The sequence below is a fragment of the Pseudochaenichthys georgianus genome, chromosome 7 (assembly GCF_902827115.2).
Source record: "Pseudochaenichthys georgianus chromosome 7, fPseGeo1.2, whole genome shotgun sequence".
NCBI classification, from domain to species: Eukaryota; Metazoa; Chordata; class Actinopteri; order Perciformes; family Channichthyidae; genus Pseudochaenichthys; species Pseudochaenichthys georgianus.
In genome coordinates, this window is record NC_047509.1 from 22,009,746 (window position 1) to 22,131,853 (window position 122,108).

The window sequence follows — 122,108 nt, forward strand, 5'->3', positions numbered from 1 at the left end:
TGTTTCATTTTCATTCGGGTTCTTTGTTATTAAGTCAAATATGCATTATAAACACACAATGCAGTACATGTATTACATTTTTATTTCAAATAACTTGAACGATTGACACGTTGAGTGGATTAGCTCATTAGAAGCAGTGCTGCAGTGTGGCTAAGGGGGTGTGGCTCAGGCTAAAATTATGTTTTAAGTTAATTAATTCAGGGAAAAACAATGTTGCCCAAATAATATTACAATATACAAAGATCAGTTAAAAGGAACAGAAGCAGGACAGCTTTCGGACTAACAGAGTAGAGATCCTGATTGGTTGCTATGGTTTGAGGTGTACGCTGAATCCATCTGTTGACGTTGCCTCGCAGACGCTTCTGCTCACACCAGGCAGGTTGGTGTGAACGAGACATGGGAAATCACCAGCAATGAATAAATTAAGCAGATGGTGATGACTGATGTACAGACATGATGTTTAAAGTGAACTTGCATGTCTAGTCTTAAGACTTTTTTGGTTTTAAGGCAAAATTAGCAGCAATGCATAGAGAAGTGTTATCTGTTTTGATGAGTTGTTTTTACAGAGTTTATAATTATGCTGTGCTTTCATGCTGTGTCTTGTATGCAAGGCCGGCCTATTTTTCGTAATCGGTCATTTTGCAAGGTTGAATATTGCTCTTTTGTAAAACATTTAAGTATCTTTCCAGGGGACTTGTTTGTTGTGGCCTGCTTGTGGTCTCAATGCATTAGCTCTTAGTCAGGCTTGCTTTTGATGGGGTCTTTAAAGCAGGTCTTGGAAATGAAGGAAGGTTCAAAGTGCAGTGGTTACTGTTCGACTATACCTTTATGTTTCCCAAACGATGTACCGTAATGATTTTTTTAAACTACTTTACTTTTGATATAGCACCACTGTGTGGTTGACATTTGTGGCTTTGATTAAAATGTGACATCAAACAAGAGGCAAGGGAAGTGAAGAAAACTGAAGTACCTTAACTGGCCTGGAAACAAAAGGAAGTCAATCTCCATAGAGCCCCATGCCCAAGGTTACAAAAGAATCAAAAATGTTTACAGTCAGGTACAAAAAACGGTTTGGTATACTATTTATATTTTACTTAATTTTTACGAGTATACCTGATTTGGATTCGGATTCAACAGCTCCACCAATGCTTTTCCTCCCATTATATATTAGCCCACAGTTAAGCGATGTCAATACTGCCGAGATGGTGAAGTCACGTAGACTACATTTATATGTTATGCAGTCTATGGTCAACAGCAAATGAATGGATTGGCATAACATTTGGAAATTGTAAAATGTTTCTGAGCCTCCGACTTTTAATCAAGACCCATTACAAGGTGAAGTTTTTGATTTGTCGTTTATTTTGGCTTGTGACCAAACTGCTTGAAAATGAATGTTGTTGTGATATGCCTCAGTGGTGCTTTGCGTTAATATCAGTCACAAATTGGCAAATCTTAGCATTCTAACACGCTAAACTATGTTGAAGTTGAACCAAGTAAACATTAGACCTTGAACTCACCAGCATGTTAGCATTGTCCTTAGGTGAGTTATTGCAACCCAGTCTCACGGCATTTCGTGTTCACCAACACGATTTTTAATCTATTGATTCGTGTTCACCATCACGATTTGCCCCTTTTTTTTTCGTGTTGCACAGCACGATTTTAAAAGCAATGTATTTCTACTGGTAATGTGTTTCGTGCCTGCAGGCTGCAGCACGTCTTTTTCTCCGGTCGGGTCGTGGAAGACCGGAAGCTGTGTGGTTCATAAAAACATGTTCTTACTCAATATCAAGCCACAATTATTGCTTTTATTTTAAATCGTATAATTTCGGACTTTTGTTGCCGTCTGTGAGGAAAATAAATGGGGCTCAGAGCCTCAGGATACTGAAATCTGTATTTTTAAATATTTTTTTCCTTCTAATTTGTTATTCTTTTCAAAATAACACACTGTTATTTACTCACCTTTACACACAATTATCCTTGCTTTTATTTATTGGTTTAATTCCATAATCTCGGGCTTTTTTGGCGTCCGTCAGGAACTGAATTTCAAAAATAAATATAACCGGAAACAGACGTAGGCATTTCGAGCGATTACCCAAGATCCTCAGCTATGGATGTGTTACCCGCAATGCATGCTGGGATTTGGTGTTTATATTATATGAAATCCGGAAAACATTTTAAAAGTATAAAATAATACTTAATTCCGAGTGCTCTTGCTTTTCTCTTTGAAAGTCATCACATAACGGCATTGTAATACACGGTTCGGCTGCATTACATATTACAGATCTGCCGTAGTTCTTTATTTAGAGAGCCCTGATGAGAAGACCTTTGGAAAAACTGGAAGAAATGGCGCCAAAACTGAATACTTGACGTGGATCATAAATATATCAACAATTAAACAACATCTTCAATTTCTCTTCACACAATACGTCTCCTTGCAGTATCAACACTAATTCGGCTGACTTTTACATTTGATCTAATTCATAGATAGGTTATATTTACACTATAACGGTGCACAGCTGATAGAAAAGGACTGTAGTTTTTAAAGATATTACTGATTTTCTTTGAATGTAAGAATGTAAATACTGAGTCTGAAATAGTATAGCAATATGCTGTAAAATGATGTGAAAGCATGCATAAAACTATACATCTTCAGATGTTGTACATACACACTAATAATACAGTTATTATGGCTGTGTGCACCTTGTGTGCACCTCCTAGTGGTTAAAGCACGAGCAAGAGTACATACTGTCATAGGGGGAAAGTATAAATATAGAAATATAGAATATAAAAAATCAAGAAGATACTATAAGTGATCTCTACAATAAAACAGTTTAGTGCAGGATGTACACAGATATTAATAGGAGGAGGTGCAAAACAGAAAAACGGATTAACCTTTATTTAAACATTAAATATTAAATATTAAGCCTGACAAAGTAATTAACGTCTAATATATTGCTTTCCTGCAATGTTAACTATGTTGAAGCACTTATTTTAACTGATATTATACACATTAATTATACTCTTATGTATGTAGATAGAATAAGAAATGTGCAGAATATGACAGTTTAATGGTGGAGGTACACACATATTGATAGATGTCTTGTAATGCACTGTTGAGGAACCTGTGACCCAAGTTTTTCATTCATTGCATAACTACACCGTAGTTGTGTATGATATGTCAATAAATCTTTGAAAATCTTGAAAGGGATGTGCAAAATAGCCATAATATACAGTCTTTAATTAACTATTAGTAGAGAATAACGAGTAATGAATATACTTTATTACTTGTTTCCATTCATGTCAATTGCAGATACATGTTTAGTCTTCTCAAGCACCAACTATCAAATATCTCTCCTGATTGTTGGCACTTGACAATCACCTTACCTGCATTTTACTCAGGTGTAACTAAAGTCTGATTTAAGGGTTGTTTATATTTCACATAATTAATCAGAATCTACAAAGTAACTCAAATAAATGCAGTGGAGTAAAACTACCAGGTTAACCTCTGAATTGTAGTGGAGTAGAATTACAAAGCAATGAGCTGTCATGTGGGTATACGGCATTAATATAATGCTGCGCCTTATGGACACAAGTGATTTTCACCCATTTATTAATTATATGTTTTACATTTGATAACACCAATGTGTTTAATAATGGCAACTTCTAATTGTGGGAAAAACGAAAACGTTCAGTAGAGACGTCCCATAGAACATTTTGCGAAACACAATAGCCAGCATGTGTAGTTCTGGAGGGGTGTTCGATTCCAGTTTTGGATAGTCTGGCGTGGTTTCGTTCCATTTCACACAGCTGTTTGCCGCTCTGCGTAACCTTACGGGAACTGTAGTCCTAAACGATAGCTGGGGATTATGGGTAGTGTAGTGTCTTCGGCCATCCTAAACTCAGAAATGTTGACAATCGCAATGATGCTCGAAATGTGCCTTATAGGCCTACGTCTGTTTCCGGTTATTTTTATTTTGAAATTCAGTTCCTGACGGACGCCAAAAAAGCCTGAGATTATGGAATTAAACCAATAAATAAAAGCAAGGATAATTGTGTGTTATTGGTGAGTAAATAACAGTGTGTTATTTTGAAAAGAATAACAAATTAGAAGGAAAAAAATATTTAAAAATACAGATTTCAGTATCCCGAGGCTCTGACTGAGCCCCATTTATTTTCCTCACAGACGGCAACAAAAGTCCGTCATTATACGATATAAAATAAAAGCAATAATTGTGGCTTGATATTGAGTAAGAACATGTTTTTATGAACCACACAGCTTCCGGTCTTCCACGACCCGACCGGAGAAAAAGACGTGCTGCAGCCTGCAGGCACGAAACACGTTACCAGTAGAAATACATTGCTTTTAAAATCGTGCTGTGCAACACGAAAAAAAGGGGCAAATCGTGATGGTGAACACGAATCAATAGATTAAAAATCGTGTTGGTGAACACGAAATGCCTTGAGACTGGGTTGGTTATTGTGATCAGGTTAGCATACTGATGTTAGCATTTAGCTGAAACCATAACTTAATTTATGAGGCAGTATACCTCTAGTGAGCAGCCCGGCCCTTCCTCTGTTTTTCTGTATGTGGACACCCCTGCTGTAGACCTTTAAGTAATTAGCAAGAGCAAACCTTTTAAGTAAGTGCCACTGAAGTCAGTCTCAACTCAACTCAATATCAAATATTGAACGTCACGTTTTGTACTAAGGAGTTGGAGGAAGCAGAATAATAATTCCTTGATGAACAGTCGCACCTTAATGATTCCCTACCTGAGGGAGGCTTCATCACTAATGCATTAGGCATTTAGTGTGTGCTGGGCCAGTTAGAAGGGATAATTGCATCCAATCATCCATTGTGTTGGAGTGCAGCTCTGAAATGACAGCTGAAGAGCAGTGAGCTCTGATTAGGCCGCTGCTGAGAAAGAACGCATGTTCCTATTTTCTAACTCCTCATTGATTTCTGTATAATGTAAAGTCTCCATTGTGCATAAGTCATGACGTCCTGTTCGGTAAATCATTTGCAATATAGTGTTATTGTAAGGAGAAAAGTATTTTATGTTTTAACCGAGGCCTTTACAGCATAGAACAAAAAGGGAGTGATACATATTCATCACCTAAACTTTTCACTTCCTTTAACTTCTTTATAATTACTCAAGTAATAAAGTGACAGGAAGTGACTGCATGTTATCTAAATGGACACATTATTTCAGAGATTTCAGCAAGCATAGTGGAAATGCACATACTAATGGCTATGTTGTTTCCCGCATGTCCTGAGACATAATGGCCAAGCTCTTTCACAAGACATCCCTCCCATCTGAAAGGATTCTCATCCCCCAGTAACATTAATTTACTAAATGGTAGTAAAGAGCTTTAAAAGAGGCCATCCAGAAAACACTTAAAGTTCCCTAAACGTTCCTGCTGTTTAGCTGACTACAGATTCAAAACAAAGATAAGCAGCCACAGTTGAGAAAGTTGCCCAAACATTATCATCAGTTAGTTACCCCTCAATCTAATGGATGATATTATTTGTACGTTTGTTCAGGATACATAAATGTTTCTTGGAAAATGATGGTCGAGCTGCTTACATTCACAATCCACCTGGCAGAGATCTGGGTATAAGGGGCCGGCTTCTCAGAACAAGCAGCAGGTTTTTCTTTTTTTCACCAGCTGGAACAAATCCAATCAGCCCGGTCACTTGGTGAAGGTTGATTGTTGAGACTTCCAGAGCAGGAACACGACCCAAACGTTCGACAATCAGGAAACTTGAGAGGTGAAAGCAGACCCGGCGCCTGAACAAATCTACAGGGAGGGCATATGATTTTCATGGGAGGGCACACACAACCGCCATGTGTCACGGCCAGTATCGGCGCCAGAGATTTTCTTTTGGGGGTGCTGTGGGGTAGCCTGACGTTTCATAGAGGCTGCTCAAACATGCAGGGTTTCCCATTAATGTACCGGGCGCTAAAGTGGAATTTCGCAAGCGTCAACGGGGGGGGGGGTGCTAGTGGAGCCTCGCAGCGGCGAAAGGTGAGGCCCCACGCAGTCTGCATGATCAGCCTGTAGGGAGGGACGGCCCTGGGTGTAAGCAGGGGTAAAGTGCTATTTTTTACCTAAGGGGTAAAGTGCTATTTTGGACCTAACCTCCTCTAGGGGGGTCCGGGGGCATGCTCCCGATTTGTTTTTTTATATTGAAGTTAAAAGCATCAATCTGGTGCACTTTGAGAGCAAAATGAAGAGATATATGGACACATCTCTCAACACCCATATGAAACAGAACTGTAAACAGATGTACTTTTTCTTTATGGATATTTTACAAATCACTTAAACTGTATTCTTGTTTTACTGTCATAGTATTTCATACCTGTTTTTCATTTATTACTCATATATATATATATATGACATCACATACATCGTAGCCTTAAAGTTCACAGTTTTTTTTTTTTTTTAATTGTTAGAAATAAAATAAGACGTGTTTATTGGGGGAGGAATGTCAAATGGGAGGGCCTGGCCAAGTGGAGACAAGTACAAGGGAACATAAACAGCCAAAATAACTTAAACAAAGCAAGACAAGGACAAATGACAAAAACAAAGATTCAACTCAATAAAAACTGAGAATTAAAACATTGGTTCAAACTTACATATCATCCCCATAAATGATTTTTAGAATAGCATATTTTTGATGGAACGGGTTTCGGTCAAGTGACGCATCATTGCATTTAAAAATGGATGTTAATTTTTTCTCTAATTTCTGTATGATGAATAAGAAGCCAGAAAGCTGCTAACTTAGCGAAGCGCAAAGACTGCTATCCAGGTTTAGTACAAATATTACACAATCCCCCTACCAGTACCACTAATTCCCACGTTGTAGATGGTTTATTTAACATTCAAAATAATAAAAAATAACTACTTTAGAGTTATCTACAGAACTAGTTTTTGAGAGTGTAATCAATCTTCTCAGCTTTCCTGGCCAAAAATGTCAACTATCAAAGATTCTTAATTATTAATTTGTATTATATTTACTTTTGCATGATGAGCAGTTGAAAGTGCAAAAACTGCAAAACTGTACAAACAACATTTCTCAGCACAACTCCAGACACCATTTGTTTTATATTTCCTCCCTCAATCAGTGCCATATTTGCTTAATGAAGTAACTATGCTGCCTGGCCTTATGGTCTTATGGTCAGCTGATGGAAACGGGAAATAGCTAGGCATCTTTAAGTCTAAAAAAAACCCACAAAACTATTTACTGGGCTACATTTATGCGTTTTGTTGTTTGAAGTATCTTCAGCAGTGAAAACATTTCACCGATTAAACATTTCTTGTAATATTTAAGTCACAAGCTGTTTGTGACTGAACTGTTTCCGATATGTCCTGACTCTGGGCGCTGCATTGCATCAGTACTTTTTACAGTCAGCCAGTCATCACACATTACATTCAGCTTCTGCGAAAGAGAAATTGACCCTTAGCTAGACTAGGAAATGTAGCAGCCAGGATTACAGATTGTTCCTGTGTGAGGTTTGTGCTGTGGTCGTTATGAGAAGGAGGTTGAGGAAGAGAGCGGTGACGTTGGCAGGAACTGGTGCACACACGCGCAGCACACGCGCACGCACGCGCACGCACACGCACACACACACACACACACACACACACACACACACACACAGTAGGGCAAAGAGCAGGGAGTGTTGTCCATTAGTGACCCACAGGAGACTGCCCTTGTGCTGAACACATAATGCTTCTGCGGTGAGGGAAAACTCCCTTTAGGATAGTTGACTGAAAAATAATTCTCCTGCTCTTCAGATCATTACCTCTCCATCCACGCTCACAGGGTTGCTTTCACTTATTATTTGGGGTTTTGTTGTTATGGTCAGTGGGCTTTTCCCTTTAGGACAGTCATCATCAAGAAGCACTCTCTGGCAGAACACAGTTTTGGAAAATGTTGATATTTGAAGCCCAGGGATGGTTATTGTTGCAAAACATTTGATGCCAGATTAAAGAATAATTCTGGTTAATTGCAGCTTGATTCACGTTTTCATAAACTTTATATAATTTGAAACTTTTCATCAAATCCAAATATACTGCACTTGACACACACAGGGCACACCTGTTTTTAAATAGGATCTTAGTGTTTTATATGAATACTGAAAACAGTCGTTGCTTTTAAAAAACATTTTTTATTGGACTTCAGTAAATACTCAAAATGGATTTTAAGTCAATTGGTCACATGACATGGAAGCTATTGACAAATAAAAACAAAATTATTTATTCAAATTAAAATATTTGAAAATAAGTAATCGAAAAGTTGTGCCATTTAAAGGTGGGGTAGGTAAGTTTGAGAAACCGGCTCGAGATCGCTAGAATTTGAAAATACACAACCGGAGAAAATCTGCCACTTCTTTATAGAGCCCCTCCTCCAACACACACGAACGCGCACATGACCAATGAGGGCACGAGATAAGTTTGTGCCCCGATGGAAGGCTGACAGGCAGGTAGGCCATCCAATCCGTTTAGCCGGCCCGGCTAAACGGATTGGATGTACTTTTTACAGTATTACGGCTTCTACAGATGACATTTTTTTATGGATTTTTTGTCAAAGCACTTAAGATATTCATTGCTATCGGGATGTTAAGAGCATTCCATGGAATATAACAAAAAGTGTATCTCGAGCCGGTTTCTGAAACTTACCCACCCCACCTTTAATACACATTAATACAAAAAAAATGTAAGCTGCAATTTTCACTAACATGGGCCAGTCAAGCACGGAGGTATTGAAAATAACATAATTCGGCACATATGCATGTGTCTAGGATTTGCAGTCTAATAATAACAAATTATTATTTAACAAAAGCCCCTTATATTTATGTATTGTGGATACTCCATCGCCTGCTATGGGCCCGCGCTCTAGATGACATTGTCATAAAGCCATACATTATTCAGAGTTTGTTGATCCACCAGACAAGATAATGTGCCAAGATGGACCCTTTCCACATGTGAATGAAATGGTGAAAGGGCTCGGGCTCAGCCTTTCTCCATGGAAACGGTGTTCAATATTGTCATGACAACCCTCAACAGAGGAGGAAAAAAATAAAACAAGGATTGAGGGGAAACAATGAAAGGGAGTGATCTCTGTCTGTCTGTCTGTCTGTCTGTCTGTCTGTCTCTCTCTCTCTCATCTCTTTTCATGAGTGACATCCTCACAAATCTGTCAATCATCTTTCCATCAAGCCCCCTGAGCACGAGATGCTGCTTCACTAATGTAGTTGTTCAGGTGTGGAAAACTATCAGTTAGGAGCATGATGGCTGCTTTGTGTTGATAGAGTCATCAACATATAGCATTCAACCAAATCAAAGGATCCAGATGGGCAATTATCACCTCTGAGCGGAGAAATGTGCACAAGTTTAAGAAGAGGATTGTTCAGGTGGTATTTCCCTCTGGAGATCACCTGTGTTGTATGATATCTTCAGTGTTGCTGTTGGTGAGGTGGCCTCAGTTAAAACCGGTTCAAACCAGGGGATTGTGATTGTGATGTCTGAGCAGGGAATTCAAATAGCAATACAACAGAAATGACTTGCATTAGAAAGCAGTTGTTTCTACTGGGTTGTAAATCATTTTACCCTACTTCCACAAGATGGAAATTCAAACAGCAGTAAATATGCCAGTGTTAGTCAGCTGCATAATTAAAAACAGCAGTTTGGCAATTAGTTCTAACACCAATGAAGCGACAGGTAAAAATAGAAAAATAGTAAGACAATTTCAAAATGAGAGCAAAAGCAAAACACAGATGCAACAATTCAATCAGAACATCCACTGTTCAGTATGTAGCCAAAACATAAATATCAAAACTGAGAACTGTTTTCCTGCTTCTACCTTAGCAATCACATCTGCTCCGTCAACATTCAGCTTTGGTAAAATACTGGCTCTGCATTTGTTTTTTTTAAACACATGGCGTCTGCTTTATTACCATTTACATCTTGCCCCCTCACCCTGCAACGCCACAGTGCCCTGCACAACACATCCCTGAACATCAAAACATACCCCATGAGCAACAACAGTAATGATGATCATGTTGAGCTGAGAGTGTGTGTGTGTGTGTGTGTGTGTGTGTGTGTGTGTGTGTGTGTGTGTTTTTTTTTCTTTGCCTGTGAAAGAAAGGGGGAGGGGAGATGGAGGCAGCAGAGCAGTAATTAGTGTTGCCTGTCATCCCAATCTCCATGGTGATGTGTTCTGTATGCCATCTACACCTTCGGTACATGGAGGCACAGGAGAACAGGAGGCATGGCGGTGGGTGTTTCTCAATGTCGAGGACGCTTGCATGGTAGCACATGTCTTCCAAGTCACTTGCTTCAGAAGCGAGGCAAGATATCCTTCCTAGCCTCGGAAAACGAAGAATTGCAGAACAGGCTAACAGGTGTGCGTCATATGCGAGGCCCCGCTTTAAATGGAGCGTGATTTCCGCCAAAAATGTGGAAATTGGTTCATGCGCAAAGCATTGTGGGGATTTTAAGACCGCAGAGTCTACACATGTGCAGCCTCGACATTTCCCGCAACGAAGTACACCGGCCTCGGTAGAATTCCAAGCATCCTGGACATTGGAACAGTCCTTCGGCGGGACTCGATGACGTAGCATCCTTGAAAAAGTGGCTCTGGAGCAGCTTTCCTCGACATTGAGAAACACCCATGACTGCTGTTCCAGCACTTTGAGCAAGCACAAGATCAACCACCAGACACTTGTCACTTCTATAAATAGCCGTACAGCAGCAGCAGCAGCAGCAGCAGAGGAGGCACTAACTGCAACTAAAAGAGAAAAAAAATAAGATGCCATAACGCAAGATGTGATACAATTTAAAATCTAATTTAAGAATAGACAAGAATTTATCCTCAACACTAGAAGGGGGAAAATACTTTATTTCTATTTCTGCATAGAAACATGCCTATGATACAACATCACGCGCGCACACACATAACATTGGACAGGTGGACTGGGTTAAAATCAATCACAATCATCTATACAATCCATGTGAAATATTAAACTGATGTGCTTCTCCATAACATTCGAATATATACAATAGGCAAATGAGGCTGAAAACATGAATTATGAAAATAAACATATTTTATTATTGTTTAACAGATATTTAACGGTGCAAAATCAAGTCAGAGGAGAAAATCATGCAAAATGCACTGTTGTACGTCTTTTATACATGAATATGTGTCCCCAGTGTGTAAGGGAACTCACCAAGTGTCAGAAAACACAACCCTCTCTCGTTTCCTCCATACCCAAATCTCTAAAAACAGGGCTGCAACGGAGCTGATTATTATTTGAATTTTTCTGATGTCAGAAAACGGGTGCTCTGCCTATATGGGCAACTCTCCACCTATCAGGGGAATGAGAGACCACTCGAAAGCGCTGGAGACGCTGTAGTACATATGCCAGGCCTGTAAGTGGCGCTGTAGTCTGCCACAAAAACAGAATCAGCCCCTGCAAAAACAGGGCTGGAAAAGAGCAGATAGAGCGAAATGAGGCATGGCTAAAATGCATGATCTGTTTTAGGGCTGTGCAATTAATCGTATTTTAATCGCGATTACGATTATGGTTTGCGACGATTATGAAAACAGCATAATTGACAAAATACGATTATTTTGCTGGGTGCGCTTTCGCCCCTCCCTAAAAGCCCACTCGGCCACGTGGGAGTGACATGTGTTGTGAGTGTTCAGCGCGAGCGAAGATGTCAGAACAAGAGCAGAAACTCGTTAAAAAGAAGGGTAAAACTATTTCCACTAAGTACTTTGCCATTACATTTCACATGACTAAAGATATGTGCCCAGTTAGCACTGTTAGCAAAACCAGGGCTTTAAGCAACTTGTCAACACGTTGGACAAGCGTTACGCGATGCCGTCTCGGTATTGTTTCAGCAGGTCTGCGCTGCCTGCACTATATGACAAATGCCGTGGGGAAGTTGAGAGAGATGTGGCTTCAGCTGACTACTTTGCGACCACAACGGACCTATGGTCTAGCCCTGGGGTGCCCAACCAGTCGATCGCGAGATGTGTCTAAAAATAGAACAACAATAGTCTGTTTTATCGTTAATGTCCTGTAACATAATCTTCCTGTGCCAGAATAATGCACTTGAACGCATCAAAGCTTTGTGATTGGCCGGCGTCACCCCATGTGTCGGGGCGTGGCTGAGGGTCTTCAGTACAGGTGGCTTGTCACCTGCCTGCGCTCATCTCTGAAACCAGACCATGTAAACAGGCTGGTGTTTCTCGCAAAAAATCTTTAAGAGATTACATGAGCAGCCCTACCAGCATTTGCCATGGTGGCCTAAACATTTTTATTTGGCTATATGTTAAGGAGTTGTCAGTAGGTTGTGACAGTGCACTGCAACATATTTGATTTAATTTATTTTGGTCTAATTTATTTGTATTTATCATATTAATAATATATGTTTAGTAAGGTTTTGGAAGTGCGCTCCAACATATTTGTTGATCTTGTTTATTGGTAAAATATTATTTGTTTTAAAGTTCAATAAATGGTCAATGAATAATCGTCAAAATAATCGTGATATCAATTATTGACCCAAATAATCGTGATTATGATTTTTGCCATAATCGCACAGCCCTAATCTGTTTGGTATTTTGAAAAAAAAACTTCACAGACATGTTTTATAGGTATGGCCCTACAATATATGTTTCAAATATAGCATGATAGGTCCACTTTAAATAAATTATCCAGAATGTGCTACATACTGTACGTACAACTGTACTTTTACATGATTACCAACCTCTGGGTCAGCGTTTAAACGGAGTCTAGTGAAGATGAAAATACTTTCCCTTTGTTTGTTAAACATAAGGCCACTATGGTAGACCATAAGGAATATAAGTCACAAGTCAAATAAAGCTCACTCCTTCTCTCTGTGGAAACATGTAACAGACTCCACGGATCAGACAGACAGAAGTGTTAAGAACAACTCTAATCACATTACTGCACACATTGAAGCTCTATTACTCAACATGAGGCACAGGTGGAACTGATGGCATTGCACTGTATGTACTTTGTGATGATGGTACAAAAGATTCTACATGTAATCTAATAGAGTCTACATTTGGTCCTGACTCAACCAGCCCTGATGGATCTATTGTATGCAGCTAATGTGATTTTCAGACAATACTGCTCCATTGATTTTGTTTTCTTTTGTTGAACTCTTTTATTGTACAAGGATTTAGAAACAATGTGTTGCCTGAGCATCATTCATACCATGCTGTGTCTCGACAAAATATCTGAATGTTGTCCCTGTGGTCAGTGTTAAAAAGCAGTGGCACGACAGAAGGCAGAGACCGGATGATCGACAAAGAAATCTGGGTCCATTTTCTAATCCCAGTTCACAGTAACAGTTTTGCTATACAAACCCATATTCACAAGTGTTTGGGTGTTCTTACCATAGACTGTGTATATATATATATATATATATATATATATATATAGGGTTCTTACTGGACAGTTAACAACTTTGATGGATTAAAGGCATTAATCCCAATGACAAAGTTAATTTTATTTAGTTCTAAAAAAACTGACTGTACATATTACTTCAAGCAACCGCTTAGCAACATCTCTGTAGCAAAAATGTTGCCATATGGTTAAAACAGACTTTCTTCAGATTTAAACCCATGAAAGTCTTTCTCTGTAATATTACATATTTAAGTATCTTACTTATTAAGTAGCTGTCAATGTTGACCAATAACTATAATAATTACGACCCAAAACCTCAGCAGATCTGCTTCATCAAGACCCTGTGGTTTGATTTGACCATGTTGGATGACAATGCCCAAACTACCCAGTAACTAGCATTAGACTCAAATGCTCAATCCTGATTAGTTAATGGACATACATGACATCACACTATCCAACTGAGCCCCTCCCACTTCAGTCTATGTAAGAAAAGCGCAAAGAAATAAACACAGAAATCGGTGATATGAAATAACCAAAATGTTCGAACGATGGCAGTAAATTGTGTGTTCATGTAGGACCATGTCTGTCATAACAAAAAGATAATTGAGAAAAAGATATGGCTGTGTTCAGAATCATCGTTTTACTTTTAGTATGTACTGCAGCTGCCCATACAAATGACCTACAGTTGCATGTAGTTTGCATACAATTGGGACACAGTACTTCATATCATTGCACCTTGAACTTCGACCCTTTTGCTCGTATGCAGTATCCTCTGTGTAAAGGATTGTGGGTAAGGATAGCCAGAAAAGTATGCTGGCTTGCATACATCAAAATGTGATGAGTATTATATCCATGTATTTTTGGCATAATACATCTGACATACCATATATTGGTACATACAAAATATGTTTTCCTGGCATACTTAATAGTATAGTTGTATAGGTATTTGTCTTCAGGTCCTTTAAGACATGTTCACTAAATGATTGGCATGTTAAAGGTAGTCTGTTTTTATAGAATAGTTTACAATGGGAGGTCATGCGACACATGCAAAATGCTTTGAGACATGTTAATGAGTGTATGAGTGTAATATGGTAAATATGCTACACAACTGATTTTCTACCACAGGATTTAGGATTTATGACGCAGCAAAAATCGTAGAAATCCTGTTTTGAATCTAAATCCACCAGTTTTTTCATGCACTCTACGTACTCTACGTACTCTACGCACTCAGTCGGACGCACTCTACGTCCGACTCTACGTCCGACTACGCATGTAGTCAGACGAGAGTTCCTGCTCTTTCTCCTTTTCGTAGTCAATCAGCATCAGGTCAGCGTTGTGACCTCCGGCTGAGCGTAGTTTCCTGTGGCAGCGAGGAGGTCTTTACAGCTCTCTGTAAGGAAACAAAGGACAGAAAACAATCAAACAGTCATTTATGAGCATGAAAGACCTAGAAAGTGTTTCCTAGGAATTGTATTTAAACATCACCGCTATATAGAAGCTGTTCAAGCTGAACTCGTCTCTATAAACTAATCAATATTCTTATTATTATTTTATTATATAAAAATCCTACTAATTTAATTGTTTAATCTATAAAATGTCATACAATGAAAGTTTCTTTAACATTAGAATTAGGGCTGTCAAGTTAACGCGTTAATAACGCGTTAACGCAAAAAAAATTAACGCCACTAATTATTTTAACGCGATTAACGCATGTGTATTTTTTTCCCTCGGCCGCCCCGTAGTTTCAGAGCGCATCGAGTTTAAAATACCATCTACAAGCTGATGCTGCTGACAGCCCCGCTCCTGCCGCCCGCTTGTGGCAGACCACACTTCCACGCTCACCGGCAGGCACCGACTGGCCATCGGGAGGACCGGGAGGGTGTGTGTACGTGTGGCCCGAGCGAGCGAGAGAGAGACCTTACGTGCATTACCGTACCGCAGTGTGAACGCGGCTATTGTTGTTGTTAGCATCTGGTGCTAGCTAGCTGCGCTAACGGATATACAGTAAGGAGCTGTTTAAATGAAAACAGAGGAGTGCTCTATCCACACAACTGCGCCGAGCACTTGACTTTATGCAGGAAGCCAGACAGCGGGACATTGTACGAGAAGTCAGCACACTCATGATTGCAGCGTCCAGGCAGCTCCCGTTCTCACACACACACACACACACACACACACACACACACACACACACACACACACACACACACACACACACACACACACACACACACACACACACACACACACACACACACACACACACACACACACACACACACACACACACACACACACACACCACACACACACACACACACACACACACACACACACACACACACACACACACACACACACACATTGTATGAGAGAGGTTCCAGGTTGAATTGAGGCGAATATTTGTAATGTTCAGAGGTTGTTGTGTTTAATATTCATGAGAATATTTGTCATTGTTCAAATGATAATAAACATTAGCATAAAGCATATGTGTCCACTCATATGTTGATAAGAGTATTACAAACTTGAAAAATATTCCTCTAAGGTACATTTAGAACAGATACAAAATGTGCGATTAATTTGCGATTAATCGCGATTAACTATGGACAATCATGCGATTAATCGCGATTAAATATTTTAATCGACTGACAGCCCTAATTAGAATACAATTTACATTAATATAATCTTCTCAATTTAAGAAGCAGGAGCCTGCGAATTATCTTTATTTTCTGATAAATGATGTAATAATTGTTCTTTGTAATTTTCCATTTAAAGTATCCTATTATACTATTTTTAGGCATATATTATAGGTCTCAGATATATACAAATATATAGAAAACCTGTCTATGAATAGTTTCAACAGATCACCCATTCTAGCCATGCCTCATACCCATGGGCGCGGGAAGGGGGGTGCTGAGGGCGCTGCAGCACCCCCTAGCGGCAGGCAGGGGGTGCGGAGCTCCCCTGTCTGAATTATTATTTGACGGTTATTGCTGCTCCCGCTGTGCATAATCTGTGTAATATGTAGCCAATAAATTCCACATTGTTGGTAAAATAATATTTTGGCCTGCCCCGAATGTTTTTTTTGTAGCCCCGGACAATTCTACCTCAATAATATAATACATTAACCGTGCTTTACGTGAACCTCATCATGATACTCGAGAGGACGGCAGGACTGTAATTTCCCATGTTCAGTGAATGCAACAGAGGCATGACCCCAGACCAATCAGAGAGTTGCATAGAAATAAAAGTGTGCTTGTGTCATTCAAACTCGGCTCTGTGTGTGTGTGTGTGTGTGTGTGTGTGTGTGTGTGTGTGTGTGTGTGTGTGTGTGTGTGTGTGTGTGTGTGTGTGTGTGTGTGTGTGTGTGTGTGTGTGTGTGTGTCTGTGTGTGTGTGTGTGTGTGTGTGTGTGTGTGTGTGTGTGTGTGTGTGTGTGTGTGTGGAAATAGCGTATTTAGTGTGTGTGAGAGAGGGAGAGAGAGAGCGGGACCGGTGCCAACAGTAGGGACCGTGTTGTTAGCATCTGGTTAGCTAGCTGCACTAACGGACATACTGTTGTTGGTTCCACAACAAGCTGGAGGAGAGCTCTCCTCTCAGACTGAGAGGCTCAGGTGAGCTAAAGGACTCTCTGAGTGTTTAGATAGTTAACTTTAGTCTAAGTTATCTTAGTGGGTCTCAAACGGTTTGGTCACAAATTATTCAAAAGATTATTTCCGCGGCACTTCTTCATATGATCATTATAGTTATAAAAAAAATAAGAGAATAAAGGAAAAACAGTTATGAAATACTATATGGCAGTAAAACAAGAATACAGTTTGAAAGGGGAGTGATTTGTAAAATATCCATAAAGAAAAAGAACATCTGCTTACAGTTGTGTTTCATCTGGGTGATGAGAGATGTATCCATAGATCTCTTAATGTTGCTCTCAAAGTGCACCAGATTGATGCTTTTAACTTCAATATTTAAAAAAAATCTTCCCGGACCCCCCTAGAGGAGGTGAGGTCCGCTCCCCACTCGTAAAAAATAGCACTTTACCCCTGCCTATATGCCGTGAGCTGATTATCGAGCCTTCATTGTAACAGTCGCGGGTGTACTGTGTGTTTGCGTGTGGGGAGTGCTTTTGTGCGTGCTCTATAGTGCCCGTAATAGTGCCCGTAATAGTGTTCACTGGAGTCCAGCACCTCAGCACCCCCACTCAAAATACCTTCCCACGCCGCTGCTCATACCCCTCTATTTCAGCCTTGTTAGAGAAGTGTTGGTTCTGGGTCAGTAGCGTTTAAAAAAAAAAAAAAAAAACGTATCCAGGAGAATTCTACCGGCAGATACTCAGCTAAATGCTGCTGTGATTAAACACCATATTATGTTCCACATCCAGGATTATTTCTATCAGACGTTTCTGATAGGGCCGTTGGCGTAAAGCCTGCCCACATTTAAGATATTACGTCATATCGGCAGCAAATCTGGATCAGCTCTGTTGTACCCCCGTTTTTTTTAGATTTGGGTACGGAGGAAAAGAGAGAGGGTTTTATTTCTTGACACTGTGTGTATTTTGCATGATAGGGGACCTTTAAGGAGCAATTCATAAATTGACTTCTATTTTACTTCGACAGAGAGATCCTACAGATCTGAAAGTCAGAGGACAGCAGGATGCTTTTGCTATGAACACCCATGTTGTTAATGGAAACCCATTAGTAGCAATCATCCAGACGAGTCACCTGGGAATATGAAGCCTCCTCCGAGCTAACTAGCCTTTTTTCTGGTTGTCAGCATTTCTGCCTGCCGCTTCCTCTTAGCAGCACACAACAGTTTGCCTCACCATTATGCTCTCATCAGGACAAGAGCTGGCGGTTGTCACATCTGAGGCAATGGGCTTTCCACGAGGACAGCGTTTTCATGTATAAATTGTGACGGCGAGTGTTAACACTGTCTGTGATTCCTTGTGACAGTCATAATCACTTCAAACCCACCAGCATTTTGTTCCCACTGCAGGGCGGGCGACCATTTCCTTTCACTGATAATCATCTTAGCATCTTCAGACCTGCTGCATCCATCTGTCCTTCTCTCTGCTTCCTGCCAAACTGTTCTGGTGAAATATGATCCATACCTTATATCCTGTAACCCTGAAATTAACCCTACACCGTCCTCTATGGGTATGGCTTCATAGAGCAGTGCCACTAAGTCATATCTCTACCCTGTGAGCAGCTCAAAATGGCAGCAATCACATGTTGCATGTTGTCAAGAAAATATGAGTTCTTGATTTTGAATCACAACTCAGCCACAGCCATTTCCCACACTGATAGCAAACAATGAAAGACCACTTGAGACATTTTTCCAGGTAATTTCGACTAAAATGTGTTGTGAATGTGTAATTTTGCCCTGTTATACAATGGGATATCATTATCCACATCCTCACCAGACACAGGGCTCGGGATTGAATTACCCCCTCCCTCGCTCTCTCAAAGATTCGTTTTGAGCTGTTCTGGCTTTGCTCTGCCTCCCATTGCTTTTGTCTCTGCCATCAGAAAAAACGTCACTTGGCAATTGCATGAGCTGACCAGATAATTTAGCGTATTATTAGAGGAGTCAGCGTGAAAGGAGACTGGTGATGATTTCTTCGTGTTTTTGTTTTTCCCACTGTGACTGTGATGCTGTCAATTCTACATTGACGTATTATTTCCTACCTTGAGCATAACAGGTCCACAAATACCCCTTCTCGTGTATCTGAAAGATATAACTGATTTTTCTTTATATGCTACAACATGACAACATGCTATTAACCGACACCAATCTACAACACTCAATCCATTCAGGGATTCACAAGGCTTTCAACAAACACATTTAAATATAATTTTCTTGTAATGGGCTGTCAAAAAAAGTGGGGGGAGTATATAGTCTCATAGGAGCCAAGCTACAGAGAGTGCCCCCCATTTATGTGTTTTTTTAGCCTCGACAGTGATGCACTAATGAGCTTTGGTAGAAAAATGCATCCCGGTAAAGTGCAGTTTTGCAGGAAAACACCTTTAGTGTCGTTGGGCTGTTTGCAGATGAGTCAGGATGTTGACCGGGTGGGATGTGAGCTCAGGATGTCATGAATGAATCCACGACTGCCAAATATAGACTCTTTTCCCGAGGGGCTTTTAGGTACTTAGGGAATCTCAGATGTGTGATCCAGCAGCCATTCAAGCAGAGAGCGATGGCAGGCTGACAGCGGATATCAATAAAGAGACCTACAAATGGGCTTCTTTGTACCCATGCTACCAGTTTCACACAACTTATCAATAGTCAAATACAGAATATTGGTGTTGAAGGTCAGAAATCTATAAATAATCCCATAGACATAGCATCACAAATACCTACAGTTGAACCTGAGTATAGATAGACCCACAATTGGGTTAGAAAACACTGCCATTTTTGCAATTTCTTGTTTGTACAAATTGAACAAACAATATATAACAGAAGTTGTAAATCTATACAGATTTTTTTTTTTACCCTCAGACAAACCAGGCTAGCTGTTTCTTCCTGCTTCAAGTCCTGAGCAATCAGAGATGGGAGTGGTATCAATCTATCATCTCACTAGTACCCAAAACGTTAAAAGTGCCTTAGTACATGTTTTCCCAGAGTGTAGTGGAGTTAAACCAGTGCTCAGATCAGATATGTGCTGTCACTTACCAGTATGGGCGTTGGAGTCACCAGCGGTCAGGAGGAAGCAGGTGGCCTCCTTTTTAGTCTTGTCTCGCCCTCTGGAGCACCGCAGGGTCCACTTTTCATTGGGGGACAGCGGCTGGGTCAGGCTGCAGCCTTCCTCCTCTGAAAGGGCCACATTTGCATCCCCGTTCTGCTTGGAGTCTGACAGGAGGACAAAAACACATAGTGATGTAAATGCCAAAGCTTTTACTGAGCGCCCGAGTGCCCACACAAAGGCAGAGGTTTGTGGCATAAAATCTGTGTTTTCTGTGATGAAATTCAATTGTCTGAGATTTTGTAAGGAGTATTTTGATCATGGTGTGTTAACTGTCTATGTGACAAATCATGGTTCCGCTGTCAGTCTTAAAAGCATTTGGAAAAATAAGAATACATAGTCTAATTATGTTACTGTATAACTCACATATTTATAATTGATTATACAAACAGGAAGACAAAAATAATAATTTGAAATCAAAATCCTGATAAATTCAATAAATAACAACATTATTTTAAAAAGGTCACTTCAATTAAATTACAAAGAAATAATGTTCTTACTTTCCTCTCATGATATCTAGCCATGCAGCCATTTGTTTTATTTGCCATTAAAATGTCTGCCAAAGAACAACTAAGGTGAATGCTATAGTGTTTGTGCTGCTAACACTGAAATATAAATTTTAAATAATAGTTCAAACATTTATTTCCAGCAAGAATGTTCCCTTTATAATATGAAATAAAAATATTTATAGTGAAAGAGCCTCCAATGACGGCTGTCTAAGTAACCAAACACTGTTTCTATAAGAAGACATTACTGTTTACATTTAAAAAAGGTACATGTAAGCACCACACATTTCTCTAATTAAATCCTGAGCAAATAAAAACAGAACTCTCTGCTTGTCCAGATACCACAGAGGGAAATCGAGAGCATGTTCGTGTAATTTGGGTGAACTGACCCTTTAATATTGTGTGCTGACCTGAGCGGTTCCTGCTGACGTTCTCTTCGGCGGCCAGCGGACACGTGTCGCTCTGAGTGCTGTCTCTGTGTGAGTTTGTTTCCGACTTCACAAACGAGGCAGAGTCAGTCGGAGCGTCTGGGTTCGGGTTGTGCTTCTTCTTCTTTTTCGGCAGTTTCTGTTTGGCCATAGCCAGCGAGTAGTACATCCCAAAGTTATTGACGATGACGGGCACCGGCATGGCGATGGTCAGGACCCCTGCGAGCGCACACAGAGCCCCCACCATCATGCCCAGCCAGGTCTGTGGGTACATGTCTCCGTAGCCCAGCGTTGTCATGGTGACCACCGCCCACCAGAAGCTGATGGGGATGTTCTTGAAGTGTGTGTGGTTGGAACCCGTGGGGTCGTCAGGCTGGGCCCCGATGCGCTCAGCGTAGTATATCATGGTGGCGAAGATAAGTACACCGAGTGCCAAGAAGATGATGAGAAGCAGGAACTCGTTGACGCTGGCTCTCAGTGTATGGCCCAGCACTCGCAGGCCCACAAAGTGCCGCGTCAGCTTGAAGATACGGAGGATCCGAACAAAGCGCACCACTCGGAGGAAGCCCAGCACGTCATTGGCAGCTTTGGAGGACAGACCCTTCAGGCCCATCTCCAGGTAGAATGGCAGAATGGCCACAAAGTCAATGATGTTGAGTGTGTTCTTGATGAAGACCATCTTGTTTGGGCAGCAGACGACGCGCACCAGGAATTCAAAAGTGAACCAGACCACACAGATGCCCTCCACCACAGTGAGGATGGGCTTGGTCACCATCTCCGGCCTCTCCTCTTTCCGTGTGACGTTTCCCACGACAATCTGCACCGTCCGGTTCTGCAGCTCGTTGAAGGCTTCATGGGTCTCCAGGCAGAAGGTGGTGATGGACACCAGGATGAAAAATAGAGAGGCAAACGCCACTCCCTAGACAGGACAGATAAAACACTTAGTTTAAGGTAACCTATTGTGAAAAATGCACTTTCTGATGTCTTTCATACATAAATATGTGTCCCCGGTGTGTAAGGAGACTCACAAAGTGTCCGAAAATACAACCCTCTCTCTTTTCTCCTTACCCACATCTCTTAAAACGGGGGTACAACGGAGCTGATCCAGATTTGCTGCGGTCATGACGACATTAGTCAAATGTGGGCTGGCTTTACGCCCACGGCCCTATCAGAAACAATGTGCGACTTGTTTTGGAAGTAATATCGTCTGTGTTTACATTAGCAAGCATCGTTAACACGCAGAGCTAATGCTGTACTGGAGAGAGTATAAAAAAAAAGGTACTCACCTTGTGGTAAACCCGCGAGAGAAAAAGCATTTGAGCTCCATACTGTTTTAAAAATAATCCTCGTGGTTTGGAACATAATATTGCGTTTAATCACAGCAGCATTCAGCTGAGAATCTGGGTAGAAACCTCTCTTCACAGAGGAGAGCTTATGCCTGCTCCAAAGGGGCGTGGCCAGCAGCAGCTCGGCAACATTTAAAGCTACAGACCCAGAATCAGCACTTTAATAACAGGGCTGAAATAGAGGGGTACGTATGAGGCATTTTGGTATTTTGAGAAAAACATATATATATATATATATATATATATCTGAGACCTATAATATATTCCTACAAATAGTATAATAGGAGACATTTAAAAATATCTTATGCCTTCCGAACTTGTACTATACTTGTACTATTTTTTAAATCATATTGTGCAAAGGTTTCTATTAAAACTTAAAACCTGAATGGTTTGCTCTCCAAGAAAACTATAGACACCTGAAAAAAAATCTGTTTTCCAGAACCACTGGCACTGAGCCTCATCCTCACACCTTCAAGGAAATAATTCAGTGCTGTGATTGTCCACTGCCTCTTGAGTTTAATATTACTGAGTGAATATTATAATAACCTTTTTTTTTTTTTTTAAAGACTTGGGAGCCAGGACAATGTCATTTGAGAAAACAAACCAATTCCAAAACCAATTACTCCCATGAACACAGAGCCTGAATCCTGCAGAAAGAAGACGTGATTTCATTAACATGGCGCCCTGTGCAAGACTCGGACAGCAGGGGGTGCTCACAAGGAGCCAACACTTAATAACTACCAACCATAGGGCTGCTGTGTGAGATTTCACATACATGAGTCTCAGGGTTCAATTTTGTTCTGAAAAGGAGTTTTTGTGTTTCGATTCACAAGTGTAGGAGAGGGAAGTGGAGAGAGGAGCAGAGCCCGCTGACACAGAACAGCGAGCGATAACAAAAGAGATAAAAGACAACGAACTGAGTCATGAGAGACTTCCTGTCACATTCAGTCATGCTGTTGAGTTTATCAGCCATGTTTTGGTGAAACAATGCACTCATTGATGCCTCTGATCCAAATGCAATATCATTTCAATCTAGAGCTGCAGCTACTAGTCGACCAATTGATGAGTTAATACAGAAAAATAAATCGCCACTATTTTGATAATAAATTGATTGTTAATGTTATTTTTCAAGCGGAAAAGGCAGAAAATGTTGTTTTCAGTCAATCAAATATAAAGATTTAAATGTTCCCTTTTTAAATTATATTACACTGAATGTATTTGGGTTTTTGGACTGACATTAAAGTATTTTCATATTGTTTCTACCTACCGTAAAGAGTTATTTAAAAACATCACCTTGGACAAAATGCAGTTCTTAATTTTATGACATTTTAAAGACCAAATGAATAATCAATTAATCAAAAAAAATAAGCAGCAGTTTCTTTGATAATGAAAAAATGTACAGCCCTAAATAAAATAAATAATCTCTCTAAAAATCTAAATACAATGACGGCTGAGTCAAACCACTTAAAAAACCAATGGGAGGTACATTGAACAATGCAACACGCATGGCTTCCACCTGATCCAGCACAATTGCCATGCCTGTCTGTCTTTGTGTTAACATTGTGTGCTTACTCATACCCGATCTGTCTTCATTGTTTACTAAAGCCTGGACAAATTGCAAAGCCTCTCAAACCTTTCTCCAATCTTTCAGCTGGATAAATATGTACCTGTGCCATGCATGCACTCAGCTATTTTCCACCTCCGGGGCCTCTCAAATATCAACCGGCTTTATAACGTTTGGTTCTTTGATTAGAATAAAATAAATAAACCATGTGATGTTTGACACTAATCCGCTGCGAAACAAATTAAATAAAGTTTTGGTAGACAAACCTTCATCAGGCTATTTTGGAATTAATCAAATGTAATGTGAGGAAGGTCTTTGTACTGAAGCATTGTTATTGAATATCTCTTACTGGAAGTGATGAGGATAGTGTGCGGGAGACTTTAGTGCTGTATTGTCAACCTATTCTCCTATGCACCTGTTGATCTACAGGTGTGCATACGTTCTGCTCTTTACTATGGACAAACAAAATAACTAGGATCAGGCGAGGTTATGGGGTTTAGAGAGTTGGGAGAATAGCAGCTAATTTTCAAAACAGCAATACTGCACACATGTAAATATATACGATAATTAATATCTCTGTTGTGCACCCAGATAATGTGCAGGTTATTTACCATGACAACCTTCCTCCGCTTTGTCCCTGCAGAGCTCTGAGGACCTCGCAGCTCTGTTCCTCCAAGAAGATGAGGGCTGAGCCGAAGGACAAGAGGGAAGACGGGGAAGACGGTGAAGCCTCGACTCTGCCCCAGGAGGAGATCAGAGTCACGTGTCCCTGAACATCACCAAGGACAGCTGAGTCTCAGGGAACATCACAACAAGCCAACCAGTAAAGAGAAACTACCAGAAACAGCAGCACAGAGCTGACTTAGTCATACATACAGTATACTGCCGCAGCTGAAGACAAAGATTGAAAAAAGTAAATGAATGTCACTAAACTTCAATATCAGTATACAAAAATGTTTTTTTATTTTTTATATTTAATCTGCTATGCAGTCACTTTAGCTGTCAGATAAATGAGATGGGATCAAATAAAAAATGAAAGTTACATTTTCCCTTTCTTTTGTGTTGTTGTAGTGTAGTCGTCTAAAAGTAGTATATAAGTAAAGTGACTGAAAATTGTACATGAGATATACTTGGTTAGCAATGCTCAGTTGTCTACATTTTTGAAATAATAATGATCAAATCTTGTTGAAGCTTTACATCTACTGATGTCTTACTTGCTTTCATCTGAAAATGTGTTTTCAGTAACACTGGATGTTTACTAGCCTTTATTCAATGAAAATGAATCAAGTACTAATTTACATTCACAGTGTCTCCAACACACACTGATTCAAAATCTGTTTTCATTGTGTCCTTTCATCCATGATTTCCCATTGAAAAGCTGTCCAGACAAAAGAGCCAGATATAAAGTCAACACCAGATAATTAAGGTGGGCTTCACTAAACGAGAGGGATCAGCCTCTGTTGAAACATCTCAGCAGGACCATTTCCAAAGTCAATTAATAAAAACATTGCCCCAGCTTTTCATCAATCCACTCTGGTCTCCACTGCCTCACAGTGGGTTCTTCACTTGTTGCACAATAGACCTGGATAATGAATAGGAACCCAGTGTCAACAATGGTAGACAAAGTGTTGATGAACTGGTCGGACATGTATTGATTGTAAATCTTATGAAAATAAGGAATTGGACAGATCTGATCCAACAGTGCAAATAACTATTTTTGGCCAGAACAGAAGGCTTGTTCTTCCCATTTAACAAAAAATAGCTGTCAGTCATTTTGACAGATTAATTGTCTTTTGATCTGCAATCATTGTCCCTGACACACGGAGCGGTGCAAGCGGCTACTTTTTTTTACCTGACGATCAAATGGACAGACGGATAAGAGACTAGCCAGTGACGGGGGACATTTATATTATGCTTTATCCATCTTTTAATCAAAGTTACAGGCAGTCTTGTGGCCATTCAGGCATGACAGGACGAGTGTCGATTTAAGAACTGACGTTAAGATAAGATAGGACGTTTAGGAATGCTTTAAGACTGATAGTATCTTTGAAACTTAGGTCAAGATAGTTCAAGCAGATACGATATTTGTAATGTCACTTTCCCACCTGCGAACACAGCTGATTGTGTTTATTGAAATGCATAACTGTAGTTTCAGTTCAGCAAAAGCCTAAAAAAATGTGTCCATTGTGTCAATTTTGTCCGGCTGTTTTATCATCGATCATATTTCTGTTACAGTCTAAAAGATATATTTGTACACTATGAAATTCTTCTGGCTTAAAAAACAAAGCACACAAGGGACTCCTTCAGTAAGACAACAAACCAGCAGCCACCAAAATAGAAAGGGTGAGTCCTGCTGTTGTTCAGATGCTTGTGATGAGCCCAACGGGCCGTGACAGTGTTCAGTTTATTAAAAGGCCAACGGTTTACCCCAGAAGTAAACAGAGCTGGTATCTGCGGCCAGGGGCAGCTCCGCAGGGAAGGTGCCGGAGGTCTAGGCACACTACGACAATTTTCTCTGCTCATAAAAGGCTCAACAAAAAGGTCTTGCAATAACACATCACAGCTTGACCTCAGACCTGCGTATCTGTCAGTGGCTGCACTGCCACTTCTCTTCTTCCAAGTATTTAGTCTTGTTGTAGTAGTAGTGTTTGTCTGTGGCTATTCTAGTTATTTGCATGTGTCCGTGTATACAAGTTGATTTCAATGAATCTTGCAGCATTTAAATGTGTCTGTACTCTGTAATGTTTAGGGTCTGACACAAAGGGATACCACAACATTATGTTTACAGCTCAATGGTGGAGACTTTAAACACAGTGTTGGACTGGTTGCCATACTGTTTCTGTTCCACCACAGTGGTTTCCATGTTAGGGTGCTGAGCCTCCTGATGTTATGATCAATGTTCACACAAAGCTTTCTTTTTTTATTCATTTCCTGGGAATGTAAATACAGCCTCTGCAATCTTCCCGAGGGGTTAAAGTGTATACAAGCACTACGTGTGTATGACATTACTTCCTACATCTAACCTCGGTTTGCAGTACATTTCAATTGCACTCCAAGGGATCAATTAAGTCATTTGGAGAGGTTGCTTTGTATGTGCTTTAGAGGTAAATGGACTTCACGATGAGTGTTTATATTTTATTCTACTCAACTACATTTTCATGGAATATATTTACACTCCTTTAATAGCTTCAGCTCTTACTTGCCTGAAGATCAGACTGAATGGCCATTAGTCTTCTTCACTGGTTAATTCCTTTGAAATGCTTTTTTTAGTTTAGTAAGATTTACAATTCTTGACTTGTGGACATGATATTTTGTAAAACAACACAGTTTGGTTTAAATTAAGTACGTTTGTTACGTTATTTTCAATACTGATGTAGTTTAAAGTTGACATTAATTTGGGTTTCACATGTGCCACAAACACCATCGATCCACGCCATATTCCCAATCTTTGCTTAGGAAGCAAATTGTGATACTTAAAAAAAGTTATCCAGAAGACTTGAAGTTTCCCTCAAAGGTAATAGACAATACCTTTGAATGTTTGGGAATGTAATTGTCGAGACACCAGGCTGAAAACGGAATGATATTTATGGATGATAGCACAGTTGATTTTAAAGTCTCTGAGCACTAAACCTACAGTATCGTAAGAGTCTAAGGATAATGCCAAACACTGCCTGTGCCAAAAAGACATCAACTCAAGGTCATCAGGTGTCAGCTTGCAGACTGAGACTAGGTTCCCCCAAGGAGACAGCCGCAAGGTCCCAGCTGGGAGACTCAGATCAGTAAGGAGTGAGGCAGGTGGAGGGGCAGGCGGAGCGTCAGTGTGCAGCAGCTGGGGAGTGCCATCACAGCCAACACCTCCAGCTGTTCAGCATCACGTTCTGTTACTAACACTGACACATAGGAGCCACAACAACGAGGCTACTGAGCAGTCAGCAGCTGCACAGCCAATAAGAGCAGCAACTCTGATGATTTCTTAGAATTCATGTCACACTGATCCATCACCCGAGGACGGAGGAGAATTAATGTCCACCACTCAGTCTGGCAGGGAAGCCCCTGGGGATCTGCAATATACCGTTATTGACCAAATTCAAAAAATAATTTTCTCCCTTTCCCAATGCCACAGTATGCACAATAAAGAAAGCTATTTCTAATTCTCTATTTATTGCGATCATATTGAAACATGCTTATTTTGTATTGAACCAGAAGGGTATGATCTAAACTGCAATACAAAACAAGACAAGGTTTTGGCGGTAGGGCACATTTCTATGTTGACTTCCTCTTATTGAAGGGCTTTGAAGTCATTTTCCACTTTAACCAGCCTCGACCACCGATCAATGAACTGCAGCAAGGACATACACAAAATAAACAACAGAAATCAGTGGAGAGGACCCTAACACAGAGCAGAACACCTCTACAATGAGGAAGAGGATAAAGACAGGGGGAAACGAACACCAATAGGTACAATAAAGTAGATGATGAAATTCCTTCAGATCAGGAAGGGCACTGCTACTGTACATCACCGGGGGTTTACCAGACACATGGCAGGGGGTTTAGGCCTAAAAGACCAATGACCAGGATTCGGTGGATGTGGAAGATCAGGCCTTCAACGTCCAATGCCAGGGTCCATTTATGATTAGAGACAGGGGTGCAATACTGTACTTAAAATTAAATAGGGAAAAGAGACTTTATGTATCCAGAGCTGAAGCATTCTTCCTTTAAAAAGACCACTATGTATAATAGCTGTGAGGGAGTTGCTGAGTCAAAATAAAGGTGCATGGTGGGGTCAGACTTTTGATATTTTAAGAAGCAAAATGATTCAAAACAGCCACGTTCAGTACAAGTCTCAAGTAAAGGCTGGATGTTTAAACCAGATCTCAGCATGCAGGAAAATAACAATTAACCATTCAGTATTGATCATAAATCAAAGCGGTTCAAATCTATCCTGCCTGTATACATACTGACTAGGGCTGTGCAATTTAATCGATCTTGCGATATATATCGATATTTAATTTTCCGAGAAAGTATCGATATTTCAGCCGCGGGTATCGATACATTAAGTCTGATAACTGTGTTCGTTATACTCGCGTCCAGGAGAGAAGCTTTAAAAAGGAGACTAAGTGAGTCTCTGAGAATGTTCAAATGTATACTTTAATTAATAAAAAGCGCGGTAATGTTACAAGCAGAAGATGGTTCAGTCAGAAAAACAGCTGTGTTCTGGCTCTCGTGAGCGAAGGGAAGAGAGCGAGCTCCACCTTTCCAGCTGTTAAATATCCTCTGCTGAATCCTCCCTGTTGGCGCTGCTGGGGATCGGCCCTCCACGTCTCCAATGTTCGTTGTTGCGCATTACAGAGGATTCAGACATTGCACATTAAATATATAACTAAACACGCCTTTTCTCCTCCTTATCTCTTTCATGACTTTTCATTTAATACATTTTAAACGCTGTAATCAATACTCCAAAAATACCTCACGGCTGGTTTCATTTCCGGTAGTTCCGAATGTTGTGTCATGCTACCCACGTCTGTAAACAAACGTATTCAAATAAACTGTAACTTCATTTAATATTCAGCAATAATAATATCTCGACGTCTATAGTTGTAGTGTTGAAATCAGTAGGTTTCGGTGTGCAACACTCCGTGTCATATCGCTACTAAATTCACCTCTATAGGAAATTGTATATTAGCCACATGCTAAATGCTAACCGGAGATGAAGGATTTTCAGAATAAAAGCTCAACAACTGGTTGTGCACAACAACTTCTGGTTTTTCAGTATAAAACAGCATTTAAACTGACGGTATGTTTATGGTACTTTATGCCATCAAAACATTGATTTTAATTTCTAACAAGTCCCATTCAAATCCCCCGTGTTCCGCCACCTGCTGCACCTTTTAATTCTCCATTGTCCATTGTGATACTGCACTTTACAGCTAGAGTTTGCACTGTTTCAATAAATGAAACTAATTTTCTCACCACATCTTTTGATTAATTTTGTCCAGTATTTGCAAGCTGGAGACTCTCTGTCAGAGCCATATATTGTATAATGGATGCTTTCAGTTTTCAGTTGAATTAATTCAATCCAAGTCAATGGAACACTCACAAGATGTCACCAAAATCCCACTGTCCGTTTAAAATCTTTCAGAAAATGATATAAGTGTATCGATTTATATCGAATCGTATCGAATCGTATCGTTGGCTGAATATCGTGATATATATCGTATCGTTGGCTGAATATCGTGTATCGTATCGTATCGTGAGATTAGTGTATCGCCACAGCCCTAATACTGACTGTATTAACATGTAAATACACTTTCTACAATCGTGCTGGGTTTTAAAGCTGGAGTCTGCTGTGTCAACCTTCTTCACTGATTAATAATATGTCATGTGTACTGTATATATGATGAATGTACAACATCAAATTAGTTAGTAAAGGGATAATTCACTTAGAAATCACATTGTATCACAGCAACACATGAACCAATCTATTTTCAGCAAACGGCTTAGAACAAAGCAGAATAAACAAGCAGCACCGTAATCACACAGGATTACTGAGAATTCAGAGTTATAAGAGTCTCATTACGAGGCTGCGCTGCTTTGATGTGTGGAAAATCAAATCCACTGCTCCACTCACAAAGAGCAGAGAAAAGGTGTCAGCGCTGTGAGAGCCGGGCCCAGAGGTTCTGCTCATAACACTTCTTTATTATTTATCAACTAGGTGTCACTCCGAGGCAAAATGTGACGCGTGACGTTTAATATTCAGCAATCAACATCTAATAATTAAATACATATGAATGTCTTTGAACATCTCTAATTTGAAAACAAGGTGACTTTATCTAATGTGGTAAATAAATCTGTATGTAAATGCCAATCCACAATAAATGTGCAAAATCTGAACCAATTTAAAGAAAATGTGTGTTTTATATTGCCAAATAGATTTGGTATTTGTGTGTAGACTCGAGATAACGTGCATCAAACCTCAACAACCCCACATCAATTAATCCCTTGGTCTCACAACAAAGACAAATTGATTTTCTTTTCTACATTGCTATTTTCTGTGGGAAAAGCACTTTTAATTGCTCACCGCTGATAACAAGTTGTAGCCCATTATCACAGCGGTGATAAATTACAGGCAGGAGCGCCGTGGAATTAATGAAATATTGCATGAGGAAAGATTGAACCAAGTTATCTGGTCTAAGCTCAATGTTACTGTCAAGTCTAATTGTTTCATGTAACTAAACTGAGACTACAAAGAGACTAGTACATCATAGTCTTTTAAACTGAAATAGACTGTTTATTAGTAAAAAAACAATAATATCCTCTTTATTGCAATGGCTCTGTGCTTTGAGTGTTCATATCTACATTTGCTGAACAATGAAAAAAATGGTATACCGTTTAATTTATTCTGAACCCCCCCCTTTGTCTATTTAGGTTTTTGTGCTACTTTATGCTTCTTCCAATTTCAGTTAAGGTTACTTTCACGTTTTTATCTAATAAAAGGAAAGCAATTAACAAAAGTACAATATAAAAAAACTCTGCCCTGATGATGGTGCTACATGAAAAACAAAGAAAAGTTATTAATTCCTATCTGGCAATTTGTATTCATCACATATTTAATCCAAAACCACAACAGTTCACTTCATGGTGGTGCTAGAGAAAAGGTAGAGGACCCAATGAACTGTTGTTCGCTTAGCATGGACAACGACTACATCTCATACATTGTGTATCTGTTGTGTGGTAAACACTTTCAAATTAGGCTAAGAGTCAGGCATTGTGTTATTAAAAATGCAATATGCTGTAAAGAGCCATTAGAGTAGTACCTTCTGTATTAGCAGTTGTGCATTTAGAAACTCTCTTATCCATGATTTGTGAGTGGTGCCATCATCAGTATAGAGGCTTCATGTGCCGACTTCAAACAGCTACACCTCCAGTCTTGGTTGATAGTGAGGAGGATGTGGCTTTAAATGATGAACTGATTAACTTCCCTCCGGCTTTCAAGAATCACATTACCTGAGACGAGTACGGAGGCTCTGTGAAACAAAAAGGCCATAAAGGTAACGGGAGTCTCTCGAAAAGCACTCGGCATCCTCTCAGAATGCACAGAGCAAACATATGTACATGAATGGGCTGGAGAGGAAATGGACAAAGAACATTATGACCGGGTCAATATGTGTATGCGTTCTTACTACATACTTCCAGATTCACTATATGAATATATTATATATATACTATATCTATATGCCACGTAGAACTTCACAAATCCTTATTGATTCATTTGCAAATATTGGGTGGTGGGAGACGTGATGAACTGGCAGGCAGAGCATCTTCAGATGGCAGCTGTGACTCAGAGATGTCAGCTGTTCCACAGTGACAGTCTGCAAATGCCACCTGGATGAGAAGCTAAAATAAACACTATTTGAATTGTGATTGGCATGCAATAAGAAGACTACACTTCCGCTGCGGGAGTCTCTGAATAGACCATTCAAACTCCAAAAGTAGGCAAACAGAAATGACAGTGAGAATCAGCCTTTCTCTGTCGACTCTGGAATAAATGTATTTTTATTTTTCTGACCAGTGAAAGCTCCTGGCTCTTTGCCTTGAAAGCTTCTGCTATGGTGACACTCGATACTTTGCTATTACGTTGACTTTATTAGGCACTCAGCTGCTTTTGTTGCTCAGCCATTAGGCATAGGGTTCTTTCTGACGCTTACAAATGGATTATTTCCATTGAGGAACAAATGAGAGCAAAATTATTTTAATTGGAAAGATTGCAAACATAAATGCATCTTTTGCATCATGATAAAATCAGAAATATTTAAATGTATTTTAAGGGAAGTGAATATTAAAATCATAAATACATCAAACACTTAAGACATGATTTTGAATAATGTATTATTCACTAAACACAAGCCACTTAAAACAGGGCAGTATGTCTCTCTCAACATGGTAGATTAAGTTTCTGAATGGTGGGATCCATTTAACTTTGCCTGTAAACTTAGTCGGACATCATCTTCTGTTTAATATACAGCATGATTTATTGCAGATGGATGTACACAACAGTGGCCTTTCAAACACTCGTGTTTTGAGGACCTCTGAGTGCAAACCTTGAATGAGATGTGTGGGAACACTTCAGTCCTGCAGCACTTTTGTCATGAAACAGCATTTTTATCTTTTTGTAGCATTTTGGTACAATTTCACATCATACATTTAGTGAGAAATGAAAAACTGCTGCTCACATGACTGAAATAAACATCTACAGAGCTGGTGATGCATTCTAAGAAAAATATTGACTTCAACTGGGAGCTGAATAAATACACTACAATTGTTAAAGCTTGCAAAAAAACAAAGGTGCGGAGTAACAGTTGATTAGCATTATTAGCACAAAGTAACTCTAGATTAACATTAATGTTCTTTTTGGGGTCTTTGAGAACTAAGGCCCCTCAAAAAACATATTGAATATTGATTCATCAGCCAGATATGTTGTGATTTGTTTCAAATGATCTTGTTCACTAACATATTGTTGTGCCCTTAACATGTTTCATAAAGGTGTCCAAAGAAACATGGTAAAATCTATTGCATTTTCATATGCTCTTTTTCTGTGAATGGTGTTTACAGTTCTTTTTAACACAGCATTCCTCCTCCCAAACCCTTGTCGTATATTTATTTGGATTTCTGTTGGTTTTTTGGGTTCTCTTATAAGGAATCCTAGTAATAGTTGCCCCAAGCATTAGAGAATACATGGGATACACAAATGTAAATGTCTGTCAGAACAGTTTTTGCCAAGACTAGAAAACAATATATATTTTAATATAATAAATGTTTAATTACGCACTCATTTTACTCCATATACAGCAGTGGGTTCTTTGGAAGCACAATGACAAAGTAAAACCAAAAATGTAAATCACTGGAGATATGTGATTGTTTAATATCTCATTCCAAAATTGCAACTATTAATAAGCTGTTTAACCAGTCTCCGCTATTCTGGGAAGGATTTCCCTAATATGTTTGCAACTGGTGTGCAGATCCACACAATAAGAGCATTACTTAGGCCTTAATTGGCCTGGCTCAAAGTCTGCTCCAGGTCACCACTAATGTGTGGGAAGAGGTTAAGATCAGGGCTCTCTGCACTCCTAAACCGGGGAAACGTTTTCTGATGGACCTGGCTATTACCTAAAGTACCATTGTTGTACCTTGTCAGAACCAAAAGAACACAACCCTATGTGGAGAGGGGTCACCACATACTTTTTGCCATTTATATTGAGGATTTAATATTTGCAAGTCTTTATAGGATGTTCAGATGAGCCCTGGTTGATGCATGGGTGAGTTTATAACTGTTCTTGGAAATAGGTGAAATAGACATAAAAATATCAACTGTGACCAGGAAGCAGACCTGTACTTTGCATTTTCCATACAAATAACCACATTAAGGCCCAACTAAACCTCACCAGACTAGGCTGTCATTTCTACACTTGCCTGAACATGTTGCGATGTTAAGTGGGTAGACTTTAAAACTTAACAACGGTAACATTTTAGTCCACATAAAGCGTAACCAGTATACAATGGCAGACTGCTGCTAGTATTTTATGTTTAAATTGTTTTATCATGTCCTGTGTTGATTGTATAAGGACTCAGTAAGCTTGTTTGATATTAAGTAAATCATAGAAATGAAGTTATTTAAATGAAATGGAGCTGCTGACCTTTAACACAACAGGCTAGAAGTTTAACAACAACATGTAGAGCAATCTTACTCTGCAAGGATCAAAAACTGCACGAGACAAATGTTTACAAAACGCAGATATATGTCTCATACAGCAAACATAACTCATGTGCCCATTTAGCGCACTAAGGAGAAAACTCACCCTGGCTGCTTTGGAGGAGTACGGGTCGTCAAACAGGGCCCAGACCTTAGGCTGCCAAATTTCGCAGCAGCTCCTCGACCTGTCCGGACAGTCCTCGATGCCGAACCGTCTCGGCATGTCTCTGTCGTCGTCGGTGTCCGGGTCGGGGGGTTCAAACGTCTCCAAGGCTTCCTCCGCGTCCCGGTGTTGCCGGTAAGTCATCCAGCAGCACGGCTCCACGTCGGTCTCGTCAATCCCCCAAAACGCCAGCTCCTCCTCGAAGAGTGGCCCGCACACGTCGGCCGGGCAGTGTAGCTTGCCGGTCCGGTAGTAGTTGAGCACATAGGCGAAGATACCCGGATGTCTGTCGAAGAAGAGCTCGGCGCTCGGGGTCGCAGCTTCCGAGTCAGAGCTGACCTGTGGGTCCGGGTCCGCCAGCCAGGCCAGGCGGGTCCCCGGCAGGGTCCTTAGGGTGCTTTTGTACGTTTCATGTCGAGTGCCACCCACGTTGATGGTAATTTTTTCCGAGTCTTCCCCTCTGAACATCTCCTCCTTCAGACATGTTTTAGACGGAGGTTTGTTGCCTGCCTTGCGCCCCCGGTAAGACGAAACACACACCGAGCTTATCATTTAGAAGCAAGGACCTTCTGGCCTACCTTACAAGATGTTGTCCAATCCGACAAAAATTAAATAAATATTGCCAAAAGAGCCCTCATTTCAGACCCCAGTCCTGATACTGACCTGTGCGTGTCATTTATGCAAAGAAACAACTGTCTGATGGAGACAGCGCAAACATGAGACGCTCAATAAAAACCACCTGTTACAAAACTCCGCCTGGTGTTGGAACAAAACGCAGGTGTTTTTAAATGTTGTTTGTCGAACAGGTTGCACAATGTTACTTACATGAATGCTTCAAGGTGTTGTACTTACGATTTCCCGCTCATTTTGCAAAAATAAATGTCAAATTACGCACAGCAGGCTTCGTGCCTCTGAAGTAATGTGTCACTCCTCGCCTCCTTTTAGAAATGTTATCCAAATTCTGCAACGCCAAAATGAACAACTATTCCTGATAACTTTTCTCTTCTCCAGAAAAAAATGAGCAAGCTTTCCAAACGACCATTTATTCACTCGAGTTGAGCTATTCCTCCAGTTCTTCCTGTTCAGTTCGCATGCCAGATGTGCTGTTGTTTTCCAGCTGGGGATCTGTTGCTTTCTTCACAAGTAGCCTGTCTTGCCTTAGTGACACAGCCCCGGATGGATGGTGCGTTCAACAACAGCCTCGACAGTTTAACTCTTTGGATGCTGGCGGAGGCTGGCGCACTGAACCACTCCCTCCAATCTCTGTGTGTGTGTGTGTGTGTGTGTGTGTGTGTGTGTGTGTGTGTGTGTGTGTGTGTGTGTGTGTGTGTGTGTGTGTGTGTGTGTGTGTGTGTGTGCGTGCGTGCGTGCGTGCGTGCGTGTGTGTGTGTCAACCTTCAATTTACTTTAGTTGTAGATTGTAATATTGAATAATGTGATTCAAACATTTTAGTAGCAGATAATGATGTTCCTTCAATTTCATTAGTAGCCAAAAATGATGATTATTGTCGTTATTAGTATTATTTGTATCATTATTAGTATTTCTTATTAGTGCTATTATTATTATTACTATTATTATTTGTATTATTATTATTATTATTATTATTATTGAGCAACAAAGTGTGATCCAACAATGTGATCTCAGAGAAGTCATGATGTTGCTGAAACAAACTAAGACTGACACCTAGTGGATCGTTCAGTGAACAACATGATCAGTGAGCCGGTTGAATGAACCTTTCAGAAATACAGAAAAGTGTTCAGTTGATTTACTAATTATGTAACCACAAAGCAACATCTGAAAAGTGTAGGTGAAAGTACTGCATTCAGCATTGTACTTAAAGGGGACCTATTATGCAAAATCCACGTTGTCATGTCTTTTATACATAAACATGTGTCCTCTCTGTGTAAAGACATTCTGAAAATTTCAGGAAAAAAGATTCACTTTCTTTTTGTCCTGATCCATTTATATAAAAACCTATCTGAAAATGAGTTGATTAGATGTTGGCCACTTTATGATATCTTAACGATTTTTTGGCTTGTGTAACCAACCAAGGTAACACGCCTACCTTATCACCTGAATCTCCTCCAAGAGCATTGTGTTCTTTTTAACCAAATATCTCGCAGAGGGTCGTGGGGAGTGGCTCCTTATTTTTCATCTAAAGTAACAGACAGAGAATGAGCACTTTTGAAACAAGGCTGAAACAGAGGGGTTTATGGGATGCTACAATGCATGATCTGTTTGGTGTTTCAAGCCAAACACTTCAGAGACATGTTTTGTATATATCTGAGACCTATAATATATTGATGAAAAGGAGTATAGGAGACCTTTAAGGGGCTCTGATTTTACACAACAAAATCATACAATTCTGTTTACAGGTGTGGGAAATAGTGTATTAGGCCTACTGGCTATTTGTTTGAAAAGTAAGCCTCTCGAGGTTTCAGAAGTTCTGCGTTAAGTCTAAAGTATGGTAACGTGTTGGGATAGACCATGTCGGACACCGTAATCTTCTCTGGTCCCCTCCCCAATCTGATCAATGATGACATGTATAGCCGCATGTCATCATTTCAGCGCTGGTTGTCTTGGTGGTGCCCAGCAAACAATGTGGGCTTCGTAAATAATTGGACAGCCTTCTGGGGAAAACCTGGTCTGATTAAGAGAGACGGCATTCATCCTACTTTGGAAGGTGCAGATCTCATTTCGACAAACATTTCAGGGCTTTGTGGACTTAATCCATGACAAACTGGAGTTGAGACCAGGAGGCGGAGTCACAGTCTTACACGCTTCTCTGCGCTCTCTCCTAGGCAGTCATCCATAGGAATCCCGAACCCAATAAAATACCCAATATTAGCGGTGTGTGTGTCTGCCCAAGGACAATTTAAGGTAAAACCTAATAGAGGTGTCATACATAATAACCTAATAAAAGTAAATGTAACAACTACTACAGTGCAACAAAACAGGAAGATTAAATGTGGTCTCTTAAACATAAGATCTCTAGCATCTAAAGCAATATTGGTAAATGATTTAATATCAGATTATAATATTGATATATGCTGTCTCACTGAAACTTGGTTGAGACATGAAGAATATGTCAGCATAAATGAGGCCACTCCACCCAGCCATATCAACACTCATATTGCTCGAGGCACGGGCCGAGGAGGTGGAGTTGCAGCAATCTTTGACTCAAGTTTACTTATCAATACTAAACCAAAATTAAATTATACCTCCTTTGAAAGACCTGGAAAACTTTGCAGCCAATCTTATTTGTTACAGTGTATCGTGCACCAGGTCCTTATTCAGAATTCTTATCAGAATTCTCTGAGTTTTTATCAACTTTAGTTCTTAAAACAGACAAAGTAATTATCGTAGGTGACTTTAATATTCATGTTGACGATGATAAAAATAGCCTTACTGTTGCATTTAACTCTATATTAGATTCTGTTGGTTTCTGTCAGAGTGTAAATAAACCAACCCACTGCTATAATCACACTCTCGACCTTGTTCTGACTTATGGTATTGAAATTGAGCAACTATTAGTCGAACCGCATAATCCTGCTTTATCCGACCATTTCTTAGTAACTTTTGAAGTACTATTACGAGACTACAAAGCATTAATCAAAAGCTCTTGCAGCAGAAACCTATCTGTTAGTGCTATAGCCACATTTAAGGAAGAGATTCCACCAATACTTAACTCGATAGCATGTCTGCATGTAGGGGAGGAAACTTATACAAAATGTACACCACCCCAAATTGATCATGTTGTTGATAGTGCTATAGATGCGCTGCGAATAAAATTAGACTCTGTTGCTCCTTTGAAAAAGAAGAAAATAAAACAACATAGATTAGCTCCATCATGGCATAATGCCGAAACCCGCAAAATAAAGCAAAAGTCTAGACAACTTGAAAGGATATGGCGTTCCACTAAACTTGAAGAATCTCGTTTAATTTGGCATATTACTCTCAATGAATATAAGAAAGCACTGCGTAAAGCGAGAGCAGCCTACTACTCTTCATTAATAGATGAGAATAAGAATAATGCAAGATTTCTTTTCAGCACTGTAGCCAGGCTGACAGAGAGCCACAGCTCGATTGAGCCTTCTATTCCCATAGCACTCAGTAGTAATGATTTTATGTGCTTTTTTAACGATAAAATTGTTACTCTTAGAAACAAAATTAATGACCTCTTGCCTTTGACCAGTATAGTGTTATCAACAGCTCCCGGAAACGTAAGTTCTAATATTACACTAGATAGTAAACTAGAATGCTTTTCAGCCATAAACCTTGAACAATTACATTCAATGATTCTCTCTTCTAAACCATCAACGTGCATGTTATACCCAATTCCAACTAAGCTGTTGAAGGAAGTTTTTCCATTAATTAGCACTTCTTTATTAAATATTATGAATATGTCTTTATTATCAGGCTATGTTCCACAATCATTCAAAGTAGCAGTGATAAAACCGCTTCTTAAAAAGCACAACCTCGATCCAGAGGTTTTAGCCAACTATAGACCTATTTCTAATCTTCCGTTCCTCTCAAAAATTCTTGAGAAAGCGGTCGCAAAACAGTTGTGTGATTACTTAAAAAACAATGATTTATTTGAACATTTTCAGTCTGGCTTTAGAACACATCATAGCACAGAGACAGCTCTGGTTAAAGTCACAAATGACATTCTAATAGCCTCAGACAAGGGACTTGTCTCTATTCTTGTTTTCCTCGATCTCAGTGCTGCATTTGATACTATCGACCATGATATCCTATTGCAAAGACTAGAGCACTTAGTTGGCATACAGGGAACTGCTTTAGGCTGGTTTAGGTCCTATCTATCTGAACGCTCTCAGTTTGTACGTGTTAACGATGAATCCTCCACGCAAACCAAAGTTAGCCATGGAGTGCCACAGGGCTCAGTGCTCGGACCTATTTTGTTCACATTATATATGCTTCCGTTAGGCAATATTATAAGGAATCATTCTGTAAACTTTCATTGTTATGCGGATGATACTCAACTATATTTATCAATCAAGCCTGATGAAATTAATCATCTAAATAAAATTCAAGACTGCCTTAAGGACTTAAAAACTTGGATGACCTTAAACTTTTTGATGTTAAACACGACCAAAACTGAAGTTATTGTACTTGGCCCGAAGAATCTACGAAACAAATTATCTAGAGATATACTAACTATGGATGGCATTAATTTGGCCTCCAGTGAGACTATAAGGAATCTTGGTGTTATATTTGATCAGGATTTATCCTTTAACGCCCACATAAAATCAATTTCAAGGACCGCCTACTTCCATCTGCGTAACATTGCAAAAATCAGGCATATCTTGCCTCAAAACGATGCAGAGAAACTAGTCCATGCATTTGTTACTTCTAGGCTGGATTATTGTAACTCTTTATTATCAGGGAGTACCAATAAGTCATGTGACACAGGAAGTATTTAAGTACATTTACTTAAGTACTGTACTTAAGTACAGTTCTCATCTCTGTTCACCTGGCTGTTCACTATATAAAAAAACTAACGCAGTAATGGAGTAACGCACCATGTAGTAACGGTAACTGAGTTACTGAATTTAAAAAGTAATGCGTTAGAGTACTAGTTACTGCCAAAAATAACGGCGTTACAGTAACGCGTTACTTTGTAACGCGTTAGTCCCAACACTGCTCATATATCCCTCAATAGAGTGCCACAGTGACGCATCCTAAAACCCAGAAGTTAGCATTTTACCCATGAGAGACTGCGGCCGTTTCTCAATCGCAAGTAAAACTGCTGCAGAGCAACTATTTCAAGTACTCATCGAGTAGCGCCGTAGGACTGTTTAAATGCATGTTAAATGCCCAGCATTCTGTGCCACTCTATGACGTAGTATACTTGAAATAGTTGCTCTGCAGCATGTGTACTCGCGATTGAGAAACGGTCAGTATATATAAATGGACGTAGGGTCTGTGACGTCACCCATAGGATTCTGCAGAGTTGCTGAGAAGCCCTTAGAAGGCGGAGTCGGCCACTAACGGCTCGACAGTGACGTCAGAGTCTAACTCCCGCCTGCTCCAGCCTGATCCAAATAAGGGCAAAGAGGCGGAGCCGAGGCGGGACCTCCTGCTGAAGCACAAGGCGGGGCTCCAAGCTCCCGATCTAGCTGAAGCTACCAAGCTAGGCTAACATGCTCACATACGATACGATATACGATACGATATTACTTTATTTGTCAGATCAAGTCTGAAATTTGACTTGCGTCACAGCAGCTCCATGTCCAACATCAACAGACAAGTATCCAGACACAATACATGAAACACAAACAACAAACATTTAACATAACAGCACAATCACTGAGAGAAAACATGCTCAAAGAGCCTTCGGCCCGTCCACACAGCGGCGTGCGTTGAAGCTTCCAACGCTTCTGCCCATTCACTTTGAATTGGGTGATGTCACTTTTAGCCGAACTGCATTTTGGGAAGCGACGTGGAGCGTTGCTGGCGTTGCTGGCGTTGCTGGTGTTGCTGGCTTCAAAAGTTGAGCAATGTTCAACTTTTGGCGCCTCGGCAGAAGCGTCAGCCAATGAAATCCCGTTTATGCAAATCTGCCAGTACAAACGCTAGCCAGTCAAACTGCGTGTATGCTGGGAGAGACTACGCAGGTGATTTCCTCATATTCCAAAAAATGGAGGGAAAATTCATTATAGCGGTAGTGAATCACCGGTGCTGTATGATCAGTCTCTGTTCATCTACCGGGATACAAACCGGAGGAGTGAGGCATGGAGGCAGGTGGCAGAGACAGTGGGTGAAACTGAGGTTACCTACTGTAACCCCAGTTTCTATGAGTAAATGGCACAGCCCTTTAAGGCTATCGCTATTGGGTAATCCCCCTGCACCCCCGCGCAGCACTGAAACACTTGTAGTCCACGCCCACCCGCAAGGTGGGCCCCACCCTCGGGCTTCCTTCCGGTATAAATAGGAAGGAGGCCCAACAATCTGCTCCCATACAACATAACTTTTATTCAGCTATTTGTAGAGCCAGTGGGGCCCAGCACTTAGAGGGCTGCGCCATTACTCATAGAAGCTGGGGTTACAGTAGGTAACCTCAATTCTATTTCGTATATGGCTTCGCTATCGGGTTAAGGGCGAAGCATGATGTAGTCTGCGCCCCAATGGGTCTGCCCGGCACTAGAAGCACAGATACACCTGCTCAATAACTCCCCCTGCCTGTTGTGCCATGCGTAATGGCGCATCACCGTCCCTGGAACATAGCAAAACATGCCTATCTTCCCTGACGGGGTGAAGGCTGGGAACAATACATATCAGCCGGCAGCCGCTGTGAGAAAGTAGAGACGAAGGTCCCACCTTGCCCAGCGATAATAGAGGGGGAACAGCAGCTCTCTGCGTGTCAGACAGGTAGGAGAGCGCCCAGCTGGATCCCTGACGTCACTCACTCTGACCAGGCACTCCGTACCAAGTGTGTCAGAGGAAAAAGGAACATCCCTCCTATAAGAGGGGAAAGGGCCACTATCCGCGTGCCGAGAGGCAGGAGAGAGGCGCACAGCTGGATCCCTGACGTCACTCACTCCGACAGGACACCCAGTACAGGGTGTGTCAGAGAGGAATGGGAGACATCCCTCAAATAAAAATGAATAAATGAACAGGGGGAAGACCAAGATGCAGCAGTGCAAATATCTCCCACTGACATTCCTCCGTGCAAAGCCGTGGAGGAGGAAATTCCTCTGGTGGAGTGCGCATTGATGTTCTCCGGGGGCTCCACCCCAGAGGAGACATATGCCTGTGACCAACCCAAGCAAATGCTACCCCGACGTAATGATTTATTTTGTAATAGTCACACTCGATGACGCCGATTTTCTTGTTGCCCCAGCTGGTCGACACCTCTTTTAGCAGAAACAAAGGCTACATTAATGTATTACATCGATGTTAATCCGTGTGTGTGAATGTGGAATTAACGGACGTGACGTTGTGCGATTGAGTTGCCAGGCAACAGCTTCGGTTCATGTTAATTTATAATAATAATAATAATAATAATAAAATAAGACAATTCAATAACGTGCTTTAACCACCAGGTGTCCCTTTCTATCAGCTGTGCACTGTTATGGTGTAAATACAGCCTATCTACCAATTGGATCAAATATAAAAGTCAGCCGAATTAGTGTTGATACTGCAAGGAGACGTATTGTGTGAAAAGAAATGTAAGATGTTGTTTAATTGCTTATATATTTATGATCCACGTCACATCTTTAGTTTTGGCTGCAGTTCTCCTGTTTGTCCAGAAGTCTTCTCATCAGGGCTCTATAAATAGAGAACTACGGCAGATATGTAATACTTAATGCAGCCGAACCGTGTATTACAATGCCGTTATGTGATGACTTTCAAAGAGAAAAGCAAGCACACTCGGAATAAAGTATTATTGTATTTTTAAAAAACGTTTTCAGATTTCACATCACATAAACCAAATCCCAGCATGCATTGCGGATAACCATCCAATCATCGAGCTGAGGATCTTGCCTAGGTCTGTTTCCGGTTTCGTTTATCACCGATGTATTTTGTTATACACACACATTCCTTCACATTTATATTTTAATTTGCATTAAAGTATTTTGTGAGGCCTTCTAACATGTTTTTAAATATAACTACGGTTGTAGTTGAATAGTTTGTAAATTAACATGAACCGAAGCTGTTGCTTGGCACATCTACACGCACGGATTAACATCGATTTAATACATTAATGTAGCCTTTGTTTCTGCTAAAATAGGTGTCGACCAGCTGGGGCAACAAGAAAATCGGCGTAATCGAGTGTGGCTATTAAAAAATAAATCATTACGTCGGGGTAGCATTTGCTTGGTATTTCCGGTTATTTCTCCACTGGTTAACATGGGTTAATACCGTGTAGCTGTCACGTTTGAAGGGACGAAATCGTGACATCTTCACTTCTCCCAGCATGGTAAATCGTCACATGTTCACGTCTTGCCGTGATACCGGGTTGCCTGTGACACAGCCTCACACAGCCAGTGTGACGAGCGCTCTCTATAGTGCACAAACAGGTGCTGAGAACGGCGCCAGGCCGCCGTGCGCGCCACATAGCAAGACAGCGCGCACAGGACAGAGGAGATGAGACGTGGCTTCTTCCTCCGACCTGTAAGGAGGGGGGAATAAGCCAGCCAGGGTGATCACTCTTGACCTAAAAGAGTTGTGATGACCTTAGGCATGAAGCCGAGTTAGGGCGTAAAACAGCTGAACTGCCATCTCCTTGGATCCGGAGACCTGACGGAGCCACAGAGAGAGCAGACAAATCACTCACCCTTCTCGCTGCTGTTAGAGCCAAAAGTAATACTACTTTGGCTGATAACAGTTTAAGGGGAACCTGATCAGGTTCAAATGGGGCTTTGCTTTAGTGTGCGTAACACCAAAGCCAAATCCCACTGAGGCGCCGGTGTGCGTGACACAGGTCTGAGTCTCCATACTCCTCGCATAAAACGGCTGCTGCGTTCTGCGAGCCCCTCTGTTAATTTCGCCGGGAATATACATTGCTCTGATGGAGAGCAACGTGTGTGCGCACCCAGAACAGCAGCCGCCTGGCTGCGTTCAGAAGCTGCACAGATCGTACTCCTCCCTGACGATTGAGGTAGGCTGCTTCCATAGCCGTGGCCTGTTGTCTGTGCAAATCTCCCCCGTTCTTTTCCGAGATTTAGAAAAATAGCGGGAGTAAAAACCGCGCAAGAGTAAATTAATGGCTTATTCACTTTATTTCAGTTAAAGTATTTTACTTTAATTTAAGGGTTTTTGTTTGGCAGCCGCTGCTGCCAGTACTTTGACCCTTTTTTTTTACAGTATGCTGTCCACACGAAGCGTTATAACGGTGCTCGTGGATTTATTATGACCGTGTGTAGGAGGCATATCTGGGACAGAGGAATCCTGCGAGCTCTGCAGTTTATAAACCAATATGTTAAAAACAGCAGGCTTCTGCAGCGAATGAACCACCTCTGGAGTGTCCCCCTGTTGGAAGAGAGAGACCCGGAGATCATCACGTGACCAGCTGACGCCAACGCCGAGCAGCTGCGTCACGGAGAGGGCTGTGTGGGTTGTGACATGCCGGAGGAGAGCTGTCAGTTCCTCCACTCTCTGCCGCGAGAGCCGCGCTCTGCTGGCTGAGTTTAATTCCACTCCCACATAAACGTTTGTCTGAGAGGGTAGAAGACAGTTCTTCTTCCAATTTATTATGAAACCCAGGCTTTGACAGATGCGATACGAGATGTACCGTCTGTAAAGCGACTTCCTCCCTGGAGCGAGCCAGAAAATAGCAGGTCGTCCAGAGGAAAACACACTCTCATCCCTCCTCTGTGTAGTGGCTCCAGCCTTCTCTACACAAAAATGTGAGGAGCCAGGAAATATCCGAACGGCAGACGATTGTCTGGTCTGATATTCCCTGAAATGAGAAAACGCAGGAATTTCCTGTGTTTTGGGATGATGGGTACGTGCAGGGCCGTATAATAGAAGAGTTACGACATCTCCGTTCACTCCAATGGACCACTTTTTTACAGCAATGGCGGATCGTGGAGCCTCTCAATCGTTCCCCGGAAGTTAGCAATAGAGTCTGGCTGCAGACCGCAGCAAGGAGGTGGATCGTATAGGGGCGGATCGTATAGGGGCGGATCCAGGGGCGGACTGGGGGGAAAAAGTGGCCCGGGGATTAATTGACAGACAGGAATGTACAGATGTGACTTGCCACGAATCTATTGCTTCTGCCTGGCTCCAACAATTGGCGAATCCTGCTTCAGACTGAGGTTAGGACCGCCCACCTCATTAGCATACGGACACATAAATACATAAATAAATAAATGTATGTCGAGTAAATGTAGAAATAAATGAAAGATATATAATAACTTGTCTTCTGTTTTATTTTCGACTTTTATTTATTTATACATTGGTGTATTTATTTCCATATTTATTTATTTATTTATTCTTTTATTTATTTATTTGTGTATTAATTTCAACATTTATTTATTTCAGTATTTATTTCGTCATTTATTTATTCCTATATTTATTTATTCCTGTATTTATTTATTTATTTACGTATTTATTTATTTATTCCTGTATTTCTTCATACATTTATTTACACATTTATTTATTTATACTTAAGTCATGTTCCGTCCTCCATAGTTTCACAAGTGTATGTGAACGGTATTTCTGAATAATGAGGGGCCGTATTACTGAATACGTATAATACGTACATAATAAAGCTTTTATGTGCACAGCTCCACTTGCTTGGAACAATCTTCAGCAAGAATTGAAACTGAGCAATCTCATTCCTCTGCATGTTTTTAAAGATAGGCTAAATGAAATGCTTGCTGATACAATGGGCACTTGTAAATGTCTATAACTATGTATCCTGTAAATATAATGTATAATGTCTAAATATAATATATAATGTATAATGTATAATGTATACATTTTATTTATTTTTATTGCTTTTTTATTAATTCTACCGTGTTGTGTAATGTTTATTTATACTGTTCATGCTCACTACTTGTAGCACTTCGGGATTTGAATTCAAATATGAAGTGCTTTATAAATGGAACCCATTATTATTATTATGTCCTTTATTGTTTTATGTTTCATGTGGAACCTATATGCTGCAGGTCTCCCTTGAAAAAGAGATCTATGATCTCAATGGGACCAATCTGGTTAAATAAAGGTTTGAAATGAAATGAAATGAGTACAGGAAGTGACGATTCTGACGCGTTTTTCTCCCGCCCACCGAAAGACTCCTTTGACTGAAGTTTTCAAATCACAATGGAGACTCATCACGGAGGTGATGAGTCCGACCACCGTGCACTTTGGGTCGGCCTTGGTCAAGCCCTTTTGACCCCCCCAGCCTGGTTCTCGTAAAAGTTTTTCGCTCAAATGACACCATGGAGTAATGTAAAAGGAGTTGACAGGGGACTCTGCCCTCCTCACGAGTGCCTATTTTCGGACACTTTTTTTCACTTTTCCCCGGTTTTATAATTTTTTTGGCTATTTCACCCGGTTTCTACCGGGGACATTTTTGTTGCATTTTTCTCCTCTCACTGATCGAATGGCAAACGCGACCCACTGTCGGAGGGCCTCCGCGCCGGCCGATATGAAGCGTGACCAAGACGCACCGTCCAGGGGTCCCACGGGTCCTGCAGCGGGGTGGAGGTTCCCAGCTGGAACCTCCGCCGCGGTGCACCCGGCAAACATGGTTGTTTCTCGAACCATCCACTGTTGTCTAGCGGGTGTAACTAAAATACAAGATGTCGTATTTATATATATAAATAAATATATATATATATAGATATATCTATATAGATAATAAGTGTCCGTGCTATTTTATGTTGTATTAGCGTGCATTTCCTGTTCGGAAAGTGGTGCTGTACTGAGAGTAAACAATACAAGGTGTCCCTATTTTTATATCTATATACTTTATGTATATAATAAGTGTCAGTACGATTTTATTTTGTATTTGCGTGCATTTCCTGTTCGGAAATTGGCGCTGCGGCTGTACTGATAGTAACTACAATACAAGGTGTCCGTATATATCTATATATATATATACATATGTATATAATAAGTGTCACGATCCGATTTTATTTTGTATTTGCGTGCATTTCCTGTTTGGAAAGTGGCACTGTAGCCTACTGATAGTGGTGATTTTATTTTGGAATTCTTAGCGTGCACTTCATTTCATTTCAAACCTTTATTTAACCAGATTGGTCCCATTGAGATCATAGATCTCTTTTTCAAGGGAGACCTGCAGCATATAGGTTCCACATGAAACATAAAACAATAAAGGACATTATACATTATATTTACAGGATACATAGTTATAGATATTTACAAGTGCCCATTGTATCGGCAAGCATTTCATTTACCCTAGCTTTAAAAACATGCAGAGGAATGAGATTGCTCAGTTTCAATTCTTGCTGAAGATTGTTCCAAGCAAGTGGAGCTGCGCACATAAAAGCTGTCTTACCTGAGACAGTCCTTGCTCTTGGCACATCTAACAAGACCACATCATGTGACCTCAGACAATAGCTGCTTGCAACTCTCTGTGTTATCAGCGAGCAGATATAATACGGGAGTTTACCCAACAAAGCTTTATACTGACAGTGGAGGACGTGTCCTGAGAGTGGAGGTCTGCACCGGAACTGTGCTGAAAGTGGAGGTCTGCAGGCAGACCCCTCTCGGTTCCATTGCCTGACGAGCTGCACCTGTTTGACGAGCTGCATAAGCCTTGATGAGCTACACCTGGCCGGAAGCCTTCAAAAAAGAGCCCAGCCAAATACGTTGCTCTCTGTCTCCTCTGGGCACTTTTCCTGTGCCAGCGTCAGGGACCTGTTGCTGGTTCCTGTTGTTTGTTTGTTTGTTTGTTTTGAATAAATGAACATTATATCATCATCGCCTCCCCGCTTTATGTTGCAGCCCAGGAGCCGGGTTGTAACATGTGTCACATATTCATTATTAAGTTGATGTATAACTGTATAGTGTAGTGCCGAGAGATATGGAGTCAGAGGCGGTGCAAGGAAAGTGCAAGAATAGCAATTTATTTACAAGCTGCAAAGGACATGTTGTCGGGTCGCAGCCCGGGTCGACAAGAGAGAGAGCCAAGAGGGCACACCTATTTATAGGTAACCCATAACATGTCCGTCTGGGAACAATAACCGCAACTGTAGTTCCAAGTTTGAATTATGTCCCAGTGGTTAAATAGGTGGTCACCACACAAGCCCCCCCAGAATTCAAACATGGCAAAAAAATATATCCCCACGTCCGTGGAGGAAACATCACAAGGGCCGAGGAGGGTGGGGCCGCAGGTGAGGAACGGGCCACGAAAGGGGGCCGCAGGAGAGGGCAGGGGCCATAACGAGGGCGAGGGCACCCACACCGGGGGCGGGCCGTCGTAAGGGGGCCGCACTAGGTGTTGCGGAGAACCCAGCAGGAAAGAGGGCAACCCGGCCGCAGGCAGACGCACAACGGCGGCGGGCATGAAGTCCTCGGCAGGCGTCGAGGTATCCCCGGAAGAGAGGGCAACCCGGCCGCAGGCAGACGCACAACGGCGGCGGGCATGAAGTCCTCGGCAGGCGTCGAGGTATCCCCGGAAGAGAGGGCAACCCGGCCGCAGGCAGACGCACAACGGCGGCGGGCATGAAGTCCTTGGCAGGCGTCGAGGTATCCCCGGAAGAGAGGGCAACCCGGCCGCAGGCAGACGCACAACGGCGGCGGGCATGAAGTCCTCGGCAGGCGTCGAGGTATCCCCGGAAGAGAGGAGCAGTCCCCCCGGGAGGAAGGAGCACAACCCGGCCGCAGGCAGACGTGCCGCGGCGGCGGGCATGAAGTCCTCAGCAGGTGCTGAGGCATCACCGGGAAGCAGGAGAGGACAGACAGGGTCCCGGAGCGCGCCACCCATGGGCCGATGGAGCATGGGCGACGTCCGGAACTGTCGAGGCGAGAGGGGGTCCAGGAGTGCGCCACCCAGGCGTCGATGAACGTGAGTGGCGTCTGGATATCCCCGGAAGGCAGGAGAGGCCAAACAGGCTCCGGAGCGCGCCACCCACGGGCCGATGGCAGCATGGGCGACGTCCAAAACCGTTGAGGCGAGACGGGGTCCAGGAGTGCACCACCCAGGCATCGATGATACCGTGAGTGGCGTCTGGAACCGCCGTCGAGGTGGTGAAAAAAATGAGAGTGTCCACATGAGGTCAACCGGCTGGTCGAACCTCCTCTCCGGCACCGGAAAAAAATTGTTAACAGTCAGATGTCAACACGTCGTTAGTTGCTAGCCGTTAGCTGCCGCTGCTAGTTGTCGTTAGCTGTTAGCCGTTGTTAGCTGTCGTTGTTAGCCGTCGGTAGCTGCTAGTTGTCGTTAGCTGTTAGCCGTTGTTAGCTGTCGTTGTTAGCCGTCGGTAGCTGCTAGCCGTTAGCTGTAGTGGTTAGCTGTTAGCTGGTGTCGACGGCCGCTAGCCGGAAGCCGTTAGCTGGCTGCCATGTGTAGCTGCTAGCCGTCGTTAGCCCCTCGTGGTTAGCCGCTAGTCGTCGTCAGCCCGCGCAGCCAGGACGTGCAGCCGCACGCCCCGAAGAAACAAGCCCACGAGGTAGCAATCGGTTTGCTGGTCGACCCAGCAGGTCGTGCATCGTCCCCCTGCTGGTTGGAAAGCCGATGCAGGAACGGCGAGCAACGTCCCCAGCTCTTCTGCGAGGCGCGCACCGAGCCTCAGTCCGCGTGCCGGTGGCAGCCACGGACGATTCCAAAAATCCCCGGCATTTCGAGAAAGAAACATGAGTTCCTTTTGCCGTGTTCGGGTCTGTCCCGGAAACTTCTCGAGACTTGTCGGGGTCACCAGTGTAGTGCCGAGAGATATGGAGTCAGAGGCGGTGCAAGGAAAGTATAGAATAGCACAGTACAAGAATAGCAATTTATTTACAAGCTGCAAAGGACATGTTGTCGGGTCGCAGCCCGGGTCGACAAGAGAGAGAGCCAAGAGGGCACACCTATTTATAGGTAACCCATAACATGTCCGTGTGGGAACAATAACCGCAACTGTAGTTCCAAGTTTGAATTATGTCCCAGTGGTTAAATAGGTGGTCACCACAATAGTATCTTAATTATTTAAAATATAAGGTGTCTAAAAATGGCAACTGTGAGAGAGATTTTCTTTTCAGCAATGTTGATGGAAGGAATGGAGGCTGGAGTCCGCTTTATATCAAACACCTGAGTTTATTGAGAGCCACGGCCGGGAGCATTGGCAGGGTTCTCACACGACTTCATCATGTGATTCCCCAGCCAACACTGAAGATTACACAGAAACACAGCGCAAATCTACACAGATAATCAAGGAGGAGCCTCTATTTCGCGCGTCTTCTGATCGATAATCACAAAAACACATGGATTCAGAGACAAAGACAGTCTGTTAAAGTCCTCTGGCAGTTAGTCACAGTCCCCCAACAGGAAAGCGGAACCTTTAACCCTTTAACCTTTAACCCCCTGCTCTAAGTTATGGCAGACCTATGTGAAACACAAAATGCTTTTTGGTACAAACACACAACAAAATATTTCCCTCACAGATCCACGCTTTTATCAATTCATTGATAACCAATTAACATTAGTCTAAGAATATTTTCAGTCACTACTTGAATCAAATAAAACGTCCTCAGAGTTGGGTGGATTCCTCATTACATTAATCACATCAAAAGCAGAATAAGATTGGAACAGCCAATCACAATGGTTGATACAGACAACCATAATAGAAAAATCATCTTTCTTCAGTGTTTGATTTCTTTGGTCAAAAAGCACAATAATAACACATGTGCAATACAAAAATATAATAGTAAAATATATGTTTCAAAAACAAGATCTTTTATCATTTATCCCTCAGTTAATCTCATTCATCAAACACAAATTCAAATTCAGCTTACATCTTTAAAGATTTACTTTAAGGTAATTACTTATTAAAACACAATTAGAATGTAGGATTATAAGAAATCCAATTGAGGTATAAAATCAGAATCAATAGGGATTCAGTTAAAAATTCACAGTTAAGGTATAAATTCACAGTGATGAATCGATCAATCTGTAATCTGTAAAGGTACAGTGTCCTCAATCTTTAGCATTACTTTTCGTTTACTTCAATACACTTATTCAAGAGTAAGGCACTTTACTACATACATTTTATTCAAATACATTTGTTTAACATCTGAAAAGGAAAAGTTAGGCATTTTATTTCAACAACCTGAGGAAAGAAAAGTCAAAATATCTATTCGTTTGAAACCGTCAGGCAGGTAATTGTATTTACTGTATCAACAATGAGAGAGACTAGGCCCTCGTACTGTTAAGATTGCTCAGAGTCTGTGGGGAAAAGTTGTACCAATCCTCAGCCTCCTCGCTAATTCTGGATGCTATGTTCAGCTCACTAAACCAGCTTTCGTGAAAGGAATTGGGCTAAACATGGGAGAATGCATAGATTCTGGCATATTTTGGCACAGCAAACAGTTGCTAATATTGTGTTCATGTGCGTAGTCTAACATTAAACTTGCTGCAGAATTAGTTTTAGTTCGTTTAAAAGGAGTGATTAAGGCCTTTCTTGAAAAATCTACATCACCTGCTGAGTATTTAAGTGGAGTGGATAGAACATTTGTTTTTCTATCTAAATGTAGCATGCAGTAGCACCTGGATTGGGAACCTGGTAATCTGGTTTCCTCGTTGTACATTTTACCTGGTAATGATTAAGGATAGTAACATTGTCTGTTATAATATTAGAAATATCTTATTGTTCAATACATTATCAATCTGAAAATATCCATTAATTTATTTTGTTTAGTGTGAAAGTGTAATCTGATCTGACAATTAATTTATTTGTTTAGTGTGAAAGTGTAATCTGATCTGACAAAATATATTTGTCACCACTATGTAACACATATCTGTTCATCGGAAATATAAAAACAATCATTAATTGTACATCTGTAATCATATGGTCATTCAATTCAAATGTTATCTTTGTACAAGAGCTCGAAGAACATGTCCTCCTGACTCGTTCTCCTCCTCTCTTTATGACACAGAATGTCTGGTGTGTGAAGGCATCCCGATACTGTAGATTAGCACTGAGGTGCTGATTGGCTCAAAACTCTTCTTCACCAGAGCACCATATTTCAAACCCCCCAATTGCTCTGCTTTTTGTGGCTCATTCAGTGAGCACTTTATGATCTCCCAGTGAACCAGAGGCTCATCTGCCTGCATTCCTTCTGCTATCTGCTTGAGAGCAGAGCCTATTCCAAGTGGCACATCCAGATGCCACCCCCGTGATGGGAGAGGTTAGGAAGAAATCTGCCCTTCCAAGAACCATGGAGCCTCTGAAGCCATCGCTCGTCCTGCAGAGTTGTCTGAGCAGAAAGATGAAGAAGCATCCCATCCCATCAGAAAGTTGAAGATTAGAATCCTCTCATCTCGAACGACCTCGTGCCTCCTTGCCCGTGGCTGGGGGTGCTCTCTGCAGCCAGAGGGTGTGACCCTCTCTCTCTGACCCTTGACCTTCAGAGCTGTCCTAGTGATTGGGTTAACACTTGATAGGGATGTTTTCCTGAGTGCAGACAACTCAAAGTAATGGATTAGCACATTATCATTCAATTACAAAAATACGATAGGCCCCTCAGAATTATTTGGGAGCCTTCCTGACACATGCACATGCATACATGTAAGGTTTGTGTTAGTCATTTAACATGCAAGAATCATATACTCATCAGTCCAAAGCAGAGAAATGTTATTTTAAGTTAAATGTGAGCTAGTCCCTGTGGATATAACCCGTTCTCAATTATTCTAAATATTATATTAATTCACCATTTACCGTTTGATAAAAGATTAGTTTATCAGAAGTACATTTCCTCTTCCATAAACATAGGTTTGAGAAATGAATGTTTCAATATGAGATCAATTACTCAAATATAATTGACTCTCCCCTCCCTTTTCTTACATATGTCACATAATGTAATAACAACGTAGGAGTCTATTTAAACATGGTATCGTCTATAAGCTATTAATCGAGAAAACTCAGTATCAGCACGCAACTTGCAAATAACTCTTCTCTCTTTCCTATCCCTCTCTTATCCTCATCTCTCTATTCTCTCCTCCACATCTCTCTCTATTCTCTCTCTCTATATCTCTCTCTATTCTCTCTCTCTATTCTCTCTTTCTATTCTCTCTCTTATCCTCATCTCTCTATTCTTTCTTTCTATTCTCTCGTCCACAGCTCTCTCTATTGTCTCTTACTTCAGTTAGATATGAAATAAAACATAGAAGTCCATGTAAGCATGGTAGAGGTCATAATCCATCAGTCGAGAAAACTCAGTATCAGCTGTGCGCAACTAACAAAAACAATTGTGAGAACCATATATTATGCAGGAAATGCACACCTTTGTTGAAAAAAAAAACAAAACAAACAAAAACAAAGCATCTCTGATTTGGGAGGAACAGCTTCAACCCCCTTAACATCTGAGTCACCACTGAAGGAGCATGAATGATAGTGGGCGTCTGAGGGTGTCTTTACTGAGAAATGTCAAACAAATTCAAAACCTTACATTTGAAAACAGGTTTGCATTCCTCCACTTAAGGTGACGTTATCATTGGAAACAATAAGAACAAACTATTTTGATATAGAATCTATAAATTGAATCTTTAGAGCAGAACAGAATGGTTGTATTTTTAGCCTAAGCTCCGTGCAGCCTCATGGTCTATATAATGTGAATATATGTAGTAGACAGTAACAGGCCCCTGACATCAGGCCTATACTAAAAATGGTAGGGGCTTTTCACAGCTTGCCAACCTGCAGGCATCCTCTGCATAGCAGTATGGATAGCCTTAAAAAAACAAACAAACCCACTCTGTGGTAACGAGAGTCATATTTCTGACCCCTGTGCCCAAGTGAAGCCGTTTGACTCATCTGACTGACCCAAGGGTTTGGAGCTGGTGTGACAGGGAGGCTTCCAAGTGTTCAGAGCAGACGTCAAGCTTTCAGTTCATGGCTCGGTGGGGGGAGCAAACCCATGTGAGACAGTATCAACGGCTGTAAAGTTCAGTTTGAGGAATGTCATTCTCTCTGTGAGCAGGGAATGGTGTCCATTCTCGGACCAGACCATTAATGTCATGTAGCGCAGCCATAGCATCTCTGTGACTGCACACAGCCGGACTGTAGTAGGGCAGAGCTGGGAAACGGAACACAGGATCATCAATGTCTCTCTTTACCAGTGGCTCAATCATAAAAGAAATTAGTGGGGAAATGTGGAACACTAATCCATCATGTGAAATGTTGAGTTAATTTAAATAATTATTTATGGGATGAAATCAAATTATCATTAATATTAGAAACTAAAGTCAGTTAAAATAGGACTTGCACGGATCAGAATCTAATCAATACACCATTTTCCCAGCTCTGTAATGAAATGGATGACAAGCAGGTATGCAAACTTGTCACCTTTTGAATCCAAACTAGGTCGTTTGTGTGATTCATGTAGATCTGCAATACAAATATTATTTGGGGCATGGGCAAGGTTGCCAACTCTGGGTACCTGGCTGGATTGAGATTTCGATATCATGGGTTTAATTACACACATGCGCACGAAATGACTGCTATCGTGTCAGTAGCGGGACCTTAGCATATATGTAGGATATGTATATAATATATATATATAAATGCACAATATTGGACTCAGACTATAAAAGGGCACACAGTGTCATTCACTAATGAAAGTCAAACACATGTTTGTTTCCACTGTTTTATTGTGTGCCTGTCATGATAAGCAATTAATTGACGTATCAGCTCCTGAGTATTTTTTGTTGGGTAATCTATGGTAGGGCTAACTCATACAGTGGTGGGGCTCAAATCAGTATTTGAAATGTAATTACATATTGATTGATTGTTTGAAAAGTTTATTAACAGCTTGTATATTGGGTACAGTACAGCTCAAAAAATACAATTGTCAAGGGGATGCAGACCAGAGAAAGACTTTCGTCTTGTTTACATCAGGGTCCCCCATTTCCAATTAATCATGTCATTTAAGACATATAAGACATATTTGACATACAGATGGCTATATCGCCCCCTTGACGGTGAAACGCCACGCATGAGGTTTGGATTATTTCCCTGTCTCAATCCAAATGGAACTGAAAAAGGCACATTTGTGTGACAAAATTGACATGCTGAAAACCCAACCCCGCAGCGGCGCTGTCTGAGGGGATTTTGTTGAAATACTAACATAAAATACACATTCTCTTGAGATGAAAAAATAAGTCCATCTATTACTACACGACATATTTAAATGAAGCTGAACCTGCTGCTCCTCACAGAGGAAAAAAGGCTGTGTGAATTACTTTACATTCGTGGATCCCCCACTGTCCTGTGTGTGAAAACGGAAGACAGCCCACACACCTATCAATCATCAAACCGTGGGGTCCTATTTCATTATGTGATGAGTTCTATCAACACGTAATGTTGTATCAATGTATATCGAGATGTGTTACCGCAAAATTATTCTCCGTCGGGACTTCCTGCAACAACACCACGCCGCCACCTCGATTCTGATGCCAGAATCTATTATCAAAGATGTCCTATTTAAGAAGACGATCACTACGTGACAATCTGCAGCCGCTTGTTCTTGAGTAGAAGTACCAGAGTGTATGCATACTATGTTACAGCAAGAGTACTGCATTAAAAATGTTACTCAAGTGAAAGTAGAAAAGTATTCTCATCAAAATATAGTGGAAATAGCGACAGTAAAGGTAGTCGTTGTGCAGATTGGTCCATTTCAGAATAATATATGATGTGTTTTATAATGATTGATCTGGTAGACCTGCAGCTAGTCTGAAGTACTTTGTAGACTGCAGGGTAGCTGGTGGATTTACTCCAGGTGGAACTAAAGTCTGATTTAACACTTGATTAGATTTCACATCATTCATCCAGATCCGTAAAGTAACTAAAGGTATTAAATACATGTAGCGGAGTAGAAATACACCATGTACCTCTGAACTGTAGAGGTAGAAGAATAAAGTGGCAAAACATTTAAATACTCAAATAAAGTACAAGTATCTCAAAATAGTGCTCAAGTATAGTCCCTGTTGAGTTTATGAACTTAGTTACACCAGTGGCTATACAGATAGAAAGACTAAGCCTTACACAGAGGCATGAAAACACATCTATGAAAAATGCTCAACAATGCTGCCAGAACCACAAACTGACTGCTACAATTAAAATAAATGCCTCTATCCATCTCCATCAGATGTATATAGCACCTTTCAACGCAAGGCAATTGAAAGTGCCTTGCAAAAAATGAAAGACATTAAGCATTAAAAGAAAAGCTAATAAAATAAGCATTAAAAGGACAAATACATGGATAAAAATTACAGTGCAGTTTAAAATATGAATAGTTCAATTTAACATTAAAAAGGAGAAGTTACATGGATAAAAGTTACAGTGCGGTCTAAGATATGACTAGTTCAATTAAAAGCATAATAACTGAACGCTGCTTCTCCATGTTTAGTTCTGACTCTGGGGACAGAAAGCTGACCAGTCCCTGAAGACCTGAGAGATCTGGATGGTTCATAGTTTAGCAGGAGGTCAGTAATGTATTTTGGGCCTAAACCATTCAGTGCTTTATAAACCAGCAGCAATATTTTGAAATCTATTCTTTGACACACAGGAAGCCAGTGTAAAGACTTCAGAGCAGGAGTGATGTGATCCACTTTCTTAGTGTTAGTGAGGACTCGAGCAGCGGCGTTCTGAATCAGCTGCAGCTTCCTAATAGATGTTTTAGTGAGACCTGTAAAGACACCATTGCAGTAGTCGAGTCTACTGAAGATAAAAGCATGGACAAGTTTTTTTTTTTTTTTTCAAATCCTGCTGTGACATTAGTCTTTCAATCCTAGATATATTCTTTAGGTGATAGTAGGCTGATTTAGTAACTGTAAATCACTTACACGTGTGTGTGTGTGTGTGTGTGTGTGTGTGTGTGTGTGTGTGTGTGTGTGTGTGTGTGTGTGTGTGTGTGTGTGTGTGTGTGTGTGTGTGTGTGTGTGTGTGTGTGTTTGTTTGGTTGGTTGGGGGTAGCCAGATGTTCCTCTTTGTGCCTTTAGGCCATAAAACCCCCAATGGTCGCTCTGTGGTCTTGCTCAGATTCTCTGCCCCTCCAAAGGTCACGCCTGTGATTGACCTCGGGTGCAGGATTTTAGGAGCAGAGGAAAGGGGAGATTCCGTCCAAAATGCAAACCTCTCCATGACTTGTCTTTAAAACGTTCTTTAAGTCCTGTATTAAGTCTTCTGTTATGTAGCGGAAAATCCCATTTAAAAATGAAGAGCAAAATAGTTTAGTTTACTTCTCTGTCTGTTTGGATTTGGAAATGTTTATGATTTATTTTGTGTGCTCGTGAACGAGAGAAGGAGAAAAAAAACATCTACCTTTGAACTGCAATTACTTATCTTAAAAATTGCAACATTATACTCCTTTAAAAAAAATTGCTCAATTCATTTAAACACATTTATTATGTGCACAATAAAACCTCAACAAGTATATTGATCCTGGCTTAACCAGCGACCTTTACTCTATTGTCCATAAGCTCAGTATTTGACAACTATTAGGATTGTAGTAATGTCTGTATAGACCAATTGTACTAGAAATAATTTGAAACAGTTTAATAAAGAATGTTAAACTATATTTAAACTGTAATTGAACTTCAACGTATATCAATTATCTGATTCCAGTGGCCAGTTGGAAACAGACAATCAACAAGGTTTTCATTTTGCAGCAACAGCGCAAAAGTTTCAATTACTGTCTGACTATATTGCATTTAGCTGACGCTTTTATCCAAAGCGACTTACATTAAGTACATTCGACTAGGAAGACACAACCTTGAAGAAAACAGAACCCTATAAGTACATCAGGCCTCACAGAGCCAAGCACCTCAAGTGCTTCTCAACTGGCTATAGATAAGCCAGTCCTCATGTCTGAGTCTGGTTCTGTCTTATCTTCTTTGTTTTGGAATGTGTTCAATACATTACGTTTTTTTTTATTATTCATTATTACCATATAATACATAGATTTAAGAATAAATGAAACAAATAATACAACATTGAGCTGTTTGAGCTTTTCATCTTTACATTATTGTTTTATTTCTCTCAAGTCATTTAATTTTGGTGAAATAACTGAAGTTTTAGTTCATTTTACCCTGGCTGTGGACTGATTCATTATGAGTTGTTACAACGCATGCACAAGACGGCGGGTAGACAAACAAACACGAAACCATTATACAAACAAACACTGCAGTTAGACAAACAAACATAAAAACTCTCAACAACTCAGCCTGACAAAAACTCTTCCAGCCTATTTTAATCCGAATTAGGGAGACTTTCAGAGGGGCCACTAATTATGAGCCCTCTATCCTCATAATTCTCGTGTATCTGCAAACACAGCCAAATTCAGCAATTCATACAACATTCTCAAACCACACATTAGGCACTTTCTTTAGTTCAAAAGCGTCAATAATCGCGGATAATGCTGTATGCTCCTTTTTTCTGCATGCAGCTCTCCCCAGGGGGCGGAGAATCGGCACCTCAGCAGAAATGCTATTTATCCTCTGAAAACTCCTAAATTCGGCGATTTGTTTAAATACAAATCTTGCGACATTGCTTCTAATTCAGAAAATCCACTTTGCTGGTGCATCTCTCAAAAGTTTCTCTGAATATTTGTTGTGTGTAATTGCCTGGTGAGTTAATTCCAAGAAGCACACACAGAGGAGATCGATGAAATTCGATATTCCTAGGTTATCATTAGCCCCAAATATTCTCATAGTTTTCACATAAGCCGTGTTTGCTCGTAGACACCTGTCCCAGCAACAAACACGGGGAAATCGGCCAGGACAATATCCCCTTGACACCGATTCCTGAGGTTATAGATTAGCCTCCAGATGTAATGAGTAGAGAAACCCAAAAAAAATGCAGCAGCTCAGTTCTCTCAGGTAATTTTAATACACCGTTGATCTCAAACGCTGGCGAGTCAATCTCAAAATAGAAATGTACTCACCAATGTCTGAAAGATCTGAAGGTGCCTGTCCGTGACGCCAATCTGTGAGAGAGATTTTCTTTTCAGCAATGTTGATGGAAGGAATGGAGGCTGGAGTCCGCTTTATATCAAACACCTGAGTTTATTGAGAGCCACGGCCGGGAGCATTGGCAGGGTTCTCACACGACTTCATCATGTGATTCCCCAGCCAACACTGAAGATTACACAGAAACACAGCGCAAATCTACACAGATAATCAAGGAGGAGCCTCTATTTCGCGCGTCTTCTGATCGATAATCACAAAAACACATGGATTCAGAGACAAAGACAGTCTGTTAAAGTCCTCTGGCAGTTAGTCACAGTCCCCCAACAGGAAAGCGGAACCTTTAACCCTTTAACCTTTAACCCCCTGCTCTAAGTTATGGCAGACCTATGTGAAACACAAAATGCTTTTTGGTACAAACACACAACAAAATATTTCCCTCACAGCAACCATATTTTCAGTTTTGGCAACCAAAAGCTGATGCCTGGTTGCCAGCCTGGCAACCACTTTTAAAAGTTAGCGTTGAGCCCTGTGTCTGTATAGGCCGTTGTGAGTGTGTACGGTCGGAGCATATACAACGTTAGCTTAGCTAATCTCCATTCAGAAAACACGCATTTTAAAAGTTTTTTCGCCTGCCGTCTTGTCTGCAGACTTGTCAAAGCATTAATTCATGGTTTTTACTAACCGGTATCAGTATGTTGTTACTTCGGCATAATTTTGAAATGTGTATTACAATTAAATCACGGTCAAAAATGTTTATCTTGTTGTAGTTATAGCCACCTTGCCAGCGATTCTCTCTCTAGTTTAGCATACTCAGCCCGACTTAGCCTGGTTGTTGGCCCGGAAAGAACCTCGATTTTATGGGGCCAGAAAATCTGGAAATAGTACCCGCTAGCCGGTACGCTAAGTGGAAACGCAACCAAAAAACGGGCCCCGCACGGCTCTGCACGCTTAAAGCGAGCCCCGCGCTGTAGTGGAAATGCGCCATTAGTGCCTCCTGCAGACATCCTGCTGAATACACCGACCCAGTCTCACGGCATTTCGTGTAATAGTCACGAAATAAATGTAATTATTGATTCGTGTTCACCAACACGATTTCCCCATTTTGTTCGTGTCACACAGAACGATTATGAAAGCAATGTATTTCTATTGGTAGTAGCCTATGTTTCGTGCCTGCCTGAAATCGTGTTGGTGAACACGAATCAATAGATTAATTTTGTGACTATAAAACGAAATGCCGTGAGACTAGGTTGGTTGTGCAAGACCAGAGATGTAGTTCATTGAGCGGTTTCACACAATCACAGTTTTTACGGCAAACATTTTTTTTTTTTTATTGCAAAATTTTCTTTTCAATTGACGAACATCATATGTGTAATTCGTGGCACAATTCAAAAGGAATCGAAAGAAAATTCACACCATTGACTTCAATACATAATTTTTCCGAAATAAGGTCCTGTGGAGGTCCACCGGAAAGGGAGGGACTTCGGCTCTCTACAATAGAGGGGTATGAGCAGTATAAGGCATGGCTACAATGAGTGATCCGTTTGGTATTTTAAGCAAAACACTTCACAGACATATTTTATATAGGTATGGCCCTACAATATATTTTTCAAATATAGCATAATAGGTCCACTTTAATAAAGTAAATACATTGAGACATTTTAAGATTGTTGGTAGCAACCAACATACAGCCAAAGGATTTCTATAAACAATAAGCTGAGGTCCGTTGTTTTAGTCCACTTCCTCAATAGTGGGGCCCTTGGAGTTGCCTCCTGCCCCGCTGCCGCAGCTTCCTGACGGTGCTGCTCCCTGGTACAACTTGGTGACAACTGGCTTGAACGCTTTCTCTAGTTCTTTCTGCTGATGCTCATACTCGTCTTTCTCTGCCATCTGGTTGTTCTCCAGCCAGGAGATTGCCTTGTTGCACTTGTCAATGACCATCTTTTTATCCTCCTCGCTAATCTTTCCTTTCACGTTCTCGTCCTCGACACTGTTCTTCATTTGGTAGGCGTATGACTCTAGTGAGTTCTTTGCTGTAACCCTCTCCCTCTGCATGTCGTCCTCAGCCTTGTACTTTTCTGAGTCTTGTACCATCCGCTCTATGTCCTCTTTGCTGAGGCGACCCTTGTCGTTGGTGATGGTAATTTTGTTTTCTTTCCCGGTGCTTTTGTCAACAGCTGACACATTCAAAATTCCATTTGCATCAATGTCAAAAGTCACCTCCACCTGTGGTACACCTCGTGGAGCGGGGGGGATACCTGTGAGCTCAAATTTGCCCAGGAGGTTGTTGTCCTTTGTCATGGCTCTCTCCCCTTCATACACCTGAATGAGCACACCTGGCTGATTGTCCGAAAAGGTGGAGAAGATCTGCGTCTGTTTGGAGGGGATGGTGGTGTTACGTTTGATGAGAGGCGTCATCACTCCACCTGCCGTCTCAATTCCCAGAGACAGGGGAGCCACGTCAAGCAGCAGCAGATCTTGGACGTTCTCTGATGTGTCGCCCATGAGGATAGCAGCCTGGACCGCTGCGCCGTACGCCACAGCTTCATCTGGGTTGATGCTCTTGTTCAGTTCTCTACCATTGAAAAAGTCTTGCAAGAGCTTCTGGATTTTTGGAATTCTTGTGGAGCCACCAACCAAGACGATTTCATGGATCTTGGACTTATCCAGCTTGGCATCTTGCAGGGCCTTCTCGACTGGGTCCAGTGTTCCCCTGAAGAGCTCAGAGTTAAGCTCCTCAAAGCGAGCCCTTGTGATAGAGGTGTAGAAGTCAATGCCCTCAAACAGAGAGTCGATCTCGATGCTGGCCTGGGTGCTGGAGGACAGGGTTCTCTTTGCCCTCTCACAAGCTGTGCGCAGTCTCCTCACTGCTCTCTTGTTTTGGCTAATGTCCTTCTTATTTTTCCTTTTAAATTCCTCCATAAAGTGGTTGACCATCCGATTGTCGAAGTCTTCCCCGCCCAGGTGAGTGTCTCCTGCAGTGGATTTAACCTCAAAGATGCCGTCCTCAATGGTCAGGATGGACACGTCAAAGGTGCCTCCACCGAGATCAAAGATGAGGACATTGCGCTCTCCTCTTTTTCCTTTATCCAGACCATAGGCGATGGCTGCTGCTGTGGGCTCGTTGATGATCCTGAGGACATTCAGTCCAGAGATCGCACCAGCGTCCTTGGTGGCCTGCCTCTGAGAGTCGTTGAAATATGCTGGGACTGTGATGACTGCATTTGACACCTTCTGTCCCAGGTAGGCCTCCGAGATTTCCTTCATTTTAACCAGAACCATGGAGGAGATTTCCTCTGGGAAGAAGGACTTGGTCTCCCCTTTATACTCAACCTGGACCTTGGGCTTTCCGTTATCGCTGATCACCTTGAAAGGCCATAATTTCATGTCGGACTGGACAACAGAATCGTTAAACTTTCTCCCAATAAGACGTTTGGCATCAAAGACTGTGTTGACCGGGTTCATGGCAACCTGGTTTTTGGCAGCATCTCCAATGAGCCTCTCTGTGTCTGTAAAGGCCACATAGCTGGGAGAGGTCCTGTTGCCCTGGTCGTTGGCGATGATCTCCACCTTGCCATGCTGGAACACCCCGACACACGAATAGGTGGTGCCCAGATCAATGCCAATAGATACTCCCTTAGGTGAGGACATTATGCTTAGAGTTCCTAGGATGAAAAAGGAGAACATTACATTTCATGTTCTAATGTTACACGAGAGCTCTGATTACTGCAACCTAATATTATTCAACATTACTGGTTAACCAATGTATTGTTGTCTTTCTTGTTATAAGAGAGACCTACAGTATATTAAGCGAACAGTTAAAAATAGAAACTCTGACTAACATTATCATTAGTAATTCAATGCTAAGGGCACCATCCCATGGCACACTTCAAATCGAATCTCTTTGCTCTACAACAGAAGTAACAAATATATATCTTATACATCGTATATATTAATGGAAAATATAATGATCAAAAGTATTGCCTAAATATTTTCTAGTTTGAAATTGTCCCAAACCAAACTCAACATCATTACTAATGAAGAAATTGTAAGACATTGTTTCTCTAAACTGGGAAATTAACTTGTATTATACAAGCATAAAAAAAAAACACACAATACAGAGCAAAGTTGATGGTTGTTGGTTAGTAAAGCCGAATATGAATACATTATATAATAAGTAATGTACTACAAAGGTTGATCAAAATAATAAGGAAAACCCCCTTAACCATCAGATAGACAACAGTGAGGTTACCATTATATTAATTTAACCACAGATCATTTGCTACTTACTATCAGCGATGAGCCTGTCGCGTCTTAAAGATTCTGAAGGATCTTAGCAGAGTCTCCTTAAAAAGTTCCCTTTGTAGCAACTTTTGCCTCGGTCGTCTTCTTAAACTAATGCCCAAACTGAGTCAGGCCCATTGCTTTTATAGTCGTAGCTACGTTTCCAGAAGCTACTAGTCCCCCTCCCTCCTCCAAGTTCAGTGAGTCATCTGGTAATATTAGCAGGTGGTGCAGCTGGCTGGTGCGAGAGAGCCGGTGAATGTTCCAGAGCGGGACAGCAGTGTGACGCTCGGCCAGCATGGCTGACAGCGGGGGAACACAATGTGGACACTGTAGCAGTAAGGCACATTGAAAGGAGGTATGTGGAAGTGTTAACAGGCATGAATACATCGAATTTATCCTCTAAAATAAATAAAAATAGGTACTATAACTACCCAAACACTCATCTAAAGAGGCTTATTCTATTCAGTTTGCTTAGTATAAACACATGACTTATTTAAAGTTACCTTTTTCTGTTAAAAGAACTTGTTTTATTGCTGATTTAATGCATTCTTTTACATAGTATACACTTGTGCATTTTGATTACATGGAATTTTACGTATAGGTGATCCTGTTCAAATTAAGACAGCAACAATCATATGGCAAACATAAAAGTCTAATATTTTTCTCAACACGGCTTATACATAAGAGTGACAGTTAATACCAGAAGCAGTGGATGGAAGACATTAAATGTGGTTTTACAAAGAGGAATGTTCATTTAATTAAGGTCAGTGCTGAGATTTAAGTGTTGTAAATGATTTAAAAAGGCACATTCATGCCATGGCCATTAAGGTATTATCCAGTCAAAACACTTTAGAACTGACCACGCTGCTCATGATTGAGACAGATCTCAGCTGGGCTTTGAGCGAATGGAAACTTAGAAGTAAATGTGGAAAGATAAACTGGTTTAAAAATGTTTCACTCCTCAACCTTCTCAATACTTCCTTTTTAGGAATACATACTGTTATCTTTATGAAAACATTCTAATCTGTTACATCAAACATCCCTTTGGTTTGAATGTACTGTGTTGGGTTGAGAGCCAACACCAAGAGTCAGGAATTCAAAAAGCACTTAATAAACTCTTATAATAAACCACAAGTGCTATAATTCATCACTGTATTTGTGGCTGTGACTGGATGATACCTTTTAGGGCATGTATGCAGATACCATTCAATGACATTATTAAAACACATGTAAAACAAACGTTTCTATAATAATGTACATAGGAACGCAGAGATTGTTTTTGGCTCAGTCCAAATCCTAGTTAGTGGAATGTACTAATAAAATCTTAATGTTATTGATGGACAAAACAAACATGGTATCTGTTGCATTCATACGGCCATCATTTGGCACTGTGCGTAAATAGGGTAAACAAACAAATCAATAATCTAGAAACAGAAGCAGTAGCAACTAAATAAGTACATACACATTAAAGCATGCAAGCAGGCTTTTCCTTTAAACACCTGACAATACATATAAAATGGTAGTTGGTTATACATCGTATGTTTCCTACATGTCTTATTGTTTTAAATGTATTATATTAACACTATTTCTGAAGTGCTATTAATAAGTTACATTCAGCATAATTAAAATAATTCCTCCATTATGTAGCAATTTAGAAAATAAAATAGATATCTCTGTTTATCCCAGGAGAACTATGTGTTGAGGGTCACAGCATCGGACACTGTCATTAATACCTGCGAACAAAAAAACAACGTTATAGTTCCTGAGAACACATCATAAATGTTAGCAATCAAATATAGCATTATAAGATTAAACCTACCTGTAGTAATTGGGTTTAAAGGGGCCGTTCTTGTTGAGGCCCATGTACTTGGCCTGCTCATCAGAGAGCTCTGTCAGGTGGGCATCAAAGTTAGGAAGATGCAAACTGGCCACATACTCATCTGAAGGAAACATACACATAGAAATCCACAAGGTCAGGGAAATACTTGTTAATGTGTATATATTTTTTAGCACACACGGTGGTGTCATTTCAAGTCACAAGGTGGCAACAACAAGCAAAAAAGTGGCTGAAGATTTTCTTTAAACTAATGTTCTGAATCAGCTATTCTGGTATGTCTGGTAATCTAAGGGGCTTCAGAGCTACTGCCAAATGGTTAGATTACATTACAAAAATGTATTTTAAAATGGAAAATAGGGTAGTTATATCGAAATGTTCTTAAGAACAAATTAAAGTGCATACATTCAATGACCAGTTTCATTTGAGTATGGTGAGAAAATATCACAGTGAATTTATTAAACTTGGATTCATAATGGCCGACAGTGATGAAATAGGGTAAACAGATTATTTACTTTAGTCATTAAAGCCGACAGTGGAAAAACACAGATTTACAGCTCAGTTTATTATTTCTTCTTTTGTTTTTATCGTGTTGACATTTTTTCCTTATCATTTATTTAGTAAGGTAGGCCTCTTAAGATTTTGTAACAATATGAAACAGCATTAGGTTGCAACATTTTTTTTTTTTTAAACCAACTCTTTATGATAATTGTTATACTAAATAAATTGTAAGCAAACATCTAAAGCAAAGCAAATGTATATAGCTTACCCATCTTCTTGGGCAGGAGATACACATCCTGTTTGTAACGGCCCTCTGGAGCGTTGAACAACTCAATCAGGGCCAGGGCCTGCACAAAACACAGAGCACAACCGTAAGACTCCCAATGAGTTACAGGGGACTACAAAGGAGTGAGTGAAGGTCTCCACAGAGAGTAAACTACTTGCCTGGGTCGTGGCAGTGATGGACAACACAAACGTAGGCACTGTGGAGCAGCTCAGGTTTAAGAGACGGCCCTGAGAAATAACAAATTACAAACATAAACGGCACTGTAGAAATTGAGTCAAAAGTGACACATTAGGATGATAGCATGCTGTATGAACACAGAGCACACAGTATCAATTGGCTGGCTTACAGTGAGACACCTGTAGGCCTCTTTATACTTGAATACCCCACAAGGAGAAATTAACCAAGAGGTTTATTTATTTAATTTATTAAATTACCCATCCCCTTGTGTGTTATGAAGGTTTTTATGTATGTAAACGGTCTGCAGAGTCAAAACCCTCAAAGTACACCCTGTAGCGAGTAAAACTCTAACACAGAAAATACCTCCCCAAAACGCCTCGTTGGTGAAATGTCATCATCCATTTGATTCTTCCGGGTACGAGATTACGTAAGCACGTACCCGGAACTAAATGGACCAATCCGTGGAGCCGTTACGTTATGTCCGCGGAGCCGTTACGTTAAGCCTCCGCTAATTGGTCCAAATTGACCAATCCACGGACTTCCTCACACACTCAGTGCATGCAGCTCTGCTGATCTCTCCTCCCTGGCTGCAGGCTGATAACAGACAGTTGGGATCGCGGTGAAATTCTCTCTGCAGACCCATTCTCACAGCGTTTATCAACCTTTTTCTTACTCAATATCAAGCCACACTTATTGTTTTTACTTCGGCTGTGAGTTTGTGTGTGCTCAGGATGAGTTTCGCTGTGTATCGCTAAACAAGGAAACAACACCTCCACGGAGCTTAGCGCGTCACAACGTCCCGACCAATCAGAGCACACTGTGCTCACAGGGAGGGTGGGGGCTGGAGCTTTTGGAGCTACAACAAGCCGTTAAAGGCAGAGAGTGAAATTCAGTGAATACACGTTGTTTACAGAGATGCTGTATGATAAACCAATGTGAGTTTGGAAAATTGCACAATATAAATCTATTCTAGTAGACCTCAACAATGGAATTATGATCAGTGGAAATGGCCATGACATGTCTCCTTTAAGATTTAACCCTACATGCGAGACAACCATCAGTTTAATGAGAATCTGCACATTAGTATTAAATGACCACAATATTTCAGAACAGAAATGCTTCCGAGCTTGGGGTAAATACAACATGTGTTCTGAGTTTTTGGGCGAAGAGTGTGGTTTTAAAAGCCATTAGGTGTGATCAAACTGATCTAAAGATGTGAAGGCACACAGTTTTGTAAGTAGGGCTGCAGAGGGACATTACCTCTGCGAGTAGAACTACCCTCTTCCCATCGGGCCAGATGATGTGGTCAACCTGAGAGCGGACCCTCTCCCAGGTCAGCTCAGGGCTGCGCAGACTCGCCTGGAAGATATGACAGATTGATAAGAATAAAAGGTCAAAGGACAATGCGAGAGGATTTTAAGCAACACAAAAGGTGATATTTATTTAATAGAATGTGGAATAACATTTATTTAGAGAAAACCATATGTACCAAACATCAAGATAATTCAAACAAAGCAGAGCAGAACATAAAAGCAAAAGATGGAAACAAAAAAGAAGAAATCTATCCCGTAGCATTGAGTTCAAAATAAAAAGAGGAACTGAGAATGCATGTTCGTCACAGAGAGGGGATATTTAGAGAAGTTGCTCCTTGAAAGGAGGCATGCTGGATCTCTAAAGTGGGCATCTTAAGCCCTGGAAAGTTAAAAGAGGAATTTGAAAAGATGCCATATTTGTAGAGTCTACTACAAATATTTGGTTTCAAAGAACAGGATTTGGAACAGTTGGAGATGTACATAAGGGTTTACTGTGTTAAGATTAACCATAAACATCTGTATACTGTGTTTGGAGAAATGCAGAAATGTGTTTGTTTTGTTGTGTTAATATGCTATTTATATTTTCAGTGATGATCATAATATATACTATTTCATCTATCTACGTTTGATCAGTACTGTATATGAGGCAACCAGAAACAGCATTGATAAAGGAAAGAAAGCCAAAAAATGGTTGTGTGATGTGTTGTCATTTTTTGCATTGAAGCTCACACTGAAACTAAATAAACACATTACCACATCAATCTCAGTATTGGAGTGTCCCATATTGCAGACGATGCAGCCATTCTTCATCCGGTCGAGCTGTTCTCTGGTGACCACATTCTTGTTTCCTATTAAAAACAAACAAAGAATAACAATAATGTACAATGTAAACAGAGTCACTGAGACAGAACAAGTGAGATAAAGTCATGTCTGCACAATTTCAGAGTGCTTCTCTTTCTGTTATAAGAATGGATTTACAGCTGTATGGGAATTGTGATTACAGCCATCTGAAAAATACGCAGATCCGAGTATTTAGCAGTCAGCTGTAAGGTCTGTTTTAGACCGAGAGACCTCTAATGGCATATTGAATATTTGCTGGAAACATTGTGATTATCAAAGCAGAAGTAATGAGTGTCTCTGCATGGGGTACAGTACCAGTGCAGGTTATCACCACGTCCATCTGCCGGATGACTTCACTCAGCTTGACCACTCGGAAGCCGTCCATGCTGTGTGGATACACATATGGAGGTATTTCATTACTTTAAGCAGCACAAACATAGTTAAAATGACATGAAACCAATAGTTTTTTTCCAGAATCACAACAGTTATCTATTTCACCACATGGAAACACTGGAACACAACATGGAGCAGTGTTGTTAGTGACTCACCATCCCTGCAGGGCACAGATGGGGTCAATCTCTGTGATGCACACAATAGCTCCGAGGGCCTTTAGAGCGGTGCAGCAGCCTTTTCCAACCTACACACAGGACAGCGCAATAGTTATCTATACATAATACATTGAACAATTCTGCTGCTGAAATGTAGTCATTCCATGAAAAGTGAATGTTTTAAAGCCTGAAATCAAAGATTCACCTCTCCATAACCACACACGACAACTTGTTTGCCTCCAAACATTATGTCCGTGGTCCTCTTCAAGCTGGAAAAGAAAAAATGACACACACTTGTATCCACTTGCACGACTCAGAACAGAGATTTTTGTTTTGAAAATAATAGCTGGCTTTCTAAATGATGTAATTCTCCTCACCCGTCCAGGATAGATTCACGGCAGCAGTATAGGTTGTCAAATTTCTGCTTGGTGACAGAGTCGTTCACATTCATGGCAGGGACACACAGCTTTCCGGCCTTAGACAACTGGTACAATCTGATAGGACACATAAGGAGACACATTCAGGCACACACATGCATATATCCACTCATAAAGTGAGCTGCAGCCCTGTGTGACCTTATGCTTTCTTCAGTGCCTCAGTAATTGATTCCATTGAGACTCGTACATGCACAGCTGCTGCGACCTGCACCCCACCTCTGTGTGTTCCTTAAATAGGCGGAAGTCAAATCTGGCAAGTAACCTTATCACTCTACAGCATCAGTGTGTATTAATATTACTGTAACTTATATAATTGCTTGGGCTGTTTGCGCTGACTCGGTATGCATCATTCATCAAGGTGCTTTGGTTGCTTCCAGCTCAGCGCCATCTAGCTGACAAAATGATGTGAAGACCTCACAAAACAGGATTCATACTTTTAAAAGAACAGTGCATCAACAGTGTTTGTACTGAGTTTGAATATCTTTGCTCATTAGGTAAAAAAGTAGTCAGTATTTATAACTCCACCAAGGCCAAATCATATGTGCCCAAAGTGAAATGTATCACTTAAAAAAGCTGCTAAATTATGTAGTGAGTAACGTTGTGAAAATTCATGACAACTGTTTGCAATTACAAGGAGTGACTTTTAATATCACATAGTTATTCATGAAGTTTTTACATTTGTATTACCACCTTCTTTAGTTTGTTGTAATGGGACACAATATCAATAAGAAATAACTCCCAGGTTTAGATGGATGCTAATAACTTAAAAAATATTGCCACAGTCTTTATTATTCAAAGTCCATTATGGGATGTTATAAGCTAGGCCACAGATGTCAATGTTGTGATTTCTAGCTGGCTAAAAGATAAATGCTTTATATCTCGAAATGTTATGCCATTACTGTATCAATCATTATGCAACGATACACCCATTATATTACATAAATTAGTCACTTTGTCTCAAATGGTGTCCAAAACGACAAAAAACTGTCATATGGTGTACAAATATATGTTAAATTCCTTCTTTTAAAACCCCCAAATTCAATCAATCAAGCCCTATTTGACCTGTGCACTCCAGTAACACTCTCCTCCACGATGCCCCGGACCTTCTTGAAGACGCTGGGATACTTCTTGTAGACCCAGTGGGTTAAGTCTCCGCCATCGTCCAAGATCTGAGAAAAATCATAGGAGAGTTAACTGCACGAAAAACAAACACAGCAATCTATAGCACAGTAGCGCACATAGACTGTTATCTTCTATCTGTTCTGATAATTGTTGTTCAAATTTGACATGGGATTGACAAATTGATACCATGTTAGCCTGCCAGCCCTCCGTGTTGACACAGCGATCGATGCACCACCAGAAGTCGTCCTCTGACTCACCCTTCCACGCAAACACAGGTACGCCTGCAGGGAACAAAGCACACACCTAATGGAAAAGACAGCAGAGGAGGGGAGGGCTGGCCCGCTGCATGAGCAACAGCTCCATTCGAGGAACATTACACAGTGACACACACGCACACGGGTTGCTTTACCAGCATTGGGCTTTGCACTTTACTCTAACACAAACACTGAAAATAAACGCAGCAAATCTCAATGCATTGTAGACATCATGTAATGTAATGTGTAACCTCTAATAACCTAAATCGAAAGCCATCACGTTCATAGTTTTTTTATGTCAGTAATATGTGTTTTATACCTAATGTCTAACCACAAACCATGACTAATCACATTATGTTTGATGGTGTGGTTGTGATAAAGTATGTATCAGTGTAAAGGCATGGGTGTTTGTGTATATAAAGATGTTTACTTGTATTATGTACAATTGTGTATAGCTACATTTGTAATATTTATATTAATGTAAATCTAAGTTAACTGTTGTCATAAATGCTGATTTACTCGAACTGAGGATCTTACCTGTTTCAGCGAGAGCAGCGGCCACCTCATTCTGAGTGGAGTAGATGTTGCAGGCAGTCCAGCGGCACTGAGCCCCGAGGGCGATCAGGGTCTCAATCAGGACCTACACAGAGAAAGGGAATAGGCTGTTAGGTAAAGAAGAGAAGGACAGAGTAATCACAGTGATCTGCAGCGAACAGAATAAAAGGACATACCGCGGTCTGAGCAGTGATGTGGGTGCAGCCGACTATCTTCGCCCCAGCCAATGGCTTCTCCCCCTGGGCTCGCTTCCTCAAGGAGATAAGGGCAGACATGTCTGGAGAGGAACAGAATGGGCATCAGCTTAGTGGAAGCTGGAAGGATGTAAAGGTCAGGTTTTGTTTTGGGAAAGACAAGAGTGATTTTGAACACACGAATAAGCCCTTTCTGCGAGCTGGATGTGCAGTAAATGGCTATAAAATGGAGACTGATTAAATAACAATGTAAACAACAGCTGTTTTCGCACTGGCTTAGAGCCTGAAGTTCTCAACAAGTACACACCCCTACGTCACTCACAAGAGCAGAGTAAACAGTTAGAGAGACAGGTTTGCAGACTGAGAATATACAATAAATAAAAACACCAGAGATGGAAGAAGCCGTAAAAGGAGAAAATAAGTAAGACAAATATAGAAAAGGAAGAAAGAGCTACGATCATATTTCATGAATTATATTGACAGTGTCCTCCGGCCTTAGGTCATACATTTGAAATAAGGAGGAGAGGACCAAATAGTGTCAAAGCAGCAAAACAGATGCCATGCGATACCTATCTGGGAACAACAGGTAACACAAAGCTCTCTTTGTATAGATGGTAATGTTAGCAAGCATCTTAGCCAACTGTATCACAATTATATCACAAAAATAAATACTTTCCACATTGATACAGCTTGCACATGAGTAAAAGGAATTCCATAGAAGACCATCAACACCCACCTTCTTTAAATTCATTTAAAAAAGCATAATCTCTGAAACACGAGTGTGCCTGTACTGTCAGATATACCTTGTTCTGCAATTTCAATTTCACGGCGGCCAAATTCGGCCTGCTTGATGTTCTTCACACAGAAGTCGCTGCTGCCCTGGGTGTTGACCTGGGCCTTGTCCCGGGGGGAAGTCTCATCATCGGAGCTGTCAGTGTAGGACGCAGCTATGAAATGGAGAACACAGAAGGTCACTATTGTGGAATAGCTTTCAAAAGACCCAATTATGAAATATATACTTCAAACCCATTGTGTGTCTGGTGGTGTACTGTATGTGTTTATCTTCTAGAGACTGTAAACTCACAAATAATATGAACAACAACAAGAATTGTAACCAGGACACATACTAAAAAGATGATTTCACAGTTGTAAAATCAATGCTGTTACAAAATTGGTTTAAACCCTGTTTGGTATTTCTTTATTGGCCCGTTTATTTGATTGTATATGTGCTTTTTGGCAAATATGTTGCTTCATTTGTGAATAGGAGTAGATACATCCAGAAGATGATACAAGGACTTTCTTACAAACTATTACTATGATGAGTATTTTGTGAGTAGAGCGGGTACAAAGATCTATCCTCTCAAGAGCCAACATGAATGCCCACTGTCGGTGAAACAACTCAGGAAATGTAGGGAAACCTTTAGATGTGCAGTACCTGAGCTGTAGCTGTCAGTAGATGACTGAGAGATGGAGCGAGAGAGGGAGCGGCGACCCGCCTTGGTGGGGTACTTGCTGAACTCTTGCTTGTCCTCAGTGTTTGCAAACTGGATCTGGAGGGAACCAGAAAAGAATGCACAACATAAACATAAAATGCAAACAAAATCGAGACATTACTGACTTTGGGGACGTTTATTCTGTCTGTATGCACTGATTAATTGTAAGGGTGAGGAAGAGAAAGTACCATCATTGTCACAAAGAACACAGAATTTCTTTTTAACGCTTAAGGTCATTATTTTACTGATGGCCTATTTTGCGCTCTCAGCCAGTAAAACTGTGCTTTCTGAGGTAATTTAGCTGAGTCTGTTACAGTACATTTCATTTCATTTCAAACCTTTATAAATGTTTAAAATGTTCTATTATTCACCATTTAAATACAGCACTTGTGTGTGAGTAATTAAGTTATGTCAGGCTACAATTATACTTAGAAACCTGACGAATCCACTAAGTGTCCTTTTAACACCCTGAAACACTAACATGCAGATAGTTGTCAACATTACAAATAGTAGACACCTAACCCTCATGTCCTTTAGTAAACTGGGTCACTTAGAACAAAGAAGACTGACTCACTAGAGCAATCAAACTACATCGATCTTGTCAATAATAACAAATGTAGAGGAGTCACAAACAAACTAAATACAGAAATACTTTATTTACACAGAAGTATAAACCCTGGTGGGCTGTGGATTCTATTTTGCACCTGGAACTGTAAACGAACAGGCCTGGAGGTAAGAGACGTCAAGGGTAGATGAGTTGCTCAGCATTTTACTGAAATAAGAATTATGAAGCGGAGTTTTTGAGCTTTGAACCTCAGAAATGTCCTTTAGTTTTAGACCCTCTGTCTGGCATTGACTTAAATCATTGATCTGTTCCATAAAACCCCTTGACATCTGGACAACACTGTTATCTGAGCAATGCCGGACTTCCAACAGGCCTTAACAGTTAGTTTTCGATATTTCGGATACATATTTTGTTTTCCTTCTTGAATGAGAAATAACTGGAAATCTTTTGGCGTACATTTGAAGAATATGAATATGTTTACATTATTCATATGCTTTTATAAGTTAAAGACTTTAAAAGCCACTGAAATTCATTTAAAGTACCCTTTTTAAATGGATTTCACCAGTGCATGGTTTTAGTCAATGTCTGTGCTTTTCATACCTTTCTACAGAGTTTTCAAATGTATATGATCAGTAAACGTTGCCGTTAAGTTAAAGGAGCTTTGATTGTCTCGAAAAAGTGCCATTGTATCTTCTTGTGATTTGTATCTACATGTATCTTATCCAAAAGGCACCTGAAAGAAACTCTGTTTGACTTCAGGAAGCTATCAACCCTTTGTTATTTACTTCTACATAACTTTGCCGTCTTCCTTAAACATCTACTCTGTCTCCTTTCAAAGATCTTTGTAATTGAGACACTATGGAGGGATTTCCTTGTTCTCTTATTTTGAATGTCCATAGAATGTGTTTGGACTCAAAACTAACGTGCCGGCCAGCAGAGTTGACACAACACACAGATGATAAATCCAGGAAGACACAAATGCCAGACTAAACGGAGAGTTGGGTAACATTTGAGTGGGATGTGCATATACGGACATCAGCCCACAGCAATCTCCTATCGGTGAAGCCTAGTGTTAATAATAATGACCTTGAAGAGTAATGACAGGAATTATTTACACTGTCAGACATCACACTAAGAGGAGTTTAAACTCACAGATGGGTGAAACATGACTCAGTTTCCTGGTAGTCACCAGGAAGCAGAGGCTGATGTGAGGGGTTAATGAGTCCAACAAAAAAAAATCACTTGTGATACTTAAAGAAAATACCTCAATCATTATATCGCCTTATTGTCAAAATGGGTATTTTTTCAACTATAATTTGAAGAAAATTGCATGGTTACGGCCTTGCAATTGATCTTAAATAAAGTAACTGTAGAAATAGCTAACACAGTAACACCTTCCACATCTACTGTCAATATAACGAAACTCAAGAAGCCTGTGAGACAGTGCGAACTGAAGAGGTCTCTGCATGTCTGTGTTTTCACAATTGAGAGTTTGCTCTGTCTCACACACTTGCAAAATAGTTCTTTTTTGTTTGTTTTGCATCAGTTTCTGCACTGTCTTTTAAATGTCGACATGTTCCCCCAAATTGATAGACATCAAAATCAGAGAAAGCTTTTCTTATGGTTACAGCACTAATGAAAACAAGAGGTTCATCTGATTACAGAGAGAGAGCAGAGGAGCAGAGACGAGAGAGCGCGGACGAAGCCTCGGAAGAGAGAGCAGAGCATGAGAGAGAGAGAGTACAAGAGAGAGAAATGAGCGAAAAATGAGACTGAGGTCTCCCGAATAGAGCTCGGAAAGAGAGCAGGAGAGATAGAGAGAGAAGAACAGAGAAATTGAGCTAGAGAGTCGAGAAGGGCAGAGAGAGAGCGAGGAGAGAGAGATAACGAGAGAACGAGAGGAGCAGAGGCGCTCTGGAGAGGGAGAGAGAGCGAACGAACAGAGAGATAAGAGATTCTATCCTATCTCGCCTATACCATCATTACCTCTCAAGCTCCCTACTAGCCCTCTCCCTTCCTCTCCCATCTCTCCTCTCTTCCTCCCCTTTCCCCCCCCCCCAGCTGCTAAAGGTTATTTTTCTAAGTGCTTAGGCAGCAAAATGTCAGAAGATTTAGAAAATGTAATGCACACAAACAAGAAAAATGCAGAGAAAATAACACACACAGATAAAGACACTCCACTGCTGCTGCTTTTACTTTCAGGCTGTGCTACTACATTTGGAACACTAAATGAAATGGGATTGACAGGAAAGATTAAACCCTTTTTCCATTAGCCTCCTGCTGCATCAATAAGCGGCCCATCCACTCCCTCCTGCAGCTAAAAATACCAATTCTCTCTCAGATAGCCGGCCAGGTCACAGACTTAAGCTCTAATGGGACTGTCAGCGGGGGGGGGTGTAGAGAGTTCAATGTGGGCATGGCATAAGGTGACATTACCTTCTTACCACTTGTGCTCTACATAGCACCATTTAACTGAGAGTCATTGCATTCTAATGTACTGTAAATCTCTGTATACTGACATGTCATTGGGCATGTTCAAAATGAAGACATAAGGCCTTATCTTGCTGAGGGGTGTGCAGAGAGAAAGGCATTGAAGGTCCTCAGACTGCTCTTCCTTTGGTCTGCAAAGGCACCTGTTTAGATGTGTGCATCCATGACGGATTACTGTGTTGTGAAAAAACCCTGCAGTGCACTAATCCCTCCACAACTATGTGACCTTTAGCAGAAACTATCAGTTTGACGTATTATCATGGACCTACATCTTCAATGAATATGTACAGATGTTTAATATAAACAGTGAAGGGCACCCTATATTCTACAATATCAACGTCATTTTGTTCCTAAAGTTGGTAAAAGAGAAGCCAGAATATTGGTGACAAATAGCCTACTGTAGTTAAGTTAAAAAGATGCTTTTAAAATACCAAAAAGCACTACTGAGAACACAGTCTGCAAATGGTGGAACTAGTCAGTATGGATGTGTTATATTTCTCAGCTTATGGTGACTTTTCCCTCAATGTTAATGTGGGGTCCCACTCTGGTACAAACACAGTACTTTACTTGTGTGGAAGACTGAGTTGGAAAACAGGAAAGGAAGCGTTGTCATATGTTGTAATAGACTGACTTAAAGCGCACTGAGGTTTTTAATCCAAAAGGTGTGAGGCTAAGGCAGCGTTTCTCAAAGTGTGGGGCGCAGAGATGGACGGGAGATTATTATTATTTTTATTTTTTTGGACCTCAGGCCGGAATTGATCCTGGGTCCTCGCGGGCGGTAGTGGACTGTTACCGCCGGAGATTCGACACACACACACACACACACACACACACACACACACACACACACACACACACACACACACACACACACACACACACACACACACACACACACACACACACACACACACACACACACACACACACACACACACACACACACACACACACACACACACACACACACACACACACACACACACACACACACACACACACACACACACACACACACACACACACACACACACACACACACACACACACACACACACACACACACACACACACACACACACACACACACACACACACACACACACACACACACACACACACACACACACGTTGCAGTCGGGAAGAAAAGCAATGTGGAGCGGCACCGTGTGTCCCCCCACCTTACAAATAGGCCTATGTTTATTATTATTTTTTAACGCAAGCTGTTATCGCCAAGGAGGAGCACACAGCCTCTGAGAGAGAGAGAGAGAGAGAGACTTTATCTATTTAATATAGCCTAGTTGTAAAAAATAGAGTAAGAAATAATTCCAATGTGTACTATAGGACAGTTTAAAAGAAAAAAACTGTTTAAAAGTGATTAGTAAAATATGCATAAATAAAAAGAATGCTAACTAGGTAACATAAGATATAAACAAGTTTAAATGATTTGTTATTAGTTGTGATCATATTTTGAAGATGTTTGGATTATTGAAAAGTATACAGCTCCCTTGAGTGTTGAGAGCTGTATCCAGAAATGCACTCTGTGCTCAGATTGATGCATTTAACTTCAACATTTAAAAAAAAATCTTCCAACAGCACACAAAGGTTAAAGGTAAGCATATAATAATTTTAACATTTGCTAAATATATACACTGCAAAAAAACTAAAAAGAGGAGTAAAAGTAGCTCACGACTTGTTTTATTTCTTTTGAAAGAAGCTCTCATCCTAAAAAAGGTTGGGGACCCCTGTTATAGAACGATACATTTGACAATTTTAAGCTTGGCCTACCATTTTATTGGAGCGATGAGGAACAGGTGGGGCTTGAAAAGGCCCACCTGTTCAAAGTGGGGAATGAAAAGGTTGAGAACCACTGGGCTAAAGTGAGTCCATTTCTTTTTATAACATAAACTGAACATATCCATATCTATGTTTAAACTGCCGGAGGGAAGGAAAATCTAATTTGACCTTCACGAAACACTGCCATAATGTTGGCAGACAAACAAGATGAGATAGTGGCGGATATGTTTGAGAATGTATGTAAAACAGCCCCCCAGGGATCAGATAGAAATGATGATGATGCATGAACAGATTCACAGAGAATGAGTCCTGATCCCAGGGGGCGTGTTGTGTAACAGATTCAGAAAGAGTGGAGGAAGAGTAGTGGCGTTTGATTTGCCCACCCACACACACACTCATTTCAGCATTGATTGTTTTTGTTCGTGGCACCTCTCACTAGATAATGTGACCAGGCACCAGCCTCATAACTTCAACAGACATCTAACTTTTCTTTTTATGTGTGATACTCGCAGGGATTTTAAATAATCTTATCTAGTTTCCCAATCATTTTCAGTATTTGTTTTACATATTCATTTTTTTCCAGGCAAACAGGTGGCTCGGCTTGACTCTGGGCTCTCACGTTTATTCATAACACACTGCTTTGTTTTTCATAAGCGGAGCACACATTCCTACCATCCAATATGTTTTCAATCAGGCTCCCCGAGGTGAGTGCGGTCCACACAGTATTGCCTCGACAGACAGGGGGTCTGAGCTGATATTCTGAAGTCTGTGAGCCCCGCTGCTGGGAAAATAAATTCTTTATTATGCTCATTATTTTGTAAATGTATACATTTGTTGACATACTTCTACTTTGATTCAATCATTTCACAAAGGCAGCTTTACAAGAAGTATCATTGTGTATAATGTATTCTATGTATTTTAGCAGCTCCTAACTATATTTTGTCAATGTTCTTACATTTTGTTTTACACTGTGTTGTTAGAATGACAAAGAAATACTCAATTTCATGTTATGTAATGGAAAATAAAGTATGCTTATGTTATTTAATCTATTATCCCTACTGACTGACAAATAAATGGTACATTACTAGTCAAATTCAGATTGGTGAAGCTCATATTTTGTAGTTTTGTTGAGAGTGTCCGATATTTTCGTATCCATGGTGATTTTCAAGACTTTGTTTGTTAGTTTATCTAACAGGAACCAGATAAACGTTGATAGGACAGAAGAACTAGGTCATATAAGAGCAAAGCTGTTTTGCAGGCCCAATGTTTGTTCCTCAGGAATTAACTTAAACATTACTGTCTTAGAGGCGTAGTCGTGGGGGGGGGGGGTCTGCAGTTCGGTGGACTAAGGATTGCACCACTGCTTTTTGCAGATGATGTGGTTCTGATGGCTTCATCGGTCTGCGACCTTCAGCACTCACTGGATCGGTTCGCAACCGAGTGTGAAGCGGCTGGGATGAGGATCAGCACCTCCAAATCTGAGGCCATGGTTCTCAGCAGGAAACCGATGGACTGTCCACTCCAAGTAGGGAATGAGTCCTTACCCCAAGTGAAGGAGTTCAAGTATCTCGGGGTCTTGTTCTCGAGTGAGGGATCAATGGAGCGTGAGATGGGCCGGAGAATCGGAGCAGCGGGAGCGGTATTGCAGTCGCTTTACCGCACCGTTGTGACGAAAAGGGAGCTGAGCCGGAAGGCAAAGCTCTCTGTCTACCGGGCCATTTTCGTTCCTACCCTCACCTATGGTCATGAAGGATGGGTCATGACCGAAAGAACGAGATCGCGGATACAAGCGGCCGAGATGGGTTTCCTCCGCCGGGTGGCTGGTGTCTCCCTTAGAGATAAGGTGAGAAGTTCGGTCATCAGGGAGGGACTCGGAGTTGAGCCGCTCCTCCTTCGCGTCGAAAGAAGCCAGTTGAGGTGGTTCGGGCACCTAGTTAGGATGCCACCTGGGCGCCTCCCTAGGGAGGTGTTCCAGGCACGTCCAGCTGGGAAGAGACCAAGGGGTAGACCTAGGACCAGGTGGAGGGATTATATCTCTTCGCTGGCCTGGGAGCGCCTTGGGATCCCCCAGTCAGAGCTGGTTGCTGTCGCCAGGGAAAAGAAAGTTTGGGGCTCTCTGCTGGAACTGCTACCCCCGCGACCCGACCACGGATAAGCGGGAGAAGATGGATGGATGGATTACTGTCTTAGTCACAATGGTGCTGTTTGCTTGTGATTCGTTGACTTCCTCTGCCACTGCAGTGTTCCTGTGCTGGCACGTGTCATCATGAGATTTACCCACTTACCCACATTTCATAATTCTGCAATACTTGTGACTAATTTATGCACAAATCCAAACAACAGCTTTTGTTACTCACAGCCAAAAAGTCAATGACTCACGTTAATCCTCCTAACACTAATAAACAATGTATTCAAAAGAGGTGCTAGATCAGTTGTGTCCAACACAAAGCGGCACAGTAAGGAGGACAGGTGTCATAAGGTCACCTTGAAAGTAGAACATTCCTTTTTGACATGGCAAATGTAAGAATGCTGAGTATAATGGAGCCTTCACTTATTTGTTCCATGTTTACCCTCTGCCTGTTGCCAGCATTTACACAGCATGGTAGATCCGAAAGCAGCACCTCAAGGGAGTCTTTCTTACAGATGATTGTTAGGTGCCGCTGTGTAACAGCCAAGAAATTCAAATTCAAGGCGATTTCTCATATGCGCACTTTGAGCTGCTAAAACATTTCTATCATGCTGTTCTTATTCCTAACAATGATGAGGTCAACACATATTCCTGTGAAAAATCAAGAATGACGACATAAGGATGAGTTCACTAAGTATAGATACCATTTTGTTATTAAAAATTGAATTTCCACCACCTGCTATTCCTGGAGGATTGAGATTATTCTGAAGGCAAAGCCAACACATCATTTAATACCACTTGTGTTGCATGCTTCAGACCCCTGTCTAAGCCTAGGTATGTTAGGGCATTTATGACTTTACTTTGCAGAGGCCTTGGGTGAGAGGTTTAAGAGCTCAACTTGGCTTTTAGTTGTTTCCTGCCCACAGGATGTTGGCATGATGCAGACATTCTGATATAAATAAACAGGAAAGCATTTTGTTCTAATCTTGATGAAAGCTACTTTAAAAGTATATGGTGTACCCTTAGTACTCAAATACTGAAAGCACCTGAAAAACAGCTAAGCAAAGCCTTTGTTTCTATGCACTAACTTCTTTAGATGCTTAGTCAAATCTGACTGATATAAATGGGGACATTTAACTTGTTAGCAGCCTGTCATGGGGTGGAGGGAGCCCTCAGTGTGACACCGCAGCATTGCATGCAACATTTCTGTCTCTTATGAGTGCATAACTCAACAAACGGTACATTTCCTGGCCTTGCTGCACGGTAGTACTTCACTGCAATGAGATGCGTACCTCCTCACATGTGCCTGCCTACAGTGCTCAGTCTCTTTGCCCAGAGGCACAGAGTGATGGCGAGCATCTCGTTTCTTACCTTTTTGACGGATTTCAGAGTGGGCACCGCGGTGAACGCTGCGGAGGGCATCTCCCCGACGTTCATGTTCACATCGCTGCTGTTCTTGCTCACAGTCATCGCTGAATATTTCTCTGCTACGTTTTCGGTCTCTTTGACATATTTCGTGGCTTGTTTCACCTCGGCCTTGCTGTCTACAACCGAGTCGGTCATTGTTGCATGCAGGAGATGTAGAGACTGAGAAATAAACGTGATTCAGTTAGCGCTAGCTTTGTCCGTCGTCTTCTTGCTCTCTCTTCGTTAAGCTTCGTGGCTTAAAATGACCGAACCGTCGCTGAAGCACTTCCACTACACTGTCAGTGCAGAGCAATAATTAGCCCACTTTGAACAGAGATTAGCCCGTTTTCTACCTTCTCTACAGTCTAAAAGAGCGGAATGAACACTTGTTTCTGTCCTCCAGGTCTGCTGTCATCCACAGACAGCAACATCTCGGAGGGGAGGGGGCGGTGAGGCTGTCATCTGAACCAGAAGCGTGTGGGCGGTGCGGAGCAAAATGGAGAAGTAACGACTGACGCTGGTTTCAAGAGCAGCGCTATCTTGGGTTAATTGGACTGCATTTATTTGTTTCTACTTGTGAGTCGGTGCAAGTGTAACCTAGATGTTCTGTTTCAATAGCTGATGTTTTTAAATGACCCTGGCTTTGACAGTGGAGGCTGAGTACAAGTCCCGCCTCCTTCGCTGTGATTGGCTTGGTGTGAAACGTCTATAATCTACAGCGTCTGATTGGCTGAGCCTGCTCGGGACAGTGGTAACCCTGGGATGTAGCTCAGAGAACAGACCAAAGGATTTCGTCCCATATCGGGAGACACATTTATTTAATTAATTATGTTCAATTGTTATGCCACTTTTAACAGAAATACAAATATTTACAATTTGAATGGTGGTAATAATTTTGTTAAAACCATTGATTTAGAGCAGAGGTTCCTGCAGAAGTGGAGCTCCAAAGTATGTGACTTGCATTGTAAATCGAAAGGGGACTAACATTGAAAAGTGTCTCCTTTGTGAAAAACAGGAGCCATGTCCAAGCTATTTATACTTTTGAGTTTCTAGTAACCTAGATTCATAAAAATGCAGTAGGATAAAAAGATCTGGAAAAGAATCATGTTTTGCCATTTATCTAATAACTTTTTGGGGAAAAAATATCAGTTTGTTTGAATGTGAACAAACAACCATGGTTACATTACATTCGGTACATTACATGTCACTTGTTAGACGCTTTTATCCAAAGCGACTTATATACATTCAATACTGTGGGCAATCCCCACATGAACAATTTAGGGTGAAGTGTCTTGTCCAAGGACACAGCGGATGTTGACTGCAGCGGGATTCGAACCAGTGCCCCGTGATCCGAAGATCAGCGCACTTACCACTGAGCCACAACATCCCTAGATTGAGAGTCGAAAACATTTCTGGTTGACAACATTTTTGCAGACAGATAAACCAATTATATTTTGTAAACAAGATGCTTGTCAAATAATGTTCATTCTCTTCAAATTACTTGATAAGATATTTATTATTCTGGTTACCTTTGTAACTACTGTTTTTATTCTATGTTTCTACCATTTGGTGTAGTATAAATAAATCAGAATCAGAATATCAATTAAATATTTATCAGTGCTGTACTTAAAACTAGTTTGGAGTACTTGTACTTAACTTGAGCATTTATATTTCTGGCTACTTCGTAATTCTAGCACACTGTATTTCTAAAAATGATATATATATTATGTTGATTAAACTACCCAAAAAGCAAAATATTGAACAACAACTTTTACAGCATGCCAATGGATAGAATTCATAGGATTTCTTAACTAGCCAAAACTGGGATTGAAGAAGTAACCACAAACAACCTTGAGTCACTTAATAACATTTAATGGACATAGGTTTCATGAATCTTTTACCCTTTTTTCCATTATAAAAAGAACAAAACATTGCAGTACTGCATTTGATGGGTAAAAAAAATCTATTATCTACAATGAAAAAAAACAACTGAGAACAATAAGGAAGTAACTACATGGATATTATGTGTAATGTAATTAAACATTTAGTCATTGTGTTTCTACAGACACTGTCTAACCACAAACTGTATAAAATGCATCCACAGAAATGGGAAAACTAATTAGTACACCAGATACACACGGAGGGGGGGAAACACATTTCTGTACAATATGTTCACATTAGTTCTCTTTTCATTTTCTGCTCAGTGGACACAGGTTGGACTTATGATGCTGAGTCCGTCCCCCACCGTAAATGGGTTGAAAAAAAGGGAAATATATGGCATCACATAAAAGGTTAAAGCCATGCTTAATGAGTGTCTCTGAAAAGAAATCTGTACCATTTACAAAAAATATTTAAAAGCAATAATTATTCACTGGTAGCAAATTGGATTTTGTTAACAGGGTCCGACAAGGCTTCACAGAGGTTATTTGAAGTGTGATTAGCCCTAGTTACCCATAACTTCCATTTTCAGTAATCTGAACAAATCCTTATGAAAATGAAAACCTGTTTATAAACACTTAACCAGATAGGCGACGAAGGAAAGGACCCTCCCTTTCAGAGAAGAAGCCACACAGTCAACTCCCTGGAAGACCAGTGTAGGAAAGGAGAGATATCAGAAGAGATCTAGTGGTGGCGCTGGCGTTTGGCATATGACAATCAGGCAGGAGAGAGTAAAAGTGAGGGAAGAAGGTGCGGCAGATCAGGTTAGCTGGGATGAAGAGTTTCAGGCAGCGCAGAGTTTACAGGCAGAAGTGTTGCGGCGGTGCTATGAGACTCGGATCATCTGAGCCACCGTCTCCTCTCCTGCTGCCTGGGCCGCTTCCTGCTGTTGCTGCAGAGGAGGATAAAGGTTCAGTGAGGTCAGCAAGATAATTCATGAGGCGTTTCATGCCCTAATTCCATACAAATGACTCAAAAAAAAAAACTTTCAAGAGAAAGTTTGTCCGTTCTTAGATGAAAATGTATAATTTCTTACCTGTGCCAGAGCCAAAGCCATTTCCTCCTTGTCCTTAGGTGAAAAGAAACGTCCTCCATCGCCTCGCTTGCGCTGCATGGCGTGGCGGTGACGAGACTCGTGAAGGTATTTTTGCTAGAAAATAAGTAGTATGACAAATTTGTGACACTTATACAACAGTGCTGATCCAAAGGTTATTAAAAATACTCTCAGAAAACAAAACATTTGTGTACTTTCCACCCAGTATATGGTTAACTACCATTAGAGCAGTGTTTCTCAAACTTTTTCATACCAAGGACCACTTAACCAATAAAAAAAATACTCGCGGACCACCTGACTCCACAAATATCCAAAAACAATAGGCCTGCTTACCACTCCAACAGTTTACAAATTACAGCCTAATAATGACAGTTTAACCTTCTCTACATCGCCTCGTTCACACATTAAATCAATAATACAAATACAGATTATATAAACGTTTTTGTTCAAATGCGATTTAAAATGCTCACAGGTTTTATACCTCTTATAAAATGTAGACTGCATTTATTAGGGAGTTTATGTCCGAGCCAACAGACTCACAGATTGTTGGCTACTGAGAGATATGTAAAATACACCGCATGTAGTACGACTAGGGATGTAACGGTATACGTACCCTTAATACAATTATTCGGTACGGGCCCTTCGGTTCGGTACACATGTGTAGCGAACAAATATAACGTTAAACGTAAAAAATTGAGAACGTGAACAACTTTTTGGAAGTAATCTCAGGTGCTGCGTCGCAGCATTCAGAGTAATTTTCTCACATTGGGTTCAACACGCCATAGAGCGACCAAGTCATTTCATTGGATGAGAGGCATACTATGAGAGCTGGTCAAAGGGATGCGCTCAAATTTAGTCAGTAATTTGAGGAACTGTCGAAATGGCGAACGCAGATAAAGTTGAGCTCGAAAATCCTCCAGCATCATTGAAGTCTCCGGTTTGGGAACATTTTGGTTTCGCAGTTACATACAAGGATGACGGACAAAGACAGGTGGACCGAACCAAAGCAGTTTGTCGGCATTGTTCAACTAAAATTGGTTACGCGGCTGGCAATACATCAAGCTTGCACACTCATTTGAAAAGGCATCACCCGAATGTGAATATCACCGGTACCAAAAGAAAAAAGACTGAAGTGCAAACCCAACTCCCACTAGCGTTTAAGCCTCCACCACTCGCAACAAGATCAGACCGAGCCAAAGCTATTACAAACGCCAAATATGCTTATGTTGCCATGTTAGCAAAGCGCTACCTGGCTGTATCTGCTACCTCTGTCCCTAGCGAGAGGGTGTTCTCCACAGCAGGAGACATTAGCCTCATCCCAATACCCCTCCTCGACTCTTCCGGGACTTGACCCGGAAATCGATCAAGACACTCCATTTTGAAGGACGTCCCAATAGCTGAAATGCACACGGAGGAGTCGAGGAGGGGTGCGGGAGGAGACGAAAGAGAGGATACACGCGAGCAGACTACGCGGAAGTGTTTTCACTACTCGCGTATAAAAGCCCCGCCCGACCTTCACAGCTGGTCCATTTCAACAGAGGAAAACCGACAACTGGAAGATGAGTGGAAAAGCGTCACATAAATGTATAAGTGCTCACAGCTCCGTGGGAATTATTATGTGCAATTCATTTCTAAAAGGCTTTCATATTACTATAATTATATTTTTATTTAAAGGTAGGCTACATTTTACACCAAAACGGAACACAAAAGCAGGACCAACCATCATACATTGAATTCCTTGACTAACAAGAGAAAGATTCATTCATTTAAATAAATATTTAACAACAAATGGGCCGGTTCTAAGGGGTTATTCAGTTAAGCCCGATGAGAGGGGATACAGCTGTGCACATGTCATCATTAACAGACGTCGTTTAAAAGTGACGTTTGAGTGAACGAGAACGTCCCAATTAATACCTGAGGACTCCTCTGTCCTCGCGTCACCTCCTTGTGTCTCTCGCTCGCATCTTACGGAGGCGGAGCTAAGACGCAAGGAAGGGAAGCGAGTGAGGGAAAGGAGGAGTCGAGGAGGGGTATTGGGATGAGGCTACAGTTAGTGCCCGCAGATCTGCCCTTTCGGCAAGCAATGTGGACAAGTTCATTTTTCTTTAAAAAAAACATGAAAATACAATGACAAGCAAGTCCTAATGTCAAGCTGGCTGCTTAGGTACTAGTACAGTACAGTTAAAATACAGATTATTTCAGTTCATGGAAATGCTGCACCTTAATGTTTATTTTATTATACTTTTATTTATTTGAGTGAATACATTATTCACAGTTTAATAATAATTAAAAAAAACCCAAAAAATATTTTATGTTTTGTGATAATTTTTTCTGCTGTCCCGAAAACGTACCGAACCGAAATGTTTGTGAACCGTTACACCCCTAAGATTTTCAAAACAAAATACAGTAAAACTATGGTCGCAGGCCCTAGTTTAACTCTCTGAGGTCTAAGCAATTTTTTCACGTGTTAGGCTCGTCTGGGCTTTTTTTGTAAAAATGCTATTAAAACATGAACCTTGGTGACCATTGGGCTGGCCTGACTACAAAAACAAATAAAAAAACGTTTTTGCAGCCCCAACAACAGCCTCTGATTCATCAACAGACTTCATGCAATGCTTCATTGGATGCATATATTAGATAATAATCTCTATCTAACTCCTAAAACATCTAAATCTACTTCCAGCATGGATAAATGTTCATAAAAGACATCCGTTGTTTTGGTCCGCGGACCACACTTTGAGAAACACTGCACTAGAGGTAAGGTGTTTATTTTATTGACTGTCTTATGTGCAAGTAAGAAATTACCTTTATTAAATGAGAATGAATTAAAGAGGTGCTGTATTTTTTTAACTGTGGAAGTGCAATGAAAATATCAATTAATTGTAACTGATCAAAATATTTTTGATTATCATTTTGGCCATGATCAAGCTGCCCTTCTTAAATGTGTTTGCATGTGTGGTGCATGGTGACCACTAATTGTCCTTACCCTCCTTTCTTTGGGGATCTTGCCCTCAGCCTCGAGCTTGGCTCTAGCCTGTCTTCTCTTCAGGATGCGGTGGTACTGTTTGGCATTGACGTACAGAGGTTCCTCCTCCAACATCTCGGCCCCTGGCAGGGGGATACGCTGCATTGTAGGAACTGCACCACCGCCAGGCACCATCTGAGAGAGGGGGAGATGTCAATCTAACATGTTCTGCAAATGCCTTCAAAGTCATGAGAAGAGCTTTATTCAGACAAAATATGAAAAACATGTATGTAGTTGGGGGCTTTGAATAAATATTCACTGAATGTATTGGCATGGTTCAACAAAGTTCATTAAAGTTAGATATAATAAAAGCTTTTTGATCAAATTCACTGATTCAGACAACAAAGTTAAGTATCACCAAATAATGAATTAATCACATCCAGATTATCATTACTCGCATACAAACTACACCCAATTTCTACAGATTCACAATGGATAGACAAAAATATGTTATGATTAGCAAAACAATTAGAGAAATTACATGTGGTGCTCTGAAAAAAAGTGACCTCCACCAAATCACAAGTTTAGATTCAAAAATATAAAAAGACTAAATACAATGGTAAGAAGAGTCAGATACCTCTGCACAGGGTCTTACCATGACCATTCCACCTGAATTGACCATGTTACCGGGCAGGGTTACGGTCACAGTGCCTTGGCCGCTGTTAGTAGTGTTTGTGTTGGCACCGCCTGCCTGCACAATCTGGGCGCCGGCCAAACTGGAAGCTGGAATTGTGATCATTCCTGCAAGAGGGGATTATCATCACGGATCAAAATCACAACTCAGCAGTGCTCCTGTTCGTAAAGTATACACAGGCAAAGGCAGAAAAGTACGAGAAAGTTGAGTTTACCCTGCTGCAGGACAGTGCCATCTGCATTGACAGGCTGATAGACGATGGTCTGTCCGTCGGCCGTCTGTGCCACCTGTTGGCCCTGCACGCTGATCTGCTGCCCCTGAGGGACCACGAGGTAGGAGAGCACATACTCAGTAATCATATTAACGATTTGTTAAATTGATTTGCCACTAAACTGGTCAGAATGTAGTACCTGGTTCTGTCCAGCAATGGTGGCTTGCTGGGGCTGCTGGATGATGATCTGCTGGGGCTGACCCTGCTGTCCCTGCAGCTGGATGGTCTGACCGCCCTGCAGCTGGATCTGACCCGGCTGCACCAGCTGGATCTACACACGGAAACAGTACCACACACAGATTCAGAAACATCTAAACATTGTGTCTCATTTATATTTAACGGCAGTGACCTAAAACACTCACACAAAAGGACCTTAGTGTATCCAATATGTTCCTACATCTGCTTACATAAACTCAGTGTGTTTTTCCCATACATATAATTACTATCCTCTGCTTGTATAATGGTTCCCACGTTTTCCTCAACATGAAATTCAAGGAGACACAGCCATGGCTAACAGGTCATTCGGGAGTTCAGAGAAGTTCTCAAAAGCTAAGAGACAAGTAAAAACCAGATAAGAGTAGAACTGGTGGATGGAAACTTCACAAAGCTGAGGGGGGAGATAGCAGGTCCTCCAGATACACCATATGAAAGTGGCAGACAGATTTCAGCTTGAAATTAAAATCCCAGAAACGTATCCTTTCAAGCCACCAAATGTGCGTTTCATCATTAAGATCTGGCACCCTAATATCAGTTCTGTGACAGGAGCAATTTGTCAGGACACTTTAAAAGACCAGTGGGTAGCATCTATGACCCTGAGGATGGTGCTGTGGTCTCTACAGGCTGTCCTTGCTGCAGCAGAACACAATGATCAAGGTTCAAGGATGCAGTCGTAGCAAACCAATACAAGAAGAACCCAGCAATGTATAAACAGACAGCGAGGCAGTGGTCTCACGTCTTTGCAGGCGCACCTGTCTCGACTCCAGACTACAACCACAAAATAGATAAACTCTGTTGCAAAATGCAGTAGTAGCAGCCTTGTCTTCAAAATCCTGGGATGTGGAAACGGCGAGAGAGCTGCTCCATAGAAAACTAAAACGTAGACAGGTGTGAGGATCCCAACTCCCATTGTCATAACATCAGCTCCCCCCCAGCATCCATTCCACCATTGCCTTTTTGCATTTTAAACAATGCCAAGGAAGTCCTGCATACTGCTCTCAGAGTACATCATCATTCGCTCTACAGCAAATGGTTGGCCCTGGTCTTGCTGTATTACATTTACTGGACAGGATAGTGTGAGGGAATAATTGTAGCTTTACTAAGATATTTGACCTTTCGGCCTGTTGACGCTTTACGACCAAGCCGAAGTCTGTCATCTGTCTTAAAGAATGGGAAGTGTCAACTTTTGCTGCCATTATGAGTTTTATGACCGGTGGACACAGATGCCTTCCCCAATGTGTGGGTTGACTCCCTGTAAACTGGTTAAAAGGTCTATTAGGATGAGAGGCGGATTCAGATTTTTCTTACATGGCATTGTAGAACAAATTATGCCTGGTTTACAACTATATGGAGATATCTTTATATGCTTTGTGATTTACGAGAAAGCCCTCTGAATGGCCTGTTTCTTTTCTCTTTACTAAGATTGTTGTTTAGGGATGGCACAACATCCTAGTCCTAGTGGGACAGGAGCTGAGAGCCAGCTCAGGGCCCTGGAGGTCATAACATGTCATATTTTTTTGTCTTTGCATGTTCTCTGCTGCGTTTTATTTTATTTGGCCTAACGATGTGGTGATGTTCAGTGTTCAGTTCAACATAACCTTGTAATCAGTGAAGAAAGACACCTGGAAGCTCGGAAAGCAACTGAAGCACTCCCAGTTATATCCGTAGGGAACCAGTCTTTTCTGTTGAGTGTGTTGGTGGAAAATCTTCTGAACAGTTTTGCACGGCACCAGCAGAAAATAGTGACTCTGGATTTCACAATTGTTTCAAGTTTGCAATGCTGTGTTTTTTGTTCATTTCAGAGCAATCACTTTCAGCCACGTATCAAGGACCTGCTCACCCTCAGTCCTGCTGATGTAGAACATTTAGGGGGAGCTTTACCGCTCGTCACTGATCCCATCCCGTAGGACTCGATCAAATACTTTGGCCATATATAGGGCATCTCAGTGACTTATTTTCCTCTTTTGTTTCCTTGAAAGTGAGCATCAGCAGTATAAAAAGCATGGTTATTTATTGTGACAGTGTCATGTTTCTTTGATTAAAAAAAGTGGGAAAATAAACACATGAAATTCAAGATCTCTTTAAGGACTATTCAATTTTAGTATCTACATTGAGGTGAGCCCCTAATCCTTCTCTCCCCTGTGCCTAGCTCAAGTGAATGGACCTATGCAGCAGTCAAACTAGTCAAGTAACGCAAGGCGATAATTTGATTTGCGTTTTGGGTAAACACATTGTTAGGAAAAATTTGTTTTTTGGCACTTTAAATTGGGAAAAAACTCACAAGTAAAAATAATTTGTCAACAGTAACTTGTACAGGAACTGATCAATAACTGAAAGCAAGGTCATGTTTAAATCTGCCAATTATATTACAGGTGAACACAATGTCCTTGTACAACATATTGAAATAACTAAGACTCATCTCTTACCTGCTGTAACCCCTGAGCTCCAGACACAGGGACCTGCATTATGGTTTGACCCTGTCCCCCCGACATGGCCTGCACCATTATGGGTTGCCCTGATGATGTGATGAGCTGCCCGCCGCTCACCTGGACCATCAGAGGCTGTCCCTGGACCTACAGAGAGATACAGAAAGCTGTTACAGCACCACTTCCAGTGTTTGTTACCTCAATATCACTGACGTGTGATTAACAAGACAAATTATTTAAAATCAGAAACATCAAGGATACCCCACCATGGATAAATATTTGATGATTTGCTGCTCTTCTATATACACAACGATGAAACCATCCAGTTCAATAGTAAATCCAAACTCAATGTACAGTTTATCCTTAACATACAATTGTGAAATACCTGCCTGTAATCAGTGTTTATTTACTGTAATACTGATGCTGAACCAAATGGTAAATCAAGTTTTTGTTCAGTTGTTTTGCTTAATAAATCGAATTAATTTGAATGAATATATCCAACTTGAAGAATATAGAGGTCCAATTGGCATCAATTATAAAATATAAAATGAGTGACTGCAAAAGACAACTGAAAGCTTTTGGCCGCAGTTGTACCAAATGGAAAAATACCAGTTTAAGGAATGTACTGCCATTATGCCACAACAAGACAATAAGGAAAATATAGCTAAATGATGAGAAGTGACAGCGAGTAATGACTATGGATCCATGCTGGTCCTTCTAAGTTCAAAACACATCCATAAGGCTTGTGTTTCAGATAGATTTCATCCTCACTGGGTAGAACAACATCTGACTTGCATATCTTGCAAGAGACAAACATAACTCAGACAAAGAGGAGTCATGAGAGCAGGAAACCTGAGGCTGACACACAACAAACTGTGCTGAGGAACATGCAGCTCAGGCAGCTTTAGAACATGCTAGGGAGGGAGGATGAACCAAACAGTACAGAGATGGGTCATGAAACACAGCCCTGGTTGTAGCATGCAAACTGGTAGGCTGTAACACGGTTGTAACTCTGACAGGGCGGCGGCGTTGACACCACTACCTGGAGTGTTTGCACCTGCTGGCCTGAGGCCGTCACCACTGGCGCCTCTGTCTGCAGCTGCACAGCCGTCACTGTGCCCTGTGTCTGCAGTCAAGGCAGGATAATACAGGACAATACAGTCTCAGATAATAATAAAAATAATTATGAGGAAGAGAGGCTTTGTCTGGGATCCACTGGAACGCTTTAATTGTGGGTTACCTGTGATCTTACAGAATACAGTGCAAGTGTTGTAGACATTTCTTTATCAAAACCACGTTTTTTCAGAGTAAATCCTGTTACCTGCTGTTGGATCTGTCCATTGGAAGTCTGCACAACTATTTGCTCCCCATTAGAAGTGGTGGCAGTGGTGTACTGCTCCATGGCTTGTTATTTGTCAAAAATCTCTCAGAAAACCTAAGAAAAACACATACAGTATGAGCTTGAATTAAATCTATGATTCTTAATCATGTATTTTTTATTTGTACATCATCTCACAACCTCATTTTCAAACGATATCTAATGTTAGTGCTGCCAACTCATTGTTTGATTAGACCATATTTAAACAGGCACGGCCCTTTATATGTCCACTAATCCTCGTATGTCAAATGTAATGTCTGACATTTAAAGGATATTGTATTGAACCCCTGATTGTTTGATATCAGCTGCTGGCTTGGTTTAACGAGGTGTTGTGCTAGGTGTCGTGGGAGCTAAATGCTAGCGTCAGTCAGCTAGCGAACAGCGTGGTAAACGCTAAAAAGCAAATAAGGGAGGATAGTCAATAGGTAAAAAGCTACCTTTAGGTGCACATTTAGTATGAGGTTAGCTACAAAATAATGATAATTTGCCAAGCGACGTCTACTGATGGAAGGACGTTGGCTTTTTCAACCCGCCCTTTGTTTGAGATTCCCTTCAGCTAACGTTAGCTAAGGCTTGTCGACCACCACAGATCATGTTTCATCACAGCAGTCGAAAACAAGCAGTTATTATCAGTCTAACCGGTCAGGGACACAGTGTTCGAAATAATACTGACATTCGATTTTTTTGCATTTAGCCGGGTTAGTAATTTGGTTGGTCCATGGCAAACCAATCCGTGCTGACAACTGCGAATGCCTTCAATCGGGTTTCCCTTACCGTATCTTCACTGTCCGGTTTCCCTCTGATTGGCTCCAGCCTCCAGTACAGCTCGCTAAAGCCCAATCAACAAAGTGAGCGGACAAAATGGCGCAAATGAAACAACTGAGCCTGGGAGGAGGTGCGCAGCTGCGTGACACACGAGTACCCGGGGACAGCGTGCAGGGCCCGGGGCGCCCGGCGGGGGGCGCCGCTGGGCACCAGGGCTGGGTTTTTACAGCTCCCCTGGGCTGCTATGTTGTCACAAAGTAAAAATAGATAGAAAGTTTATAAATAAAATGACATAAATAAATAACTACGGTTAGGAGTCTTCACATTCTATCAATTGCACATACTTCAACTGTTTATCATTAAGGAGAGGCTCGCTAGTTTCTTTAATAGCAGACTCTTTAAGGCAGAAATAACAGGGATCAACCTCAAATCCAAACATTCTTTTCAGCGTTTCTGAATGTGTTGATAGTTTTCCTATGAAATATGAAAAATTACAATAACAATTACTATATTCATCCCAGCTAACCTTTAAATAAATGTGCAAATGCTTTATAGTGACATTGATAAAGATTTTTTGAAATATAGCATATTTAAAAATACAAACAATCATGTTTTATGATAACCAATGATATTAACCCATGAAAAGCAAATCATATATATTTTAGAACAAATAGTACCCCTGTAATTTGTTCCAATGTTATTTGACCAACTGTTAATGCTTTATATGTAAAATTAATTTTAAATTTGTATTGAAAACATTCTCATAATGTTGTGCTTTACTGTAAGGTGTAATATTTTCAATGTTTCTTGAAAAAAAATCCAAAAGTACTGATATGAAATTACACTTTGTTGTGTACATTACCTTGCACATTTAGTGCATTTCCATGTATCTTGTACTCGGTACCTGACTGCCCTACTTTCCTAACACTTACCAACACTGCACCTCCACTCCGGCAGGAGGCAGAACGGCGCCGCCTTCCTGTAGTTACAGTCGTGTTTGCGGAAGTCCATGCAAGAGTTTCATGCTGGGATGGTGGCATGACAGTGGAGGAGGTATTCTTGTCGAGTTAACCTTAGTTAACAGAACAAGCAAGTTATCTAATTGTTATGAACATGTGGACAGTTTGACTTCTGGACGTGTGTCACTTAACGTGTGTCTGTCTCCTCTCTGGCTTAACAAGCTCATGACATTGTCTGAAAAAGGAGCACACAGCGACTGTGAGCATGGCCAGACCTCTGCAGGCCCTCTCCCTCCTCTACAGGCTCGGTGCTCGCTCAGTGATGCCCTCTGTTTCTATTACCAGCTTTCGATTTGCGAGCAAAGCATTGAACAAGGCACAGAGTCATGTGCGCAGAGACAAGGTTCCCAACAGAGCCCAGAGAGACAGCGAGGAGATGTATGACAAGGAGCTGGAGCTGGAGGATGTGGAGGACAAACTCCAGGTCTTGTTTGAGTAAGAGTCAACATTATTCCACCATGAAATAAACAACATAATATACAATGCTATGTGGGTTGTCTTGTTATATTGCCTATAACTTCGTATTCCTGCATTTTACTTGCATCAATATCCTTCGCACTTTTTTTGTACATATTTGTATGTCTAGTAAGTATATCGTATTGTTGGAGGAGCCTGGGATTATAATGGCCAAACATATCTAAAATATAACCATGTCTCCCATGTGTTTCAGTGAGCAGAGAAAAAAGCAGAAGACTGTGAAATATCACATACTGAGAAGGCAGATGACTCCACCAGGAGCTCCACAGAGGAAGCTCACCTGGGATGCTATCGAGCAGATCAAGTGAGGGTCTTTCAATACTAATGCACAACTCCCAGTTCATGTCATGGACGCCTGGATATAAGTAAAACTCCTATGTAATTAATGGAACCTTGCAAAAGCCTATAGATGTAGCCTACTCCAAATTCTTTTTTTAGGTAATGATATTTTGGATTTTTCTCTCAATTCGGGTGAAATGTGTATCAACATTCAAGAAACCCTAAGGATAAATTGAACATTTAGTTGCTAGAAGTTAAGTTGTGGAGTTAATTAAAATAAATAATGTTTTACGTGAATGAAAAATCACATTTTTCTTATGTGCAGTATTAATGCAGTTCTATGACATTTAAAGGTTATCTGGTCCTGCTTCATGAAGATATTTGACTGCATATTTTCCCAAGAAGGATGATTTATTTTCCTTGATATTTTTTCATAGGATAGTGTTATTATTAATTGCAGGTATGTTTTAAAAGGGTCATGTAATAACTTAAAAAAAATAAGAAGTTGTTACATGATTTATTTACTCAAGAAAACTGTGCCATGGTCTTGGTGAGTTGGTATCCAAAAACTCCTTTGTAATCTCAGTTTAACAACTCTCACTTGATGAGTCTTTCTGTCTTCACAGTATTTGTATAAATGATGTTTAAAGTGATTTTTTTTTTTTTTCAGATATCTGAAGCAGGAGCAACCAGAGGAGTGGACAGTTGAGCGTCTGGCTGAGGGTTACTCTGTCAGCCCTGATGTCATCCGGAGAGTCCTCAGGACCAAGTTTCTCCCCACTCCTGAAAAAAAGTTCAAACAGGACACCAGAGCATTGTCCGGACTCGGTCAGCAGGTGCTGCCTTCAGGAGCCGCGGCAGGGCAGGACAGGCTGAAACTGTCTGGAAACCGCACAACAGCGCTACTCCAACCTGGAAATGTTCAATCTGCCTTGGTGCCTGTGGCTGACAAGACTGTGATGCTTCATGGTGAAAGCTCAGGATTAGTCACTAAGAGTCCTGCCCCCTTTTCTCTTGTGCCCGCCCAGTTCAGAGCTGATGTTAGTTATGACATCCCGGTGACAACATCAATAGAAGAGGACAGTATTTACAACACAAATCCAACAGAGGAAGATGAAGATGACGAGGAAAGCTGGGATGGACGGCTGTTCACAGAAGAAGAACTTGAAGAGATTATGGAAACGGTAAAGGCTTGCCCTGTGGTGCAAGATGGCAATGACTTCTTTGATGCAGAGGGAAACTTTCTGTATAGAATCTGATGGCTTCCTGCGTTGGACCTTTTCATGTACAGTAATAGATTACTCAGTGACTTGGTAAACTATATATTATAACATTGCTATTAAATAAAAATCATGTGACAAAAATAGAGGAACATATGAATTTATTGGCAAACCCAAAGAAAAAACCCTCAAATATACATAAGCAGATACAAAGATGTAACCTTGTATATTTACAGAACCATCACAATGAATTATTAATTTATACAGCAGTTTTAAATCGTAAGAAAAAATGCATTACATTTTTATGAATGCAATAAACCCATAAAAAAAAACCTTGCCAAGTGCCTCCCAGTTTGTAGCAGCTACATAATAACCCTGTATGGAGTTTAATCTAGTCAAAGTTTCACTCAGAATTATGTATTGTGCCAAGACATGACGGAGAAAATAACCTATTTATTTTAGGCTATTTTCTTTACAAAGCTCTTTTGATTTAAATATCGAAATGTAACATGCCGTTCAGAGGGAGCTGGTATGAAACACGTCTGTCACTGCTAAAGGATTCATGTTCGACAACAAGAGCTACTTCGGGGTGTCACTGACAAACTTGATATGACTGGTTACACATAAGTTGATACAGATCATTTTCAGTAAATAGATGCTGGCCACACATTAGGAGGGCCTCACATCTTATCCTGACACCAGGCACTTGTATAACCACATCCAATTTACTGCACTCTGAACCTGCAAGTCACACATAAATAAAACCTGCATGAAAGCATTGTATTTCAAATAAGGACAAATAATTTTGGAACAAATGTTAAAAAGTAGGAAAAAAGAGAATCCCTTTAAGACTTGAAGAGACAGTAGTATGAAGATCATTTAAAAAAACATCAGTGTTCTGTTAAATGAGAAACCTTCAATAATAATTCAGTGTATTTACTCAAACTCAGATGCAAATGCAAATAAAAAAACACCACGTCCGTTAACTCTAATAGGCTACATTGTTAAATATGCTATACAACATTTCTTATTGCTTCTATGCCAAATCATATCAATGTATTCAATCATCGGAATCTGATGTAAAAAATAACTAGATATTTACTATCAAACTAGAATTATTTCGTACTCTGGACTTCTTTGAATCACAATTTGTAACAGTTCAAAAGTGTGTTAGTACAAAAACTGCTCAAATTACTATAAACATGATGTGTGCATGACTACAGTGATTATTACAGACTGATCGTTAATCATTAGGTCACATTTAGGAAAAATGTCAAATTACAAACTCCTAGCATACAAACGACCTTGTGCTTTGGGCAGTTAGAACTGCAAACATACACAAATCCTGTCTTGAAACAGACACACCTTACCCCCCTATACAGTTATGCGTAATGTGTTTCACACAATGACCATTCATCAAAAGGAACAGCTGGATAAATTAGAGATATTGTGCCAATGGGATTATTTCACATGCACGGACAATAAACTGAATCCAAACATTGTTATTGCTATCAAACCTAATGCAAAAATGTAAAGCAATTTCCACTCGGGTCTTATTACTTCATCCGTGGTTCTAAATGCCATGGAGTAAAAGTACACTGGCTTTTATTCCAAATATACACTACAACAGGGGATTTCACAAATCTGTGCCAACAGAGGAGAAGGCTCAAAAACCTCACATTTACATACTCCTTGCTGTCAAATACCTTATTTAAAGCAGGGATTCAATTGTTTTGGAGAGTTATTAACCAGCAATCGTTCTAACACCTAGCAAATTGTCAGAAACAGCAAAGAAGAACAGGTTTATGTACAAGTGCATGAGAAAAAAGATCTCAGATCTTCAACCAAAATGAGAAGTATTTTGAGCGCTCCCAGGTGATGGGAGAAGCAGGACCCATAATGCAGTGGTGAATTTATACAAGTAGCTTCACTTCAAACCCCATTACTCTGTCAGCAGTTTAAATTACTGCATCAGTACTTCATTCCTTAAAATAAATAAGTTAGAGACTTAAACTCAATCAACAGAATCAATAACTGAAGCACAATACTACAAGACCCCCTTCCTCCCCCACTGTGGAAATAGTCCCAGGAAGCTTCCGTACACTCATCATACTTCATAGATGACAGCAGAGCAACGCAGACTCTCCATCTGATAGCTGAGGCCAAACTTCATACTAGAAGGTGAAAAGAAGAAGTAGCTGGAGACGAAAGAGACAGGAGCAGCGGCCAAAAACTGGAAGCTCAACTGTTGCTCAGTAGCATGTCAGGTTAATCCTGCTATTCCAGCATTTCCTGTACAAAGAGAAGACAATATCAATGAAGCCTGAAGCCAAGCAAACAAGAACATCCATTATGGTTTTATTTACACATGCGCCCAACTCAGTTACTTAAGGAGCTGTGTTCTAGGTGTAGTTACTTCTAGGTGTCACTTCTTTATTTCTCAGAATTTGACATTACAAGCAGCATGCTTTAAAGAAATACACACATGTTTTGGGTCTCAGCGAACAACAATGGCCCAATCTTAATAGTACAAGTGTATTTGTTTTTTATCTTATCCTGAGTATGAGGGAGTGAAAAGTATCCACACTGTACCTCATCTGAGTCGTTGTGAAACTCTATCTTGCCATTCTGAGTGTGGTCTGTGTCCAGGGGGTCGTCCATCCCTTCAACAGCATTGTCCTCGACATGCTGCTGCAGCACAGAGTACCTGTGAACCAGGAACCTGCAGGGCACAAAATAAATGATCCGGTAAATGTGTATCTGGAAAACACACTTAAAAGACATGATGGAGATGAAAATAAATACTGAATTATAAAGATAGAGTCTGCATTCTGAACAGGCTATCCTGTATATATATATATATATATATATATTTATATACACTATACACTAACCTGCCACCACAGACATATTTCTTGATGAAGACGACTCCGGCTGCAATGCTCAGCACCATGACGATGAGGACTGTTATCACAATGGGTACAGACTTGGAGGAGGGACCGTCCATCTGTACAAATAATGGCAGGGGCAACTGTTAAAACTTGTGGGAACAGACGCACTGAAGGCAAGCATACGACTAGAACCAATCAACATACGTAACATTTTACACAAGTAGGCAGAGGTACTGACCAGAAGTTCAGGGCCCACCAGGTCACTCACACACCTCTTACTGAGGTCGATCTCTTTACGCTCAGGCATCTTTCCTCCCTCACATTTATCTCCGGGGATTTTCCTATAGCTGTGGACCAAAGACACATCAAGAGTATGATAGTTAGTTGCATATTTCCAACTGACACGGATAAACATTCAAATGCAGATCGGTCTATAGCAGTTAATATCACCTAATGTTAATTTAAGTTTAGATCACATCCCAGTCATATTGTAACATACAATTGTGTGTGTCACCCACTAACTTCACACATGTATCATCTATTTAATATTATATTTTTTTTTTTTAAAGAAGAAGAACATGCCCCCTTTTTATATCAAAATGCAATGTTTTTTTTTAAGATCCCTCCGGTTACTGTTAACACATAGATATAAAATAATGTATACACCACTAAAGTATTCAATTTCACTGGGGAAAACGTGACAGTACAGAAGTTAAACACCAATTCACTGGGAGTTCCCACAACACACAATGGTCTAACTGGATTTTCAAGTCCAACTTCAAGTTATATAGTCTTATGCACAACTAAATAAACAATCTAAAGGGATGCAGTCAATGGCAATGAAAATCCTAAAAATCCATCTGCCCTTGCTAATTAAACATAAATACAAAAATGAAAGAAGATCTGTGAACCAAACATGTCATTTTCCTTTATGGTCAACATTCACTCTTAAAACATTACACAGCACCATTACAATCCTTCAAATGGAGCCTTCGAGTGTGCAAATCAATTTGTTCTTGTTTTAACTTTATTCAATTTGATCAAGCACCCGTTCAACGTCAGATCAGACTCTGAGATGTGCGTGTCCTTCTTATCATTATTTGTTTTCATTGTTCCTCATTGAAAGCATGAGAGTCACTCTCCCTCTCCTCTGCTTCCCCTGACTGATCTCTACTTCCTCTTCCTCATTACTTCTCTACTCGGACAAACACTGACAGCTATCTTCTGTCATATCTACCATAAAATGTGGCAATATACGTTGTTGAATATGTTTGAATATAATATATTGTAAATAGTGAAATGGATAAATACATTATCAAGCAGACTTATCATTATAGACTAGTTGAAGTAAATCATGTAGTGCTAATAAACACAGGAGAGGGTCCACACAGTCACTCACCCACTGGTCTGCAGTTGTTCCTCTTTGCCTTGCAGACAGAACTCCAGCACTTTGCCCTTCAGGTCCGGCTGCTCCACACACTCAGAGCTGTTCTCCTGACGGTAGTAACCAAAGTCACTGCAGAGACACAAAATATCGTGAGTAAGGGTGGAAGAAAAGCCTACATGTCCTCTTGCATCTGTAATTAATTTGATTTACATGAACGTTTTAATTCTCACAGTAATTTCTTTTCACGTTTACACTGATAATCAATACAAGTTTGACACATTTAATATGGAATGTTTCTCAAGTTACTGTAGTTTATGTTTTAAAGTGCATCCATTTTTGTTTGATTTTTGAGTTAATCACATTTAATTGAGCAATCTTTTTTCCTATACTTTGCAAGACCTTTACACCAACAACTTTACTTCAAATTAAAAACAATTATCGCCAGTAAGCACTGCAGTAATATTAGTATGAATTTGGGGCACATGTCTTACCACAGGAAGTCATCCAGGGTGCACGAACAGGGGGTCGGCGACGTGTTGACCTCGAAATCTCGTCCGTTCCAGCAAACAGAGTCCTTCCTGAGACGCAGGAACTTCTCTTTGTAGCCCAGCATGCAGCCATCTTTGGGGTCACTGATGTCATCAGAGTGGGCCAACCACTGCACATAGTCATCATCACCACCTGCGTTCATCAATGTTTTGTTACATATAACTCAATCAGAACACAAAATATTGACAGTCAGTTTGTTGTATCAGACATATTCTCCTGTCACGCACAGTCTCTGGTGAGCAGATCCCTGAAGTCGATGGTGATGGAGATCCAGTGCTGGCTGAGGAGGGCGTCTCTGTAGCCCCAGACACTGACATTCATGGAGCGAGCTCCCGGCTCCGAGGCCAGCCCAGTAAAGTAGATGGGGTCTTTGGTGAAGACGTAATTACGCCAGCACTGTCCTTCATCAGTAGAAAATCTGTCAGGACATTCATGAAAGTACAAACATTAGCATAACCCCAATAAATATTAAAGGTCACCTATTGTGCAAAATCCACTTGTTCATGTATTTTATACATGTGTCCCCTCTGTGTAAAGAGATTGTGAAAGTTTCAGGAAAAAAGATTCTCTCTCTTTTTGTCCTGATCCATTTATATGAAAACCTGAATATAAGCTGATCAGCTTTTGGCCACTTTATGATGTCATAATGTTTTTTTGGGTTGTGTAACCTAAAGCCAATCACCAACCGAGGTAACCCCCCCACCTTATCACCTGAATCTCCTCCTAGAGCACCATTAGGCGCTTTTACACCGCAGTACTTTTCCCACAAAAAGGTTCATCAGAACTTTGTTTATGAAAACTTTTTAGTTCTGATGAACTAAGTACAGATCGCGTTCACACCGGAATAAGTCCCTGGGGGAGGATTAGGCAAAGCATTCTTCTTCTGCTTTGGGTTTACTGGCAACTTCACGGCGTATACTGCCACCCGAAGTCCCCGGCCGGAAGTCCCCGGAGTTGGGGACTGGCTTCAGTAGAAGCTGCTGGGACTCCCAGCAGCTTCTACTGAAGCCTTCCGAGTAAATCGCCAGAACGCCGACACCTCCTCATCTCCACCGCTCCCATGTTTTATTTTGTGTTGCCATAAGTTAGTCTCTCTGCGTTTGTGAGCTGGGCTAATGCTAATAATGCTAATGCGAGGATAATAAAATGGCGGCTTCACAAAACTTTTTTGGAGTTTTACGGGGCGTGGTTTGCAATCCGCCCAGCCAATCAGAAATAGGAACCTTTTTCTCCCACGAAAGTACCTGCTCTCTAGCAGGGACGGAAAAGGGGGTAAAAAGGTTCTCATGAACTAATTTTAATTCCTGATTTTTTTGGTGTGAACGCAACATTTCGGAACTATAGTGGGAAAAGTACTGCGGTGTGAACGCGCCTATTGTGTTTTTGTTTAACCAAATATCTCGCAGAGGGCGTGGGGAGTGGCAGTTAATTTGTATTTAAAGATACAGACACAGAATCAGCACTTTTGAAACAGGGCTGAAACAGAGGGGATTATGGGATGCTACAATGGGTGATCTGTTTGGTATTTCGAGCCAAACACTTCAGAGACATGTTTTGTATATATCTGAGACCTATAATATATTGTTGAAAATCTGTTAAATACGGGACTTTTAAAGCAAAGCTAAACCATATGTGAGAGATTTGTACTGCATGCAGTTTATTACATATAAATCAGGTAAAGACAACACATAGACTCAAAGCATCAGCAAACAAACTGATCCATTCCCTAACAGAGACTCACTTGATGGTGTTGATAGGTTTATTGAGGCTTTGCTCCACAGCAACCAACAGCCCTCCAGAGTCCAGAATAGCGTAGTGATGGGGCCCATCCAGGGCCTTTATCCATGTATACCCCCCATCATCAGACACATACACATCAGGCTTCATCACTGAGATGGCATCCCCAACACTCCCTGGTGAGATAGAAAGGGGTCAGAATGGAACAAAAGAAATCATGTTTGTATTTTGGAAACATTCTTGGACCATTGTTTAAAAAAATTATAATGGTATAGAAAGCTCTGAACTGAGTTACCGTGAGATATGATGAGGCCCACAGCGTTTGGTTCAGTCAGAGGCAGCATGGGGACGTTCAGCTTCATAGCAGTGCTGTAGGCCGCATGGATGTGGAGAGTGCACTGTAGACACAAACACATAAATCTGAATGTTTACAGTTCAAACACTGTAGAGGTTGAAATAATACATTTAAAAAAAGAAACTTCTAATGTGCTGTGTTTAGCCTTTTTGACACTACAATACAAAAGCTAGTTTATCAATACTTACTTCATCAAAGTACACAGTTTCTATCAAGAATGATCTACTTTCTATCTTTGTTTATTTTTCCTCTTTTCTCTGTTTACCTTGTCTGGGTCTTTAGCTGTAGCATCGCACTTGCTGTTGACAGGTTTCCTCAGGGGAACCCACTCCCCTCCCTGATCAAAGGACACCACAGACTGCACAGAGTTATCTGGAACAACAAGACATCAATATTATTCACAGGTAGTCTTCAACATTTAGCTAAACAATATGTTTCATTTCTGTTCAGTGTTCGACATTTTTTGTGGGGCAGTTTAGTAGGAAGTAAAGCACGTTTTATTTAAAGAAGCCATAATAAATGTCAGATATGGTATTAAGTACCATCACATTCGAAATGTGTGTGTGGGTGTGTATTTCTTTATTCTTTCTTAGTTGAAACACACAGTAATAATGTATACATTTGGCGAAACACAGAGTAATAATGGATACATTTGGCAGGTTGAAAACGGAAAACTTGTCATGTAAAATGGGTTAGAATTTAAGAAAAAGGAACAAGGAGATTTGTAAACAGACCATTTAGAGCGCCGCAGACAAGATGGAGTCAAGCTTTAGCTGGTGATGTGATATTTCTAGTGAAGTGTGAGCCAGCTGCATCAAAAAAAGCAGGATATCTAACTCTGAACAGCTAATTAAATATTGATTTGACGCCTTGCCTCTGGTATGTAATGAAGAAGTAATATGTATATGTCTTTCTAAAGGGAGTTTGAGTACAGGCATGTGTTTGCTATCAGTTTACCAAACACAGGCATATGAATAGAACTACCTTTCGCCAAAACGCTGGTGAAGAATACTCCTCGCAGGGAGGTGACATTAGTGAAGTCGGTATCGCCCCCCGTGGTGGTGTAAAGGTGGCGCTCCAATGACTTGGAGTACACGGTGCCCCGGTCATCTGATACATAAATGGTGCCAAATCCTGTATCTGTGGATGTAGAGAAGAAACATAGCCAAAAGTACATGCTTTACATTCTCTACACGCTGCCTCCTATTCCTAAATGGTGATGCTTTTCACAAGGAAACAGGTGAGTTTTCTGCACAGACTGACCTCCAGGCTCATCGACGTGCATGAAGACCATGTCGTCGTTGGCTGCCAGGATGGAGTAGAACTGCTCGTGCCCGACAGGGGGCAGCTGGGCCATGTTCCACTTGTCACCCTGGTCCACTGACACATGGATCATCCTGAGAGTTCCCTGCAGAGAGACAGGCGAGAAATATTTTGACTATTTTGGATGCCAGATCATGTTTCCTTATATGCTGGTTACTAGGACCTGATGTATACTGACCCTGCCCGTCATCACAGAGGCAAAGAGGAAGCGTCCACCCAGACCGAAGGAGTAGATCTTACTAGCGACTGTCTTGACGGTTTTACCATAGTTGCTAGACCTCTTCAGATCCAGCATTCCCCGATCCACTGGAAAAAGAAACAATGGACTACTTTGAAATACATTGTACAAGAGTTACTTAATAGTTGCATATAGCATTTAAAAGAAATATGACCCACAATCATGAAAATAAGGATATATTTATAAATATTTAGCTTTTTCATCTGTTAAAGTAATAACATATGCATAAAAAAACATGTATTTTTAGGTTTTGCTTTAAAGGTCCCATGTCATGCTTTTCCGATTATTACCCATCCCCTTGTGTGTTATGAAGGTTTTTATGCATGTAAACGGTCTGCAAAGTCACAAACCCTCAACGTACACCCTGTTGCGAGTAAAACTCTAACACAGAAAATACCTGTCTATGCTGCCCCAGAACGCCTCGTTGGAGATTTCTCTTTTTCTTCCTGGTGACGTAACGTGATGTAACGACGACCCAAATGGACCCATTGATCCAAATGGACCAATCCGTGGAGCCGTTACGTTACGTCCGCGGATTGGTCCAAATTGACCAATCCGCGGACTTCCTCACACACACACACACTCAATATTTTCTCAGCTGCAGCTCCTCCGATTTCTCCTCCCTGAGACGGCGGGATGTGGCGAGGCTGTGAGTCGGTATGTGAGCACACACACAAACTCCCAGCCAGGTTGCGGGTGTGTGTGTGTGTGTTCGGGCTGGGTTTCGCTGTCTCGCAGATGGCCACTGGGCTCATAGGGAGGGGGGGCAGGAGCTCCAACAAGCCGTTTAGGACAGAAAGTGAATACACATACTATACAGAGATGCTGTATGAGAAACCAATGCGATTTTGGAAAATTGCACGATATAAATCTATTTTAGTATACCTCAACAATGGAATTATGATCAGTAGAAATGGCCATGACATGGGACCTTTAAGAAGGGATGACTTACCGCAGGATCCATTGCGGCTAGATGTGAAGAAAATTGTATTTTTCCTTCCCCTGGTATCACAATGAAAAGAAAGACTTTCAGATAAGCAGAAACACCCATTTTAGCCTCCAAAGTCAAGGACATTTAAGCTTACTACAGTAGATGTATAGGGATTTGTTGATGTTAAGTATGTGACAAATGCTCACGTTTCAATAAACAACAAAACCAGCACAGAGGAAATCAGGGGCCTGTACTACGAAGCTGGTTCAACCTAACCTGGATATGTTTGAGTTAGCCGGTTGGCCTAATCCAAAACATACGTGCTCTTGCTAAACTGTACTACGACGCGGGTTATCAAGTGGATCGCTCAAGCCAGCCGTGTCCTATCGAGTTAGGTGCGCGTTCACATGAAAGGGGTGGTATTTGGAGCATTCGACCAATCACAAACATAGAGAAGCGTACTGACAGCGCTGCGTCATACTTCCTGAATGAAAAGTCAACTATAATATTAGACATATGAAGAAGTTAAACTTTAAACATCCATGACTTAAACACTTTATCCAGGATAAAAGCCATAGCTGCACCTGCAAGGTGAATAAAGCTGGTAAAAGAAAAAGTGTTTGAATGCATACATTAACAGGTTTATGATATCACTGCCCCGTCTAAAACACGAGTGGATCTGACTTTAATTACATTTGTCTCGAGTGTTTCGTCAACTTAATGTGTTGCTTAAAATAATACTTCTGCATACAGTATGTGACACTGTGAGTGTTGCACGGCCAGATACGGCTCAGCTGACTCAGATAAGAAAATATATGATACATTATGAAGTGATATGCCGCGGACTGCACTTAATGTTACTCTGATCCGGTTACTTATGTTGTAGCAGATATTTAAGTAAGCTTTCTTAACGCTAATGTTAAATAGTCAGATTGCTCTGAAGATGGGAGGTGATATTCTATTAATGTTCACGTTCACACAGTCGGTGATTTTTGCTGGCCGTCTTTCCTGCAACGGCAGCTTTTCTGTATTTCCTTTCTCCTGTAATATGACTTGATCGCTTTAAACTCCGCACACTGAGCTCTGATTGGTCAGCAGGCGGTGCTTTCACTGAGTTGAGCTCTTAGCCTGCAACCTAACCTGGTCCCGACCAGGTTAGCCGCTAAGCATAAGTTACCATGGAGATCTAGCCTGCTAAAAAGAGAACCAGCTTCGTAGGACCGGAAAGCCGGAGTTTTCCTTGAATTTAGTCGGCTAAGCGAAAATCCTGCTTCGTAGTATACCCCCCAGGGGCCTATACTACGAACCGGGTTCAACCTAACCTGGATATGTTTGAGTTAGCCGGTTGGCCTAATCCAAAACATACGCGCTCTCGCTAAACTGTACTACGACGCGGGTTATCAAGTGGATCGCTCAAGCCAGCCGTTTCCTATCTAGTTAGGTGCGCGTTCACATGAAAGGGGTGGTATTTGGAGCATTCGACCAATCACAAACATGGAGAAGCGCACTGACAGCGCAGCGTCATACTTCCTGAATGAAAAGTGAACTTTAATACTAGTCAAAAATGAAGAAGTTAAACTTTAAACATCCATGACTTAAACACTTTATCCAGGATAAAAGCCAAAGAGCTGCACCTGCAAGGTGAATACAGCTGGCAAAAGAAAAAGTGTTTGAATGCGTACATTAACAGGTTTATGATATCACTGCCCCGTCTAAAACACTGCTAAGCATAAGTTACCATGGAGATCTTGCCTGCTAAAAAGAGAACCAGCTTCGTAGGACCGGAAAGCCAGAGTTTCCCCTGAATTTAGCCGGCTAAGCGAAAATCCTGCTTCGTAGTATACCCCCCAGGTCTCTCAGGATTCCTAATGCATCCTCTGTTTATTCCTATAGTAGGTTTTGCTTCATAGTGAAAATAGATATTGCATGACATAGCTTATCAAATGCAAAGACAGCTCAGTCATGCCCTTACTAAATATTTACATTTTTTTTTTTAATGTTGGGCTTTGACTTTACAAAACTCCTGTCCAAGATTAAAATGACCTAACTTCCTCGAGCTTATTCAAATGAACATCTTTGGGATAGTAATACAAGTTGATGTTTTATGAACACTGTCATGTACATGCAGTTTTTCTCTGACACAGTGACTTTGAAAACACAGATTTAAAGGTAACAATATACAGTATTTAGAGCTGCAAAGGTTACCAAGCAATACAAACCAGGAAGTAACTCTACTGTAAATCAACAAGATTGCTGCAAGGGCTCGGCCTCAGCTGAGCTGGTTTTACAGTCACCGACTGTAATGCAATGCAGTTGTACTGCCTATTTTGGAGCAAAGATACAAGTCTTTGAAGGAAAATTATGAACATGTTGTCATTGAGCTTATTGAGGTAAAAAAAAATCAGCATAACTGTCAAAACAACACTCTGCTTTCATCCTACCTGTAATAATTATTATGTTGGAGGAACTAAAACAAAATAAAAATATGACTAACAAATCCTATCACTTCTTGAATCGTTGCCAGTTGACAGACCAATAAGAATGCCGTCTTTCAACTACTCCCTAATCTCACTGAATAGAAATGTTTACCTGAGACACATTTGGGGATTTTGAGTTACACTGCTGTTTGTTCACTGAGCACCTGACAAAGGTGCTCAGTGAACAAAGTTTGCCTCGTCTCTTACCATTTAACAAGACACACTGTGTCTTGGATCTTTTTCCAGTTGCTGCCAAAATCTTCAGACAGCCACAGTTCATTCTGAAGACAGAAAAAATAGATTTATTAAGTAATTAAATATTGGTTCAACTGCACTGTTAACGCAGCTCACACAGAACATGAGTTGCCCATAAATAACATTGACATGTTAATAAATGTGCTCTGTGCAAACAATTATTGACCATTATTCTTTCTATGAGGGAGTGAGGTTAAGGCCATTGCTTAAAGGTTTTAAACCAGGTCACGCGAAAGGTTGTTTACTCTCTCTAATTAATGACAGATCTCTTATAACTATGAGATACACACATACTGTAAAGCTTTTAAGGTTTGTATAGACAAACTTACTTAAATCCCATATTGTAAGTTCCAAACAAAAGCTATTTTTAATGGATAGGATTGTTTCAATGCTTTTTTTTACTGGTTTTCCAAAACCGTCGATTTAATAGGAGACAATAAAGAGAGCATATAACCCCTTTATTTGTATACACACCATTGTCTCCAAGTATCAATAGACTTTATGGTACTTTTTACTTGTTATAAATAGCTTCTAACTCTCTATCGTTCCATTCTTACACTGTTGCTGAGGACCAGAAGCACATTGGAATTGTCAGGGTTGTATGTGATCTGCGACAGGGGGATGAAGGGCAGGTCGCGGTGGATGAAACTCTTTCCAAAGTCTTCAGAGACAAAGACCCTGGACCCAAGACCTCCAGAAACTTCTCCTGTCAGGATCACCTACGAGCCAGAGATCAAAATGTAGACTGATGAAACCAAACAAAGGCTAAAGGTATTTTACAGTTCGGCACGTCAGAGAAGTACAACATTTGATGATGAGGACATGACTTACTTTCCCACTGTTCCCGATAGCAATGCCGAACTCTGACCTGATGAAGGTGTTGTTGATGAGGGACGTCACATCTTCGAACGACTTCCCATAGTTTTCACTAGCATATAAAGGGTTGCGGTTGATGTAAATGAAAATCAAATGCAAAGCATGAGTTGTTTTTTCCAGCAGGTTAGATGACTTACCTTCGATAGAGTTTTGACTGACCGAGTCTAATCATGAAGAAGGGCACCTGAAAGGTCGTCAAAGCCAGAATGACCTGCCAAGAAAATAAGGTTTAGCTTTAAGAAAGTGGAGCCTGGATCTTTTATTTATGTAGATCAGACCCTTATGTGAGGGAACTCATTATGAAATCAACAAGGTTCTTTGCAAGCAGACTTCACTATCACTTTCATGCAGTTCACTCAATATTCAAGCAAAGTTTAGTCTGCTCCCGTCACAGAGAACCAACACTGCAAGAGAGACAGTTTTGTGCAAAAAAACTGATGAAAATAACACTCACCCCAGTGCCATCTCCAACCCAGGCCAGCGACACTGACCCACTCAGGTCATTGAAAGTATACTGAAGAAAGATTGAAAATAAACATATTACAAATCACAGCACTAGTTGAGCAGTATGTCTATATCTGTAGAAATACTTAAGTTTTACTTTAAGTTGAAAAGAAGGTATAAACCTACTAGGGCTGTCCTAGACTGCAGAAATAATTAGAAAATGCATTTCCTGCTGAAAATGCGTGTGAATGCTATAAACTGTGTACATTTGTAGCTGAATTTAGCTGAAAATGCAGAAAAAGCTGAATATTCTATTAGTTGAATGGTAGCTGCTTTTAGCTACAGAGACCAAGTAAGTGTGTTGCTGAACTTAGCGGAGAAATGCAGAAAAGTGAAATGATTTGAATCAAAATTGTTACAGCTCAAAAGCATTGCAATGACTTTGTTCAAAACTTGAAAGTGAAATGTTAAACTAGAACAGTAGGACAAATAGTGAAAAAGCTTAATATTTAAAAGAAAAGGTTTAAAAAAGGTATAAACAACTAAATGTATATCCTCAATGTCCTGAAATAGCTGAATAAGTTAACCTGTTAAGCCCGAAGGTCCCCGCCGACGGGGACCCTGATTTTTTTTATACACACTCACACAAATATTTTTAATATTTTTTTAAGAATCTTTTTTTTTATTTACATTTTTTTAATTTTTTTTTTTTTAATGGAATGAATACCTATAGTGATTATTCAATGTAATACAATGATTTTTATAGTCTGGTATCTGAAAAAGGTCAAATGGCACTGATGGGCCCAAATGGGCCCAAATGTGCCCAAAGCTTATTCCGCCTGGACTTTATTTTCATAAACCTCTCTAAAAAGGTCAAATGTCACTTGTTTTGCCTCAATCTTGATACAGGGTACTTATTATATGTTATAATTTGGATTCCTAAAGCTTTTAGGCTACTAACCCATCATTCAAGGTTGGTCTTCACTATAAGTAATGGGTTTTCTTTAGGCGGAGACAGGAATTTACATTTTTTTGCTATGTTCCATCTGAATTTACTCTGACACAGAAACATCTATATTGATTCTGACACTTCTACATCCAACTCACAGATGTAACCTTGCTTTGATAACAAAAATTATTCATATAAACCTTTTAGAAGTGAAGTTACAGTCATTTGTTCTGGGAATGTCATTTTCGAGCCTGAAACCTGAAAAACAGGCTCGGGGTTTTAATTGAATAGTTTCTGCAGCTGAAAGTAGGTGAAGAAGTGATATTTTAAATGTAAGTAGTAGTGAATGAATGTTTACAAACACCTGTGTGTGAGCCCAGAGATCAAAGGTTACCATGGTGACAACGTTATCAAACATCTGTGTAGTGAGCCCAGAGATCAAAGGTTTCCATGGAGATGTGCTGTGAAAGGAGAGCCTTTCCGTTGTTCTGAATGAGAGATAAAGCTCTTACATTTCTAACTATATTTTAAAATCAGTAGCTAATATCGGTAAAATGTCAACGCGTGCAGCATCTCAGGACCCCGACGAGCGTCTGAAGTGTGCTTTTTGTGTACTTTCGGGTCAATAATGTGGCATTTTTGGCAGATTTACTAAAGGTGTGCAGCTGCTGCTCTGAGGACAGATCAGGCTTAATTTACAATGGGCCTTAATGGAGACATGTTGAAAGTCTTTGTCACTTCATGCCCTCAAGAGGCATTTTGTTAAAATGTTTTGCTTAATTTTTTTTTATTTTTCAAGCTAAGAGATGTTTTCCTACAATTCAAACATACAATTATGTCCCAGGAGTGTAGGGTTTGGGAATTATGGAAGTTTAAACGAGGCCATAATGGAAACGCGGAAACGGACCCCGAAAACGATAACGGGTCCCAAGGTGGATAGATCTGCAAACGGAACGCTCTGGGGGGCCAAACGGCTCCGTGTGTACGCCCTATATGATCATTTCCTGATAACGATGAAGCCATAGCCCCACCTCTCCTGCTCACTGCTGTAGCATGGTCAGTATCTACTGTCAGTAGCTACTGCTACTGACCATGCTACAGATGTTAGTGCAAAATCTACAGCTCCTCTACCACAACCATCAGCAACAAGTGGACATGGAGAATTACATGAACTACATGTTGCTAAATCCACCGCGGGGCATAAACAGAAGGGCAACCATGGCAACGATGCTCGGGGGTCTTCTTCGCTGCTTTTGGTGTATTTTGTGGCGAAAGTACAGCGTACTACAGCGTTGTGTACTACAGCGTCTCCAGCGCTCCGAGTGGTCTCGTGTGAACGGAAGACTTTTTTGATATCGTATTCGGTTCGTTTGCGTTTCGTATGCGTTTGCGTGTAAATGGGGTCTAAGCCTTAACGAGCTGCGCAATACACACACTAATGTTAAAATCTGAAGAAAGCCTCTATACCAAGCTCCAAACTAAGTTAAATATCTCAAAAAGTGTACAATATATGAAAGATCTGAAGAACAAATGTTATAGCTGAAGGTCTTGTGATCATTTTAAAGTTGGAATGAAGTCTCTAGCTGAAAGTATGTGGAAGGAGTAGCATTTGGCGCACAGTGTAGGTAAAAGAGGATTTGAGGATCCTCCCATTGAGTTACATGTTAAAAAAAAGAGTTAAAAAGCTGAATATTTCAAAAAAGATCAAATATTATGAAAAAGTTGAAAGTTTCCCATCATGTGCTGAAAAGGCTGAACATTTTTTATATTTGAATGGTTTCTGTAGCTAAAAGTAGGCTGAAGTTATTCGATGGCAAAATATTGGTTGAAATAATAATAAGTAGATTAAAGATTTGAAGAACTAGTGTACTAACAGACATGTTTCTTCCACAAAGAATCATGCTAAAGCAACACGAGATGTGCTTATTCTTGGAAATAAATCATTCTGCTGATAAAAATGGTGAATGCACTCAAGAAATCTTAGACGACAAAGACCAAAACAACAAATTAGGCAACTGATCAAGTTAACAGTCCTAGCACTGACCACACAACTACAAACTGAAGTCAAATGGTGCATTTTGCAATTTGTTTTGCTCTGACTGCTACCGTGCTTCCTTCCACTGATGACAAAGTAGAAACTGAAGCACCTCTTATCCGACTCATTTCAACAGGCGGAAAGCTCCAGTCAAACTGCTTTCAGGGAAGACCTTTGAAAATAGCTAATGAATACCACATTAAGACCTGAAGACAAGAAACGGACTCTGCTTCTGTTGATTGTTTTGTGCAAATCAAGTCAATTTAGCAGTAGGGCTCAAACTAAAATACTTGTCCAACTTCCTGATTATAAATGGTATTTGTGAAACTTTTTCCCCGTGTTCTTCAACCATGTGAACACTCATTAAGTGTTTCAGGCAGGTCTCTACCAGCAGTTCATGCTGTAAACAGCTCCAGTACCAGTGGGACCTGCAACATTAACTCGTGGGGAATGACGAAGCTGAGCCTCCAGGAATTCTGTCGACTTTAGATTACCAAGGCAAGTATACAAAAACTGCGATGCAAAGTTGATCACATGGCAATGAGGAGCTAGGGAAATACACTGGACTCTGCTGAGGTCAGCCTACTGTTTAGGAAAAGCATTGCATAGTTGCGTAGATACTTTATAAACTGCATTAATTGGGGTGCTTTCACTTAAAGCACTTAAACCATTACACATATGTTGAGACAAAATGTAGCCTTCTCCACTATTCAGGATTTAAGAGATACAAACTAAATGCTGTAGTCTCTTGGTTTCCAGCAGACTTCCTGCTTGCTAACTCCTTAGACCACCACACAAACACAGCTTTTAATTACAAAATAACTACCACACAGCCAGTCACATGTATCCCACTGGGCCAATTTCCCAGTCAACATTAAGGCAGATTCACTGTCAGTTGAAGCAAAGAAAAGTGGGATCCACAAATACAGAATACAGCTGCATCCGTAAGAAGAATAAGATATAGGGCATGGCAATTATTGGAGCATTTGAAAGGTAAACCTGTCTGGTAGTGCTTCAGTGCAGCCTACGTAGGTCTTTAAGCATGAGGAAAATAGGCGTTGTTACTGTTTCACCACACTGTATTTCACTGCACCAAATGCTAAAGAGAAATCATGATGTAAGGGAAGATGGTTCCAAGCAAGTCATTTCCAGGTTCTTTAAAACAAATAAAAAAACAGAAACAGTGCAATATCTTCGGGGTTAAGTCTACAGTTGAATGGAAACAGGCCGCCAGGTTTCTAAAGGCACATGATAGCTGATTAGGCCTATTATTGTTGCACCTGGTTAGCACCTGCGCATCCTCTGCGTTACGCTCATTTAATTATCAGTAACAGGACCTCAGTTGGTAACTTACACTGTGGGTGTTTTCTGCTAACTTGGTGTCAGCTCCTTTAATTGCTTTGCAGGAGTCGCCCTGCTCGGTGCTTCTTCGTTGTATCTTGTGGATTGGTGATGCAGCCAGCCATGCAGGCAGAGCTCTCTTTACGATGTTCGCTGCTTGTGCTTTAATGTTTGAATGCCTCGCAAAAAGCGACTGTCGGAAAGGGTTGGATTCCAGCCTAGAATCTAGACCGGCTGTGAAAGTGAAAACGGATAACAGAAGGGCACGGCGCAGCAAAAGTCCCATCCTCGCTGCTGGTGTCAATGGCAAACAAAACAAAACAAAGACGAAAAAACACCCCAAAACAAGTCTTTGTTTACCCTGGTCTTGTCTGGAAATTGAAGGTCGCTACAGCTCTGCCGCGGATGACATCAATAATACAGTAGTCTCCTCCTGACAGCGATTATTTCGGGCTTTCAAAACACGGAGCGCCAAAGCTCCGTCTATTTCCCCGCGCAGCAGCAGAAACTATGTCAAAAAACGAAATTTTGAAAATGTACCGGAGTATTAACAGCGAATATCCGCGCAGCACTCCTTAGCCACGGATCAGGCAAATTGTGTCTGCACAGGTTGTGGTTGTAACCATGTAATGCTATATGCAGAGAGACCACTCTGTGATTGGCTGTTCTTCTGTTCCGGTCCACCAATCCGCTTTTGAGGTTTTGAGAAGGCGGGACCTAACAGAGGAGCTGTCAAAGCCTGTCAAGATAGGTTGAGCATTACTATCATGTAACTCCATCCATCCAGAAATCAATTCAAATGTGATTTTTTTTACAATTGGTTACATTTTGGGAGACAATAAACGTGTTATTTAAATACAGGTGGGCTAATCTAAAAGGGGGAGAATACAGAGTAAGTGCTGCTTTATAATTCATTGGCTCAGCCCATCTGGCTCTATCACTCAAAACAAAAGTAATAAAACGACTAGTTTGTTTTAAAGAAAAATATGCTTTGTGTGTGATTTGTGTTAAATTCCCAGTGTTGTTGAATATGTTGTACTTTAACAATCTGAAAAGCCTTTCCCCAAGCATTGTTTCTCCTGCCATATAATAGTATTAGTTTATTATATGTATTTTGTAATTTGCAGTTAATTGATTATTTGACATTTTTACATTTAAAAACACATTTCACATCCAAAAATGTTACCTGGCAAAATCGTATATGTCCTCACAAACAAATGGATGTTCAAAAAGCATGTTGGTGTTATGTCTCGTAAAATCTGTTAAGTTAATGTTTTTAGTTCAGTCTTGTATCCTATTATTTTGTAGTAACCTTTCCTTCTTGTTGCAGATTACCTCACTTCCTCCCTTTGTGTGTTTTCCCTCCACTGTGATTGTCGACTCCGCCCTAATTGTCTGCACCTGTTCCCACTTAGCCTGCCTATATATAGATTCTGTCTCCCTTGTCTTGTTGCCAGTTCATTTCGTCCCATGTGCCTGACTGCCAGTGTGAAGTCCATGTGTTCTGCTAAGAGCTAAGAACCGAGTTTTGGAATTTACTTTATCCTTTGCATTTTTGATACTATGTTAACCTTTTCCTCGTAAGAGTGTTTTTGTGTTACCTTAACCTGTTACCTCTACGGATAGCTCACAGTGCCACTTTTTCAGTTAAGACTTTCTTTTGTACTTTGTTTGTCGAGTCATGCTTTTGGGTTCATACTGGTTTGTCTAGCCGTGACAGTACGAACTGGCCAGTAAAATGGACCCAGCCGACTCAGAACAGCTGCAAGCTGCCCTTCGCTTTCAGGGGAGACGTTAGAACGAACAGGAGGAGCAGATGTCTGCCATTCAGCAGGGAGTTAAGGATCTTGTTGGTAACCAAAAGGGTTTCGAGTCCTCCGTTACCACACAAGTTAATCACCTGGCCGAGCAGATCCAGCGTATGCTTACTCACCTCGGGACAGCACCCTCACCCCAGCCTCCAGTGGCCTCTGTAGTGTCCCCAGCTTCTCCTGCAGCCCTGTTTGCCTCTTCAATCCGTCTGGCCCCTCCAGAGAAGTTTTCCGGGGAATCTGATGGCTGTCGTCCCTTCCTGGTGAAATGTGACCTACACTTTCAACACCAGCCTGCGGCGTTCCCCACGGAGCGGTCTAAGGTTGCTTTCCTGGTCTCTCACCTTACTGGACGGGCGGCAGCATGGGCAATGGCCGAGTGGTCAAGGGACTCGCAAGTCTGTGGTTCTCTTCAGATGTTCACTGACTCTTTAAGAAGGATTTTTGACCACACTTCTCCTGGCAGAGAGGCAGCCCAAGTTCTATCCAAGCTTAAACAAGGTAATCACACTGTTGCAGACTATACCATTGTATTCCGCACCATAGCCGCAGATAGCAGCCGGAACTCATTAGCTCTTTTTGATGCCTTCCTCAATGGACTCTCTGACCCTGTTAAGGATCAGTTGGCTCCACTAGACCTACCCCCTGATCTAGACTCAGTAATTTCCATGGCTATCAGAATTGATAATCGCCTTACTGAGAGAAGAAAGGGGAAACTCTGAGCTGTTTCCGCCAACGTCTACCACAGGGGGCACTCCACCTCGCCTCCCTCATCTGAGAGATTCTTCCCTCGTCAAGCCCCACCGTCATCACAGAGGACTGCATCCCCCAGCTCATCGGAGGAACCCATGCAGCTGGGACGTGCCAAGCTGTCAGCTGAGGAGCGGCGTCGCCGTCTTCTAGAGGGGCTGTGTTTCTACTGCGGACATGCTACCAGCCTGTCCACTAAAAGAGCAGGCTCACCAGGGAAGAGGAGGGCGCTGGTGAGCCGACTCTCTGCCTCTGGTTTTCCTTCTCGCGTCCTGACCAGCGCCCAGGTACATTTTGCTACTATAACAAAGTTGGAGGAGGGAGGAGCTGCCCCCTCCCTCTGGAACTCACTCCCCCAACCCATCAGAGACTGCACTGACCTCACCACCTTCAAAAAACTCACAAAAACTCACCTCTTCAATCTGGCTTTTAATGTGTGATTGGTTTTGTATTATTTGACTTTAACTTTAACTATATATTTATTTGTTGTTCCTTCCTTTTCTTTTCCCTTTACTATATATGTAAAGCGTCTTTGAGCACCTGTAAAAGCGCTAACAAATTAAATCTATTATTTTTATAACATTAACTCAAGGGGTATTAATTGATTCAGGGGCAGATGAGAGTCTGATGGACTGGGGGTTAACTAATGAGTTAAAAGTCAAGACCGAACTGTTGACCCAGCCTCTACAGGCCAGCGCCTTGGACGGCAGATTGCTTTTCAAGATAACTCATAAGACTGAATCCTTAAAAATTGTCATTGATAATCATAGGGAACTCCTATCCTTTCACTTGTTTAACTCAGCTCAACACCCCGTCATATTGGGTTTTCCCTGGTTGAGGAAACACAATCCAAACATTGATTGGCGTTCTGGTAAGATTAAATGGTGGGGGGAGGAATGCACTACGGATTGTCTCGGACAGGGGGAAAAGATAGCTGTTGGAGGGGCTTCTTGGAATAGTGTAAGGACTGCGTCGCCAGACATTGACCAGAAACCTGAACCTCCAGACTTGGGATTAGTACCTACCTGCTATCATGACCTTGGGGAAGTTTTTAGCAAGGCTAAAGCCATGACTCTTCCTCCTCATAGACCTTATGATTGTGCCATTGATTTGATCCCAGGAGCGCCTATACCTAAAGGGAGACTTTAATCAATCTCTGGTCCTGAAAGAGATTCCATGAAAGAATATATAGACCCTTCGCATCCTCCCCTGCTGGGGCGGGGTTTTTCTTTGTGGGGAAAAAGGACGGTTCCCTTAGGCCCTGTATTGACTATTCCCCGTTAAACAACATCATAGTCAAGAATACATATCCTCTCCCACTCATGGTTTCAGCTTTCGAGCAGCTTCAAGATGCCAAGATCTTCACCAAATTAGATCTTAGGAATGCATATTATCTGGTCAGAATTCATGAAGGTGATTAATGGAAGACTGGTTTCAACACCCCCACAGGCCATTATGAGTATTTAGTTATGCCTTTTGGTCTCACCAATGCTCCTGCAGTTTTGCAAGCCCTTGTCAATGACGTTTTAAGAGACTGCTTGAATCGGTTTGTTTTTGTCTACCTCGACGACATTCTGATATACTCACCCGACAAAGACTCTCACATCCATCATGTACGCCAGGTTCTCCAGCGACTTCTCAGGAATCAGTTCTTTGTCAAGGCTGAAAAATGTGATTTCCATGCCACTACTGTTTCATCATATCCCCGGGTCTTATTCAAATGGATCCTGCTAAGGTTAGTGCAGTAGCCCAGTGGAAGACTCCTGACCGCCGAAAGAAGGTCCAGCAGTTTTTGGGGATTTCGAACTTCTATCGAAGATTTGTCAGAAACTTCAGCGCTATTGCACTTTGTAGGTCCGTTTCCTGTGACAAAGGTTATTAATCCTGTGTCTGTCCGTTTGCGTCTTCCCAGGTCCCTGAGAGTCCACCCAACTTTTCATGTGGAAGACTGAAACCAGTGAAAAACTGTATTGGTCCCCGCAGCCAAACCCCCTCCACCCCCCGACTGATCGAGGGCAGCCCGGTTTATGCAGTCAAGCGTCTGTTGGCGGTACGCAAGAGAGGAAGAGGCAGACAATTCCTCGTTTACTGGGAGGGTTATGGGCCTGAAGAACGCTCATGGGTTCCATCAAGTTTTGTTGTGGGTCAGGACCTTTTTGACGATTTCTACCGACGCCATCCACAAGTGCCTGGGCCATCAGGAGCCGTCCCTAGAAGTGGGGGTACTGTTATGTCTCGTAAAATCTGTTAAGTTAATGTTTTTAGTTCAGTCTTGTATCCTGTTTTATTTTGTAGTAACCTTTCCTTCTTGTTGCAGAGTACCTCACTTCCTCCCTTTGTGTGTTTTCCCTCCACTGTGATTGTCGACTCCGCCCTAATTGTCTGCACCCGTTCCCCCTTAGCCTGCGTATATATAGATTCTGTCTCCCTTGTATTGTTGCCAGTTCGTTTCATCCCATGTGCCTGACTGCCAGCATGAAGTCCATGTTTTCTGCTAAGAACCGAGTTTTTGGAATTTACTTTATCCTTTGCATTTTTGATACTATGTTAACCTTTTCCTCGTAAGAGTGTATTTTGTTACCTTAACCTGTTACCTAGTGATGGAGAGATGAAGCTTTCCAGCCTTCCAGCCAATTGGTTCGCAAAAGGGTTAATCTCATGAGGCTTCATTTGAACACAAACCCCCTGTTGGTCAAAGTGTGTAAAACAGGCAGATTGGACATCTCAACAGTGTGCTCTCTCATACCGAGTTCCCAATGAGTAAAGCCTTAGAATAACTCTAAACAACGAACATTAAATCATATCTTCATGTCAACAATATTGTTTTTATTCCAGTTGAATGATTGTGATAGAAAAGCCTAAGGAGGCTGGTAAACATTGCAAAGAGGGATTTGCATTCCTTCATAAACTTAACCATGTTGTAGCCTGAGAAAGGCTAAACCATATCAAAGAATATATTTATTAACTAGGCTACATTATCTCATTTAGCTGTAGCTTTTATAAACAACAAAATAAGTATTGTACAGTCGTTGAACCAGGGACCCTGCGGTCGTGAGTCAACTGCTTTCCAGCTGACCCACAGCACACACGCTAAATCTCCCTGAAAATATGTATTCCTGTTTTTATTCCTACATTTATTTATGCTTGTATCTATTTATACTTATGACATGTTCCGACCTCTATATAAGTGAGGGTCTGAGCTCTCTTGATTCCATCGTGTCACCGGGCCCGGGTACAGGAGGGGTAACATTGTTCTTATTATACATCCATGCGTTGTGGTTCAACCGATCTGAATCGCTTCCTGAAGCAGTCACGTGTTATCGACAGGCAGCGAGGCTTCGTTTGTCATCGATGACGTCACTGGCCCAAAACGATACAAGCCTCGATACATGCTTCACAAAAAGCTTCGGGGATTACTCGACACACGCTCCGAAGCCTCGACGCAATACGTAACATCACTACTGTTACCTCTATGGAGAGCTCACAGTGCCACTTTTTCACAGTTGACTTTGAATTCAAACTTCAATAGCCTTTGTTTGTAGGTGTGATGAGTATAATATTATGTCTGGAATACATACAATAATAATAACATATGTATAATATTGCAGGTCTCCTTTGAAAAAGAGATCTATGATCTCAATGGGACCAATCTGGTTAAATAAAGGTTTGAAATGAAATGAAATGAAATAATGTTCCATAATTGAATCTAACTGTCATTTCCTCATACTTGTGCCACAGTTCACTCAGCCAGGGATTAAACATCTGGGTCTGGTGTGATGTTTTGAAGTTTAAAGAAGAGATTAAATCATCGTGCCATCAATCAACATATTTTATGGCAAATATTTAAAATGATTTCCTAAATACATAGACATTAGCATATGTTCAGAAAACTCTAACGTGAGTGCGTGAATGTGCTTATCGTTGTCAAGAAGAACATAGGGAAATAAAGCTGTTTCATATGATATTATGATCTTAATTGTTAAGCCCCGAGCCTGTTTTTCAGGTCTCGGGCTCGATGACATTCCCAGAACAAATGACCATATCTTCCCTTCTAAAAGGGTTAAATTAATAATCTGTTTTCTCAAAGCAAGGTTACACCTGTGAGTTGGATGTAGAAGTGTCAGAATCAATATAGATGTTTTTATTTTAAAGTAAATTCAGATTGAACACAGTAAAAAAATGTAAATTATTGTGTCCAAAAAAAAAATTACTTATAGTGAAAACCACCCTTGAATGATGGGATGGTAGACTAAAAGCTTTAGGAATCCAAACTACAACATATAAGTACCCTGTATCAAGATTGATGCAAAGCAAGTGAAATTTGACCTTTTTAGAGAGTTTTAGCAAAAAAAACCACTTCTGGTTCTGATTGACATCTCTTTCTAACAGTCAGAGTAAATGGAATCGAGGGGAACTCCCACATACTCCTTATTTGGTAATGTGTGTGTGTGTGAGACTGCCGCACAGCCAGGGCTGCCAAGTTTCAGTAAAAAGTTGGAGTGAGACTTTTGGGGTTGATGCGTTCGACGGCGATTTTTTTTTGGCCTTTTTTAACGTCGATTTAGAGGAATATCTCAATTTAAATTAACATTAAGACTGTTGTGATGTCTTCACCCCCATGCCAGCTGCTCTCCCTGCACTGTCGGCCTTCTCATGCTTATATAGTGTTAATAATTGACCAGCACAAGTAGAAATAAAAACAATTGTAACAAGAAAAAGTTTAACAAATAAAATACATTTATTTATAAAATGTCAATATAATGAAACAATAGCAGCCTTTTAAGAACCAATAGCAGCCTTTTCCTTTAGTGCATTTTTTCTTTAAGTGTAATAACATTAGAACCTGAATAATATATATATAATATATATTATAAAAAAATAAAGTGCATGTCTTTGTTTATGTTTTTTTCTTTTACATGACATGTCTCATGTTGTAGGTGTTTGTGGCCGATTTTGATGCCTTGATGACAGAGGGAGGGGGCTCCCATTTGAAACACTGTGGCTCAAGGTTTGCCATCTTCACAGTCATGATGGATGACAGAGTTCCATCAAGAGCCAAACTGTTTCGGGTTTTGGTTTTGTTCAGTCCCACCACAGAGAACACTCGTTCAGCATCAGCATTTGAATGCGGAAGTACCAACACCAACTTGGCAATACGAGAGAGCCTCCCAAATCTGCTCATCCCGGTCACCTTTGAAAAATGTAGGAAGCCTAATTACTCTCAAGTATTTTTGTATAGAATTAAGTTGATTACGTCAATGGGTATTTCAAAGGGTGCAGAATAATTCTTACC

The 122,108-nt window shown here is 41.0% G+C and overlaps 6 protein-coding genes and 1 pseudogene across 12 annotated transcripts; 2 read left to right on the plus strand and 5 right to left on the minus strand.

The window, feature by feature from the left end:
* Positions 1-13,178: 13,178 nt before the first annotated feature.
* On the minus strand, positions 13,179-36,128 carry kcnc4 (potassium voltage-gated channel, Shaw-related subfamily, member 4). Of its 2 annotated transcripts, none has more exons than XM_034086274.1 (4): positions 34,884-36,128; positions 21,103-22,039; positions 20,117-20,293; positions 13,179-14,835 (listed from the first exon to the last, which is right to left on the minus strand). In XM_034086274.1, the coding sequence occupies exons 1-4, from the start codon at positions 35,490-35,492 to the stop codon at positions 14,768-14,770; spliced, it is 1,791 nt and encodes a 596-aa protein (XP_033942165.1). In that variant the 5' UTR covers positions 35,493-36,128; the 3' UTR covers positions 13,179-14,767. The 2 variants fall into 2 exon arrangements, with proteins under 2 accessions (XP_033942165.1, XP_033942164.1); XM_034086273.1 differs by having other exon boundaries at positions 21,082-22,039.
* A 24,709-nt stretch (positions 36,129-60,837) lies between these two features.
* Positions 60,838-63,991, minus strand: hspa1b (heat shock protein family A (Hsp70) member 1B). Its single transcript, XM_034086148.2, has 2 exons — positions 63,827-63,991; positions 60,838-63,201 (listed from the first exon to the last, which is right to left on the minus strand). The coding sequence occupies exon 2, from the start codon at positions 63,185-63,187 to the stop codon at positions 61,268-61,270; it is 1,920 nt and encodes a 639-aa protein (XP_033942039.1). The 5' UTR covers positions 63,188-63,201; positions 63,827-63,991; the 3' UTR covers positions 60,838-61,267.
* Positions 63,992-64,345: 354 nt separating this feature from the next.
* ahcyl1 (adenosylhomocysteinase-like 1) lies at positions 64,346-82,365 on the minus strand. Of its 2 annotated transcripts, XM_034086149.2 has the most exons (17): positions 81,729-82,364; positions 73,320-73,434; positions 72,688-72,831; positions 71,867-71,967; positions 71,673-71,775; positions 71,068-71,162; positions 70,822-70,928; positions 69,700-69,816; positions 69,528-69,591; positions 69,323-69,411; positions 69,090-69,160; positions 68,688-68,782; positions 67,882-67,980; positions 66,603-66,671; positions 66,427-66,505; positions 65,643-65,763; positions 64,346-65,556 (listed from the first exon to the last, which is right to left on the minus strand). In XM_034086149.2, the coding sequence occupies exons 1-17, from the start codon at positions 81,918-81,920 to the stop codon at positions 65,550-65,552; spliced, it is 1,668 nt and encodes a 555-aa protein (XP_033942040.1). In that variant the 5' UTR covers positions 81,921-82,364; the 3' UTR covers positions 64,346-65,549. The 2 variants fall into 2 exon arrangements, with proteins under 2 accessions (XP_033942040.1, XP_033942041.1); XM_034086150.1 differs by lacking the exon at positions 64,346-65,556 and having other exon boundaries at positions 65,639-65,763; positions 81,729-82,365.
* Positions 82,366-83,619: 1,254 nt separating this feature from the next.
* Positions 83,620-93,632, minus strand: nfyal (nuclear transcription factor Y, alpha, like). Of its 4 annotated transcripts, none has more exons than XM_034087510.2 (10): positions 93,481-93,632; positions 92,650-92,763; positions 92,371-92,454; positions 91,329-91,475; positions 88,826-88,957; positions 88,630-88,732; positions 88,377-88,522; positions 87,743-87,916; positions 84,739-84,852; positions 83,620-84,594 (listed from the first exon to the last, which is right to left on the minus strand). In XM_034087510.2, the coding sequence occupies exons 2-10, from the start codon at positions 92,728-92,730 to the stop codon at positions 84,529-84,531; spliced, it is 1,047 nt and encodes a 348-aa protein (XP_033943401.1). In that variant the 5' UTR covers positions 92,731-92,763; positions 93,481-93,632; the 3' UTR covers positions 83,620-84,528. The 4 variants fall into 4 exon arrangements, with proteins under 4 accessions (XP_033943401.1, XP_033943398.1, XP_033943399.1 ...); XM_034087507.2 differs by having other exon boundaries at positions 92,368-92,454; XM_034087508.2 differs by lacking the exon at positions 93,481-93,632 and adding an exon at positions 93,380-93,469 and having other exon boundaries at positions 92,368-92,454.
* On the plus strand, positions 88,964-90,007 carry LOC117449693 (ubiquitin-conjugating enzyme E2 K pseudogene; annotated as a pseudogene).
* Positions 93,633-94,388: 756 nt separating the features above from the next.
* On the plus strand, positions 94,389-96,509 carry ngrn (neugrin, neurite outgrowth associated). Of its 2 annotated transcripts, XM_034086548.2 has the most exons (4): positions 94,389-94,524; positions 94,653-94,925; positions 95,161-95,271; positions 95,917-96,509. In XM_034086548.2, exons 2-4 carry the CDS (start codon positions 94,696-94,698, stop codon positions 96,503-96,505), a joined length of 930 nt encoding a protein of 309 aa, XP_033942439.1. In that variant the 5' UTR covers positions 94,389-94,524; positions 94,653-94,695; the 3' UTR covers positions 96,506-96,509. The 2 variants fall into 2 exon arrangements, with proteins under 2 accessions (XP_033942439.1, XP_033942438.1); XM_034086547.2 differs by having other exon boundaries at positions 94,389-94,925.
* Positions 96,510-96,610: 101 nt separating this feature from the next.
* Positions 96,611-114,867, minus strand: sort1b (sortilin 1b). Its single transcript, XM_034086546.1, has 20 exons — positions 114,268-114,867; positions 109,940-109,999; positions 109,623-109,696; positions 109,441-109,537; positions 109,167-109,328; positions 108,562-108,635; positions 105,899-105,948; positions 104,887-105,014; positions 104,649-104,793; positions 104,370-104,525; positions 103,651-103,757; positions 103,326-103,428; positions 103,035-103,206; positions 101,521-101,711; positions 101,236-101,425; positions 100,757-100,873; positions 99,596-99,704; positions 99,361-99,473; positions 99,059-99,188; positions 96,611-98,758 (listed from the first exon to the last, which is right to left on the minus strand). The coding sequence occupies exons 1-20, from the start codon at positions 114,538-114,540 to the stop codon at positions 98,744-98,746; spliced, it is 2,466 nt and encodes an 821-aa protein (XP_033942437.1). The 5' UTR covers positions 114,541-114,867; the 3' UTR covers positions 96,611-98,743.
* Between the last annotated feature and the right edge of the window lie 7,241 nt (positions 114,868-122,108).

Bases quoted from the DNA above. Each gene is read 5' to 3' on its own strand.
- kcnc4 (XM_034086273.1), bottom strand. From the start codon at position 35,492: ATGATAAGCTCGGTGTGTGTTTCGTCTTACCGGGGGCGCAAGGCAGGC. The intron at 20,294-21,081 runs GTCAGTTCACCC...TCCTCCTGTCAG, and splicing joins TCAGCACACAATATTAAAGG to ACTCCAAGCAGAACGGGGAT. The intron at 14,836-20,116 runs GTAAGTGACAGC...GTTTCCTTACAG, and splicing joins TGACTCCAACGCCCATACTG to AGAGCTGTAAAGACCTCCTC.
- hspa1b (XM_034086148.2), bottom strand. From the start codon at position 63,187: ATGTCCTCACCTAAGGGAGTATCTATTGGCATTGATCTGGGCACCACC.
- ahcyl1 (XM_034086149.2), bottom strand. From the start codon at position 81,920: ATGACCGACTCGGTTGTAGACAGCAAGGCCGAGGTGAAACAAGCCACG. The intron at 70,929-71,067 runs GTATCAATTTGT...GATTTTTCTCAG, and splicing joins AGGGCTGGCAGGCTAACATG to ATCTTGGACGATGGCGGAGA. The intron at 69,817-70,821 runs GTCAAATAGGGC...GTGTCCTATCAG, and splicing joins AGTGTTACTGGAGTGCACAG to ATTGTACCAGTTGTCTAAGG.
- nfyal (XM_034087507.2), bottom strand. From the start codon at position 92,730: ATGGAGCAGTACACCACTGCCACCACTTCTAATGGGGAGCAAATAGTT. The intron at 92,455-92,649 runs GTAACAGGATTT...CCTTGACTGCAG, and splicing joins ATGGACAGATCCAACAGCAG to ACACAGGGCACAGTGACGGC. The intron at 88,523-88,629 runs GTAAACTCAACT...CCCCTCTTGCAG, and splicing joins TGGCACTGTCCTGCAGCAGG to GAATGATCACAATTCCAGCT.
- ngrn (XM_034086547.2), top strand. From the start codon at position 94,696: ATGGCCAGACCTCTGCAGGCCCTCTCCCTCCTCTACAGGCTCGGTGCT. The intron at 94,926-95,160 runs GTAAGAGTCAAC...CATGTGTTTCAG, and splicing joins AAACTCCAGGTCTTGTTTGA to TGAGCAGAGAAAAAAGCAGA. The intron at 95,272-95,916 runs GTGAGGGTCTTT...TTTTTTTTTCAG, and splicing joins GATGCTATCGAGCAGATCAA to ATATCTGAAGCAGGAGCAAC.
- sort1b (XM_034086546.1), bottom strand. From the start codon at position 114,540: ATGGGACTTTTGCTGCGCCGTGCCCTTCTGTTATCCGTTTTCACTTTC. The intron at 104,794-104,886 runs GTCAGTATACAT...GTCTCTCTGCAG, and splicing joins CCTCTGTGATGACGGGCAGG to GGAACTCTCAGGATGATCCA. The intron at 101,426-101,520 runs GTGCGTGACAGG...TGATGAACGCAG, and splicing joins GGATCTGCTCACCAGAGACT to GTGGTGATGATGACTATGTG.